The 125,374-nt window shown below is 30.4% G+C and overlaps 14 protein-coding genes across 19 annotated transcripts; 5 read left to right on the forward strand and 9 right to left on the reverse strand.

Moving 5' to 3' along the window:
- Positions 1–6,041: 6,041 nt before the first annotated feature.
- On the reverse strand, positions 6,042–8,770 carry LOC8287920 (cold shock protein 2). 3 transcript variants are annotated; one of them, XM_048373029.1, is made up of 6 exons: positions 8,643–8,770; positions 8,431–8,491; positions 8,149–8,276; positions 7,708–7,767; positions 6,831–6,897; positions 6,042–6,727 (listed from the first exon to the last, which is right to left on the reverse strand). In XM_048373029.1, exons 2-6 carry the CDS (start codon positions 8,480–8,482, stop codon positions 6,264–6,266), a joined length of 771 nt encoding a protein of 256 aa, XP_048228986.1. In that variant the 5' UTR covers positions 8,483–8,491; positions 8,643–8,770; the 3' UTR covers positions 6,042–6,263. The 3 variants fall into 3 exon arrangements, with proteins under 3 accessions (XP_048228986.1, XP_048228985.1, XP_015583604.2); XM_048373028.1 differs by having other exon boundaries at positions 8,149–8,279; XM_015728118.3 differs by lacking the exon at positions 8,643–8,770 and having other exon boundaries at positions 8,431–8,565.
- Positions 8,480–15,253, reverse strand: LOC8287919 (pentatricopeptide repeat-containing protein At4g21300). Its single transcript, XM_048373027.1, has 5 exons — positions 14,812–15,253; positions 11,794–14,709; positions 11,375–11,485; positions 10,737–10,922; positions 8,480–10,649 (listed from the first exon to the last, which is right to left on the reverse strand). Exon 2 carries the CDS (start codon positions 14,633–14,635, stop codon positions 12,080–12,082), a length of 2,556 nt encoding a protein of 851 aa, XP_048228984.1. The 5' UTR covers positions 14,636–14,709; positions 14,812–15,253; the 3' UTR covers positions 8,480–10,649; positions 10,737–10,922; positions 11,375–11,485; positions 11,794–12,079.
- A 2,556-nt stretch (positions 15,254–17,809) lies between these two features.
- LOC8287914 (pentatricopeptide repeat-containing protein At1g30610, chloroplastic) lies at positions 17,810–26,873 on the reverse strand. Its single transcript, XM_002533738.4, is given in 10 exon segments — positions 17,810–17,896; positions 17,898–18,232; positions 18,907–19,338; positions 19,632–19,789; positions 19,865–19,955; positions 20,964–21,077; positions 21,723–21,914; positions 22,025–22,106; positions 24,606–24,797; positions 25,509–26,873. Coding segments are annotated over 10 exon segments (2,730 nt in total). The 5' UTR covers positions 26,591–26,873; the 3' UTR covers positions 17,810–17,844.
- Positions 26,874–28,631: 1,758 nt separating this feature from the next.
- LOC8287915 (protein CHUP1, chloroplastic) lies at positions 28,632–35,725 on the forward strand. Of its 2 annotated transcripts, XM_048373334.1 has the most exons (8): positions 28,632–30,507; positions 31,075–32,004; positions 32,302–32,433; positions 32,694–32,875; positions 32,971–33,082; positions 33,455–33,598; positions 33,783–33,892; positions 35,172–35,725. In XM_048373334.1, the coding sequence occupies exons 1-7, from the start codon at positions 29,713–29,715 to the stop codon at positions 33,861–33,863; spliced, it is 2,376 nt and encodes a 791-aa protein (XP_048229291.1). In that variant the 5' UTR covers positions 28,632–29,712; the 3' UTR covers positions 33,864–33,892; positions 35,172–35,725. The 2 variants fall into 2 exon arrangements, with proteins under 2 accessions (XP_048229291.1, XP_002533785.2); XM_002533739.4 differs by lacking the exon at positions 35,172–35,725 and having other exon boundaries at positions 28,637–30,507; positions 33,783–34,094.
- Positions 35,726–39,388: 3,663 nt separating this feature from the next.
- On the forward strand, positions 39,389–40,795 carry LOC8287917 (protein LIGHT-DEPENDENT SHORT HYPOCOTYLS 4). Its single transcript, XM_025159879.2, has 2 exons — positions 39,389–39,772; positions 39,860–40,795. Exon 2 carries the CDS (start codon positions 39,861–39,863, stop codon positions 40,599–40,601), a length of 741 nt encoding a protein of 246 aa, XP_025015647.2. The 5' UTR covers positions 39,389–39,772; position 39,860; the 3' UTR covers positions 40,602–40,795.
- A 5,967-nt stretch (positions 40,796–46,762) lies between these two features.
- LOC8287918 (pentatricopeptide repeat-containing protein At4g17616) lies at positions 46,763–51,727 on the reverse strand. 2 transcript variants are annotated; one of them, XM_025159877.2, is made up of 2 exons: positions 48,402–51,727; positions 46,763–47,023 (listed from the first exon to the last, which is right to left on the reverse strand). In XM_025159877.2, exon 1 carries the CDS (start codon positions 51,153–51,155, stop codon positions 49,086–49,088), a length of 2,070 nt encoding a protein of 689 aa, XP_025015645.2. In that variant the 5' UTR covers positions 51,156–51,727; the 3' UTR covers positions 46,763–47,023; positions 48,402–49,085. The 2 variants fall into 2 exon arrangements, with proteins under 2 accessions (XP_025015645.2, XP_048229371.1); XM_048373414.1 differs by having other exon boundaries at positions 46,763–47,232.
- Positions 51,728–66,722: 14,995 nt separating this feature from the next.
- Positions 66,723–70,978, forward strand: LOC8287905 (probable WRKY transcription factor 14). The gene is made up of 3 exons (XM_048372551.1): positions 66,723–67,969; positions 68,758–68,898; positions 69,518–70,978. Exons 1-3 carry the CDS (start codon positions 67,257–67,259, stop codon positions 70,128–70,130), a joined length of 1,467 nt encoding a protein of 488 aa, XP_048228508.1. The 5' UTR covers positions 66,723–67,256; the 3' UTR covers positions 70,131–70,978.
- Positions 70,979–78,895: 7,917 nt separating this feature from the next.
- LOC8287899 (C-factor) lies at positions 78,896–85,376 on the forward strand. The gene is made up of 6 exons (XM_002533721.4): positions 78,896–79,246; positions 82,673–82,825; positions 83,223–83,316; positions 83,474–83,556; positions 84,017–84,170; positions 84,932–85,376. Exons 1-6 carry the CDS (start codon positions 79,076–79,078, stop codon positions 85,165–85,167), a joined length of 891 nt encoding a protein of 296 aa, XP_002533767.1. The 5' UTR covers positions 78,896–79,075; the 3' UTR covers positions 85,168–85,376.
- An 80-nt stretch (positions 85,377–85,456) lies between these two features.
- LOC8287898 (non-specific lipid-transfer protein D, cotyledon-specific isoform-like) lies at positions 85,457–86,210 on the reverse strand. Its single transcript, XM_002533722.4, has 2 exons — positions 85,783–86,210; positions 85,457–85,666 (listed from the first exon to the last, which is right to left on the reverse strand). The coding sequence occupies exons 1-2, from the start codon at positions 86,121–86,123 to the stop codon at positions 85,657–85,659; spliced, it is 351 nt and encodes a 116-aa protein (XP_002533768.1). The 5' UTR covers positions 86,124–86,210; the 3' UTR covers positions 85,457–85,656.
- A 2,443-nt stretch (positions 86,211–88,653) lies between these two features.
- LOC8287900 (non-specific lipid-transfer protein C, cotyledon-specific isoform-like) lies at positions 88,654–89,554 on the reverse strand. The gene is made up of 2 exons (XM_002533723.4): positions 88,923–89,554; positions 88,654–88,818 (listed from the first exon to the last, which is right to left on the reverse strand). Exons 1-2 carry the CDS (start codon positions 89,438–89,440, stop codon positions 88,809–88,811), a joined length of 528 nt encoding a protein of 175 aa, XP_002533769.3. The 5' UTR covers positions 89,441–89,554; the 3' UTR covers positions 88,654–88,808.
- Positions 89,555–94,532: 4,978 nt separating this feature from the next.
- On the reverse strand, positions 94,533–98,505 carry LOC8287901 (pentatricopeptide repeat-containing protein At4g20770). The gene is made up of 3 exons (XM_048373025.1): positions 98,352–98,505; positions 95,212–97,727; positions 94,533–95,119 (listed from the first exon to the last, which is right to left on the reverse strand). Exon 2 carries the CDS (start codon positions 97,707–97,709, stop codon positions 95,385–95,387), a length of 2,325 nt encoding a protein of 774 aa, XP_048228982.1. The 5' UTR covers positions 97,710–97,727; positions 98,352–98,505; the 3' UTR covers positions 94,533–95,119; positions 95,212–95,384.
- Positions 98,506–98,530: 25 nt separating this feature from the next.
- On the forward strand, positions 98,531–106,897 carry LOC8287902 (alpha N-terminal protein methyltransferase 1). Its single transcript, XM_002533725.3, has 8 exons — positions 98,531–98,845; positions 98,953–99,097; positions 100,120–100,178; positions 100,798–100,917; positions 102,120–102,221; positions 102,579–102,633; positions 104,982–105,079; positions 106,371–106,897. Exons 1-8 carry the CDS (start codon positions 98,618–98,620, stop codon positions 106,494–106,496), a joined length of 933 nt encoding a protein of 310 aa, XP_002533771.2. The 5' UTR covers positions 98,531–98,617; the 3' UTR covers positions 106,497–106,897.
- A 6-nt stretch (positions 106,898–106,903) lies between these two features.
- Positions 106,904–109,239, reverse strand: LOC8287903 (LRR receptor kinase SERK2). Its single transcript, XM_002533726.3, has 2 exons — positions 107,937–109,239; positions 106,904–107,853 (listed from the first exon to the last, which is right to left on the reverse strand). The coding sequence occupies exons 1-2, from the start codon at positions 109,174–109,176 to the stop codon at positions 107,495–107,497; spliced, it is 1,599 nt and encodes a 532-aa protein (XP_002533772.1). The 5' UTR covers positions 109,177–109,239; the 3' UTR covers positions 106,904–107,494.
- Positions 109,240–109,765: 526 nt separating this feature from the next.
- On the reverse strand, positions 109,766–111,817 carry LOC8287904 (transcription factor bHLH52). Of its 2 annotated transcripts, XM_002533727.3 has the most exons (3): positions 111,708–111,817; positions 110,692–111,375; positions 109,766–110,590 (listed from the first exon to the last, which is right to left on the reverse strand). In XM_002533727.3, the coding sequence occupies exons 2-3, from the start codon at positions 111,361–111,363 to the stop codon at positions 110,396–110,398; spliced, it is 867 nt and encodes a 288-aa protein (XP_002533773.1). In that variant the 5' UTR covers positions 111,364–111,375; positions 111,708–111,817; the 3' UTR covers positions 109,766–110,395. The 2 variants fall into 2 exon arrangements, with proteins under 2 accessions (XP_002533773.1, XP_048229225.1); XM_048373268.1 differs by lacking the exon at positions 111,708–111,817 and having other exon boundaries at positions 110,692–111,700.
- Between the last annotated feature and the right edge of the window lie 13,557 nt (positions 111,818–125,374).

The following is a 125,374-nucleotide window of genomic DNA, read 5'->3' on the forward strand; positions in this document are numbered from 1 at the left end:
CTATCATTATCATAATATTTGTGTTTGATAACGTAAGTTTGAAGCTTAACAACTTTTAATTTCAATATTTGACCATTAAATTAATTTAAAAATTCATTGATCCGATGATATAGATTTAACGGTCAAACAATGACGCTTTGAGTTGTTAAACTTTAAATTGATATTATCAAATACGAGAAATATGATAATAATGACTAATTAGAGTAAAGATAGCTAAATTCTTGCTAATTGGAATTTTTATATATATTTATAATTTGTAACCATATATGTCTTTTTTTATAAAATTTACGTACTTAAAATTATCAAATGATGAAACCATATAGTAATTTAATGTACTTATCTCAATTAAAAAACTCCTTAATTTGGTGTTATTTGCTAATTCAACTTTTTTTTTGAAGGATGCTAATTCAAAGTTCAATGATAGCAATAGCAAATCTGCACACTGCCTCAGTGTCCTTTATAATTATTATTTAAACCCCTATATTTTTCTTAAGTATGCTTCTAGTCCTTTGTAATATAATTTCTTAAGTTTTCCCCATTTATTTTTGTCTGCACTTATTCAAATTGGCCCAAATACATATTCTTTTTGTCATAATGTAACACGATATCCACACTTCCATATGAATTTATACATTTGCAATTGATATTTATAATTTCTTGAATATAGACATGGAATTAATTTGATATTTAAAAATTATACAACTATTAGGCACAATCAATTAATAAAATAAAATATATTATATATATTTTTTATATTAATCCTTTTAAAAAAATATTAATGATCTTGTCAGTTGTAATAGTAAAAGAAAAACAAATTCTATTTTATGATTTACATTAAAAAAAAAAAATGGAATTGATAAACTGACTGAGAGAAACATGCAAAGACATTGTTTCCTCCCAAGTCTTTAAAAATCCCACTAGAAAATTATCATATCATTGTCAACCATATATACCATTTTTTTCTAATATTTTAATTCCTATAGCATGTTCTTATTTAAACAAAAATAAAAAATTATATGCATTTTTATATATCTAAGTCTCTTCATCTAATGAAACCAGGTTGTAAGTGAGGGGCAATGGCCACCCAAAAAATTTTGAAATTAAAATATCACTTATTAATTTTAATGCATTTATGAAAATATTAGCCAAATATTTCTCAATTTTTTTTATATATTTAATTTGACATTTTGTACTATTACCACAAAAATTATTTATTTTAATCCTAATATAATTTAAATTGCTCCAAATATTATATTCTAGTTTCGTCCCTGCAACTAAATCCAGTGAATTTATAGTTTAATTAAAATTTTTTAGATATATAACTGCATTAAAATTCTTGATAATAATTTATCACCCGTAAAAAATTTTACCTGACACATTTTAAATTATTTAAAAAAAAATTAAATATGGTGAACCACCTCAGCAGTTAGGTGGCCCCAAATTATTGAGGCAAAGATAATAAATGTCCTTCTAACAATGTAGCAATTGTACAAATGCCTAATCAACTTGGTCTACATGCTCTATACCATGTGTTAACATAGTATGTTACTTTGTATATGACATGAAAATTATTGTTCTTTCTTTCTCTAAATATAAAAATATTACAAGTTTAGTTGTCTCTATCATGACCTGAAGCTATATGGTATAGTATTGGTACAATAAGTGATTTGATTTTGTTGGGTCTATTTTATTTTATCTATTCTTAATAAAAAAAAATTTAAAATTTGTGGGTACCTAACTTGGTGTTGACTTATGATCTGTGGCAAATAGACAGTTTAGCTTATGAAGCTGACCAATCAGCATCCACATGTGGTTTGACTTTTTCAATTCTACTCAAAGACTAAAGAGGGGGAAGGTGAGTCTTTAAGGGACACTTAAATTGAATGAAAATCCTTTTGAAAGATTACAACTACTTTGCTGAATAATATTGAGAGCAAAAGAAAAAAAGAAAAGAAAAGACAAAATGTAGAGACTAATCTTATTAGGAGACTTCCACTTGTAGGGAAATGATGAAATTGAAAGAGAGAGTGATGATAATTAGACCTAAAATTGTTCCACTTGTTGTGTGTTTCTTGTGAAATTTTCAAAGTTGAAAGTTTCATCACTTCAATTGATGTACCCATTATTAACCCATAAAAATTATTAATTAATTTATTTTATAAAAATAGTTTATCCCTAAAAGGGTAATGAAAGTTGAAAAAAAAAAGGAAAAATGGTATTCAATGCTAGAAATTTCTTACCTAATCTATGTATATATTACCATTTTACATTATATTAACTAATAATTAATATATATTTGTTAATTTAAATAATTTAATATGAATTAATTATTTGATATTAAAATATAAAATATTTATATATATTCTCTTATTTATTGTGATATATATATATATATTTAAGTTTTGTTTGTCTGCATAAAATATTTTTCTTTTATTTTTTAATAGTTGGGACACTAAAAAAAATAAATAAAAGAAAATAACTTACTGATACAAAAGAAAATTATTTCAAAATATAAGAAAATAACTTTCTGTTTTGAGAACGGAAAGAAATTTTCAACATTTATTAAATATAAAGACATGAAAAAAAAATTAACGTCACAAATTTTTTAAATATATTATTTTTTTTATTTTTCTCTTCAGTACTATTTACAGGCTCAACAAACAAAGTCCAAAAGGGATATTAGATGTTATAGCATATACTATTACTTCAGAAAAAATAAATCTAAATTCCAGTTAAATATTAATTTTTGTTTTCAAGTGATTTTTAATATTACAATCAAATATAAAAAATATTATATTTTTTTAAAAAATATTTTTTAAATGAAAATTATTTTCCGCAAACAAACGGGGCATTAGTGTAAGTAAACCATGCAAAGCAATGGTTTCCATTATTCTTGCCGGCCAGGCCGCCAACTTCTATAAAGGAATTTCATGAACTAAAAGCAGATCCAAAACTATAGAGTACTACCCACATGATAATACATAGTATGAAAGAAAAAAAAAAAATTGTTATGATATAAAATTGATTTTGATGATAATAACAAAGTCACGATCGATCCATTTCCACAAGTAATCTAATTTGTATTTGGAATAAAAAATAAATAAATTGGCAAAAAAATAGAATAAATTAGATATTCCATTAGTGTTTGGTACAGATTTTGACTAATTTTTTAATTAATTCTACCAGCAGCCACCCCTTTCCATGGTGGCCGCCGGCTCCACCCTTGCATTTTCAATTTTATATGACACCTCATTCATCCTCCTCCCTTCACCCTTTGTTTGGATTGAAAGAAAAATAACAAAGGAAAGAAAACAAAACAGGAAAGTAAGAGAGACAAGAAAATAATTATTATTTCCGCTATATATATATGTATATCATTTTAAAAAGGGATTTTTTTATTTAAATATAGAGTTGTCCAATTTTATTTTTTAAACAGAATAATAATAAAAAATGTGGGGTACAGAAGCTTTTTTTTTTTTTTTTTTTTTTATGTATTACACAGAGAGAAATGCTACATTGGGACCGTACGTATCTTACGAACTTGTAACCATAATCATATGTATGTGTACAAATAAATAGAATAAAAGTGTCCCATAATCTCATAAATGTCTTCCAAGACAGGTGACCGTTGTGCTGAGCCAAATGCCGCCCATATATATATATATATATATATAGTCATATATATTTAAAATAATAATATTTTTAAATATGGAGAGATTATAATTTAATAGAGATTTGAGTATTAAATTTTTTTTAAAATTTAATATTTAATTTTATAGATAAAATAATAGAAATCATAAATAAAATATGTTAATATCTTGTCGTAGTAGTATCCAAATAGAATTGATAAGACAAAATAATACGTAAAATAAAATATAATAAAATATTTTAATATTATATATATAAATATTACTATATAGAAAAATATTTTTTAAGATGAAACTTAAAAAATTTATAATTTATTATGATAGAGACTTTATTTCTATTTATAACTGACTTAAATTATATAATTTTTTTTATATATTATTATATATATATTCTAATTTTTTACTTTTCCTCATCTCACCGACAAAATAATTGGGTCAGGGGGTCATCACACACGAACACCTAGAGAAGCCAAGGCTTTTTTTGTCTTTTATTTTATGGGTTTATTATGTATAAATAGAGTGTGTACCTTGATTTCAAGGTTTTAGCTCATATCTTCAAATAAACAACCAATGATACACGTAAAAGAGATAAGATATTTGATGAGAAACTTCAAATTGGAGAATTTATGATTTGGATCTTAATTGATGAAAGAAATTAAATTGTGAATTGTGATTGTGGGTTAAAGTTGAGGTACTGACAGGTGAAAAGAAAATTAAAGTTATATGTATTTGTACATATATATATATATATATATATATATATATATATATATATATATGAAACTGATTCACAATTCGGTTTGGATTAATATAGAATAGTTTAGTTCCGGTGTGGTTTTGCTATAATTATGAATAAAAAAACTAATACATATCATAATAATAAAATATTTTTGAATTGTCTCAATTCAATTTTAAATTTTTTTAGCTATTTCAATTCTTATATTTTTTAATATGAATTTTTAGTAAATGGTCGAAATCCATACTCTGCCCTAATTGCTTTTTTACCCTCTGAGGGCATGGTATTAATTAGAAGATGATAGAAAAAGGGGCTCCCTCAAACATGACAGATTTCATGTGACTAACACAAAATGTACATCTGAGGAAGAAAAAAAAAAGTTAGGTCAAGTCTTTGTTTGGTCATTTGTCACCCATATGGGGCCTTCTTCCCCCACCAACTTATCGCAAATTAGCATATTAAACACTTGCTGGAAAGAACGAAGGAAAAAGAAACCCAGCAATTTAATTGCACAAAGTTTGCATGCATTTTTTTATCAAAAATAAATTAAAGGAGTTTGCTCACAGGAAATCTTTTTAGGCGGACAAGAAGAGATATGCCACAAATCAAAGAATAAAATTTTGCTTTTTATCAATTGGTGGTTTAAGTTAGTGCTAAATAAGCTTAAAACATTATAGTTTTAGAATGATATTGCATCCAAAACAATATTATGTGATAAGAAAGTTAGAGCACAACCCTTAATACTGGCAATGTGGTCAAGCTATCATGTCTAGTATAATGTTTATGTGTGTAATTTATGGGGAGAGAAATTAAAGAAAGGAAAGCTATAAATTTAGGGTCTGGTGTCCACATTGATTACAGAATTTTTTTTTCAATAGGTTGGGACCAAGAGGCCAACCATATATATATATAGTTAGAGGACCCTTGAGGCCACAAGCTAGAAATTAAGTTATATACATACATTATGTCAAATCTTTACAGTTGAACTTCTAGAGACTGCTCAATGAAATTAAAATTGGAAGGCTGCTTGTTGTTGTTGTAAGCTGAGAGAGTTGGAACATGGGTATTTATTAACTGAATGAAGGAGTACTAGCCTTGACATTCTAGAGATGGGTGATACCTGAATCATAACATTAATTGGCCCTTTCTTTAATTCTGTCTCAGTGAAAGTTTCTGCATTTTTTCACTACCATTCTGATTTAGTACCTAGGGAAGAAAAATTATTATCCGGCTATACACTAAACTGACAGATAATTGACATATTTATTAATTTTAAATAAATAAATATATATCAATCATCTAATAGCAAAATATAAAACACTCATAATATGTATTACTCTTTTATTAGTTATGGGTCCAGATAAAAATTACCCATTGGAAAAATATTAGTGACTGTCGAATTCATAAGGAAAATCTTTTTTTTTGTTTTTTTCTTCTTAAGAATATATATTTAAGTTTAAAGATGCAGGTGGAAGACCTAAGGATCTGACCATAATGATTTCAGATGCACAAATTATAAAGTAAAAATAAAAATTGCAGTGGTTCTGAAATTAGAAATGCAGTTTATGTAATTAAGACTTTGAAAAAGTGATTAGAGGTAGACCTTTGTATAAACACTGGAATGCAGTTTTATATAAATCTATTGAAACCTTTTATGCTTACTTTGAAATGTTTGTGAGTTTTTTTATTGAAACTTAAATCCATGAGACTTGTTTGTGTATCACATTACACCTTGTGTCACTAAAGGTCGACTATTAAGAACATAAACTGACAAGCAAACCAAAACATAAAACTGTGGTGGATGTTTACCACATCTTATCTTCCTAAAAGATCACTTATCAATCAAACTTGAAGCAGAAATGGGAAAGAGTCTTAGAAGATCAACTATGAAAGAAATGACCTACTTTCCCACAGTAATAACACCAAGCAAAACCAGACCATCCTCCACATTTTACAAACCTAGTGCTTGCCTCCCACAGTGTATAGTTCAATTGGGTTCCATGCCATGCGCCACTTTTAGCAACAACACAACTATGCTTGGCCAAATGAGATGCACCCATGTTACTCTTCTTGGTGCTCACCACTCCACACCCAACTTTTCTACTATCTTGGAGTAATTTTCCTTTGGGGGCAGTGACATTAATTGCTTGCAGTTTGCCAGCATTACTGATTATGGTTTCATACTCCAGAGGCATGCCAGCCCCAAGGTGTATGTGGCCATTGGATTTCAGAGATGAGGAATGCACAAATACATCTACCCCACCTCCATTAGGCTTTATAAAGCCATAGCCTTTTTCATTACTATACCATATTAAGATTCCTCTTGCTCTTTTATTGTTTAAACCTGACAACAAATTGGATAAGAGAGATTGAATTGAAGGAATAAGTAATGCATACATATATAAGTTGCAAGAAATGGCAAATGATGTACTAATTTGTATACTCACTTCCCATGGGAGAAGAAAGTCCCTTAGTGAGAGCTTTGGCTCTTCTTGGTTCACTAGTCTTGTTCAACTGCAAGACATAATAAAAGAATTTAACCAAGATTTGAGATTATGGTGCATGCAACTATTGGATTGAATATTAATTACTTGATTTTAGTATGCTTATTTAATAATTACACTCTCAACTTCAAGCATCCACACTAACAAGTTATGTATTTCAAGTTCAGTAATGTTATATAGGCCACCTTGATTTGTACTAATTCTTGCTCACCAGATGTGACATATAATGGTTTTATAAAACTGTTCTTAATATTTTGAGATTGCAATTCTGATTAGCAAAGTAATTTTATAAAAATAGCATTATAATATCACATCATACGAATAAGAATTAGTACAAATCAAGGCAGAATGTGTAGCATTTCCCTTTTGAGAAACCAGAGAAGTGCTCAGCATATACAAGTAATAAATGGCACTATAAGTAATGACAGACATGCCATTTAATTTTTATATAAGAAAATAATTTATAATGTGCTCACAATGTGCATGTTCTTATAGTTTAAATTTCCTTTTTAATAATGGTTTTTTTTCACTCAGTCTTTAGTGTTAAAGATTATCAAGTTCAGAACTTGACAAAATTCATCTTTGAAATCAAATGGCAGAAGGCCTCATTTCATTTGTTTTCCTGAAGTTCTCGTTGCCTAATGAACAATAAATATATGAGAAATGATCTAATAATTGAACCTTTCTGAAAAAGATATTTCATTTTGAAACAATCCCATGATAGGATTGGAAAGAATAAAAAAAAGATACAGAATGATAAAGACTTGTCAAGCCTTGGGGAATTCTAAACTTACTGTGGAAATGACTGAAGAAATCTTACCTTGGTAAAAGAACTTGCAAGATCATTAATACAGGATGAGGATATAACTTTATTTTTACCCTGTGTTCAAAATAAAATGGCAAGGTTCATTCATATAAACATATTAACTTTGTCTGAATCACGAGTACGAGTATGTTTAAAATTGTTGTTGAGTATTAGAAAGACAAGCTTAAAATCTTTTTAATCTAATAGATTGGTTATTTAAGATCTTTTATAAACTGCTTTCATTAAACTTGCATCGCTTTACCTGTTCAGTTTTCAAAACTTGAATACCAATTTTTTTTTAAAAAAGTGCTTTTACCTACCAGAAAATTAAACAGGATTTAAATCAAACCATTTCTTTTCAAAAAAACTGTTGCTGATTGTTGGAAAAAAAAAGTCATAGGCTTATAATAAGTAGCCATGAAATTTAATAATTATCACTCAAATTAAACTTCTAACCTCATGTTTCTCAGACAATAGCAAGTCTTTGTCTTCAGCCTTCTCAGAAGGAGAATCCAAATCTCCTAGTTCATGCTCCATCACATTTTTCCCAAAAAATTCATACTGACTTGCATCAAATTTTATATCTTCTACAATAATAAGAAGATAATATCAAATTCAGAATTTCTATAAAATAAAATAAGTAAGCATGCACAAACAAATTGCAGAAAAAAAATTATAAAAAGTTAGCATGTAGAAATATTAATTAATTGTATAATTGAAAATATCAGCTTTAAGTACCTTGCTTGCTAGGAGTAGCTGAAGTAGCCATCCAAGTGCCGATTTTTTCCATTGTTTGGACCTGGATGAAGAATAATAAAACAGTTTTCAAGAAATTTCTTCTGAGAAAGATTGAGATAGTATGATGAGAAGAAAAAAAATGAAAATATCCTATGATTTTATACTATGGCTGTTGCTAAAGTTACTTAAAAAAGAGTTGAAGATATGCTTTCCTTTGGTAGGAGAAAATCTGATTTTCGATTTCACTCATTAATGATATTATATCTAATCTTACAGTTATTCATCTAATAGGAAAGGGGAGTATATAGGCATATGTCTAATGCTATCTATTTCTTTTTTTCTTTTTCCTTTTTTTTGTTTATGAGAGGGCCACCGAAAATGTATTGGTCCTTCGAATCACCTAATATTTTTTCTATTTTTATTTTCTTTTCATTTTTGGAGTGGATTTCGATAGAATTGGCAACTATGATGTACAAAAACAAATATGGCAACTATAACGCGCCGAATATAAATATGGCAGTGCAGAAATTACATGGATACATTTGATATAGACACTGTCAACGAATATCTTAATTTGTTAATAATCTAGATACGGAAAATATTATTTATTTATTTATTTGATAGATGACACAATATTAACGAATTATTTGTACGATTTGAACCAAATGCTACATGAAAAAAAAGACTTGATGACTCTAAATCATGGAGACTCAAATAGAGAATTTCACTTTGAAAAGAGTATTCTTTTTGAGCAAGTGGCTGAAATGTGCTTGAATTGATAGAAGAAAGATGAAGAAGTTTTGAAAAGAGAGGGCAAATGAGAGTGTAACTGGGATTTTGCCAAAATTAGAATGCCTCTCTAAAAACCGGATCCATTCACAATTATTAACAAGTCCAAGAAGAAGACAATCTATATGTGAATCAAAGTTTAGTATAGAGGAATTGGTATCAAGTAAAAAAAAAAAAAAGGCAATATGATGGTTTTTGTGTGTGCACACAAGTAGTGGAAAAGGAAACTTAGCCATTAGCTTCTGAAAATCTAAACCAGATGCCGCAATAAATAGGAGAGTAACACGTGTATATGAGTATTTTACATTTTGATATTAGATAATTGACACATACTTAATTATTTAAAACTAATGAATATGTATCAATTATCTATAGATTATGGTCCATTAGATCATCTGATATGGAAAGGCTATATGGCTAAAGACTGAATATGGTTAATCCAAAATTTAATTAGCGGTAAACACTTAAAGTTGAAGATTAAAAAAATGGAAAAGCTACATACATGGATAGAGACTATGTCTAATGCAATTTTTACTGAACATATGCTCAACATTTGCATGTTTTAACGATTGTCCGATCCTATCTATACTCCCTTGCTAGCATACAATTTTTTAGACCATAATTCATGATCAGTCATCTCACATAAATTATGAAATTCACACTAAATTTAAATAGTAAATTCATATTCATATTACTATTACTATTAGATAGTCCAATATAGATTACAATATGGGGGACAATTTTCTTTCCCTCGCTTGTTTCGTATTATGATGGTGCTTCATGAACGTTTCAAATTCAACTATACAATTACAATTTAAGCAAAGCTTTGATACTTAATGTTTCACTCTCCACAAATTTTAACAAATTATACACTTAGACTCGGTTCAGGTTGGAAATGGTAATCTTATGAAGCGCATGGTAAAGCAAAAGCAAAGCATGGCTAGACAAATATTAGTTAACCATAAACTAATTCTTGGAATAATGCACAAACCAGATTTGCTAACCACAAGTTTTATAAAATAATACTATTGATGTTGAACAAACTATATAGGATTCTCTCATATTGATGTGGAACATGACCTGTCATGTTTTATAATCTTCATTCACCATTAAATTCTAGTCAAATGTTTGAGATTTTACCAAAAAAATTAATTTAAATTTTATGTAGTGGGTAGTTATTTGTTGAATAATAAAATCTCAACCATTGAATTTGAATTAAATGGTTAAGATTGTACTAACATGAGCTATCATGTAATCTAAAATATGAGAGGATCTCAATCCGATAGGGAGCACAGGGGGCAAGGATTCTTCCATGTGGTAATATGCTATGAAGTAGCAAATCGAGCAAGATCATAATAAAGGGCAGAAAACCCCACAATTCCTCATCATTACATGCCTTCAACAGTCAATTACAGCCTCATCTGTCTTGCCTTTTATTTCCAAAGAATATTCATAAGAACTGTATGCAGAAGTGGTCTATTTTATAAAGAAGTTGACACAGTCAAAAGGGAGAGTACCTTGATAGTAAGCATTCGGAGAAACTTGTTACCCTTTACTATTTGACTGGTTCCCTCTCAAACTGAAATGGAGATTGAAGCAACCCAGAACAATAACATCCTGTTATTGAGTTCATGGAGGCTACCAACCAATTTTGGTACCACATCACAACTTCATCAGAACCAGTTTCCTGCTTGCTCAGGAGTCTGCTAACAAATTTCTTGATATTAGACAATAAACATAGTATCAGGTGCACCAGCATATAATTAGAAGAAACAACAAAAAGAAAAGGTATAACATAGCTAAGTTATAGTGGTACTTATTAACAAACAATATAGGAATTTCACATTTGCATGCGAGCTACTTACAGCATAAGACCTCAAAAAGAGAAAAGGTTTCTTTGAGATGACAAAGTCATAATATTGTCCCTCTACATAGTCAAGGAAATAATCCGATTGAATTATTGCTAAGCCTATTCTATGCTGGAACTCTGTACTTTTCTTTTCTGTACAAATCTTATTCAACAGGAAATTATGGTTAGGATCATTCCACTGCTCTGTCTTTGGTAAAATTATGGATCTTGTGCAGGCCAACATCAATGTGACAGGTACGAGTAGCAAGGCGGTCCAAGAACAGCAGAAAGTAAAGACAACTTTACCTCCATGAGTAATCCATATGTTGCAGGAGAAGGTTGTAGTCCCTGTTGCTTTAACTTCTGTGGAACTAAAAGCACCTTCCCACTTTTTCCTCCAAACACAGACATTTAGACCTATATACAAGAGCATTTTAACATCATAATATGTAAAAGGGTTATAAATCAAATCAAATTATGAGTGACAATGATCCAGTTTGTAGAGAAAACAGTACTAGTAGTATAAATGAATATGTAGAAAAGAATATAAATGTATCAATATACCCATAGGTGCAAATATACCACTTCGCAAGAAAAGTTCTAACTGAATATATTATAATTGTACAATAAAATATAAATGAACATTTATCAATATACATGTATAAAAGAACTCTTATCATGAAATAGGCATGAATCAAGTTCAGCTAAGTCATAAAAGAAAGTACCACTTTGCATTTTTGCAAGCTTCTGGAGATTATCCTCTACTCCCATCCTTGAAATTCATGGCCTTCCAGTAATATCGCTGCATTTTTTAAAACTTCTGAAGGAAGTTCCTTCCACATCTTATGGTAGAGGTCCCCTGTGTCATGTATCGTGGATATATAAATGTGCCAATTGAAAAGCCACGAAAAGATTCCTAACAGGTTGTAATCTTCCGACCAAACATGGGTCATATGCTCAACTATGTCTCTTCGCTCCTGACTGTCAAACATGATTAAAATTCTCCAATGATCACAACCCAAAAGTTTGTGGATGCATTGGAAGATATGGTTTAGGACAATAACCCTCTTTTCTCAGCTCTAAAAGAAGATTGTTAAGTACAGAATAGATTTGAGCAGACTCTGGGTGACTACCATCTGCAGCTACAAACATATGTGTGGTTTTGTTGACCTCAATCCAGCTGTACCCAGGTACTTTTTGAACTCCTCGTTTCTTCATTAAACTTCGAATTTTGCGTACACTTCCCCACTGTCCGGCATCAGCATGTACATTTGAGAGTAGAACATAGCAGCCAGAATTTTCTGGATCCAGGTCAAGTAGACATCTTGAAGCCACTTCAGCAAGCTCAACATTTCCATGGACCCGACAGGCTCCCAACAATGTCCCCCAAACACCATCATCAGGTGAGAATGGCATGTTCTTTATAGTTTCAAATGCTTCATTTAAACGTCCTGCACGGCCAAACAAATCTACAATGCATGCATAATGCTCCATCCGAGCAGGGATCCCATATTCCTCAGTCATGCATCTGAAGTATTGAATTCCTTTATCAACTTGACCAGCATGTCCACAAGCAGATAGTATAGTAAGAAAGGTAACATGATCTGGTTGAATTCCATCCTCTAACATTTTATGGAACAGCGCAAGAGAAACCTCAAGGTGGCCATGGCTCCCATAAGCAGCAATAATACTGTTCCACGAGACTTCATTCTTCTCTCGCATCATATCAAACACACAGCGAGCAACACTCAAGTTTCCACATTTCCCATACATGTCTATAAGTGCACTCTCAGCAAAAACTTCAGAATCAAATGCGCCTTTAATCATAAAACTATGAATTGCTTTCCCGTGATGGAGTGCTGGTAAGTTTGCACACGCAGAAAGAGCAGCTGATATACTCACACAATCATAACTCAATCCCTCCCTCCCCATTTGACGAAAAAGATCAATGGCCTCTTGTGGTTTGCCATTCTGGGAACAGTTTGTGATTATTGCATTCCAGCAAACAGCATCCTTTTCTGGCATTCTTCTAAAAATTTGATATGCTAGATCTAACCTTCCACATTTCGCATACATGTCCATAATTGCACTTCCCACATGACGCCTCTCATCAAGCCCATGCTTGAGAATGTTAGCATGCAATTCCTTCCCCAAATTTAAAGTAGCCAAACCAGCACATGCAGGTAAAACACTTGCCAAAGTTACAGCATTTGGACTCATTTTCTCTTCAAGTAACCACCTAAAAATCTCCAAAGCATCATTGTTCAGCCCATTTAGCACATAGCCTGAAATTATAGCTGTGCAGACTACAATATCAACGTTGGTGCTTTGTTTAAAGATCTTACATGCCATCCCTACATCCCTGCACTTAAAGTATATGTCAATGAGTGCGCTCTTCAAGAATACATCTAGAGCTATGCCATGTCTCAATATATAACCATGAATTTCCTTACCTTGCTTGAGACTTGCTGATTCAGTAACTGACGGAAGGAAACTAGCAAATGTGATGGAATCTGGACTAACACCAGCAGATATCATCTCAGAAAACAAAAGCGAAGCCTCATCCATAAACCCATTCTGTACAAACCCAGCAATCATCCCATTCCAAGTAACCACATTGGTATCAGGCATAGTATTAAAAAGTTTAAGAGCATCAGACAACTGCCCAAACTTAGAATACATAGCCACAAGTGCATTTGCCACAAGAGGATCAAAATGAAAACCGCAACTAATAACAAGCCCATGAAGCTGATTACCAAATTCAGACAATGCCTCAGAAGCGCAGATTGAAAGAACAGAAGCAAATGTTATTGAATTGGGTTTAGTTTGGCAATTTCTCATATCCTCAAACACCTTTACAGCACTATTTGGTTCCCCACATTTCACAAAACCATTAAGCATGACATTCCACAAAACACAATCTTTATTTGGCATTTTGTCAAACAAACGGCGAGCATCTTCTATACAACCATTCTCCGCATACAACTTTATCAATGAACTACCTACAAACTCATCTACATTAAAACCCATCAACCAAATTGTGTCATGAACCATCTTACCCAATCTCACATTATTCAAACCACCACAGGCCTTAATTACCGGAGGAAAAGTATACTTATCAGGAAAAACTCCACAGCTCAACATTTTAAAGTAAAACAACAAGGCAAAATCAAAACAACCCATTTTATTAAACCCTCTAATCATCCAATTCCAGGGCATAGCAAAGTATAATATTTCAAGCTGATAAAACAATTTCTTGGCATCCGTGAAACTATCACAAAGAATATACATACCCAAAATCTTAGCTCCAAGAAAGCCATTGTTGGCGATTCCATTGACAATGGAGTGGGCATGAATTTGTTTGGTGTGGTGGAGATTGGAAGAGGGATCAGAACCAGATCGTAAGAGGAATTCAATTTGGTTGGTTAAAGCCTCCTCAGTGTTTTGTGATAAAAGAAATGGATTGACTAAAAATTTTCTTGAACTCGTACGAAAAGAGTTGGGTTTCCAAGAAGCAATAAAACATGAGAAATGTTTAAGAAAGGGATGCGATTTACTAGAGTACATGTTGAAAAGATCAGGAAAAGCATACTGTGAGATTCAGGAGATGGGCATTGCTGGATTTTACTTGAAGCTGTTAACTAAAAGAAAAGAAGGAATAAAAGAAGAAGAAATTAGTTTACAGGAATTAAAGAAACACAACTCTCGCAAAACAGAGACTTTATAACCATCATTAGCATTACATGGATAGCAGAGGCTGCTTGCCGTCGAGTCCCACAAATATGGCAGCGACTGAGCGTGAGGCGAGATGGCTGTGTGCGCTAGAGTTCCTTCTTCTTTCTTTTTTCTTTTTTTTCGAATTCCATTTGGTCTCAGGGTATTTTAGGGGTAAAAGTCAATTTGGCCGCTGAACTTTTTTTCAAGTCAAATTCCCTCCTAAATCAGCTGTCTCAATTATATAAAATAAGAGAAAATACAAAACTTCACCATTGGATTTAAGAGAGGGAGTCTTCCGGATTTTTTCACGAACTTTAGTATTTTAAGAGTTAAATTATTAATAATTTGTATTCAAATTTATTAATATAATTGATTTAATAGTTATAGCTCATTTATTTAGTGTCAATTACTTGTGATTCTATTACCATTTCACTTCTTACCAACTTAACTTTCATAAAAAATTAGTCATTGTCAATTTTCATTAAAAATTTTTTTTTTTAAAAGAAAGAAACTAGTTTACAGTTCCATTGTTCTTTAGTTCTAGTCATTTTCAATAAGTTTTGGATGATCTGACAAGACTGAAAAATTCTATACATCTTATTTATCTGACAAAATTAATTTTACGTTAAATGAGTTTGGTTGAAATTCAATGAATAAAACTACCAACCGTATTAATAAATTTAGATATAAATTCCTAACAATTTAATTTTTAGAGTATTTAAGTGTCACCAAATTAATCACATAACCTCTTATGTTAAAAGATTAAACTAAATGGTCAAACCTATAAATATCGTTTAGATGGAAAAAATTTAGAATTTATAGATTTAATCAAAATTCATGAATTTTAAATAGGTGGTTTTTAATGATAAAAACAATCTATGATTTTTTAAAATTTAATCGTTTGAATTAAATATAAAAATAGTGGATTTTTATTTACAGTTAAGAAAAATTTTAAGATAAAATAAATTTATTAGAGAGAATAATAAAATAAAAAAATATTACAACAATCCATCAATCTTTTAAAATGATTGATTTTAGACTTTTTCACCTAAAAATGAGAGATTTTAGAGAATAAAAAATTTCTTTAAATTTATAAATTTAGATTATTATTTTTTTACTTATGAAATAATAAATTTAGACTTTAAATTTTATATAATTTTTCATCTACCAAACAACCTCTAAGAAAAAGTAATATATTTTTAGGCCAATTAGCATTATTTCGAATGCAAACGCATTGATTTGGAGTGAAATCTTACTAGTATAAAGCTCATGAAATGAAAATTCATTCTATATTTTAATTATTAAAACACAATCTAATTCGATTAGAAAATTTTAAAGAGATGAATTGTTCGTTAGAGATTTAAGAATTTTATTTTTTAAATTATTATTGTGAGATAAACTAAGAGACAATACTATTATATTTAAAAAGTCCAAACTAAAATAAGTCATTTGAGCATCTCCTTTATTAGAGAAAAAAAGATTGTTTATTGAAGTTTTTAACTGAAAAATTAGATCATCATAGATTATATTAGATTAAAAATATAAGAAATTGGTACAATTAGATAAAAAATAATAATTTTAAGATATATTTGGACTTAGAAAAAATAAAAAAATAAATTGACATAAATAAAAGAATTTATTTTATTTATTTAAAAAATTATTAAACAACATAAATTTATCTATATCATATTTTAGCTAACTGACGTGGCATAAATGCTTTTATAAAACTGATTAAATATATATATATATTGCATCAATTGAGTAAAATATGATACGACTAAGTGTAACATTAATATTTTTTTTTATTTTTTGAAAAATCAATTGCAATTCAAAAAAATTGCAAACAACAAATCATTTTACAAAATTATAGAGGCTCCATCCATTTTTTCCAACAGAGCTAAACCGTTGAAGAGGAGGGCTAAGATGGGTCGGCCTAACCTGACAAAAATGGGTTAGGCCTATTCTAATTTAAATAATTATAGAATATTTTCAAATTATTTCTCATGTATTTTGCTCTATTATTAAACAAGCAGTATGTATATTACGATTATAAACTTTAAAATATATATTATTTTTATTATTTAAGTGTAAAACATTCAATATTACGTGTTGCTCCTTTAAAATCTTAGGTGCAAAAGTGAATAGCAAATAAAAAATATATATAATAAAATCTTTCTACAGTCGTACACTTTTTAAAATTAATTAGATTTTATGATTTAAAAAATGGTATAATATATATAATAAAATCTCTCTACAGTCGTACACTTTTTAAAATTAATTAGATTTTATGATTTAAAAAATGGTATAATATATATATATATAAACAGTGCTTAAATTTGAGTGAAACAAGTGGACTTAAAAAGTATTTATACATGCTAGATGAAAAAACTCAAATTAGACTGTCATTTGATTGACAACAAAAGAGAAAAGGAAAAAAAGAAAATCATATTTTATATTTTAGTTTTATAGTTTTATAAGTTATTGAATTTTATTTTATTATACTTTCTTCTAGCCCTGTATAAATTTCAGGTTAAGCCGGAGTTAGTCATATTTGAAATTTTCAAGTTTAGATTTGAGTCTAATTTTATGGGTTTAAATTCTTTTACCAAGTTCGATCACTCATAAAATGTCTAAAACAATTTATCTTATAATTTAAGGCCAGACCGAACTTGTTGAGCGAGCTTTAAAAAAATAATATTTTCAAATTCGTCCAGAAAATAATCCGACTTTTACCTAAAGTAAACAATATGTATTCAAGTCCGAAAATTTTTGAGTAGGCTTAAACATGCGGAATCCAAACAAATAATCCGACATTTGCAGGTTCTAAACTGCATTTTGCTGTATATTACAAGGATGATGTTACCATTATGTTAATATTTTAGAAAAGCATTAATTTTTCACATTGCTAATTATAGTCCAGGGCTCCTAAACCCTTTACCAAACTTTTCTTGATGAATCGTTCGAGTTTGAAAAGTGCGTAAACTCTGAAAAAACCGGAACATTATATCTTCTGAACAATAGGGATAAGAAAAGAAGCATGAGAAATAATATTAAATTCATCAAGACTTCAAATTCGTCTGAGACTCAGCTGTACAAACAATTTCTGGCCCTTTCAGAAACTATCACCTGACTGTTAAGAAAATCATTACAAGATGCTAACAGATTTTGCAGTACAGGATCTGGTGGGTTAACAAGCATGCTCACCTCATGCTTTAGCTGAATGAGAGTATCCCGTCTGATCCGCTCTGCATTTTCTTTGAATAAATTCAACCAAGCTACCTTGTGAAATGCCGGTGATTCCCCCATTGGATTAGTGGTAATACAGGCAAGGGCAGACTTACAGTCGTCTTTCTCGAGCATAATGCGAAATCTTTCTTTGATAAGATTAGGGGGAGGAATTCGATCCGCCCGAGCCAAGTGCTTCCAAGTCATTTCCAAAGGTTCTACCTGCAAGCACAAGGTTGCTCACTGTAAGCTTCCATGACACATAAACATGCTTCGAGAGCTTTCCAACAGACCTTTACTCTCTAAACAGAGAACATTAGCCTCACCCCTAGAACTTCTTTCCACCAAATAATAATTATAATGATATTGAGAATCTAAAATTCAGAATGTGGGTTTCAGAGAACAGCTATACAACATCCCAGTAAGAACTATAAATAGTCGCTAACATCCCAGATTCTTCGAGGACTAAAGTTCTCTTATGGGAGAATAGCAGGTATTAGGGCAGGTTAACTCACATCTGGATAATCCACAAATACATTAAAAAAAAAAAAGTTAAAAAGAGGGAAACTTAACAAATGCAAAGAACGATTCAAGTACTGGACAAATGGTAATGAAGTTTAAAAACAGGCATGCAATAGTATCCTTTTGTTTCGTGCTCAAGTTGCAGATGGACTAGCACAATCTTTTAACTTGATGTTCGTAATTTTACCACCTCCATCAACTATTCATCAGAATCCTCACCTTCACTGTTGCCATTACTATTACTGTTCAGAGTCCTGCAAACTAGCTTGCAGCTTTATGCTCTAATTTACACAATGCTAAAACCTTGTAAAAATCTATTTCATCAGCCTTATCATACAAGAAGTAAAATAGAGTGACAAGGATTTTCTAAGTACCTTTCCAGCTCTTGAAGCATCCAATATCATCCGAAGATGACGTTTTCCATTGAAGTGGAATCCATGGTGCAACATTCTTCTATAGACATACTCAAAGTCATCCCAACTCTTCTCTGAAATGCATGCATCAAGCATGGTGTTGAATGTGTAGATATCTGGGATTACCCTAACCTTGTAGTCATGATTACCCCTGATATGATTGCTATCTTCTGCCATCTTGTGGAAAAGCTCCTTTGCGTCTTCAAACAGTCCATGCTCAAAATAAGCCTTCAGCATTACATTGAAGGTAACAAGATTTGGGGAGCAAAAGTGCTTCATCTGGTTGAAGATGTACACTGCATTATGAATGTTTCCAGAGTCCAAGCAAGCTTGAATTAAGCCAGTGTAAGTTACCACCAGAGGCTTATTAGCAACCCTGCATATTTTCTCAATCTGCGGAAGAAAATGTCCCACAGTAAATTGTGGAACAGTATGCATATTTCAGCATAAAAACCAGGAGTTAAATAATTCTTTAGAGTCATCAGTTATTCTGATCTATTCAATTGCTGTATCAACCTGGCCAGCAACTTATATAGGTTATCAAGTCTTCTAATGTTAAAGTTGAGGATTCCTCATGGCCCATGAAAAGATTGATTGCCAAACTGTTTGGTTAAGCAGGCTAAGACTGTATACAAGTTTAGGCAAACATAAGTAAAACAAATAAAAACTAGACACAATTACACTACCTGCAGCAATGCTTCTTGGCACCTTCCAGCACTACAAAGACATCGAGCAAGATCATAATAAAGGGCCGCAAACCCCACAATTCCTCGCCGTTCCATTTCTTCAACAGCCAATACAGCCTCATCTGTCTTACCTTCTCTCCAAAGAGTATTCACAAGAACTGTATGCAAAAATAATCTAGTTTAAAAAGAAGTTTACACAATAAAGAGGGAGATAGGATCAATCAGTCAAGTACCTTTATACACTAAAGCATTTGGAATAGAAGATTTCTGCACTTTCCTAAAAAACTCATGAACCAAGTTGTACTTGCCACATGCAAACATGACCTGCCCAAGTAGAAACAGCAAGAAAAATTGTTACCTTTTACTATTTGACCAGTTCCTTCTCAAACTGAAATAAATATCGAAGAGAAACTCAGAATATTCATATTCTGTTATAAGTGCATAACCTTGAGCAATTATGGTATAGCATCACAACCATTTTACTGCTAGTTCAGGAGTCCGGTAACAAATTTCTTGTTATTGTACTATAAACGTTTCAGGCACTCATAGGCACCAACATATGGTAAGAAGAAAGTACAATATAGCCAAGTTATAATGGTACTTATTAAGACCTAAAACTTCCTTATTCACGACTAGGCTTCCTTATTCAGGATTAGTAATCCTCATTACTGATGTGCCTAATGCACAAGAAGAAAATAAGAGGAGAAGGTCATTAAGTAAGAAATTTTCTATCTAACAACAGAAGTCCATATTTAGGACAACGACCCCTATACATGCATCACCTTACCATACTACAGAAAATTTCTATGTTTGCACCCAAGCTACATACAGAAATACCTCCAGATACAGGAAAATAAAAAAAGTGCTTCGGGATGAAAGAAGTTAGTCATAATAATTGTCCATTGGCATGGTCAAGATAGTAATCCATGAAAACACCAATAATCCTATTGATTGATTTTCAATGTACATTAAAATACGTATATATACAAAAAAGAGAGAATCCTAGGAAATGAATGAAAATCTAACCCTAACAGAATTATAATAATAAGGAAAGGATCAGAAAAGAATACAATCAAGTATTCACACTTAATTAGAAGACAAATCTCAGGATCCTGGGGATCTTGAAATCTCAAACAATCCATTGATATTACTTTTAAGCCAATACTAAGCTGAACCTCTGTACTTCACTTTGTACAAATCTTATGCCAATCGAATAAAGAAAATACTGTTGGGATCATTCCACTGCTCTAGTATTTGGTAAACTTGTGGACCTTCTGCCGGCCAACACCAGAAAGATGGTTCAAGAAGAGCAAAAAGTAAAGATAGAAATACCTCCATGATTAATCCATATGTTGTAGTAGAAGGTTGTAGTCCCTGTTGCTTCAACTGCTGTAGAACCCAAAAAGCACCTTCCCACTGTTTCCTCTGAACACATGCATTTAGGACCTATGTACACGGTAAATTTAAACATCATTATATCTAAAAAGGCACATGCTAAATCAAATTATGAAAGACAAACAACACAATTTCCAGAGAAAATGATACAAGTATTGCAATATTTGAAGGTCAAGACAAATGTACATCCTTGATCTTACCATATAATTGGTATGAAAAAGAAACAATCATCACCAGAGACTACAATAAAATAATGCAATAAGAAATTTGAGATATTCCTATGATCTTAAGACTGTGGAGAAGAAGCTCTTTTCAAAGTATATATACTGTACATTGCAGCTTTAGGGATAATGAAGCATCTTCTGAGGTCATCCAAAATCTAACATGGCATGCAGAATATGTAGTCTTTTTCTATAGGAAAGCTAAAACCTTATGTTCATACTACGATAAGAAATAGTGTAAATGCAGATTAAGAACTCCTCATTTTAACAATTCAGGAAGTTTATCATGTTATAGACGATCAATATCTGATGACTGGATTAGTAGCTTCTATGTTGATTGCAGGTATAATCACCATCAAAGACAAAATCTTGCTAATTTTAAAGCGCAGACCTGATTGGAAACAAATGCACATGCATAGACGTCCAGTTTACTCTCAAAATTTAGATTATCAGTTTACTGGCAAGCATTACTAACCGCATTGTAGACAACAATATCTGGTTCCAACCTCGGGTCCCACTTATGAACTGCTGCCATTTTAAATTTCTTCTTTGGGGGAGATCGCATGCTATCAATCACATCGAAAAGCTGCTCCATATGTCCTGCTTGTCCAAGAGTGACGGCAATACAATGATAAGCTACCAAGTCAGGATATGAAGACATTTGTTGCTGGAAAGAGAATAAAAAAATGACCTTGCACAGGTTAGGGAGCATTGCCTTATATGAAGTCTAATTGATGAAAAGGAACAAGCTATACGATAAAATAGCTGGTGCATTACCTGCATCACATGAAACACATTGAGTGCCTCCACAGGCCTCTGTGCCTTCCCAAGTACATTAAGTGCAGTTGTATAGATGTTTCTACATAATCATAACAAAATATGTTGTCATGACAGTAAAAAATTAAACTAAAATGTCATGTTCAAAGTCTCCTTTACAGTGACCATGACTTATATATAACTATTTCAGGAGAAGATAGAATCTCCTAGCAATAAATAGTATACTAAAACTAAAAAATAACTATCTGAACATTCTTAAAGAAGTTAAAAGGCATATTTCAAGAAAACTGCAAGTAACTGTAGACTCAAATCCACCACCATTACTAAGGAGAAGAATCCTAGAAGAGACATGCAAACACCTGCTCCACAATTCTTGTATGCATTGCTCAGAAAACCATTACCTAAGGATACTGGAAAGTAACAGTCCCCAAGGAAGCAGGCCCTAAAAGTCAGTCCTCATAAGAATTGCAGAAGAAGCATTGAAAAGTTATATTAATGCAAACATGCTAAAAGAAGTTATCCAATGACAATATAAAGCAACTTTTCTTCAAATTGCATTTCAACGCATCTTGTACTCTCATAACATTAGATGGTTATAACCTCAAAGAGATCATCTAAATTGAATGATAATTTGGGAAATAAAAGAACTTAAAAACAGTTATTTCAAATTTCAAGGAAAGAATAATTATCAACTTGAAAAGGATATGGGATGATGAGAAAAAAGCAGTAGACATTCTTTCCAAAGGAGGGGCTGTTGTTTGGTCTGTCAATATCTAAAGAATACATAATAATTACTTATTGCAGATAGGGAGACAGGACCTTATCAATACTAACTGTAACAACAGTGAACCCGTATTCTCATCTCTTTCTTCACTGCACCACTTCATGGTCTAATTGGATAGGCACTTTTGCATTTGTAAGGAAGTCGGGTATGTTGAAGACGTTGAGAGGGTTGTGTGCAAATAAGGTTTAGAATTTATTGCAAGAGGATAAAGGTTCAAAGGATTGACTAGTTGTGCCTGCGATTATTCGGAGTATTTGGTAGCAGAGAAATGTTAGGACAATAAGACTAGCCCTTCTAGTTGTTGGGAGGGAAGTTATTTTCTTTGCTTCACTATTAGTTTTCATTTCAAGGGTTTTAAAAGAACTCTTGCCGGTATTAATATGATTTAAGTGAAATGGCAAACCACTCCAACACCCTGAGATGATCGCAGCATACAGAAAACACAGTCTTGGTTTCTTTGTTCACAATCTAAGATTCTTGGTAACCCTTTGTATCACACAACTGGTGAAGACAGTTCTTCAAACTTTCTTTGGGACTTCTGGCCAAAATTAACAAGTAGATTAATCCATTTCTTAAGCAGAAAGCCAAAAGCATTAGCATAAACAAACTTGAATAGTTGGTGTTAATAAAACTGAGTTGATTTTTTCTGCATATCACTAGCTGCAAGCCGCAACAACTTCTACTGCAGGAATGAACTCCCAAGTACAACAAAGCACAAAACTTACGAGCTACTTCTAGAAGGACCATGAAGGTGCACTTCAACATAAATTATAAAATATTATATGTTGACTGATGATCTCTCTGCTGTTGCAACCTATTCCATTGTAGGCATATCAGTTCTGTCAGTAGTTACCAGCACTTTCAGACGACTTCTTTCACCATGCTGTTTCTCCCATCTGACAGTTTACTTACTTTTGCATGCATCAAATAATGCATCCACCATAAACTCCCATGACTCTTCCCACGAAATAAAAACTGTCCCTTCTCAGGCCTAATACTCCAGCCTCTGCTAGATGGACTTATTTAATTCTCCATTATGAATTTATTCTATTGATTCATCTATCTCCTTTCTTTAGTGTAATGTAAGAATTACTTTTAATTAATTAATCTCTGTCAGACTGCCACATAGCTCATCGCTCTCACCATACTTATCAAGCAAGTTCATCAAAGCAAGATTCAAGATATCATTCAACCAATTTCAGTCTGTTGCAAGCTGTCCAGGATCTTTACAAGCACAAGAATTTGCAATCATTCTTAAAACAACATATTCATGTTGCATTGGATATTATTTGCAGTTATGCACCTAGAGATACAAATAGCATCCTGACATAATAGGGCTCCAACCAGAACTCTAAGATCAAATATCATGTTGTAGACTTTGCCATCACTCTGCAGCAAGTATTTCTGCTAAAACATGCCTGACTACCTTACTTCCAATTACTTCAGTTTTCCCTTAAACCCACCAAGTCCATTTTAACGGCCCATGTTCACAAGCAATTCACAAGATTGTAATTCCTTTAGAACGTCTTCAAATCCATTTAGTGCTTGTTCCTAATTGAGGTTGAAATGGCCTCTTCCGAAAATCTTTTTTTTAGATGCTATTCTAAGTTTTTTATCAGCAAAGTCAAATCTCCCCCAAAAACTACTCTTAATTGCTTTCAATCAATATATTCAAGATAGAGAATTTTTCAATAGTAGAAAAAATATCCTTTCCAAATAGACCCTTAATATAGAAAAACAACCATCATAATGAAGCACGCCTACCTACATCAAAATGCGGAAGACAAGTAGTGATACCTGAGCCTATGAGATTTAAAGCGCTCACGCATTTGAAGCCACTCAATGACCTGCAGCACTCGCCTCCAATTTCCAAGTTTACCCAATATTTGGATAATTCTTAATACAGAATGGTCTGTGTATTTGATTCTTGCACTGCGCATCATCTTGGAGAACATCCACTCGGGCATATCGATATCTGCACCATTTAAACTATCAAAAGAAATTACTTTAACTTCAATCAAATCATGATAAGATCAAATCAAAATAAATCTACAATGGAAATGATATATAAATATTATGAAGAGCAAGCAGAAATAGATATGACAAAGGCAACCAAAATAACCAAACAAGATTTAAACTATACTAAGACCTCTAGTTACTTATATTAATGATGGATTTCCAAAATCTTCATTAAAAAATTAAAAAAAAAAACATAATGTACATAAATTAGAACTTTGAAAATTGAAAACTGAACAAAGTTTTACATATTTTCAGTCCTTTGTTTGTATATTATATTTATATGGTCAAAGAATATATGAACTCCCAAGAAATTAAAAAGAAACAGAAAATGAACTCCATTCATCTATGCTGTACAGAATTATTTTTCTTTTTTTACTTGATTAGGCATGAGACCATCCACCCAAGGTACTGAGCAAATAAAGTTTATAGGAAATCTGATAAACAATTAATAGAGCTTATCGAGTAGAAACTCTTATTTGATCAAAGAGTCAAGTTGCTTTGCTCTACTTATAGTGGCTCATTCATTACATCAAAAGTAGATTTAATGCAACATAAGGGTAAATCTCTATCCATCTATCAATATACATGTATAAATGGATATGTATCATGAAATAAGCATGTACCAAGTTCAGCTTATGAGTAGAAAGATAAAGTTGGGAGGAAAAAAACGCATAAATATACCACTTTGCTAGCTTCTGGAGTCTGTCCTCCACTTCCCTTTTTGAATTTTGCGGCCTACCAGTAAAATTGTTGTATTCCTCCAAACTTTTGAAAGCAGCTCTTTCCACTTCTGAATCATCCTCATGACCATAATCAAGGAAAGCCTGATTGGTTCTTCTGATTAACCCTTTTTTCTCCATAAATTCCTTATCAGTATTTTTATCAATTTGGACGTAATTCCTCACAAGTCTGCCACCCATTTTATTCCCACTAACACCGTCTTCCTCTCCTATATGGGTCTTCCCCTTCCTACGCAGCATTTCTGGGAAGTTTTGACCATAAGCAAATTCCTCTTTTTTGCCAGTAGTACTTTGACTCCTTCTAACACCATCAATTGCTAAAGTTCTTTCTTGCACATTTTGGGTTCTCTTAACCTTAACTTGATTTATATCCTCCAACTCAGTGATCATACTACTGGTTCCATTATTTAACCACTCCCTATCTCTTGTTGCTCCTCTTATCTTCCTCTTTACATTTGCGTATGCCCTACTTTCTTTACCAGTTACTTTTAAATTTGATTCTCTAATTCCCCTTTCTTTGTAAATTTTACTGCTAGTTTCGTCTTTTCGATCAATTTCTCCATCCTCATTTTCTCCCAACTCATCATTTTCCTTAAACTTCAACTTGCCCCTCCACTCAGTTTTCCCCACTGACGTTCTACTGCCTTCCTTCGAGTCATCCTTCACCTTGTTTCCACTTAATTTACGTGTATGCTTCTTAGTTATACCAGTTTTAACAGACTCCATGGCTTTCAAATACTCATCAAAAGAAGGTTTAAATTCGAGCTCTTTCTCAAGAATCCCACCACCAACTAACCGATTATCGGAGTCTCCACTAGACAAAGCCTTAATTCTTAAACCAAAGTCAAAAGCTCCCATCTTTTTTTCACTCTTTGAATTTAATGGAACACCAAAAGAGGGTCTCCAAGAACTCAAAAACCCAGATGAAGAATTTGGTTTCCTGCTACAACTACAAGTCAAATTCCCACTTCTTTCAAGACAAGAAAAACCCAATTGTCCATTTGTCATTATTATCATCTCCATATTATTTCACACTACAAAACTTGCCAAAAAACAAAGCTAAAAACACCCCGTAGCTTCACTAATAATGGCAAAACATATTTCTAATAAAACTTCCAAATTCTTGGTCGGATAAGCTTCAAAAAAGAAACTAAATTTAACTAAAAATAAATAATATCTAAGGAACTTACAGGGCCATTTCGCTTAGCAGCTAGCCAATTTCCCAGTCAGGAGTTATAAGATTTTTCACTTAAGAATATCACTCCAGTCTACAGCGTTTTCAAGCTGTGTTTTCAGTTTAAGAGATTAGGATATAGGGCCTGTCTTTCTCAATGCAAATGTTGGTATTAAAGTTGGATTTTGAGCCTTTATTATATTGGCCCAATCACAAAACAAAAAGGTAAGAAAAGAAAATCTTTAAATTTTTATCTCTCAGAAAACAAAAAGGAAAAGAAATTTTTATTTTATTTACATTTAATAAATCTCTAATGTATTGAATTAGGGTGAACATTAATCTTTTCTTTTCTTCCTTAAAACTTATTTAACTCACTAATAATAATTCTCTTCTCACAAATTAAGTACAAGAAGATTAATTTTATATATATATATAAATGCTATATATTTTAGTATTGCATGAAAAGATATTATTTAAAGAAATGAAAAAGCCCCTATTCTAGGATAATACATGGTGAATTTGTATTTAATTTGTCATTTCAAATGTAATTTTAGAAAAAATATAGATATTTTAGTTAAAAGATATATTTATATTTATATATCAAATCGATAAATGATTGATATATATATTTATTATTATGATTCAAGTCTTCATTAATTAGAAGCAAAAATATACATTGTTACTATTAACATTGTTACCATTGTTCAAGAAATGGATATCACTATTTCCATAACTGAGCAAGACAACAGTAAGAGCCAATGAAACTAATTTCTCCAATAAACCCAACATCACAGGCAACAATTTTCCTTAAGCAGTGGCTTTTCCAGTTGAAACTGTCTTCTTTCTTGAAGTTTATCTTAGCAAGAAGTACTCCTCTCAAAGTACTACAGTTGATACTTCTGGTAAGAGTAAAGAGAGCAGTAGCTGAGATTCTTCTTGTTGCTTATTATTTCATGGCTGGTAGACTTAACTTCAATAAGAATGGAGCTTTTCTGCAATAATGCGGGAGTCTTGTTTGTTAGTGCAACTTCAAGGCTTATTTTGAAATATTTTGGAAATCTTTCTCTCCCTAATTCTACATTCCACCATTTCATCCATCGCCCTGGCCTATACAAGCGTCTTGCAGATAACTTTTTCACTATCCAGGTTAACATTTTAGTCTTCTACTGTAAATTATAAAAGAAAATAAAATACATAAAATTTTAAGCTTATCTTGTTTGCATTTCATGAAGAATTAATTTGCAGGTTTCAAAATTTGCATTGTGGAGGTTTCTCAATTGGGTTTGTGATAAAACAATGGTATTCTTGATGGTAAAGCAGCTAGTGAAAATGTTTTGAGAATCTGGCCTCTGTTTGTAGAGGAGAAGGCCTAAAAGCCAAAGTTCTTCACAGTGATAGAACTTACTTAAAAGCAAGAAATCCACCTATAATCAAATACCGATAACAGAATATATAAAACTAAAGAGATTTCAACTCTATAACATCTTCTTTTACTATACCAGTCTTATTGTCAACACCTCCATTGATTCTCTCTAACAAATATATTCACAAGCTCTTTTGTTTTAGTCCTGAAATTATCGACGCCCTCAAAGAAGAAGCTAAAAGCCAGTGTTCTGTTCTAGCTTTGAAGCTATATGGAAAGCAAGAACTCAGGCAGTGTTTGATAATTCACAAGAGTATTCAACTGTTCTTTTTGCAGTAAATATAAGGTCAAAAAAAAGATTCACCAACTTTGCCAGATGGGGTTTGCTGGAAATGCAGTGATAACAACATTTGCAACAGCAGAAGTGGTTGATTTGGTGAAAAAGCCATTGCCCTTTCTTTTTTGTGTTGAGAAAATGAAGGAAGGTAGAGAAAGAATGACAGCTGAGTACGTGAGGTCAGTTAAGAGTATTATACATATTACTTATTGCATTTTCATTGGTTCAATGTAATTTACAAATCTAGAAAGAAAATTTCATGATCTTTTACATGCATTTATTAATTTCTTTTGTTTGATAATAAAAGAAAAAGGGCAATAGCCATTTAATCTGATTAGAAAGAATTGCTAAAGGAGGAGGACACAAACATTTAAGGAAAGAAAAAAAAAAGAAAAAGAATATGCACAAAACTTGAATAATGAAGGAAAGTTTTCAGAGAATAGAAACTCTCATAGCTTGACACTTCCTAACCATTTAATTAAATAAAAAAGATAATTACAAAAGATCATATAACTATAAGTAAGACTTAACATGTGAATTTTGGAAAGACAAAACACATCTTTTGGATCCATGAATATTTTTTAAGATTTGATGCTTTGGGTCCTTAAACAAAAAAAAAAAAAAAATTCTTTTTAATATCAAGCAAAAATCATTTAAAATTACAAGAACAAAATCATTTATTCTTTTCATGTTTATGTTGGGAGAAGCTAATATCTAAGGACCAATGATCCAAAGTTAAAAAGTTCAGGGACCTAAAATTGGGTTTTTCTTTTTTGGAGACAGACATTAATATGAGGAAAACCGCCACCTTCTGCTCTTAGGTAAATTACATAAAGACCCCTGATATTAAACCCATTCGCATCTAAACCCAGATATGGTGGGTCCGCTGGCACAGAATACGACCGTTGCATTTGCACGCCCTCCCTCCCTCTCCCTCGTATCCCTCAAAACAACCAAAGAGAAGTCATAAAAGAAAGCATTCAAATTTCAAAAATTCAAATCGTTAGCAATAAAGAAAAGCTGCCACTTTGCACATTCCGTTTCTAGCAAAGAAACAATATCAATACCATTCTCAGCTCCAATTCAAATTCAAATCCACTCTCACCCAATTCATTTTTGGCTCCACTCTGTCAAAACCCTTTCTTGAGCTTCATTTTGAGCTTCAAATTCTTCTGGGTTTTGATTCTTATTGCTTGAGACATTTGAAAGAAAGAAAGCAAGAAAGAAAGAAATTTGTGTCGAAGATTGAAACTTTCTTTCTTTACTGCAAAATGAGAGAAGAAAACCCATTTGAAACCAAATCAAAAGCATCAAAATTTGCTGATCAAAATCAAGCACCAAAGGCTCAGAACACAAAAGGCAATAGCAATAATGCTTCAAAGCTTAAATCTTCATGGGGTTCACACATAGTTAAAGGTTTTACAGCGGATAAAAAGACCAAATCTTCACATACAACTGCAGTAGTTACAAGCAAGAAACTTCCATTACCAAATACAGAATCTACAAACCAGAAGAACCCCTTGGTTTCGTCTCATTCTAGGGTCAAAAGATCACTAATTGGTGATTTATCTTGCTCAGTAACAGCTATCCAAGTCCACCCACATGCATACCAGAACCAAACTAATCATCGAAGACAATCTTCAGGGTCACGAGATTTGTTTCTTGAATTAGACCATTTACGAAGCTTGCTTCAAGAATCAAAAGAAAGGGAGTTTAAGTTACAAGCAGAGGTATCGGAGCTTAAAAGAAATGGAAGGTTATTGGAACTTGAGAGAGAACTTGCAGTGAAGAAAAATGAGGTTGATGAGCTTCTTCAAAGAATTGGGATTTTGGAGTCTGAGAAAACTGTTCTTTGTGAGCAAGTGGCCGAAATGTGCTTGAATTCAGAGAAGAAACATGAAGAGGTTTTGAAAAGAGAGGGCAATGAGACTTCAATGGGGAACATGGAAATGGAAGTTGTTGAGTTGAGGCGGTTGAATAAGGAGTTACAGATGGAAAAGAGGAATCTTTCTTGCAGGTTATCTTCTATGGAGACTCAATTAGCTTCTGTTGCCAAGGCTTCTGAGGTAATGCTAGTTATCATTTCTCTGTTGGGTATGCTCCTTTTGGTTTCTAAGAAAAAAAGCTAAAGCTTCAAGTTTTGAAATTCTCAAAAAAATTGGTGGTCTTCATTTAGAGTGTGTTTGAAAAGTCTGAAAATGTAAAATTCTATTTGAGTTGAATTATGTTTAATCAACTCTTGTGGTTGAAATCAATTCTTGCAACTTAAAACAAAGCAAGAATTATTTTACAGAATAAAATCATTCCTAAGATTGATATGATTTTGCAAGAATTCAATTCAGTTCAATTGAACTGTTGCACAAGATTTACTCCAAACAAGGCCTTAATGAATTATAACATTTTAATTGATGATTGATCTATTTTAAGTAACCTACTTCGATTTATTGCTTTAGAAATATTAAACTTTTTTTTTTTTGAATGACCTGGGTTTTCTATCTGTTCCCCTGGTCTATGCTACATCTATTATTGAGTATTATCTCTTAGCAGCCAAAATGATGATAGATAATCTATAATTGAGTATGACTAGCTGGGCTTACATGTTTACTTATTGTATTATCTCTTGATTTTGGCAGAGTGACATATTAGCAAAAATTAAAGCTGAGGCATCTTCACTACGACTAACAAATGAAGATTTGTGTAAACAAGTTGAGGGTTTGCAAATGAGCAGACTAAATGAGGTAGAGGAGCTTGCATATCTGAGATGGGTAAATTCGTGTTTGAGAGATGAATTAAGGAATTCGTGCTCAATAAGTTCTGATAAAGCCTCAGGTCTAAACTCAGCGGAGAGGAGTAATGATTCTGTTAACTCATTCTCTTCTAATGAGTACTTAGAATATAGTAGCGCAAAGAGATTAAATTTGATTAAGAAGTTGAAGAAATGGCCTATCACTAATGAGGATTTGCCAAACTTAGAATGCCCTGATAAAAACTGGGTTCATTCAGAGGAACTAAGAAGTCCAAGAAGAAGACATTCTATTAGTGGATCGAAGTTCAGTATAGAAGAGTTGGTATCTAGCAAGCGAAGGCAATCTGATGGTTTTATGTGTATAAAAGAAGTGGAAAAGGAAACTGAGCCTTTATCTTCTCAAAAATATGACTTTGAAATGGATCAAAGACCCCAAATGTTCGTTAACTGCATAGAGAACAATAAGATAGTGTCATCATTGGATGTGGAGAAAAGGGTTTTGCGCGTTCCAAATCCTCCTCCAAGACCCTCTTGTTCTATGCCAAGTGAAACTAAAGAGGAATGTTCAGTTCAAGTAGCACCGCCACCCCCACCACCTCCCCCTCCACCACCTCCTCCCCCAAAGTTCTCAATGAGAAGCAGTTCGGCTGGAGTAGTGCAACGAGCACCTCAAGTAGTTGAATTTTACCATTCACTAATGAAGAGGGACTCCAGAAAGGAGTCTTCAAATGGTGGTGTCTGTGAAGCCTCAGATGTTGCAAATGTTCGTAGCAGTATGATTGGTGAAATTGAAAACAGATCATCTCATTTACTTGCGGTAGGCGGTTATTCTTTTCTTGTTCATTGGTCAATTTGCAGCATAAGAAATCGCTGGTTAAATTTTTTTTTCCAGGGGCAAGGCTCAGTTTTGTTCCATTTATAATGAAAGATTTAAAAGTAAGGAAAAGAATGAAAAACTTGGATCATTGCAATATACTGGGATTGAAACTGATGGTTTAAGAATCTCAGTTTGCCTGTTGACTATATTCTAGAATGAAATACAAACATTCTAATTTCTGCTTAGTGCTATAATTTAATTGAAGTTCCTAATAGTACTAATGTCAATTGTTAGTAGATCAAAGCAGATGTCGAAACTCAAGGAGAATTCGTCAACTCTCTGATAAGAGAGGTCAACAATGCAGTTTTCCAGAATATTGAAGATGTTGTGGCATTTGTGAAGTGGCTAGATGATGAGCTTGGCTTTCTGGTAAGTGGGCCTCCATATGGTTGAGGTTCTTGAAGTTCTTAACTATGCTGGTTATACTTGTAAATAATGGTTAACGAATAAGAGAAAATTCGATTGAAATAGATTTATTTGGTCGAATCATGATCAATATGGAATAATATTTTGAACTTTCTTTGCTTATTGATGCTTGTAGAGACTGTTAAGAATAGAAAATAGCATTTTTAGTTAATGTTGAAATAGACAGACTTCTTATTATCCTTGTTACGTATGCATCTGCATAGGTGGACGAAAGGGCAGTCCTGAAGCACTTTGAATGGCCAGAAAAGAAAGCTGATACACTGCGAGAAGCAGCATTTGGGTATAGAGATTTGAAGAAGTTGGAGTCAGAAGTGTCTTATTACAAGGATGATCCTCGAATGCCTTGTGATGTTGCACTAAAGAAAATGGTCACTTTATCTGAGAAGTAAGTGGCTTAATTTTTATACTGAAGTTGCTTCCTCTGATCCTACAACATGTTTGCTTACTGCAAATGTTCATTTATCTAATACCTTCTTGCAGGATGGAACGTAGTGTTTATAATGTTCTTCGAACGAGAGAATTCCTGATGCGAAATTGCAATGAATTCCAAATTCCAACGGATTGGATGCTTGAAAATGGCATTATTAGCAAGGTAAGCATCATTTGGAAATTTTATTTTTATTTTTGTTTTCTTATTACTTTCAAGCTGTGTATAAGAAAGTTAGGGGGAAATGTCTGATGTTCCATCATAAGAGCGTAACTATAACTATCTTTAAAGTGAATGATGGGCATAGCCTAGTACTGATTGAATCAAAAGATGGCTTTTGGCCTAAGGTTAGGGTGCTAAAAGGGGAAAAATGAAGATTATTCTGTTAAAGCAAAATCTGCAATCGCCATTACTTTTTGTAACTGTTAAATGCTACTGTTTTCCCTTTCTTTTTTTATTTTGCCCTGTCAAGTTACCAGTCCTTTAAGTTATTCATGTATCACATGGCAATTAATTGACCACTCCATGTTGCAACAGATAAAGTTTGGCTCAGTTAAGTTGGCAAAGAAGTATATGAAGAGAGTAGCTACAGAGATTCAGTCAAAAGCAGCACTGGAGAAAGACCCTGCACTCGACTATATGCTACTTCAAGGAGTTAGGTTTGCTTTCAGAATTCATCAGGTTTGTTGGGCTGACAAGCAATTTTAATCTGTATATTTCATGTCATGTTTCATTATGCGCCAATAAGATATCTGCTTTCGTAGCACATGAAAGAGTTACTATCAGGATATAATTCAGAAAGTGAACAGGTTCAATGCTGAAACTTGGCAGAATAAATTGAACTTTTGGTATTTGCTTGATGCAGTTTGCTGGAGGATTTGATGCAGAAACAATGCATGCGTTTGAGGAACTCCGCAACCTGGCTCACCTCCTCAACAAGAAGTAAAGAAAGTATCTTTTGAGCTTACCATCTCAGTAAGCTTCATTCCTTGAATCTCTGTATAAATTGTATATCTGGTTGGGCAGTGTGCTTCTTTTGAGTGGCTTGGGCTATTTTTACAGTAAAAGATGAAGCAATTTTGTGGGAGGTTTTCCTCACTTAGACAATGAAATGTAACAAATTCAATGAGAATGCAACTAAAAGCTTATACATATTTGTGTATGAGCTTTCATCCCATTTTATTGATTAGACTCCAAAGCAGAAACTCTTCTCGAAAACTGGTTGAATCTCAGAATTATTAGAGCTTCCTCTCCTCTTGCTACAGAGGCTAATGGGGATGCAGGGTATTGTCCTGAGGAGATTGAAGCTTTGATTTAGAACATTGTCCTTTTGCTCTTTCTAGCATTTCTACTTAGTAGTTTTAGTTACATAAATAAAACTGGTGAGAGAGTTACAGATTGGGTAGCTTCAACAACTTTGACTGATAGATTCCTAGTTGCTGGAGTGTTACCCTTCTTGTAATATGTTTCTTTTTTCTTTTTCCTTTCTTTGCTTTGTGCTAATTTTAATGGAAATTCAGTTTTATTGATTAAAAAAAAAAAGGGAAAGAAAATTGACTTGTGATGCACACCAATATGAATATAGCAAATGTTTAATATATTACTTTTAGATTAGGTAAGAGTGCTTTTGAAATTTCTGTTGGGTGTTTAAAAAGCATATTTGAAATTTTTTAATTTAATATATCAATTTTTTATAAACTATTTGTCTCAAATGTTCATGGAAAAGCATCAATTCATCTGCTTCTTGCAATAATAATTTTTAAAGTTTAAAAAATAATATAAAACAAAAATTGAGATTGAAAAAACACTTCTCCAACCCAAACTGAGCTTAAGTAATTTTTGTGAACATTATTGCATCAGATTACAAAATCGTTCCAATTTGGTACTTTCATTTAGTATCGTTTTAAACAAATCCCAAAATTAGAGTACTATAAAGCAATTTACAGAAAAAGAAAGGGTCAAATTGTCCCTTAAATTTGTAAGAGAGGGTCAAATAGATAAAAGTTTAAAGTTTTTCAATATGTAGGGCCCATAACTTTTGTTTATAGCTCAATAAGATCCTCGCCGCGCCCATTTTCTTTTAAAACCTTCTAAGCTCTAATCATATTTAAACACCAATCAACACCCATCCCTCAATTTTCTTTTTTCTTTATTTCCTACTCTTGATCATTTCTAGTCGTCGCCCATTCTAGCACCATCGTCGTCATCAGATGTAGTTGGCCTTTTATATCTTTTGATTTGGATGTTTTCTCAGCCATCAGGAAGCAAAGAGCTTGGTTGTGACAGGTCACCACTGGCAATACTAATGAAGAAACGGTGATGATGATGATGGGGCTGGAAGTTCTGTTTTTAGAGTAATGGAGATAATTGTTTAAATCAACTTTAGATTTGAATTAGATGTATAAATAAGGCAAAATTGAATTTAAAATTTGAAATAAACTTTAGATTCAATTAATAGTTTGAATCTAACACTGAACTGGGTGGTGGAGGCAGTGGGTTTGGTGGTGTGGCTTGCGGTGTTGATGGTGGTGCGGAAGCCCGTTTTTTTTGATCTTGTATTGTTCTATTTGGTGGGTGCACTGTTTTTAGCGGCAGGGGCTATGGTGGTGTTAGCGGCAGGGACTGCAGTGGTGTTGGTGCTAAAAGCTACGGCGACAGGTTTTACAACGGCGGCATTAGGTGCAAGTGGGTTCTTTGCTGATTTGAAATACAATTTCAAAATCAAAACTAATATTACTTAGTTAATTAATCTTTTTTAGGATTAGGGAACAATTAGCTGGATTCTGTGCTAAATTAAATTTCTTAACATTAAATACAAGTTGGATGACTATTTATTGAAATTAAATTAGTTAATTAATCTTTTTATGACTATGCATGCACATTGTTGAAATTAAATTTGTTACTTGAAGTATTCTCAATTCACTTGCAATAAGAATCAATTCCTCATATTTATTTAATTTGTAATCCTAAGTTTCAGTTTTATTAGCCAACAATTTCTTTGATTTTAAAAAATGATTAACTTAGAGTTGATAACTTTTCAGTTTCTAATAATTATGTTAAAATGTTTGATTTTTTTTAATAGTAATTGGTAGCTATTAGAACATCTAATAACTCGAGTTTGTAAATATAATAATTTGAAGCTTTTCATCAACGACTCTTAGTTTTAAAATAAACAGACTAAATTAATATTTTAATTATTTATTTAATTTTATGAATTACTTTTTAATTTTAATTTATAATAATTTAAGTTGAGTTTTTTTAATAAATAAATAACAATTTAAAATATTTTTTATATTTCTTAAAAATTCTAATTGTATTGAAATAAAATATTTTCTATTATTCTTTGATAAAACTTAAAAAAAAATAATAAATATGACACTTTTAATAAAAAATAATAATTAAATTGATGTCTATATTAATCATTAAACATATAAGTACAATATCTATAAATGAATTTATCAAACACAATTATCAATCAGCTATTAGCTATCGGATACCAATTTTTAATAAAATTGTAAAGCTTTTTCTTAATAAGAAAAGGAAAAAAAAGAAAAAAAAAGAAAAGTAGAAAGCAAGCAACTGCTAATGGGTTAAGTTCTAATTTCACTGTTAGGCATAGCCATATACTGGTTAGGAATCAAATATAAACCGGCCCAGATCAATCATAGACCGGACTAGAATCAAAATCGGAATGAAAAAAACCCAATTCTAACCTAACCTATAGGAGGAACCGGTCCAATTCCGATTCTCCTCTTGAAAAAATCTGCTTTGAACTAAAACTCCTAATTTGATTCTAATTCAAGCTCGTTTTTGTTTAAAAATTTTCAACTCAATTTTTATTCTTATTAAAATATTAACTATTTTATCACGGGGTAGAACTGGAACCGCCGGTTCAGTTTCAATTTCGGGCTGGTCGCGGGACCAAAGCCATGCCTATTTCTTTTGGTATGCAGCGACCATCTGCTAGTCATGGCCTAGAAAAGATCACTTTTTTTCTACAGGAAAACAATATCAATGGAGGGGAAATTAACTGTAACATCAGCAAAAGAAAACATGGAGAGATTCTACTCCTTTAAGAATTAAAATCACTTTGCCTTTTCAAAATCAATTTCCAGAAAAAAGGAAGCATCTCCAGTTCAGTTCACCCACAAAATGACATTGACATCCTCTTAAGAAAAGCTACTGCCATGGATGGATCGACTCTATCCTATTTACCTCTCATGCTTTCAAGCTCAGTGGTGCTTGTTTTTATTCTTAATTATTTCCTATCTGCATATTTCACTTTCAAACTTTTTTCATAGAATTTTGATACTTTCTTTTTAAAATAACTTTTTTTGAGAATATTGAACTATATACGTGTGTAATTGAGTGATAAGCATTTGGAAATGGATCATCGGAATTAACTAATTATTAGCATAAATATATTTTAAATTATATTGAATTGCATATTTTAAATTTAAATTTGAGATTTTATTTAAATTATGTCGTATATATATTTAATTAAATATTTGTTAGTTTTTTTAAAGAGAAAAAAAATAATAAATTGTAAAATAAACATCAATAAAAATAAATATAATACTTTTATTATATGAAGAAAGGAGGGGAATAGAGAGAGAGAGGATTGGGGGGGGGGGCGGAGATATTGGGGAGGCACGTGGGAGAGGGGGCAGTGCTAAATCAGGCAAGAAAATGAAGAAGAGTTTGCGGGTTGATTGATTAAATCTCAGCCAGCAGACAAAAAAGAAAACAAAGGACCCTGAGATTTGACATTTTGACAAGATGTAACATTGCACCATAACCTAATAAAGGCAAAAGCAATCAAAGCAAGCAACACCACCACCAACCTAATTTTACTCTTTCACTGCCCAGTCATTCAATTTTGATTCCCTCTATCTTACTTTATTTTACCCCCTCCCCTCTTCTTTCATTTTCTTTTTTAACCTTTATCTCCAATTTAATCTAATATAAATAATAACAACAACGGTCGTGATTTTATAAAATACAAATAGTGAATTACTATAAAGTTACTATCTCGTATCGTATCGTGTCGTGTCGTTTTGGAACGACCCGATTAAATTTTTTTCATATAGTCTTAGAAAACAATTTTTGTTAGGATTTTCATAGTCTGACAAATACCCACGACGAGGCTTATTCTATTCTTATAATCGATATTAGTAGTCATTAGGGCACAGGAAATGGAATGAAACTGCTCTGTGTAGGGGTCTGTTTTAGCAAACTCTTAAGCTGGAACACGTATGTATACATTAAAGAGCACTGGTCATTCTGTTAGCAAGTGCAATTGTGTTTATAGACATGGAAGAAGGATTATCAATAATTGAGAAACTGAATCCATATCCATATCTGAATCCCCACCATTAATTTCCAAAAAACAGAAAAAGAATGACTTGGCTTGTGTTGTAATGAGATTTAACATCAATTTTTACTGTGTATTACAGGACAAACATCAGCAGGTCATGCTGCTGCATCATTCATCAGTCTGTCTGTGTATATGAAAAACCATTTCCTTTATAGCACAGAGATGTGTATGTATATATATATATATATATATATAATAATATATCAGCAGCTATGCCTATCTACACCATTAATTAACCATAAAGACAGAATATTTACAACACCTCAAATTTCAGTGAAACATCTTATCACCTTACCAAGAATCTTTTTGGGCCATCCACTTACCCTTTGTAATAAGAAACTATATATATATTAGGGTAGTCAAGTGTCCTTGCAGGCCCCCCACCACCTCTCCCTCTAACGGTGAGATTAATTGCTTAAATTTTTAACAGTAATATTATTATTAATATAATAATAATAATTATTGTTCCGAAAAAGTTTATTCCAAAAGACATTTTTAATTTCTAAATCTCAACTTATACATTGTTGGAGTTGATACTTTTTTTTATATATTAATGACATGTGTTTTAATCCTTTGACGCAAGAGATTTTGTGATTTTTCTACTAATACCTTAATACTTTAAAAATTAAAATGTTAACAATTTATATTCAAATTTACTGATATTTAAATAATTGCAGTTGATTCATTTAGTGTTAATAGGTTGCGATTCTATCACCATTTCACTCCTTATCAAAGAAAAAAAAATTCATAATTTGATTTTTTTTTTCGTGTTTTCATTAATTAAAAAATGACCAATTGTAATTATACAGTAACAAGTTATAAATATGATACATTTTTAAACATTTTAAAAAACTGTAATGATAAATTCAAATTTAAAACCTCTCCAACTTATTATAGTGAATATACATACGTAGAAACTTTTACAAAATAACAATAAAACATACACACCTTTAATTTTGATTTATATGTAGAAATGAAGAGAAAATAGGGTTTTGAAAAAAAAAATTATATATATATATATAAAATGAGGTGACGTTATTGAAATGATATTCAAATTGTCATCACTTAGGGGGGACGTGGATTTTCTTTGCATGGGTCCCTCCTTTGTCTCCTAACACTTAATTAACCTTCCTTTCATTAATCCCACACCACAATTCTCATTCTTTTTAACTTTTTTTTTTTTTGTTCCTCTTTTCTTTTCTCTCTTTATATGCTCAAATGTGTTTCTCTTCTCTTCCATTAAATCCATGTATTCTTGCTTCTGTCTTTGTCTCTCTCTCTCCCCCATTTTATGTGATTCTTGAGGTTTGTTTGCCTTCCCTCTCATTTTAAGTACCAAGAAATCTTTACCTTATATAAATTCTCACTCTCCTTACCTTTTCTTTACTTGTTTAATTTCACCAATCCAAACATCTCTTTCAAGAACGCATATATATGTCTATAACACCATTCTCCTAGCTTTCTTTCTCTTCCACAAGGTAAGGGGGGAAAAAAGAAACCCTAATCTTTTGTTTTTTCTTTTGATCATCTTTATATTCTCTGCTCAATCTTGATCCTATCACCAGCATGTCAGCTGCTATCGCCGCCGCCGCTGCCGCTGCTTCTATGGGCAGCGGTTCATCATCAAGAAATCATGAGAACCACCACCAGCAGTTGCAACAAATAACACTGTCGCCACCACTACCACCACCGTCATCATCATCATCACTGCCATTGAGTCGTTATGAGTCTCAAAAGAGAAGAGACTGGAATACTTTTGGTCAATACCTGAGAAACCACAGGCCACCACTGGCACTATCCCGGTGCAGCGGTGCTCATGTTCTTGAGTTCTTAAGGTATCTTGATCAGTTTGGAAAGACCAAAGTGCATAATCAGAATTGTCCATTCTTTGGCCACCCACATCCTCCAGCTCCTTGTCCTTGCCCACTTAAGCAAGCGTGGGGTAGCCTGGACGCGCTTATCGGTCGCCTTCGAGCTGCCTTCGAGGAGAACGGTGGGCTACCTGAGACAAACCCTTTTGGTGCACGCGCTGTAAGACTGTACCTTAGGGAAGTGAGAGATGCACAGGCTAAGGCCAGAGGGATAGCCTATGAGAAAAAGAAGAGAAAGAAGCCACCACAAGAACAGCAGCAACAGATATTGCAATCTTCAAATGGTTACAGTATTCAAATTCAGCAAGATGGTGGTGCAGGTGGTGGCCCAGGAGGAGGAGGTGGCGGTAATGGTGTAAGTGGTGGTTATACCAGAAGAAACATGCCAGGTAGTAGGGTTATGCTTAACATGGGAGATTTATCTGTATTGAACTGAAAGGGCTATTGATCATGGGTTAGGGTTTTTTATGTTCTGTAATGTTGGATCCTTCTCCTTTTCCTGTTCTCTTTTGGGTTTGTGTATATGGGCTATTTAGAAGAGAAATCATGCATGACTTTCTTTCTATCAAAATTTTCTCTCTGGTAGTCATGAATTAAATTAAATAACTAGCTAGCTAGAGTTTGTGTTCATTCCTAAAAGTAATTTGGATCCTCAAATTCAGTCATCTGTTTAATTACCTGATTTGTTTGGAAGTCCTGAAATCTCACTCAGAGTTACAAACATTTCCATGAAAATTTGGAGCACATAGCTTATAGTTAACAGGAAAGATCAAAGTTTTGCTTTGCTCAGGCAAATGATCAACTGGTGAGACTGGGAATCTGTCAATAAATCTTAAACCAAATTTTAGATGGTCTAGTTTGATCACTAAATCCTTTTCATATATATGAAAAAGAAAAAAGAATTTCCATGAATTTCTATTTGTCGCTAACTAAGCTCAGGGCTACTCTGAAATGTCCCTTTCTTAAAACCCACTTCTTGCACTTTCAAATTTTACTTGATTAGATGTTTTTAAGGGACAAGTTATTATTATTATTATTATTATTATTATTATTATTATTATTATTATTATATCTATTATTTTAAATTAATTTAAAATATTATTTTAAAATTTTAATACTGCTCCATATCAAAAATTTGAATAAAAGACGTTTTTAAGAATAAATTTGAATAAAATATTTGTGTCTATGCAAATACTGTGCATGCATATATTTTTAAAGATTAGTCTAATCATAATAGATTACAGAAACAGTGGAACCCAGATCCCTAAATTGTGGGGTGATGAATAATTTGTCTCATTAAATTCAAGTCAGATAAAAGTGGTTAGACACATTGATGTGGATAAGAGTTAATTGTTCATTGGTCATAAATTTAGGGAGCCAAATAGTATCTGCTAGCCCTTATTTCTTATAACTATAAGTTTGCTGAATATATTATGCTAAAACTAAGCTGGTGAATACCAGCAAACTTATTACATAAGATGAAACTATAACAAGGTAATAGAAAATTGTTTGTCTCCCAAATCAGTATAATGATGTTCTTATTATCATGATAATGGCTTAAAATGGGTACATATGTATTTGGAGTGCAGCAACTGATCTTAAAACATTTGCTAAGTATAGCATCCAACTTAATTGGTTAGCATGCATTCCCCAATTATTATCACTATTATTATTATTATTATTATTATTATTATTATTATTATTATTATTATATTAAGACAGCCTACCTACCTTATTATATAAGGTTTAGTTTCTTTTAGTTTAATCATTATATATGGTTGTGGCCCTAGCAATTGGTTGTAGTAATATAAGATTCAAAACCCTAAAATTTCTTCCTCTTTTAGAAAAGGGTTATTGGTATAAGACTTAAAATTTTATAGCATTTTGAATATTATATCTAATCTTTCAAATTTTGGTAAATTTTTTTCTACAAATGCAAACGTTTTAATAATTTTAATCAATTGATTGGATCGGTCAAAATTAATTAATTGATGTATTTTATATAACATAATATGAGATACTCACTAGTATTAGTATTTAAATGCATTAGCCACACATAATATCTCATTTGTTATTCAATAAACCATAACCAAGTTGGGTTAATTTTTTTAATCCAAGTTAAATAGTTGTATTGACAAATTAAATTATTAAACCTAAAGTCATCCTTTGCAAATAAATTAGTAATTGGTAAACTTGATTTTATTAATGTTTAGTGTATAGATTTACAATTAAAGATAATAGTTTTAATTGTCAAGAGGACAAATTAAGTGTTACATGAATTCATTGCATTTTAATCACTAATTGATATCAACGTGTTTCCTATCATATTATATAAAATACATCAGGCGATTTGAGTTTGCTTTATCAATTGTCTAAAATTATTAAATATTTATATTTTTAAATAATTTAATCAAAATTTTAAAAAAATATATAATAATTAAAACGTGATAAAATTTTCTTTAAAAAAATAAATATGAAATGATAGATTTTCTTTATCAATATATCTTGTAATTTCTCACTTTTAGATTTATTGATTTTCTTTTTTAATCAAGATGGTATTCTGTAGGTTTTTTTTTTAATGTTAGTTAGATCATAGTCCCTATTTAAATTAGGCCCACTATATTTTAAAGAATCTTCAATGGGGTCCTTAAAATTATTTCAATTAAATTAATATACTATTTCACTATCCGTCTCAAAAAGATATACAATCTATTTTTAATTTACACATTAATTAAAAAAATTAATCTTAGTTGATGTCATTAATTTTTATCACTATTTTTCTAATTTTTTTTTATTAAATTCTCTATAAAAGATACAATTTCAAAGTATAAAATGTAAAAGTTAACTATATATGATAATATCTATGTTATTTAATTAAATGGATTATAATTTGAGAAAGATACAAAAAATAGAAAAAAAAACCATCTTGAAGGAGGAATAATTTAATTTTAAATATCTTCATTATAAAATTTATTTTCTATAGTAATCAAACCAATTGTTTGTCATTATTAATCATTGAGTTAATATGTCTAAGAGGCCATAACTTTTATAATTTGGTAATAATGAGAATTGGTGTTGAATTGTTTAATTTCATAGAAGACGTCAATAATAGAAAGTAATTAAAAGTCATTTTTCAATTATTTTATAATAAATGTTTATTCATCTATATATTTTTAAATCTCGTGAATAATTTATATAAAAAAAATATTATCATAATCAATTTTCGTATCGTTCTATCTATAAGACTTATTAGACCAAAATTTAATAATAAATGTTTATTCGTTTATTTTGAAATATGTTTTGAGACTTTATTATAATATACTCTTACCAAATTATGATTTTTTAGGATATATATTCTATGGTTGTCAAAGTGTGACTCCACACAATACTTTTGTAAAAAAGAAAAAAAAAAACGTTTTCAAACAAAATTTGCATGTCATTTCAATTGCCATCATAAAATTTAATTTAATAATATTAGCATTTAATTTTGATAGTTTTAGCATATTTAAAAAAGTTATTTTACACAGACTTAGTCTGACGGTATATATATTTTAATTTAAGTGAGATCTCAAGTTCTAATTCTCTGTTCTCCATTTATAATACAAGTTATTTTCAATTCTAATAACTGATAAAATTGAAAAATTATATTTATTTAATTATTGGAGATTAGATAAAATTAAGATGGCGATTGATAAAATTAAACATTAAGTATTAAAAACTTAAAATATTTAAATTAAAATGTTAAATATAATAAAAATTTAGATTTTTAAGTACTGAATTTTTAAATTTTATTTGATAAATGTAACTATTGAGAATTATTAAAAATTTTGCTTGAACATAAAAAACACTATAATATTAATTTTTAAGATTTAGCTATTAAATATATATTTAAAATTATATTAAAAAATAAACAATCATTTAGTGAAAATATTTCATGAATCTATTAAAATAAGCATAAATTTTAATAATAAGCTTAAGAGTATAATAAGGCTTAAAAGTTAAATAAATAATTTTTGGTTTGTCATTGATAAGCTAAATATACTTTAAGTGTGTAAAAGTCATTCTACCATAGCAAATATTGAAAGATCAATAGAAATTGGCATAAATTTTAGCTTGGCCACCCACCTTTAGTGAAGTTCAATTTAGCCATTTTTTAGATTTATGAACATTTTAGTCTAAATTTTACATATTTGATTTAAATTAGTTCTATTTTAGACATAAAAAAAATAAAAATTACACACTCTTTTGAAAAGACAATAAATATAAAAGGTAACAAAGATTACAATTAAATTAAATGTATATGTATTCTTATTTACAAGTCTACTATTAAAAGAATATTTGTGAATTGAGGATTACAATATAAATACTATTTAAAATATGATCACAGTTAATAGAAATTTCTTTTCAAAAGAAGATTTAGAAGTTAAATTAAACCAATTCCTAATATGATGAAGTTAATTAAAATATATGATTATAAATTAATAATGTTAGAGAAAAGTTTACATTAATATTTTATAGTTTATAAATTTCACAATTTAAGATATATCGACTCGATTATTCAAGACTTTAGCTTAATAGAAAAGTTTTAGTAGAAGAGTTTTATAGAATTTAAATGGAAGTTTAAAGTTCGAATTTCCGCTTTTCTTTTCTTCATAATAAAAAAAGATATTCAGGTATTTGAGATTATTAGACAGTGGTAGATGATAGTCGATGGTGATAGTGAAATAGTCATTTTTTAATTTATTATGCAATTTACAAATATTATTTTATAGAATATTGAGAATAAATGAATTTAATTATTAATTATGTTTGGTTATGAAATTCCCTTACTCATAATTGTTGATTACTTCTCTTATAGGGAAGTGTCTCCACTTCCTAAGACAATTTAATTTGAATTTAAGAGGGAAGATAGCTCATTTTGATTCCTTAGTTGGAATTATTTTCATTTTTTTCATAACAAAGCTATAGTGGATGACAAATGTTTTCTGCCTTATTATTATTTGGACATATTTTTTTACCTTTTTAATTCATTTCAACCTATCATCATTACTATATTAGTGCTTTATATTATTTTCTTTTTCTTCTTATTTGACATCAAATTTATTTCAAATGGATTCCAGTTCTCATCATTACTTATTACTAGGAACCAGTTTAGTAATAAGAATGAAAATTAGAAATAATTATTTTTTATATGCTGATTGATTCAGTGCCAAATAAAAATCAAATGAATATATTTAATTTGTTACACAAAATGAATGTAAATATAAAAATAAAAAGTTCATTGGGTTTCTATTATTTTTTTTAACTATCCAAACACCAACTCATTTCTATCCTAATTTCTTCACCAACCAAACCACCATTGTCTATTTTTTCTTTATTCCCATATTTCTTCCACGACAATCCTCTTTTTAAGTTTATTTGAAGGATAACATTGTTATACTATTGCATTAGCTTGGTGTTCTTTTTCTTTTTCTTCTTATGTTTAGCTGTACTCCATAAAAAGATATAAATTTTATACGATCAATATTAATACTATATTTAGTTGAAATTCATAAAAAAATTATTTTATTTAAAAAAAATTACAGAAAAAATAAAATTAAAATCATAAAATTAAAAATAATATTTTAATATTATTAAATATTTTAACTTACTAATATGTAATTCATATGGAAATCTTGACCATTTTATTAAAATTTAGTTTAACTATAACCAATTCCATACAAATTTATTTATATAGAATACTAAATTAACTTTCACTCCATTTAAAGCATATAAAATTTTAAATTCATAAATAAGATATCTTTTCTTTAATCACATAGTCAAAATCTTCCATTTATTATTATATTACTAATATCTCTTTGTATGTATCCTATAAGTTTTTTTATGTTATTTTACAGATTTGTTACAAAACCTTGTCTAATTTTCATATATTGCCACCTCAAAGCTCTTATTATTTTTATAATTATATTGTTTATAAACTAAAGTCAAGTCGAATCAAATTGAGCTTAAATATATCAATATATCATCAAATCAAACTCAAACTTAAAAAAAAAAAAAAAAAGAATTGAGGTTGGAATGAATTCTACCCGAGCTTCGAATTTTCGGATCAAATTAGACTCAAACATAACAGTATTTCGGCTCGATAAAACCTGCATATACTAATAATATGGCATAATTGCACAGGTAAAAGCATCCACATATGCAAATTTGCTAAATGTTTGTCAATTTTACAGCTGTTGATTAATATAAATTTCTAAAGTCAGAATCAAGAAGAAGACATAAAGGTCCATAATTTTATTATTCTGGTGAGATATGAAGATTATGTCTGCCAAATATGTGAATGTGGATGGGTCCTCCTCCTGCTTAAACTATATCAGAAATATGGCTTCTGGTCCTCACTTTAAGAAGCACAACTTGGTGGGTTTAGAATACTAACATTTCATTGCAATAACTATATTTCAAAAAAACTTATGCCTTAACAATGAAGGACCACTTTATTTTATGGTATTATAGCAGACATGATTAGCATCTATACATTTCAATGCATTCATGACATATCTCAGCTTCCACTATCTTATGAAATCAGTTTTGCATTCCTTAGCAGAAATCAGAAATTTCTATAGACCAAATATCAAACACAATCTGGTACCCAATTTGGTAATAATAATAACAATAATAATAGTCATGTCATTGTTAGGAAATCACAAGAAAAAAGAAAAAGAAAATACCTCTTTACTTGTCCAGCAATTTGCATTTTGGTCGATAAGCTAGAAAGGGAAATGACATCTGTTACCACTATTAGAAGATATCCAGTGTGCACTTATGAATAGAAGTCAAGCCCACCAGCATGGATGTAACCTGCTTTCAATCCCCTTTTAGTCACAGTGCAGTAGTGATAGTAACTAGGGAATCAAGTTATATCATCTCAACTTCAACTCAGCACTAGAAAATATTGGCATATTCAGAGTCTTCTTATACCCTACACTTCACAGGCCTAACCAATTATGCCATATTCAAATCAACCACAAGTTCTACTGCACCTGCTGCCTAAGAGCTCCAGGGATCCACTGCGCAGGCAGGTGTATGCAACATATGTTTAACATTCATTCAAATATTAAAAAAAAATAACAGAAATTCACTAGTCAGGAAAACAACAAAAGACAAAAATCTAAATTTAGAATAAGCACAACTGGAAGCCAAGAAGTGCCATAAAATTATGCCCCATCTTTCATATTTCGATATTTGATCAATATGCATCTATTGGGCTCAATAAACAACAGCATAGCATCTATAACTCAGCTTCCCCCTAGTGATTTCAGTTTTCAAGCTTCGTTGGTTGTCTTTCAAACTTTACTTGCTCCTCCATTTTGTAAAGATCTTTCTGTTGTCTAACAATCTCAAGCGGTGTATCTATTTTTAGGTCTCTCAGTAGAGTTTAAAGCCTCCATAGTATCAGCATTTTAAAAGACCATCTCACCTAGTTGCTTCATCCCATTGTCATGTACCACTAGACAGCAGAGCACTACTATCAATCAAGATATCAACTCAGTGTAGCTGCTCCCACATAAGAGCCTCCCACTTTTAGACAATACAGATCTCTGATCCTGCATGCTCCTATTACTATTGCTGTCCAAAATGGGAATACTTGACGCGCAAAATATACAATCTCAAGGATATCAATATTACCTCTATTATTCCAAGAAAACAAAATATGTAAAAATTAGGAAGTGAAGCCAAAAAAAGGTTCACTGATGCATATTCTGATCAAGATCTTCCAACGATATTTCCACAGATTGTAAGATGAACTCTTGCACAAAAACACATTTCTCATGGGCATTTAAAGCAGCATGAATGAAATATTGAAAGTTGTTTCCTACATATCAGACAACAAAATCTTTCAATCTAATCAACCTAGAATATTGGATTATCTCTCATATATCACAATATTGTAGAACAACCAAAAATCATTCATATATATAGCAACATAAAATTTTTGAAGTAGAACAGAGCATGAGGTTTTGGATTATCAGATAATGTTAATAACTTGCATACACAATCGGATAAATTTTGGTTGGATTTATTATGCCTTGCAGAAGGTTGTGATAATACAGTGCATATCACTGAATAATTTATGTTGGTGTAATCGTTAAATTCTAGGCACTGAACAAGAGCAGCAGTGCTTGATGACTTCAATTCATTATCAGTTTCATAGACAGAGAGAGAGAGAGAGAGATACCACTGCAATTCAGAACAGAAAAATGTTCCTTTCTGTTAGTTGAATATCTTGGACACTTGGACCTAGTTTCCGTATTACCTTCCACACTTGTTTGTTGCGAAAGACATCAGCTACCTATCCTCACCTTCTAGCAAAGCACCATCTTCCAGTTCTGTTCTGCAACAATTGTGTTACAGTCAGATCAGGCAATTAGGTATCCATACTATTTCTTTGCAGCACAATAGAGAAAAAGGAGGCCATCATTTGTGCAGGTTCTCAGTGTGTGCCTTGAGGGTAGATGTTGGAACTCAGAGGTTTCCCTTATGTTGTGAGTTTTTCTTTTCAGTGTGTTAGCGAGCATCGTGCATGCACATTGATGCTTTGAATAAATATCCTATGGGTCTGCAAGAAGGCTCACCTTCACTGAGGGGGCAAAAATCCAAAGAATTGTTGTAACAAGATTAACGCAGAGATAGATTCAAACAAAAGGATTTACAATCTTTGTGGTTTCAAGTTATTCCTTTTGCTCTGGAGCAGGAAAAGATTTCAAGTCCCGCTTGAGCATAATTCCATGTTGCCATCCTTAATTTTCAGCTCCAATGGAATAAAAATGTTGCATGTCAGTATTCTTCAGATTTGGAAGGCTAAGCACTAAGTAACTTGCTTTTCAGATGAGCCACATAGTTGCAAACTGTCAATTCAACTTCAATCAATGCCAACCCATTTCCTAAATGTCTGAACAAACTCCAGCCTCTTTCTTTGAACCTCATTTCTTGTGTCTGATGCTTTCAAACACTTGTATAGATTCTTATGAAGCTTCAGGAACTCACTTTTATACATCCACTTATCAGTGTACATTTTACATTCTTTCATGTAACCAGCAACCTCCATTACTCTCTCAAAGTAACCACCTCGGAGAAAGTTCACCAGCAATAACTCGTATAGGTCCCTGCTCACCAAGAAATTTCTGTTTTTCATGTTTCTCTTGATATCCCCCCATATGATTGTGATATCTCGATAGCTTCCCAAAGAAGAATAACCATATACCAGATAGGCAAAAGTTTGCACTGTGGGTTGGATTCCCTTCATTTGCATTTTTTGATATATCTTCAAAGCATCCCCCATCATTTTGGCCTTGCAAAAGAAATAGATAGAAGAATTTAACTCATGGACTGTAGGAGTCACCTCCTTCTCTTCTCTTGTTTCTTGAATTATGAAGTCAGCCAGATCTGATTTGCTTAAAGATGATGATGAATTATCGGCTCTTTCTAAAAGACTGGTGAAAGCAACCATCTCAACGGACAAATTTTTAATTAGACCAGCCTTCCTCAATTGTCTTACTAGGGCATCTGCTTCTTTGAACATCTCTCTACTACGATAAGCTGTTAAGAGTACCATATATGTGGTCAAGCTGCAAGGTGATCCAGCTGTTTCCATGTCATCCAAGATGTCATGAGCAGTTTCCAGCCAACCTAAACAAGCACAAGCACCAATCACGTCAGAGCATAAACTTGATTCTCCTATTGTCTGAAAGTCCTTTTGCATGCTCAGTAAAACCTTTGTAAGCTCAGAAATTCTCCCTTGCCTCTTGTAGCCATGAATGAAATTCGCTAGAGCTCTATTACTGAGGAGAAGCTTCCCATTCTTAGAGCTTAAAAGTCCTTTTCCATGTTCCACTCTGATAACAGATTCCTTCTGTAGCACCTCAGGCAAAATTTGTATCTTCAATCCAGCCCTCAGATTCTGAGATCCAATTGAAACAAGGCAAGGCTTTTGGTCATTCTTAGGTTTTTTATTAGGATTCAACCCTCGAAATCTATTCATATCTAGCACAAGCTCGGAAGCAGCATCAAGGTCATCAAACTCAAAATGCAGGTTCAATAGAACTTCATAGAGTTGCTGGTAGTGACAAACAAAAGGAGCAGATACTTGATCAATATGATCCTTAAATTTTTTAATCTCATCCCTCAAACCATTCATTTCATATATCTCTGCAATGATGACAACTGAGTGTGCATCCGCTATGATACCTGTTCGCGACATCCATTCCACTAACTCTTGACCTTTCAGAGATGACTTAAACCTCACACAACCTTCCAGAACAAGGTTAAAGATCAAAGTGTCTAATTTTATCACCTTTGCATGATCATTTCTATTAGCACTTATACGCAGAAGACACTCACAAATCTGAATCAAGAAATTGGAGGCGAGGCATGTTCCAACCTCTGTCTTCACCATGTGAAAAACAATCAACCTCAACAGACTCACTGCAGGCGTATTTTCTCTCTCAAGAATCACTCTTAACACCATTGATGCAGGAATAGGCATCTGCGCTCTTGCGAAAGAGAGTGAAAGCTTCGTCAGGGTTTCAGTTGGAAGTAAGTCTGATTTCTCTTTAAAAATTTGAGAGACTAAATTACATGCTTTTTGTAGCCAGCGAGGATCAGAAGAGTAGGAAAGTTCAGCGAGCAACCTGCACACTACATAGCCTTTAGGAAAGCCATACAAGGTTTTGAAGTCATTAAAAGTTACCCATGCTTCATTCAATCTATGATCCTTCAAAGAAACCTCAAGCTTTCTCAAAAGAACACCGTGAGAGGAACCTTCCCAACACAACCTTTTAGGCTGAGTACGAGTAGAAAAAGGTTGAGAATTTCCAAAATGATGCCATTTACAGAATCCATCTAAGACTTGAAGCCTTCTAAGACTCCTCTCAACTAAAATTCTGCTGCCATGATATGAAACTAAGGCAGTCTTACGGATAGCAGAAGCCATTACAAACCAGTGTGAACAGCTGGTTCAACTCAAATGCTCGTTATAGCTACAACTTGTATCACTCCAAATTGTGTCCCCGTAAACAAAATACAAAAATAAAATAAAATCATCATGCTCAATAGAGGCTTTTAGCTTGGGCAATATTCAATCCACAATTGAGCTCACAAATAATACATACTGGGCGAGATGATTCAAACTAAAGCATCCATTAAAACAACGAAACAAATGAAAAGAGGAATGGAATACTGAGCAATGCCAAAATCATTCAGACAAATCAACAAACACATGGTGCGCGGCTTATATACATAGAAAATTCACGCGAGCACCCATGACAATAGCAATTCTATAATCTGCCGTGCCGCTGGCCATTATCAGGCAGCTGTTAGGGAAAGCTGATCATCGACCCAACTGGCATGTTCTAGGCCCAGGAATTAGAGGGCTTTTGTTCAAGTTTTGCGCTGTAACTAGCACATATATAGGATCCTCGCGCACATTGTTGAGCAATTTTATAAATCTTAATCATTGGGCTACTTGGAGACTGGACGTAGCAACCCATATGACCCATCAATCAAGTCCATATGGTAATAATAATCTGTATGCAAAGACTATTAAATATATTACTAATTCGTAATATATTCGAAATTCGATTTGATAAAAAATTATATTTAAAATATTTAGTGAGGCCTATTTAATAAATACATCAAGTTAAAATAGATGAAATTTGACTTATGAGACAGCTCATTTTTAAACTCATATGCTAACTCATAAAATTAATAATATAATCATTTGACATTTATTATAATTTTTATATTTTTATTTATTTTAGAGATAGACTTAAAATTATTTGATATAATAAAATTAAAAATTGTAGTAATTATATTACAAATTTTATTTTTAATAGTTGATGAATAGTTTAATTTATAATATATTTTTATTAAGCTCGTGTAACCTTGATTAAGCCAATAATTAGTATGATGAGTTTGGTTTAAGAATTAAATTAAATAATAAATGAGATAAATTCGAGCTAGCTAAAATTTGACTCGGTGCGATTTGATTATAGTCCTATCTAAGCATTTTTTTCTCCCTTTTATCATATATATATATATATATATATATATATATGTATATATATATATGTGGTGGTAAGGTGATTCAAAAATATTATGTCCGATACTTCATTGATATGCTTTCTTTATGTGCAGAAACATTAAACTTGAATCTTCATAGTAATAAACTTCTTCTAAATAGAAGGTTATTTCTTTTTATTTCAATTTATGTAAAATACATTAAATTAAGGGAGAGAAGAATAGTATGCAATATTGGTGATGCTCTCCCCTATCATGAATTATGGATATGATCATTTTAGTTTATTTTTTACTCAATCAAGTTTTGTATATCTACTTAGGACATTACAATTTCCCATACTTCTTTTTATTTATTCTGCTCTTTGCTTGTCCTCTCTAATTTGCATTGCACTAATCAAGATCTTGTTTGATACAAGTTGCTGGACATAACCCATAATTGAGGCCTAAGTTTTGCACGAAACAACCAACTTTTGTTTAATCTCATGCCATGATTAACATCATGCCCTTAATTAATCCACTTATCTTTGTAATCTCAAAGGCTGGCTTCAATTAATGATTAATAAGGAGATTATTACTGTTTCCCAAGTGACAAAGAAGATACAATACAAGGGTACAAAGAGGTGTGACACTGGTTTTTAACAACTTCAACTAGGGATTTGGATTTTCTAAATTATCCTATAATTAATTAAAGAAATAATTTTTTATTATTTTTAATCAAAATTTATCTACTTCATACGTATAAGTGATGAATAAACGAGTGACACATATGAATTAAATATTTTATATAATAAAATTAAATATTTAATGTACACATTAATCATTTAATATCAATAATACATATCACTCATTTATTTATATAATATGAATAAATTTTCTTTTTCTTTTTTCAAATAAATAGAGGGAAAGAAGAATGGTACTCTATAAATCATCTAACAAAAAGATTTTAGTTGAATTTTCATGTAGAGTTAAAAATTTCCTGATATATTTAGACATGTAACATATTATGATGCATTATTATATATTAATCATTACATAGCTATATTTGACCAATCATAATTGAAAACAAATCAGTATAGAAGAAACACATTACAAAATGAATTACATATTATAATTATTTTATAATAAATTTACACGATAAATATAATTCATTAAATTTTTTTTTTTATCGGATAAGTTCAATTTTGATATGATTATAAACTAATGAAAATGTTTAACCGTGGTGAACACTATCAGTGATGAGAGTTTCGAGCCTTATTTATTGTTCAAAGTATTAGTAACATATATTCATTTCTTTAAGCGGGTTCATTAATGCGATGAGATATCATTTTTATCAAAAATTAAATTATTTAATTCAAAAATTTAAAATTTTATTTTATTCTATTACATTCTTATATTTTTATTTATTTAACTCTTCCGAATCCATTAGATAAAATATAATTTTCAACCATTTTAATTTCTTAGTCGGATTTTGCCTTATATATTATTTTAAAGCTCGCAAATTTAATTTATGTTATTGGTCAAAATTTTATTAAAATTTTTAAAATGAAATAATAAGGTAGAGCCGAATTCAGATCTAAACTTCAAAGAAAAAAAGAAAAGAAGTCTGACCAGCTCTTAAATAGCTCACAGAAATACAAATTTAATTTTTATTATATAATATATATATTTTTAAATTCTACTTAAGAAGGGGAAAGAAAAAGAGAGGATTGGGATCTGTAAATGATCCCAGAAATAAAGGCAAAAAAAAGATTTATAAGTTGTTCCTATTGGAAGTAAAGTAAATAAAAAAAAGAAAAGAAAATCACATGGGTAAGCACCACGTGCTACACAATCCAATGGCTAGCTGCTTAATTATCCAAAGAATACCTTAATTTAATTACATTCATATGAATTTAAATTTAATGAGATGAGGTTTGGCAGTTCCCAATGTGATTATATTAATAATTATAATAATAATAATAATAATAATAATAATAATAATAATAAATTAATGCTCTCTATCAGTAATATCACCATCACCACCACCACCCCCTTCTCTTATGAAAGTGGTTTTGCACTACTTTGCAAAAGAAGCTTCTCTAGTTGATGACATTATGCAAAATAAAAATAAAAATAAAAATAAATGTTTATTTTGTATGGTCCAGCTCCTACACGTACCAAAAATAATTCTCCAATGGCTAAGCCTAGCCATTATAGGCACTGTGGTTGGTAGTCAGTGACAAGAGCCCCACCCCACCCTCCTCATTTGAACCACCCCCCAATCTTTTAAAGGTTACTACTCTTGTTACATGTACCCCTTAATGTAAATATATGTATGTATGTCTAGTCCTTTATACATTTAATTGGCTAAATACATATTTATATTCCTGGATTTATATTAATTAGCCAATTTAATACTTTAATTTTTGATTTAATTTAATAGACAATCGAATTTTCAGTTTAATCTAACATATATTTGAACTTTAGATAATATTTATATATTTTTATATAATACGTATAGATATATTGAATAAAGACACAAGTTAAAAAGTGTTAAGATATTATAAAAAAAATTTCAAGTGTTAGATAAATTAAATTAAAAACTAACTAAATGATAAAGTTCTGAAACATAAATAAACATTTCATGAATTTAATTTATTGACCATTTAAAAGTATCCATTAGTATCAGAGATGATATATATACACTCACTTTTATCTATTTAATACTACTTAGCAATAATAAAAAATTTAAAATTATTTTTTATAGATTTTATTTTTGTGATTTAATTTTTTAACAAGTTTACTTAATTAAGATACGTGTCTCTATTTATTTACCAAACTGATAAAAAATAATTATTTATTAATTTTAAATATTAAATCATCTAATTTCGTGTAATTATTTATTTTAGCTTTCTACCTCTAGTTTGTCTCTTTTCTTTCTTTGTTGTATTATTTTTTGTTCCTCTATCAAGATTGGATCAATCCCCAACCTTAGCAATATGCAAAAGTCAAAACAAAATACTCAACATTGAGCTTGTTGATATGATATGGACCCCTACTTTGACCCTGCTTAAATGGGGCATTACAATATCAATAACAATCCAAAAAATATATATATATATACACACACCGGTGAGGTCGCCGGTGGACAGCTGACGTTGAGAGGCGTCAGATGCTTATGCAAAATGGGCGTCGATAACAGTCTCCTGTCACAGGCAGGACAAGACCAAAGAGAGGATAATCAAACACGACTGCAATTAATTTTCCAGTTAGCAGCAGACACCTCCCATTTTGAGATTAATCTAAACAAAGGGATCTTTCTTTATTATTATTATTCTTATTTTTCTAAGAGCAGCAGCAATCGTCAGCTAAGAAAGAGGGTTCTTGGCATTTGTTAATAAAGTCGAGGTTTTTATATTAAAAAATAAAATAGTTCTTTTATCAAGTGTGCATTATGTTATAAAGGGTTATTAAAAAATTTAGGGTTTCCTTTGCTTCACATGGGTGGATGCTTGGTAGGAAGACAAAACCCCCTGTATAGTATTGCTCAGAGAATCCCAGTTCAATTTGTTTTCTTGTGTGTGTGTGTGTGATGGGGTTATCTTGGAGGAACGTGGGGCAAGTGTAAGTGTTTCTTGTATATATGGAGCCTTATCTATCAATGATTCATAACTAAATTACAAACAGAGAAGCCTGCTAGGTGCAAGAAAAAAAAAAGAAAAAAATTCTATTTTTTTATTGTATTTTTTTTGTAAAGTTCTTGGAGAGGACCACACCAAGAGAAAATCCCAGTTAGCAATTATTTTAACAGGCCCTATTAGCTTGGTACAAATAGAAAAAGACAGAGAAGAGGCAAAAGAAAAGGGAAAGGAAAACTAGGATAAGAGTAGCAGAGGACCACCCACCAAGAAATAGTACTACTCTTAGTTACTTGGGAACTTTTTATTGATGTGTAAATTGGGTTCTTGTTGTTACTACTTCAATTGGCTGAATTCAGATAGAAATAATTATTATATTCCTATAGGGTATTATATAGTCCTTAAGTCCCTTCTTGTAGTGCCAACTTCATGTGGGGATAATTCATTAGGATGAAGATTGAATTTATATAAGATATCCTTCATTTTCATCAATCATATGGCATTTGGGTAGCATTATATACATTCTATTAGACTTTCAATCTCATACATCTTTCTTCTTCCCTTTTCTTGATTTAAAAAAAAAATAAAGTAACATGTATGTTAATTTTATGAGTTTTGTGATTAAATTTATTTTTTAAAAGAGTCTATAATCATAATTTTATTATCAGATAGTACCATATTTATTAAAAAATAAAAAGAAATAGAATGATAGTTAGCGAGCTACTTTAATATAATTTTTTTGGTATTACATATTTTATTTTTTCTATTAATTTGGATTTGTATTTTAATCGGGTCCATCTTAGATGAAGTGTATTAAAAAAAAATTCATTGTGGTATGTGATTTGCTTTTTGTCACTTTGGTGTCGTGTGAATATGATCATTAACAAATAACAATCAAATTGTATAGTACCGTTAGCAGGTGCTGACATGGCAATTGAAAGAATATGGTTATTGCATGCCATATCAAAATCTCTTTGTATTATATAATTTAATTGTTATTTGCTAACGGTAATATTTATAAAGTATCAAAAATTATAAAAATAAATTATTTTTGTTAGATCATAAAAACAATTTAATGAAATTTAAAAAAAAACACACGAGAAAAGGAAGAGGACATAGCAAGGCAAGAATGGGTCTTTTAAAGGAGTCCAAAGGCGAAAAGAAAAAAAGAAAAGAATGTTGAGAGAGCAATTTGTTGAAAGAGAGGAAAAGAAAAATAAAAGGAAATAGTTGTTAGCCAAGACAAGATTCTCAAAATGTCTCATCAAACACTAGAGGTCGGTGATTCCCTTCTTCATCATTGGCCCAACCTTCAATCTTTCAAATACTAAACAAATAGGCCATCTCTCTCTCTCTCTCTCTCTCTCTCTCTCTCTCTCTCTCTCATCTAAACAATTATTTGTATTATACATATACACATTGATATCCATAGAAGAATTAAAAGATATATAAAGAGAGTAAAGAAATAGTTGTAATTAAAGAAACGTTTTCCCATCAACTTGTAGAAGAAACCTTTTTGATACATAAATTAGTCCAAAAGACCAACAAAAATGTCTCATCAACCACATCACTTTTTAGATAACGGTTGTGTCCATTTTATTAATTAAGCTCTATTCTATTCTTGAACAAGTCCCACCAAATCATACCTTTTACCCTTTTCTTTTAGACTAAATGTTTCTTTGACACCCTTTCATCTAGTTAATCCTTCTCACTTAATTAATATATTATACGTTAATAACTAATTAATCCTTTTTTTTTCTTTTCCATTTGTCCTTAATCATTCCAACACAACACGTACACCCTAGTTTATATCATGATAATCACCTTTTCCAAGTCTAATCATCATTAAAGTTCATGGATTAGATACTTCAAACCTCAAAGGACCTAGCTAGATGCTTAATTGTATGATAAGCTCTATTTGTTTAGAAGTTGGGAATCTTTAGATTTTGTTAAAATTAATGAATTGTAAGAATTTAAGATTTTATAAATTTTTTGGTTTTAGGGGTTTGTTTATACCCTTTTATTTAATATATATATATATTAAGTCAATGCTCTCTAGATATTTTATATATCAAAAGTCTTGTTTAGAATGAGGTCTTTTCTTTTAGTAACAAATGACGAGAGGAGATTTAAATTTAAAATATTACTCAAATTGAAATATATACATATTATCATACTAACCCTATAGATGCTTATTTAGAATAAGGTTTTTAAAATTTATAGATTTTGTCAAAATCAATGAATTGTATTAATTTATGGATTTATTCGTACTCGCATTATATATAAAAAATTATTGAACCTCAAAAGTATTATTAAATAAAAATTTGAAATAATCCTTCATCTATTAAAATGAGAATGTCATAAAAATTGATTCCATACCTCAGTTTTCAATATCCCTTGTTTAGAGACTTTTATGTAAATAAGAGGTTTTATAAAATTCAAAAATTTATATAAATTTATCAATCAAACAATAATATATATATATATTCTTATATGTGAATGGGTAGACTTAAAACCATCAAAACTCGTATCAAGCTTACATAATCAATAATTCAAATAAACACATATATATGCATAAGGCTTAAATATACCAACAATTCATTCATATAATCACAATATAATTAAATCAATTCATCAGCATGATTGCTTAATATTTTTCTATAGTTTTAACAGACTAAAATAAAATGTTTAAGTTCTGGAACCACTATTGCGGAAAGTCTAGATTTTCAAATAATTTGAAATACAAAAGAAAAAAATTAATTACAATAGGTCCAAAGAAAAAGGAAGTCGGACTGTCAAGAGAAAGACGACGAAAAATCTAATCACACCGAAAAATTAAAATTGATATTGTCAGTCTCGAGAGAAAGTTAAAAATCATATATCTATTAAAGCGGTATATATATATATATATATATATATATATATATATATATATATATAAAATATAGAACATCACACAATAATAAATACGTGTCATATCATAATTAAAAAATATCATTTTTAACACATACGAAATAAGTACTTCAAAGAAACCCTAACTCCACACATATATATATATATTATTTAAATAATATATAACATCACACAATAATAAATACGTGTTATATTATAATTTAAAAATATGCAATTTTTAGCACATACGAGATGAGTATTTCAGCAGAACTCTAACCCTGATTCTAGTAGCCTTTCGGCTCTCTTATTTCAATAAGACTAGCGCCCAGAGTGTAAAGCTCGACCAGGGTCTTTAAGTCTAGTTTGGTCACTTAAATACCAACACAGCGGCGTCTAGAGAGCAATGCTCGATCATGGACCTTTCTCTGGCAAATCAAAATCCTATAGGCCTAGAGAGCTATGCTCAAACAAGGGCACATCACCGAATAATTCTCTATTATCTAACTCTGATTTTCGCCTGTACGCACACGGTTCTGATGCAATCCATCAAGTGGCACGTTCTACTGTTGTCTCATTCCGAACCACAATATACGTTAGCATCAATAATATTTTATGTAACATGATACTCCAACAATCACAACTTAATTTATATAATATAAAATATTAAAATTAAGTCATAGAAGATGTAATGACATAATTTAACAATGCAATATTCATAATAATAATAATAATTGAACAACAACAACAACAACAACAACAATAATAATAATAATAATAATAATAATAATATCATGAATAATAATAATAATAAAGATAGTAACGAAGATAAATTTAATAACACTTATACTACTAACATAACCATACTAATTACTCATTAAAAGAATTGTATATAGATCCATATATGACACATGCAATAGAATATATGACTTTAACTCACAGTTTTGCCAAATTTCTGCTATCTGCTCTTACGCATCGAATGGAGTTGTCTAGACTGACGGATTATCTATTCACGAAAATAATTAGATTAATGAAATATTTCATAATTAATCCTAGGCATAGACTCCTAGATTTTGACTGTTTAAAAATTCCGACTGACCTCGACGTGGAAATTCTATTGAAAATTCGGTGGAACCTCTCATAAAATATGAAAGTTTACTCCCAGTAAAATAGGTCCAGAACTTGCCATAAACACTTTTAATATTCAATAATTATTGAACAGGAGTCAGCCGACCAAAACTATATTATTTTTCTTAACTCCGCAACACAATTCAGATCGCAAAAATAATTTATCTATCCGGCATAAACATTTATTTCAAGACCAACTCAGAAATAATTTACTGGTATATAAATTAACTATTCACAACCATGATTATCTCTAACCGGAGAAATAATTAAGCACATACATCTAATTATTATAGCAACAATTAAACACTAGCTTAAACTCTTAATAGTAATGGTAATTCTATATAAACAATTATTTAATATTAGTGTAAATTAAATCTAAGTTAAATATAAAAGAAGTATTTTAAACAAAGCTAGTATAAATATAAATAAAATTGACTTACTCTTTTAAAACCATAAATCTAAATTTATAATTTATCAAAATCAATATATTTTAATTATTGGATAATATTAAATCAAATTAATTGATTCTCAATTACTCACGAAAAATATCAATTTACCAAATTGCTCCCTAAAAATACTGAAATTGAAATTTAAAAAAAATTACGGTATTAATATATATATATATATATATATATATATATATATATATATATAACAAAGAAAATTGTTTAACTATAACTTGCCGTAGAAGTACTAAAACATGACATTTGACACTTAAAAATTATTATTTTCTCTTTTAATCTATAATTATAATAATAATAATTTTTAAATTTTAATTTTCACATGTACGTCTTTTGTTATTATTTTATTTTATTTTCAAAAATAGTATGGATTAGATATATTTACTTTTTATTTTTATTTTTTTCATTTACTAATTTGAGTTCATTAATGAATTTTATATTCTCTTTTTTCTATAGTTTAATTCCTTAATTTAGAATTTTTACTTTTATTCATTTTAATTTAAAATTTGCATTCATCTATAGCTTTTATTTTTCTTTTCTAGTTATTGTTTTACTATAGAAAAAAGTCTAAACATTATATTATTTATAATATTTTATGATATATACCTACAAACTGTTTAAAAAAAAAAAAGAGAGATTTTATTCTAATAATAATGTATTGAAGCCATTTAAATTTTTTTTAAACTGCATCAAATTTTTTTCTCTCTCTATGCTTTTTATATTTCAATGTTATTTTATATTTTTATTTTATATTACTGGAATGCAATTAATAATGAATAATTATATTTTTTAGGTTTTCACATTATTTATTTTCAACATTCATATCAAGAATTTTAGGAGTTAGGTAAATAAAACTGAACTAATCAAAACGAACCAAAACCACCTTAGGACCAGAAGACCAATTCAAGATCGGTTTCCCCTCGATTGGAACCAGAACTATATCGATTTCAATTCTAACTCGTAAATGATAATTTATTTTAATTAATTTTTTATTTTTAAATATTAGTTAGAACTAGCCGGTTCCATTGCCACAATATCTATTTTTATATATACAAGAATAGCTATTATATTTATATTTGATATACAAATTACTATTAATGGAAATATTTAATATATATGCTCTATTAATTATTTATTTTATATTAAAAATTAAAATTGACTAATACAATTATTATATAAGATATAATAAGTTTAACCATAATATGTGAATATAAATTAATTTATAAATATAAAATATAAAATTTACTAAAAGATATATAATTAAATTTTACACTTTACACAAATATTAAATTTATTTATAAATACTGTAAAATTCGTCATTCAAAAGGAGGCTTTAGATAAAGTAGGCTGCAACAAATAAAGAAAAAATAAATAAATTTTTATTTGAATATAGTAAATATTTTTATTTATATATTAAATTTATAAATAATTGATTCATATTTATATTTTATTATAAAATATTTATATATATATAATATCTGTATTAAAAAAAATTAGAAAAAAGAAAGAAAAAGACAAGATAAACTCGTATACACAATAACTCAAGCAAGCAAAGAGAAATCGAACACATGTTCACTTTTGTCTTTGAATAGATGTACTCTAAACCTTCGCTCTCTTTGTGTGCGTGCGTCGTCTACATCCATTTATTAAAATCTTATTTGACATTACATTGGGCAAAATACTTTTTCTGATTTTTAAAAATAAATGGACAAATTAATTTTATTAGAAAAATATATTTGACAAATAAATATAAAATCTCAAGCTTATTATTTTTTAATATTTAACCCCAATTTCAATCAAATCTCAAATAATAAATTTTTAATCTTAATTCGATAACACATACGCTCTTTATAAAAAATAAATTACAAATTTTGATTTTGATAATAATTTAATTAATTAAAATTATTATGAATGAATAAATTTATGATACATAATAGTTAATAATTTTACTTTTAATTTTAATAAGTGAAAATTATTAAAATATGCCGCCTCTCTATTCTTTTTATTTTTATTTTTATTTTTTGGACTATCAGTGGTCCCTTTTTCTTTTATTTATACTATTATATTTTAATCAATTAATACAGACTTTTCAAATCTATTTATTTTTCTTCTTTATTATTATTATTAAGATTTTTTAGTTTCTCTTTTTCTGGATTTTTTTATCTTTTTTATTATAGAGATTTTAATTCTCTTTATACAGCTGTTAATTTTTCTTATACATCAATTAAAAAGTGATTTAATTTATTTTTATTTCACTTATAGAAAATAATAACGAATTTAAATTCGAGTCTTCTCATATTAACATTATCATACATACTGTTGATAATTGAGCGGCTAAAGGAATCGACAGTCAAAAAAATTAAACTAATTAAGAAATAGTGTGATATTGCAATTAAATATGGCAATATGATATTTGCTCACGAGACAAAAGGGTTGCTAGAAGATAATGTAAAGTAATACTAGCTTTGTTTATTTTATTTCTTTGTTTATTTTCTCTTTTAAAAAAAAGCCACCTTAACTGGTTTTAGAATTTATTTGGCATTTGTGTTTATCCATTTTATTATTATTATTATTATTATTAATTATCAAAAAAATTTAACACTACATTTTAATATTAACTTCAACTTTAATTTTTAGATAAAATTATTTGCCATATTTACTAACGTGATGTAAATTTTAGCGATAACGGAAAAAAATCGAATCAACATTATAGTTTTTACTCATCTAATATTAAAATATCATCGTTAAAAGTACATAAATTTAATTTTTTTTTAAATTTTATTAATTTTATGTGCTTGAACGGTAACATTTTAATAAATGGAAGTGTTGATTCAATTTTTTTTTATGGGTAAAAAATTCATATTATATTAATAAATTTAATTAATAATTTCATCAGATACTAAAACTGAAATCTACGTCGAAATATAAAACTAAAATCTTAAAAATTTAGAAATTACATGCTTACATTTAATAACAAATACAAAATACAATGTCTATTTTGGCAATTAGGTCTTTTATTACTATTAGTATAGTTATTGCTACGTACTGATTGCATTAAAAATAAGTAAGCTTTTATATAGGAGTACTGTACAGGGGGACATGTCCTCTCTCTTCGACTGTTCCCAATTCCTTTGTTTATTTCCCATTCTGAAGAATGGTACCAAAGAAATTTATCAAAGCTTAAAAAAAGAATATTTCGACTTAATTAATGTAATTTCTTTTATTTAATTTTAAATTTAAAAAATAGTATTTTAATAATTCTTTTTTATTAAAAGAAAATTGATATTTTTTTTTTTCAAAAAACTGGATATGCCAAAAAAACATTTTTGAGATGTTTTTAATATATTATGAAACAATAAAAATAAGTAATTTTCTGAGATATGAGCAAACCATAATGAAGAATAAAGGGGATTAGGGAAAAATATATAAGCAATGAAAATTATTAAATTTTTGAGTGTATTTTCATCTTTGTTCTTTTTTTTTTTGTAATTTAATAAAAAATTAAATTTATCATGTAAAACACTATATACTTTTGTACTCTGAAAATTAGGGTGACATGACAAAAAGCTTTCAATCATAGGGCCCTGGTAGGTGTGGATGACATCCCCAATTGGGTTGGTGGGTGAATATGAATTCTGGGAAGGAACTGTAGACAGGCAAAAATATGTTGTAAATACAAATTGGGCAAGAACAAAAAAAAAAAAAAAAAAAAAGCAAAGCCAAAAAATAAAATAAAATAAAATATAATATAGCTATATATGATTCAAAATTAAGCCAAGATTAATACAATTAGATGTTGATGATTCCTAAAATCCCTAAATCAATTATTCACATCATCCTTCCCTCCTAATAAACTACTATTTCCCTCTTTAGATAATTAATTTACATAATTTGCATCTTTTTGTTATGGAAACTCACAATTTGAATGTTAATTAATGATTCTCCTAAGAATTTGAGGGGTATTTTTAATTCTAGGTCTAGTCTTGGTTTCGGTTTATATAAATAAGGGTTCGTTTTGTTTATTTTTCATTTTTCAATTGCAATTCACAAATTGTTTGAGAAAAATCCTCAAGAAAAAAGATAAAGAAAAAGAAACATAATGGCTTCTGGGTTCTGGACAGAAGTCTGTTCAAGCATTCAAGCCATCCATAGAAAGAGGTATTTTATTTAGTAATGAATTGTAGTTATTTTTTTTAATTACATTTTTTAAAGTTATTCTTTTTTTTTTTTTTCAATTAATTGAAGTCCTTTGTTTAATTATGAAGAAAATAATTATGTTATATTGTTTAATGTTGTTGCTTTTTTTTTTTTTTCTGTATTTGTTTTGTCACTTTGTCAAATGCTTTTTCCTTCTTTTCTCTTCTGTTTCAGCTTTGTTCAATTGGTTGGATGGCAGTAGAAAGAACAAATAGTATATTTCATGGAAATTTTCTTCTGATTGTTAATGGACCCTTTAATTTTATGTTTCCAAAAGCATGATGAAATCGATTAACATAACATAGGAGAAGCCCCATACACCTTATTTACTCTAGATTATACCAACTATTAAATAAAGAAATATGTACCAAAAAATTGAAATATAGTTAAAATTTTATAATATTTTATATATATCACTTATCCAATAATTAAACTGTAATATATGACGAAAGTGACAATAAAAAAAACCAATAACTGAAAAATCCAAGTCAAGAATACATCATCATATTCCTAGGGTTAGAATACCCCTTACTGAATTTTTTCACATATTTATTTCCCATATGTAATATTACTAAATTCAATTTGATTCTTATAGTAGAAACAATCTTTCACCAAACTGTTTTCCACTTATAATCTTATTATAAATGGAATAGTATATATAAACTGAATCTGAAAAAGAGTTAACAAAGCCTTTTTATTAAAATCCCATCAAAATATTATGATGTTGTCTATCTTGCTATCTATATGCAAAACATAGTATTGCATTTATATGTGTATATTTAAAACATGTTCTGAGTTTTCTTTTGACAAGCTACTTCTAGTATTATATAAAAGTAGGAATATGCAAAGACAACATAAAAGAAACCCAAAACAGAGTTCAAAAAATCAATGTGGATTACTATATTTATAAAATTGAGCTAACAAAAAAAAAAACTATCAATTTAGATCCAATAAATGAGATTTCATACTTTTAGATCCTTCCAGACTAGATAATGAGCATAAACTTATTCATTTCTTTAATCTCATCATATGTGCACTTCAGAATTTTGAATATTTGGTGACCATAAAAAAATAAAATTCAATATAATTAGCATTTGAATCTAGTGTTCTAATTTTTTTTGATAAAGTGAGATTATTATTATTATTATTTTTTAAATTCTTGCCTAGACTTATGTATCTCTCTATTTATATACTAAACTGAGAAATAATTGAATATGTGTCCGAATTCTGATTACAAACTTTAGTGGATAAAAAAATTATTGATATCTAATAAGTTAGAATTTTATCTAATTAAATTTTACTTCATATTAGTAATAATTCATGGATTAATAACCGATATATACAATAGGGTCTAAATTTCCCACTATGTGCCTTCTATGGTGAATTTTTTTCTTTTCTCATAAGCATTCTAAATGTTAATTTTTAGCCTTTATTTTAAAATGTGATACAATATGTTAGGCTCCAAGATTTGATATAAAAAATAATTCCATTCTTCCTAATTTTACGTATTGTCACATGAGTATCCCTTTTGTGCTTTCATTTTTAAAAATACACTTGAGTGGGTGAGGGAATGTGGGTAGAGAGAGACGGGAGAGCTACTATCCATAAATAAATAACAATCACCGTAAGGTATTCTTTAAAAACTAATATGATTAGTATTTTTATTTAATTATAAAAATGTATTATTTTCATAATAATTATAAGAGAATGACCGCATTTGCTACGGATTCTAAATGATTTTCTTTTTAATGAAAAGTTGAGAGATGGAAAGAAAAAGAAAAAACAAGAAAAGGGAAGAAAAGAAACGGGTGAAAGTGTTAGATGAGAGTTTCGAAACGTTTTCCGAAGAATGCGGCTACATGCCGCCTCTTTACTTTGGCATCACTTGTTTGTTTTTGAAAGATATGACCTTTTCTTTTTTATTTGGTTGGGTTTGGGTTAAAGTGTTTTTTTAAACTCACAAGAAGGCAAAAGAGAACAAACCTTTTAATGCTAAAATAAACATTAAAAACAGTTGCATAAATTTGACCCTCCATTTTTTTGTTCTTAATTTCATAAATAAATCTAACCCTTCTTTTTAAATAAAAAAATTACATTTAATTAATTAATTAATTAATTATTCTCCATTTTAACTTAGTTTAAAACTCTCTATCTCTCTCTATATTCTCTATGTTATTTGCTTGTTGCGTATGGAGATTAGCTGTTTTGTATGAAAAGTCAGCGACTCTTTCTTTCTTTCTCTCTCTGTTTCTTTCTTTCTTTGTTCAAAACTCAGAACCCATTTCTCTCTCTGTCTTTCTCTATTCCTTTTGTTTGTTACTGAAACGAAGAAGAAGAACAAGAACAAGAAACGCCCAGTAGTTGTAACCTTGCAGTGAGAAAATCCCTGTTTTTGTTTTGTTTTGTTTTATATGCTTCTTCTCTCTTTTCTTTATTCATCATTCTTTGCTTCCTATCTTAGCTAATAACTCAAAACCACAAAAGACCCATCTTCTCAAAACATCAATATCCCTTAAGGATAGCAAGAAATTAAAGAAAAAGAAAAACCTTATCTTTTTAAAAAAAAATTTGCATGCCTTTATTGGGTGCAAGAAAGTACACAGATAACACCAAATTCTCTCCTTCTTACTCTATCTCTCTCTCTCTCTCTCCCTTTTCTTACCTATATAGGTATACATGTATTTGGTGTCTAGATATGGATTGATTCTGGTGTATTAGTATAATATGTGCAGCTTCTTTGGCTTGGAAATGGACAACTACCAAGGTGATTTAACAGATATACTTAGAGCAAGCGGTACCAGCACTGGCGGCGCTTTAGGCCAATCGGATGGACCTGCTGCAGCTCTTTCAAACTGGGAATTCAATTGTGACCCGCTCGGTAATCTTTCTTCAGCTTCGGCTTTGGAAGATAACAGCAGCAGCAGCAGAGATAATGATAATAACAACAACAATAATAATAATGTTTTTGGTGATCCTTTTATTAACATGAGAGATCCACTTCTTCATGAGCTCAATAACGTTGTTGCCTCCGGCTGTTCAGCCTATTTTTGCAGCACAAATTCTACAGATCATTTGCTTAGTACTACTGCTGGTACTAGTATTGATGATGCTTGTAATTTTCCTGGTGCAAATAGTAGAAGCAGTCATCATCATCATAAAGTTTTTGAAGAGGAGATAAACAATAATAACAATAGCAATAATAGTCCTTGCAATATATTTTCAAGGATTCAGATCTCCCAGAATAATTCAGCTGCTAAGTTGCCTGTTTCTCCATGCGATTCTCCGGTGATAGCTGCTGCTGTTTCTCCCAGGGGTTTCAAGGCTTCTCCTATGGTTTCAATTGATATGATTAACACTAATACTTCAAAAAATTGCTTGATTGATAACACTGGACAGATGCAGATCTCTTCTCCGCGGAATCTGGGCATCAAGAGAAGGTGAGAGTATTGTTTAATTTAATCTTTCCTCACTTGTTTCTATGAATTTAATATATATATATATATTTATATTACTCAATTATGATCTTAATGCAACTCTACTTTATTTATCTATTGAGTGCTTTTATGTAGTTTATTTTCTATTTAAATGAACAAGATGATGATGGTGATATTAAAGAAGATCAATGGATTTTTTGAAACTTGAATTTTCTACAAAAGAATGGTCTGAGGAATTAGGGTTTGGCATTCAATATGTGTGATGATTCTCAAGATTGATTGTCTTGTTCTTAGGTGTGTGTATATATCATATCAGGTGAGATTGTTCACTGTTTACATTACATGCTAAATTTACATAAAATCTTGATGGGTTCTGATAAAAAACCTGAAAAGGTATCATCTATATAACTGTTGTCTTTATGTTACTCACATAGCTTAGCTTTCATGTACTTATCTCAAACTCCTAATTATTTATTTATTTATTTATTTTACTTCTTTCTCTTTCTCTCCCCCCAACACGCACCTGACCTAAATGAAATAACTGTTCTTTGATTAGCACTTGTCTTTAGAATATATCACATCCCTTTCATCCTGACAAATAAGCCAAATTAAGGTTTTCTTGTTCAAGAATGGACTAATCATCATTGTCATTGCTAGCTTAATCAGTGTATTCTCAAATTTGATGAAATTTTGATATTCATCATCGTTGTCATCTCAAATTCTTTTTCTTTGGTCTTGGATAATGTGGAAAAGGCAAGAAATAAACAAAATTTGGTATTTGTTCCATTCAGAAAGAGTCAAGCAAAGAAGGTGGTTTGCATACCAGCACCAGCAGCTGCAAACAGTAGGCCAAGTGGAGAAGTAGTTCCTTCTGATCTGTGGGCATGGAGAAAGTATGGTCAGAAGCCTATCAAGGGTTCTCCATATCCAAGGTAAGTGATGATAGAAAAATTTGTATTGTCATTCTAGTTTAATAACTATAAAAAGTTCCTAAGACAAAGAACAAAAGCTGAATTCCTCCATTCCATTTCCTTTCCTCTGACATATATTATTCCATTGAAAAAATAAAAAGAAACATTTCTTGCTTCTTTTCTTTTTAGATCTTTTACTATAGGAATTGCCATTATTTTCCTGTTTGAGCATGAAATACAACAATTTATATACATGTCTTCAAACAATGTCCTGTAGAGTGTGCTTCTGGACCAACTAAAATTTCCCTAGAAACTCAATTCAAACAAATTCTTTCATCAAATACTGATCGATTAGTAATATCTTTAGAAATCAGTGGAGGGTATTTCAATTTCATTTGTTAATTTTCTTTTTTGATAAAAACTCTAGGAGAGTTTCCCAACCATTGTGCAGAATTTGCATGAGTGAATAGATGCTGACATTTCCTGTATTTGTAATGGTTTATTTCCCTTTCTATTGTCATTTTGACTGTTGAACTCGGACTTGAATAAGTGAATAACTACCTAAAAATGGCGATAAATTCAGTGATCATTATAACTAACTAAATAACTAACTCATGTCTCTATATATAACATATTCCAGAGGGTACTATAGATGCAGTAGCTCAAAGGGTTGCTCAGCAAGAAAACAAGTGGAGCGTAGCCGAACTGATCCTAACATGCTAGTCATTACTTACACTTCTGAGCACAACCATCCATGGCCAACTCAAAGGAATGCTCTTGCTGGCTCAACAAGGTCACAGCCACCAAAGAACAATGCTGGTTCTTCGAAGAGCTCACCGACCTCTCATCCTCAAAAGACAACATTAAATACAAAAGAACAAAAGGAAAGCAGCAATGATACATTTTCTCCTAGTAACATGGTTGCAGCTGCCAGTGCATCAGTAAAAGAGGAGATTGAGGATATTCATGAGAAGCATATAATGGAGATGGAGGATGCCGATCAGTTCAGTAGTGATGGCTTTCCTCAGAGTAGTAGTTACAGGCCTACAATGCCAGATTCTAGTCAATCTGAAGATTTCTTTGCTGATTTGGGAGAGATAGAAGCAGACCCTCTTGATCTTTTGTTTAGTCAAGGGGGATTCAGCGGAGATCATGAGCAGAAAGGAAGCAAGGGTTTGGATCCATTTGGTCTTTTTGATTGGTCAGAAGACACCAACAACATCTCATTTGAAGAAGCCAAGAGGGATTTATAACAAGACCTCCTTTCAACTGAAAATAGACTGTTTGAAGAAAACAAGTATGTAGTTATATCGTGGTACAATCTATCTGCTAAAAAACCCTTGTCTTTTTGGCTGTGAATTTCATGTGGAGAGGATGAAGAGGAAGAGATGAGGAAGGTTTTTCTTCTTCCTTCTACTTTCATTTAAATTTTTTCTTTTTCTTGTTATTTACCAGAACAGTCAGGGAAGTTTAGGGAAAAAGTTAAAGAGTAAAAAAAAGACGAGAAGAGAGAGAGAGAGAGAGAGAGAGAGAGAGAGAGAGAGAGAGAGACAGTGCTGGTTGATTGGGAGCAGAAGCAATGGAGTCCCACATTCCTTTTGGAATATTGGTGGATGGGACAGAAAGCTGAGGAACAGAAGGTTTGAACAGTTAAAACAAGTACATCCATCAGACATGACTGGAAAGCTCAGCAAAGGATAGATTGATACAAGGATGAAAGAAAGATGGGACTTGCCCTTCTCTCTCTTTCATCTTTTCTTTTCAAGTGGGATTAATTATTCAATCCTTCACTCTCCTTTGATCATGTGGGCATTCTTTAAAGAAACAAACAAACAAACACCATATATTTTTTTTCTTCTTCCTTTTGTTCTTTTCTCCTCTTAATATTATTTTGTATCGCTGTGATGATGGGAAATAAAAATGGAGAGGTGAAAAAGAAGGAGAAGAAGATGATGACAAAGAGTAAAATAAATAAATGATTTAAAAAATGCTTGACTTTTCCTTATCAGTCTTTCTCTAGGAATGTGTAAAGAGAGATCTATTACAGGCTTTGGGTTCCTCAGCTTTCTGTTTTTCTTTTATTATCCACCTAAACTTTCTATATTGTGCTTGTTATTTTCAGTTTATTTTACTTCAAGTGTTAGTTATTAAAAAGAAAATTGGGTCTCTTTCTATTTTACTTCAGTTTTTGTTATCATCTACTGCCAGATTGTTATATATATATATATATATATATATATATATATATATAAACAGAAGAGAAAACCAGCAAAAAACGAGGTTGCCAATTCCATCATGTGCATCTGTGGGATAGTGGCTACTACTGCCTGCCTTCTGGCGATCATATGCATGTTTACTACTATTTTAACATTTGTACGTACCCCTTTTTTTTTTTCTTTTACTTACCCTTTTCTATTTACCCTTTCTGTAAGTAACTTCCTACCTCCATTACTTTTATATCTTAATCTTAAGCTAGCTCCTGATTCTTACAGGTTTAGGTTTAGGGTTCCTCAAGCACCGCCATCTTTACATATTTGCCTAAAGAAATAATTGACTTCCAAAATATTTATGGGTTCTTGGGGACTTGTATTCAGTTGATGTTCTTCATGATCGCTAGATTATATATGTCTTGTATAACCCATTTTATCATCAGGAACTTTTTGTGTTATATTTCATTCTAACATAACTTCTCTTGAGTTTCTTTTATATGAACTCTTGAATTTTTTTTGAAATAAAAGAAATAATGCAATATTGCATTTGTTTTCATATGCTATAATTAAAAATAGAAAATTCTTCCTTAGAACTGGTGTTAAATATATATTAATCATTCAATACTAAAGTCCAAATTGGTAAGAATTTTTTGTAAAAAGATTAGCTTTAACAATAATACTTATGATTTAATTAAAATATTTATGACTATTGACAATACGGTTCAAATGAGATTGAGAGTCCTCCATTTTTTTAGTACCACTTGCCTCAAATTCACTCAAGAACTTGGATTAAGAACTAAAATATCTAAAACAGACAAGTTAAATGTTGTTACTATTGTTGTTATATAAGGTGAATAAAAATACAAAAGAAAAAGGAACACCTTTACGGACATACAAATGAAATAATAGTAACATTGCTTTTAATTCAGATTCTACAACATAAATTTATTTTATATCTAATGGAACTCAGTTGTAAATAGATTTTTTTATTTATTTAGTATGATATGTAAAACATTTATCTAAAAATTAATTTAGAATTGAAGAGACAAGCGAGAGAAAGAAGGAAGAGATGAATAAAAGGAAAAAAGAGAGGAATTGAGAGAGAAAAGAAATTGAATTAGGATTAATTTTGTATGGTAAAAAAAATAATCTTATAAGGTTGATATTTATATAGAAATTCTATAAAATATAATGAAATTTATTTTCGCTATATCTAATTTTTTTTAAAAAATCAATGGAATAAAATATGAAATAATTTTCATTTATACACAAACACATAAATTATGAATGTAAAAATAAATCCATAAAAAATGATAGAATCTATTTATACTAATCACTACGTAATTAAATGTGACATAAAATTAAAAACTAAATTATTTTTTACAATTACATCTAATGTATATAAAATTATAAAATAAAAGAGAAGGTAAATGAAAAAATAAAATAGGAAATTAGAGATCATTTAAGAACAATAAGATATAAAAACTATAATACCAAAAACTAAAATAAAAATTCGGAAATGATATGATTTTCTAAAGTGTTATATTTCTATCACTTTAACAGAATTTGAGGTATTAAAAAAGCATTTAATGCTGAGAGTTTTTTTTAAAATATTTGTTTCTTTAATATTTAATAATTATAAAAAACACAAAAATTCAAAAAAAGCATAAAAAGAATAGAAACAAAACTAATTCTAATCATATTTAACTGCTAAAACTTTCTCAAAGAAGAGAGAAATATTTCATACATTCCTCTTATACAATTTGAAATTAATTAAAATCTAATTTAAAATATAAAAAATTTAAATTATTACACATAATATATAAACTCAAATACACAATATATATCATATTCTAATATTTCATTAAAAAAATTTAAGCTATTAAAAAAATTCTAGTAATATTTTTATTTTTCTAAATCGTCACGTTCATTTGTACGGTATTTTAAATACGGATATTTGTAAATTTAAATTCTAATTAATTTTATATCTTTTAATTATAAAAAAATCTTTAATATTATATTAAAAACTATTTCACCTATATTATAAACTTATTAAATAATGTGTTAAAAAAATAGCTTATATCAAAGAAATCTCATGAACTCTTAAAAGTTTTTTTTTTTTTTTTAAATACTGATTGAGTGCAGAAAGAAGTAGTAAATCTTGCTTCCAACACGTGCCTCCCCCAGGCTGGCTATGTATGTTACATTGGAAACTTTTTTATGCCTCTCTTAGTTATGGAAGCAACTTTTTTGTGCCCAATTTATTACCAAATAGTGGCACTAAGTTCTGTCAAATCCATCAGCTTTAATGGAAAATTGTTCATATCCTTTCAAATGAAGTCACTTCAATGGAGAAAACAACAGTCATAAAAGTGTCTAGTAATTGTTCAAAAGGAAAAGAAAAGTTTATAGTAAAATTCTATTATATATATATATATAATTTCTTTTTTGAAATTTTAATAATTTTTGTTTTCTTTATCATTGTTGATTTGATGGGGGTTATAGTCATAATGTAATTGAAGGGAATTTGATGCAATTGGGCCTTATGGGAGTGACTGTAGTAATGATTTTGAAAAGAAAGAAAATGGAGTTAATTGATGACATGCATAAAAAGTTTTCATGGCTCCATTTATATTGTTCTTTTTGAAAAACCTTTGGTGATAAATCCTTAGCATGCCTTTGATCTTTCTTATCATACACAAATCCTCACAAAAGATAGAGAAGAAAAAGAAGAAGGACACATGCATATGATAAATCATTTTGATGCTTCTTTAATCTCATGTGTTTTGGTCAAATTTATTAATCATAAATGTAATATTGTCTCACATCATTAGCAAAGAAAAGAAAATCCTCCTTTTTAGCTTATCAACATAATATTTCAGGTGCTGCTGTTGAATATTTTTTTTTAAAAATTATTATTGTGTAATGAAAAAATATTTAATATATTAATTCCTTTATTTTTATAAAAAGATATTGACATTTTTCTTAAATCTTTAAAATTCAAAAATAAAAGAATCTTTTGGTTGGAATTTATAATTTTTGTATTTATTGACTAAGAAAAATAAAAAATAAAACCCTATTGCCGCTCTTTAGATCAAAATAAAATTTTAGTTCAATAATTATACTTTTTAATCAATCAAAGCGGTTTTTTTTTCTAGTTGAATTCAAAATTGATCGAACTATATAATCATCGACTACTACTATTGGTAAACGACCTAAAGCAATTTGATTATAATTAAATTCGTGACGATCATAAGTGGAAAGTTCATATTCTTCAGTCATTGATAAACAATTTGTTGGATACTACTCAATACGGTTGCTTAATTACAGTGTTGATTTCAGAATCTGTATATTTTAATACTTATAATTAGTTCTTTTCTCTTATCTTAAATATTTATTCATTTTAATATTGTTTCGTATTGTTTTCATTTTAATACGATATCAATTCTTTCCTATTTATATTAATTTCATCTATAACTAATTTTGTAAGATTTTAAAAATTTATAGAATAGTAGAATAAATTATAAAAAAATCTATAAAAAGACAATTTAGTTTCATTTAACTATTTTTTCTATAATTATTTCTCAAGCCAAATAAATTTTAAAAAACATCAATTAACAAAAAATGAATTAATTTATCACTTACTACATTCTTGAATCTCAATTATTAAAATAAAAAAATATGAAGTTTACTAAAAGGAGAGGGAAAACGAACAATGAGAAAACGAGCCGCTCTCTTCTTTTCAATTAGCATTCGATTTCTTAAGAAGTATTTAAGAAATATGCATTATATAAATACAAATACTAGAGAATACACATTTAAAATACTCGAAAAAAATAATTAAATATCAATATTACGAAAAGATATATAATTAAATATTCAATTCTGAATAATCTTATTGAATAATTTTATTTAAGAAAAAAATGAGATACTAGTCAATATCAATTAAAAGTCTTGCAATAAAATGTTTAAAACCATACTACCATTTTATTATTTATAAAATGATGCAATGGAATTTGGTTATAGTGGGCAAAACAAATAGGATTTGGCACTATCCATAGGTAATTGTTCTTGTCAAGATTTTCTTGATCATTTTGCAGTACAACAACCGTCCAAAGTTGTTGATATATATATATATATAATTTCCATTTCTTCTAATATATATATATATATATATATATATATTTTCATTTAACCCTATATGCTGTCTATATATATTATTAGGTAGTGACTAGTGGGACCAGTTAGTATATGGCAGGTTGTATCCAATCCACCTCTATCATTAGTGTGTTTTGGCCATAATTTTGATTTCCATTCACACCATAACAAATGAAATTGATAGGCATTCTTAAGACTAATAATGCCCCCTTTATTTGAACCCTAAAGCAAAATAATATCATTATTGCCACTATATTTATCTTTCTATTTTAGCCTAATTTTTTTAGGTAAATAGATGCCAGATACTCCGACTTTTGATTATTTTCATGAATCTACCCTCACATTTAAAATTTATCAAATTGATCCACCATCTTTATATTTTTTTAACATTTGCAGACATATATACAAGATGTATACTTATAGTTTTCAATTATTAACTAACATTTTAGTCTGTTGATAAGATAATACTATTTTGGAGTTCAAACATCACTAATCTCAAAATAGAAATAAAAATAATTCTATCCCCAAGTATGTGCTTTGCTTATGTAGGACTTCACTCATTGCATGCATTCAATATAGTTGTGTTTATGGGTTGGTACCCCTTGTAAAATGAAAAAGAAAAAGAAAAAACAAGAACCACTTTCAATGGATTTTAGATTATCATCCATCAAGCGTTCTTAATTAAGGTTAATTTGACATAAAGTTTGATAAGAAGTGTACTTGGGTTCACTTCTTTTTCTTTAGCATGCTTTGTACTTTGATATAGAATGAAGCCAAATAGATAATTATGAAATTAGCTACATATGAATCATTAGGTTTTTCTTTTCCTTGGATTCAAAATCCAAATGGGTGTTATTATAGGTTTATGTGGCTTATAATTGTGTTGCTAATTTAAATGCAAGTTCAAATTTAAAATCAAATCTTGGCAGCCCCTAAGTTTTGAATGTATTAGAAAAATACATTTTCTTTTCGTGCTAAAGAAAGATTTCAGCTTTGACTCATAACAAGAGGCAAAATCAATTTTTTCAAAGAAAAAAGAGGCAAAAAGAAAAGGAAAAGTAAACAAAATGAAAATATGATGAAGAACTAGAAAATTATAAAAGAAAAAGTAAAAAAGAAGAGGCATCTTTTTCTTGAGTATTAGATTCATTGATATAGACCTAAGATTTTGTTACAGTACCCATTAAATGATCTATTGTCAAGTCTTATTGCAACGTAAATAAATATTATCACACCAATGTCAAATCACTTTTGATTCTTTTTAATAGAAATTAGTTAATTTTGTTATTGGATTTTCTTTTTTCAGCATACTAAAGAAGAAATCTTTTTTTTTCTTACTCGCAACAGTCTTCAGCCGTCAAGGGAGAGCTGCTCGAGAGGAGGAAGTTTCCTTCTCTGTTGCCGCCACTAAATCACCTCGTTGCCGTCGTTCTCTGGCCAATCCGACATCGGAATCTCACCCCCTACCGTCGAAAACCCTCAAGTCAACTCTTCCGTACCATTTTTTCTCGCTACAAGCTGGAAGTGACGCCTCACTAGAGCAACACCATGTTTGCCTCGATCTAGCGGTTTCCAGCAAAGGCAAGGCAATGATTTTTGGTGTTTTTGGTTTCAGCGCATCTCAAGCTTTCCATAGGCGCTTCCAGATTCGAATTCCGACACCATTGACGATACCAACTTTCAAACTCCGATATTTTTTAAACTAGCAGAATTTCAGATTTGCAGCTCGGCATAATTTTCTTGGACCCAAAAATTATTCAAAAATTATTAGAAGATATTTGATGCATTAATTGTTGATTATAAACATATAATTAATTTAATTTAATTAATTAGTAGTTTGATTATAGAAATACTGTGGATTAATTATAATGGTTATTATTATTTGATTTTGTAAATTGAGGTTGCAAGTACCTCAAATGTGAGAAAATTATTTGCTCATTAAATTGTAAAATAATATTTATTGCCGAACTGTTGTGTTGCGGAGTTGAGAAAATAATACAGTCAAGGGTGACTCTACTCTTATTAAATAATTGAAGAATATTAGAAGTGTTTTTTTAGTAGGTTCTGAACTCATTTTTCAAGGGGTAAATATCCGTTTTTTAGAGGAGGTTCTGCTAAATTTTCGGTAGAATTTTCCAATCGAAATTCTCAGACAATCAATTCTAGGAGTTTAGGTATAAGATTATTTACTAAATATTTTTTTTTTTTTTATTGATTGCATGATTGCCACTATATTTATCTTTCTATGTTAGCATAATCTTTTAACATTTGCAGACATATATACAAGATGTATACTTATAGTTTTCAATTATTAACTAACACTTTAGTTTGTTGATAAGATAATACTATTTTGGAGTTCAAACATCACTAATCTCAAAATAGAAATAAAAATAATTCTATCCCAAAGTATGTGCTTTGGTTATGTCGGGCTTCACTCATTGCATGCATCCAATATAGTTGTGTTTATGGGCTGTTACCTCCTGTAAAATGAAAAAGAAAAAGAAAAAACAAGAACCACTTTCAATGGATTTTAGATTATCATCCATCAACCATTCTTAATTAAGGTTAATTTGACATAAAGTTTGATAAGAAGTGTACTTGGGTTCACCTCTTTTTCTTTAGCATGCTTTGTACTTTGATATAGAATGAAGCCAAATAGATAATTATGAAATTAGCCACATATGAATCATTAGATTTTTTCTTTTCCTTGGATTCAAAATCCAAATGGGTGTTATTATAGGTAATTATGTGGCTTATAAGTGTGTTCCTAATTTAAAAGCAAGCTCGAATTTAAAATCAAATCTTGGCAGCCCCTAAGTTTTGAATGTATTAGAAAAATACATTTATTTTCGTGCTAAAGAAAGATTTCAGCTTTGACTCATATCAAGAGGCAAAAACAATTTCTTAGCATCCTTTCTCCCGTCCATCGCTCGCCTACCGTGAGCTGCCTTCGACGTTGCCAGCCTGTTGCCGCCACCAAATCACCTCGTTGTCGTCGTTCTCTAGCCAATCTGTCATCAAAATCTCACTCCCCACCGTCGAAAACCCCTAGGTCAACTCTTACCTGCCATTTTTCCTCGTTGAAAGCTGGAAATGACTCCTCATAGGAGCAGCATTATGTTTGCCTCGATCTAACGGTTTCCAGCAAAGGCAAAGTGGTGATTTTGGTTTAAGCATGTCTCAAACTTTGCATAGGTGCTTTCGGTAGGTGCTTTCGGATTTAAATTCTAACACTATTGACAGTACCGATTTTCAAACTCCGGTGTTTTTCGAACAAGCAGAATTTCGGAATTTAAAAATTATTAGAAGATATTTGATACATTAATTGTTTCTTATAAATAAATAAATAAATAATTAATTTAATTAATTAGTAGCTTGATTATAAGTTAAAAAGTTTCAAATTACAAAATTAGAAACCAAAAATTAAAAAACCAACTTCAAGTTTTCATAAAAAAAGAAAAAACTACAAGTAAATCTCGAGAGATTCAATTGGCAACAATTCGAGATTCTTATAATTTTTCTTCATCAACTGCCATTAAAAATTATTCGGCTTTCAAATTGGACCCTCAAAGCCCAAAACTAGTGGTAATCTAGGCGGTGAAAATGAGCCCAATCTTTCTCTTTCCCTCTCTCTCTCTCTCTCTCTCTCTCTCATTTTCAACAGCAAAATCTGTTTTTTCTAACTGTTTTCTCATCTCTTCATTAAAAGAAAAAGAGCTTTAAAAGATACATAAAGCCCTTTGTCCATGGAAACCACCCCATAATTCTCTCTGACTTTCTCTTCTCTTTTTCTTTTTTTCAACATTTTCCCATTTTTTTAAAGAAAAAAGATGAAGCTTTCACTTGTCAGATACGGTGCTTTCTTGTTCACTCCAATGGCTATGAGTTCATCAAGAAGGGCTTTTTCTTCTTCTTCTTATTCTTCTTATGGCTCCATTGCCAACTGGGAAGGTGGGGTCTCGATGGTTCAAGGAGCCTCTAGAGGAATTGGACTTCAATTCGTGAGTTTTTCTTTTCTCCTTTTATTTTTTGGTACTTTTTTTATTATATGTTTCTTTTATCTATTCTATTCTTAGTTTCTTGAATTCTGTCTAGCTTTTAGATTCTTCCATCTTTGTAGCTCATGCAGAAATGGGTTGGTGTTTTTGTCCTGGTTGATGTGTTTCCTCTTTTGTTATTTATTGGCTATCCTTCTTTGTTTTGACATGTAATTACGTAGAGATAATATTTGAAGGAGAATGGTGATTGAACTGATAATTCTTGGATAAGAATAATTGAAGTGTTGAATGAGATTGAAAGTTGTTTAAGCACTACAACATAATGAATGGACTAGAGTTGAAAAGTACGCTAATTTTAATCCTCTTCTATGTCAACTTTTTATATTTTTCATGGAAATCAATTCACGCTTGAGTGTATAGCCAACTAATATACCGCATGATTATTTTTGATTTATTTATTTTTTTCATGTAATAAAGCTCATTATCTTGTATTGAACTGCAGTTAAATTGAATTCGCTTTTTTCATAAATCTTAGTGAAAATATTATGTTGCTAAGGTTATAAAGAAAATCTACCAAATCTCTGTGCTAAATTTCTTACTTGATCTCACATTTAAGAATGGCAAGGATCTCTTTCTGATTTCACATTTAAGTATTCTTATTCTTCTTGCACATTCTCTTTTGTTCATCTTTTAGTTGTCATTTTTTATCATATCAACTATGTTGATGAAATTTGTGTCTTCTGCTCCTGCAAATAGTGTTTGATTCTTTAACAGTTTCACCTTATCAATTATTTTATCCTTGCTTCTAGTATTTGTCTCAGTGGCTGTGTTGTTACTTGATAAGCTGTTCTTTTCTTTTTTGGTACATTTTCCTTTTCTCCCTATCTGCTAAATCACATGATGGCCTACATTTTTGGTAGATGCATTTTATTTAATGCTTTGTACCTTTCAGGTTTTCACGAGTCCGTTATTGCATTTACAGAATTAACAATGGTACATTAACTGTATTTGTATTGCAAATTGAGATGACTTTTGTTATCCCCTTGACAAAAAAAGAAAAAAAGAGAAAGGACTTTGGTTAGATTGGTAAATTTTGTGGGATTCCGCCATTATTGAGGTTCATCTTTCACTTTTTGCGTTTAAAAGTCTTTAGTTCTTTTTTTTTCCTTTCTGGGTGAAAAATGTCAACATTTTCCCCAAGTACTCAGGTTGTGTATCAAGTTGCTGTAATCTGATAAGCTAAATATACTTATTGCAGTTCCTAAGCTTGGAGATTCATTCCACTTTGGCCTGAGGCTGAGTTGTGGTTTGCCTATCCTACTGTCGATGATGTCAAATATTACAAGTTATTCTAGGTTGAAATGGCACTATTTGGAATAAGTGAAGTTTAGAAAGCTCTTTCAATGTACAGGAGTCCTTTAGACCTTCAGAGTTCAACAATAATATTAGGATCTTGTCACATTACATCGTTAAAGCTGATCATTTTAGCCCACAGTCAAATTATTGGCTGAAGTACACATGAAAAAGTAGATAAACCCCAAATGCTGAACTTTATCCAGAAATGCTGAACATTCAGTGAAGTACGTAACTTTTGCGTCTAGACTTCGCAAATTTATAGCTATATCTAGTTATAATTCTTACTTGTATTTTGTTTAACTAGGCTGCAAATGTGCCAAACCACTGAGAACTACTCTTATTGTGACTGAATCGAAGTTCACTTAAGCTTGTTTCTTTAAGAATCAAAGCTTGATCCCCAATTTGAAACTTGTTTAGTATACTAGCTGAGTTTAGGCTCATGAATAATAATATTCGACTCATTTAGGTTTTGAGTTACTATGAATTATATGCATAACAGCACTAAAATGAGTCTTTATTTTGTGTGCACGGCCACATGTATATATAGTGATATGTTGCAGCAGTGCAAAGTCACATAAAAATTTATAAGTAAATGTCAAATAAACTCACAAAAGGAAAAAAATGATTTTACATTTTTTAATAACTAACTGTCATTGGGTCCGTGCATCTAGGACTTAGGCTTAAAAACTAATTGTCAATGTTTCAGCAGTGAAATAATGGACTTTCATTGCATGCATGTCTAGATAGAGATATTATGTTTCAAAAATGTGCTTTTTGGGTGCAGTTCTTGAGGCTGGTATAATAGATCCTAAGATCTTGAATGATAAATGTTTTCCTTTAATTGATTGGAGAGATGCCCAAGGAAGATGCAAGCCATAGTCTGGAATGATATATGTATATGCCTACGTGCATGCACACACATGTTTTTTTTCTTTTGTCATTGTTATGCATGTTAAGACAGAGTGCAACTTATTCTGGACAAAGTGGCTTTTTCTTGTATAATTTTGCATTTTGTTGACAAGCAAATACTCAAATGATCTAAGCTCAAGCTAGGCCTGATTTCACTGAACAAGCTGTGCTTGAGCTTGTGTTATTTTGAGTAATGAGCTCAGATCAAGCTTATCTAATTTTCTATGTTGCATGATAAAGGGAGTTGAGCTTACAGTGAGCTTTAGGTTATTGCACATCAAATGAGCTAAGGTCAATTGCTTGCATAGAAGCTCAAACTTCCAAGCTTACTAAAAGTATTGACAAGCCATGTCTGATCTCTTCAAAGCTTGATTCAGCTCATTTGTGGCCCTACATAAAACCTATCTCGGTAACCCTAGCTCTTGTGCTAATTTCTTCCAAGCTACATCATTTTTTGATGGTCAAACAAAGGAACAAAAAGTGGCATTTCTCACTCTTTCTGATCCATTCTTACTATAGTTATCTTAAGGGCATAGACCAATTCACATGCACTACTTCAATGTGTATATCATATGTAGTGGTCAAGGTAAGAGATTGAATATTTCCGAAATATTTCAGAGCCATACATTAAAATATAGATTCCTTGAAGTCATTCAAAATCTCAAATGTGAAATAGTTTTCATTTTCTTTTTTTGTAACTTTCCAAGCTATAATAGGCCCCATTATTGCATTGGAACTCCACTACAATAATTTGGATTGAAGGATTCCCATTGGAAATGAATTATAGAAACCAGTTCTTATATATTTATATTTCATTTCATTTTCTTGCAGTTTATATGACAGCTGCTGGATTAGTGCAAATTAATTGTAAATAATGCTAGTTGGCTTAGGTATAAGTTATCCAAAATGGGTACATTTTGTAGAACTCACCTATTTTCTAAAATTTCATACAATTTCCTACTAATTGAAGGATCAGAGCATCAGACCCCTGTCCGAACATCCTTGTCTGACATTGGATTTCAGGATAAGGTGACGAGTCAAAATGTGGCCATGGAAACCTATTATATCTTTGTCTGTTGGATGTGCTTAACTTGTTATATGATCTTAAGGTGTAGAATTGCTACTTATGTGAGTGAAATTTGAATGGTATACTGCCTGATACAGGTTAAACAACTTTTGGAAAAGGATGAGAAAGGCCATGTCATTGCTACTTGTCGAAATCCTGATGGAGCAACAGGACTTCTTGATTTGAAAAATAAATTTGATGAACGCCTCAACATTCAACAGCTGGACTTAACCATTGAAAGTTCCATAGAGGTTAATGCTTCTTTCTTGGTCTCTACCTCTTTCTTTTTCTCAGAACAGATGAAAATCGTCTTTACTTTTTCCTTTCTAAGTCATCAGAAGAGTTGAGTTGGAGGTTTCGCGTAATACCTAGATGAATTTACTTTAAAATCAGTTAGCTTTCTTGATAATCAAATCGAGGAACTTGGATCCTGCTACCACTTTAGGGTCGTGAATTTTAAATTTTGTTTGTTTCACTAATATCTTCATGGTGATGATAAGATGTGTTAATTATTCTAGTATTTTTCCTTTATTGTGTCCATTGGTTTATTTTAGTTTGTTAACCACCATTATTACCCATGTACTGGCAGCAATAGCCTTTCATAGTTTCAAGTCTTTTGTAGTCCCCTAACATTATGTCAAATTTCAGGCATCTGCAACTGCCATAAGAGAAAAATATGGTTCTTTGAACCTTCTCATTAATGCCTCAGGCATCCTCTCGATACCAAATTTGCTGCAACCAGGTAGGATAATCGTAACACTGCTTCCACAACAAATATTTGAGCCAAGTAGTGGATTTTGATATTTGCAATTTATATATGCAATAGTCAACAAACAGCTGTTCTTTCTATAAACTCCAGGGCAGAGGAATAAAGTTAATTTCTTTGGTTTCCAGTGCAGAAACAACCTTGAACAAAGTAGAGAAATCGTCGTTGATGCTTGCTTATGAGGTCAATGCTGTGGGTCCAATTCTAGTGATCAAGGTACATGGAGATAGCTTTTTGTTGTTAACTTAAATTCATACTCCATTATGGTTTGAGAGTAACCCAGATCCAGAATCATTTTGGGATAGCTGATTTTGTATTAAAAGTAGTAGGCATAAGCAGTGAAATACAAAAGATTTGTTATGCTTCAATTAAAAGTATGTTCCTTGCCACTAAACAAAATGTTGGAAGAAGCTATCTTTTTTTTTTTTTCCGTTTTTCCTCTTTTTGTGAATTGGCCCAGGGGATAAACATGCATAGGTCTTACACTGAAAAGAGCACCTGCACCTGCATCAGTTTTTGTGTGTTAAGTAGAAAGAGATATCTACAAATACAATATTGCATTAATGCAATGAGTAACTTATTGAACTTACTTCACAAGGTTATGCATGCAATGCAGTTTATTCTTTGCCTTCTTTACAGTTTAATGGCTCAAGTAATTATTATACGAAATTTACAGCATATGTGGCCTCTTTTGAAAGCTGGAGGAGGCTCAGGCACCCAAAGGGATGTTGCAGTTGTAGCCAATTTAAGTGCCAGGGTTGGATCCATTGGAGATAATCGCCTAGGTGGCTGGCACTCTTATCGGTCTTCAAAGGCTGCCTTAAATCAGTGTATGATTTGTCACTTGGCTTCCCATATCATTTAGTTATAAGATATACAGCTTCAGTCAACATTTAGTTTAATTCTTTTTTTCTTAATATTAGCCTTATGAGATCGGTTCTTCTGAACATAAGGATGTCTGTCTTTCAGTCTTATTAAAGATTGACATCTGTTAATTTTTCATCTTGGCAAGGAATGCTTTATGTCAACTTCAATCACCTTTTGGATGTAACTTGGCAAACTCTGTCATGATTCACAAGTTAGATGTGAGAATATTCTTGCTCGAGTGTTCCGTTTTGCTCTGTTTGAACTCTTCAATTCAGAGGCCAGAAAATTCCTATAAAAAGGATCCATTGGTGCCTGAAAAGCATCTCTCAGCACTCCTTGCATGCAACAAACCTGATAGTTGGCTCACTTATAGTACCCATGTCTTAAAATACCATTGATGGCAGATATGTAGCCTCATCGCAAATGGAAATTACGTGAAGATAATGAATATATGCTACACACACACACACACACACACACACACATATATATATATATATATATCCACTTTGGTTGGTAACTAGTCCTTTAAATTTCTAGTATATCTTGCATCCATACTGTTTCCACTTTAATGTGATTTCACCTGCATTTTCTTTGTTGTTTGTTAGCTTGGAGTGTGCTGAAATAGTTGGATGCTAAAAAGAATATAAATAGAAGATATTAAGAAATTTCATTGCTAGCCGTTCTGGCTTATGATGACACTTATATCTGCTAATGCTAGCAGTGACGAAAACTGTGTCTGTGGAGCTTGCACGTAAGAGGGATCCGGTTATATGCATTCTTTTGCACCCAGGCACAGTGGACACTGACCTCTCTAGGCCATTTCAGAGGAATGTTCCTGAAGGCAAGCTCTTCACCAAAGAGTTCTCAGTTCAGAAGCTTTTAAACATTATCAACAATGCAAGGAGCCAAGATAATGGAAAGTTCTTCGCTTGGGATGGTCAGGAAATTCCTTGGTAATTGATTATACTTCCTGCTTTTGCTACAAAACATTGTCACAAGTCAATCCATGTAGTTGATCATGGTTGATCCGAAATAATCATATGGCTGCTTGTCTGTTTCTCCACTTCTTCAAAATGCAATTGTATTTAATTCCTTGGAAACCTTATGCTTTTGTATGTATTCAGCTCTGAAATCATGTTGTCTTTTAATTCTTTTCATTTTAGTTCTATTTAATTTCTCAATGATTGTGCTCCTGAATTGGATTAAAGTTGCAAAGATTTATGGAAAAGACAATACCATTGATCCATTATCAGTAAGAAGGAAATGTATATAAAATAAAAAGGTCCACCATCATGAAAACAAGAGAAGTGAATTGGTGCAATAAAAGCCAACTTGAGATGCATGATTATTGAGGTCCAAAGTAGGGTCTAACAAGAACCACATACATTGCCCTATTTTATTTCGTCTCTTCCTAGAACACTACACCTGCCAAACCTCCTTCCCAATCTAGTGAATCCTGCAACATCAAATCAAAATGTAAACTCTGTCCCTACACTTGATCGTAGTTGAAAAAAGAAAAGAAAAACAAGTAATATGATATGTATATATATTTATATATTTATATATACTCACGTTTCACAATTGGTGGCGGTGGAGACAGGGAAGCCAACTTTGATATTGCAAGCAGCAGGAATCTTGCTCAAGAACTGATCTTTAATTCCCAGAGACTTGGAGCTAGCCTTCAAGCACCTGCAAATGGCCTTCTTGTCATCAACAGACTTCACAGTTTGAGCAAGCTGTTGCAGCCCAGTGCAGCATGCCGATGAGGGCTTCGAGTCCTTGCCAGTGGCGAACCCAACACAAGCAGCTGCCTTCATGTCAACTGTGCTGCATGGAACAGCTGCCTCGCTAACATTGGCCAGGCAGAGAAGGAAAGAGAGAAGGAAGAACACAGAGAAGAAGATGTTCTTCATGGTTAGTTTGGATAGTATACAGTAAGCCTCTTGGGGACTGCTACTTAAGCAAACAAGTGTTGGGTTTGGAAAATGGTAGTGTAGGTGATGAGCTTTTATAGGAAAAAAAAAAAGGGGAAGCTGGGGATTACAAATGGATTGAGATTTGAGTTTTCCAAGGAAATTTGATTGAGCTGCAGGGCCTATAAATATATGTATATGTACATATATTTCCTTGGAATTGATGAGTTTTCTGTACAGTGGTCGATCTTTTTCAAAGCAGTTATCTTGATATTGTTGTCTTAACTCATGTAAGTTATTAATTATCATGTTCTGGCAAAGATTTCGACTACACATTTACGTATATGGTTTTACATTGGAAGTGTCACAAGATTAGGAGGAGATTAATTGGTGCATCCAACCTTAGTTATCAGAACATTTGGATGATGCTTTCCAAATTGAAAGTGCTTGTTAATACGATGATTAATGCTAATTTGGGCTATTTTATATGGTTTGGAGGGATAAAAATATGATAAAAGATCTATTTCTTTTAAAAAGAAAAATCATTTGGAGGCCTAATAAACTATATAATAAAAATAGTCATTATTTTATATATTTAATTTCATCATATAAATGATAGACTCCTATCAATAGTGGTGGATGTAGACATCGAAATTAAAACCTTACAAGTAAAAATGTAATTTGAGATTTGACAAACTGTAGATCTAAATATATATAAATATATGAGTAAGTTCTTGAGTTTTCAAGTAAAGGGTAATTAAATTTTTATATTTTAAATAGCTTAATTGCACATTTAAACAAATTGACAAATAAAATAACTATATTATTGGAGCTAACACTTTCATTTTACTGTATAATAATATCGGATTAGTTAGTTTTAAGCATTAAAAGAAACTATTTTAACTTTTTCCAATTCACATTTTATTTATACGTGCCATAGTGGGAAAATTTCAAAATAATAATTTGTCATTCACTTTAACGAATAAAACTCAACACCATTATCATTAGTTAAAAATGTATAAAGCATTAAAATAAACGAAACTAACTCCAAAAATAACCAATGAGCCCTTAGTCTAGTAGTTAATGTTGATATTTAGAGAATTTATCTTTCCCACGTTGCTAAGTTAACAATCTTGAGGTGCCTTTCAAGCCTATATAATAAAAGCCTCACTTTATTATTCATTCATCCCAAAAATAAGAGAAAAATATTAGAGAGTTAAAGCAATTATTTTTCTCCTATTATAAAGAGAGAATTTTAATGTTTTTTCCTTTATAAATAGAGAGTTTGTAACTCCTATTAGTTTCTTATAGTAAAATTCTTCTATTCTTGCCCGTGGTTTTTACTCTAATTTGTTTAGGGGTTTTCCACGTAAATCTGTGTGTTCTATTGTATATTTTGTCTTTCTTTATCTTTATTTTCTCAAATTATTAGCTGTGATTTTGCTCTATCAGGTTCATATTTTTCTACAGTTAAGGGTCTAGTAGTTAAGGGCGAGGCACTTATGATCTATAGTGTGGTCTCCGTACAATACTCTTCCGTACTAACATATACTAACCATTTATCTCTGGCAAAATGAAAAAGCTCCAAAAATGTAATTATCTTCTTTTTTGAAAAAAAAATTTAAGGGTATAATTAAGCTATTTTCAATTTTAAAAGTTTAATTGTGTACTGTTTGCCCAAAGATTTGGAGAAAATATAGGCACAAACCATATCATAGACTGTTGGCACTTACATATATGTTTTGAGATGCAAGGCATGGCAACAGAAATTATAAGTTAACCATGGACATAAATGTATATATATATATATATATATATATGTAATTAACCTGTTCAAATTCTATCACTTAATTATAACAAGAAAGTGTAACATTATTAAATTTCTACTGCATATAATGTGGATGTACCATACATACTATACAAGAAGATCAATTTGGAGACAGCTAAAGATTCCATATAATTTCATGTTTAATTTTCCATTCACAATCATTTTGGCCACGTTGTAAATGCAATAAAATGGAGTGTAATTTGATTTGTACATTTTTACATTTATATTTCTTTTAATTTAATTAGAGTTTTTATTTTGTTTATAAGAAATAAAAAAAAAAGTCAAAGAAGATGTAAATTTTATTAAATACGTCAATATAAATAGTTTAAATTCTTATGATATATAAATTTATTCATTACTTTATTCATATTATATGTAAAAAACTATATATTTTTTCTTAATCTTTAGAAACTTTTTAATATTAAAACTGAAATTAAATGGAATTAAATTGGACGAACTATTAACCAAATAGCTTGGATTTCAGTTGCAAATTTGCATTAAAATATGTATATGATGATAGTTGTATCTCTCTTAGGCAGCAACACCTTAAGAAAGTACATTTGGTTAATGGTATTTTCTTTGAATAGGTAATTAATCGTTAGAGTTGCATGGAGAAATTAGAAAAGAATGGAATTGCAGTATGAAATTAGATGGTGGAACTGAACTGATCATACTATATTATTAATAAAAAAGAACCCAACATAACATAAAAATATTAAATTATTATTATTTTTATTATCATAAGTTCAAAGAGGGTCTTAAAACAAGATCTCAACTACATTATTCAAATCCTTCTTGATCAAGTACTGTTGTAAGATTTGTAATTCCTACACAGCCTTGATCACCTCCATAATGGCCTAATGAATCCTGCAAAATCAAATTGAAAGAAACAAACGAAAATTTATAGTAATATATAAGTATATTGAAAAGGGTGTTAAAGGGTCAGGATTCTCTTTTGATATGTTACTTACGTTTCGCAGTTGGTGTTGGTGGAGACAGGGAAGCCAACTTTGATGTTGCAAGCAGCAGGAATCTTGCTCAGGAACTGATCTTTAATTCCCAAGGACTTGGAGCTAGCCTTCAAGCACCTGCAAATGGCCTTCTTGTCGTCAACCGTCTTAACAGTTTGAGCAAGCTGTTGTAGCCCTGTGCAGCATGCCTGTGAGGGCTTCGAGTCCTTGCCAGTGGCGAACCCAACACAAGCAGCTGCCTTCATGTCCACCGTGCTGCATGGAACTGCTGCCTCGTTGGTGTTGGCGAGGCAGAAGAGGAAGGAGAGGAGTAAGAGCACAGAGAAGACAACGTTCTTCATGGTTTTTGAAGTAAGAAAATTATAAAGGGACGCTAAATCTTTTTCTTTTTTCTTCTTGTACTTGATGTATGAGGCAATGCCTGTTCTTGCTGATGGGTTATGGTTGTGGGGGAGATAGGGTTTATATAGAGAAGGATTGTGGTTATTTGAGTTAATTTTGCTATACTGATGCTGCATGGATAAGTTGCATTGGGACTGAAACCAAAAGTTGCAGGCCCTCGCCAGGATGATCCTGCTATCTAGGGAACTGAAATTTCAAGAAATCTTCTTGGGTTCTGGAAATGGCTACAAAGAGGCAAAAAAACTCTTTTCTTTTTCCCTGGCCATTCTGTCGTTCATTTGAACCTCATAATGTAAGTTCATCGCCAATGAACACACTAACAAGTTCGTAGAAAATTGCAGTTCAATATTTAAAATATATTAATGTAAAAGGTCGTAAATTAATTATAAATAATCAAGAATACTCTTTGCTTTGCTTAGCCATTCAACATACATGTAAAAGTATCTTCTACTCTTTTTTTCTTGTGCTCCTTGCTTTGAAGTATGATAATACATAAATATACTTCAACTTTGCTCTTATAATTATTATATTCATCAACTATCCGTTATATTTTGAAAAACAAACATTATATTATCCTAAAATGCTAGCGATAATGGACAATATATATTTTAAATTTTTTATTTCATTCATCCTAATTTTTCTCTGTTGATATGATCGATTTATAATGGTACCTCAGTTTGAAGCTCCACTAAATTTTGAATGTTCTAACTAGTGATATATTTTTCCATATATTAACCTTTTACTTTTATTATCATGTTTCCTTCATATTATTATCCTATTAACTCCTGTAATTATTATTTATTTTTAATTTTAAATTTAGTATATGCTTATCTTTTATGTATAAGTGTGGTGAGATTTGGATGAAATGGCTAAAGGTTTAGAGAAAAACCAAACAATTACTAAGTGCAAAATTAAATGATTGCAGCGTTACTCTGAAATTTCTTTTAATGAAATGGACCGTTTTATTTTAGGGGAGATTAAACCATTACGCAGAGTTCTAAGTTTTTTTTTTTTTACCTCCGTTTCTTTTCTTTTACATTTTTACCTTTTTCTTTTACTTTTTTACGTTTATTTTTTTCTCACTTCATTTATTATGTTGAGCCAATTTTATTTTTTTTGTTTTTCTTTCCAATTCAATATTATGAATAGAAATTTATCATTTTCTATTATCTCATATACAATAGAATGAATATTTGTTCCTTGTCATGCACTCTATTAGGCCTACATGTAACACCTAATTAAATGTACGTAATTAGTTTAATTATTTTGATTGATTAGTAATTGGGTTTTAATTAATTAATTAATTAGGCTGCTAAATTTTTCTTATTTTATTATTTAATTTAATTTTTCTATTCATCTTTTAATTTTTGAATTTTTGAATTCTTTTATAAATAAATAATTTTATTGATGGATATAGTTAGAGTTGTAATCGGATTAAGCTAAACCGAACTTTAACGAGCTCGAGCTCAGCTCTATTTAATTTGGCAAAAAGTCTAGCTCTTATATTCAAACTCGAACTCAGCTTGTTTTAAAATTATTGAGCTTACGAATAGGTAGAACTCAATCTATAAATAGCTTATTATTCTATTAAATGAACTAAGTTCGAACTCTGCTCGTTAAGTAGTTATATAATAAAAAAAAGTTAAGCTTGAGATTGAGTTCAAATTCATTAAGTTTTTTTTTTTAATATTAATTGTTATCTTTATTTAATATTATATATATATATATATATATAAAATATTTCTAATATATATTAGTATTATATTATATTATTATAATACTACCATTCGATGAATAATCCAAATAAATTAATACATAAATTATTATCATAATTTATTATTAACTATATTTAAAATAATTTTTTAATTACACAAAATTATATATTCTACTTTTATTAACGTTACTAAATTTTATATTAAGTGTTTAAAATTATTCTTTAAAAATAAAATGCAATACATTAAAATAAAATAGTTTAAAAAAAATATAACAATTCAACTCAAATATAATTAATGAATAATAAATTAGCATGTCTAAACATGTTTTGAAATATTTAACATTATGAAAATATTAAGTTACTAAAACACTCCTAAAAAAATAATATTTAAATAATATAAAAATTCATATTATTACAATAAACAATAAGAATCCAACCATATTCAATATTTATACCTCTACAAAAGCAACCTTAAACAATATACTTTCTTTCTACACTCATTGAAAAATTAACCAAACATAAATTATACACATCTTAATATCAACTAAATATCAATAAAAGAATAATTTAAAATAACTGATTCTACAACATAAAAAACACTTATTTAATTTTTGTTTTTCTTTAGTTTCTACAACGTGGTTTTCTTGGCTAATTTTTCTTTTTCTATAAAAGAAACATTGGTTAACTTGTCAATGCAACATATTGTTCCGTAATAATCTGAATATGTATGATTTTGTATTTTTATTTATTTTAAAGTAGATATGGTTTATGTTGGATTTGACGTTATATTGATTTTTCAAGAATTGTCTTTAATTTCTTTCGTTGAAGTTTTTTTTTTATCTCAATTTCCTTCTTCTCTAACATCTCATTTTAGTTCTTTTTGTCATTTGAAATTTTTTAATTTGCATGATTTTGCTCTCTACAAGACGTTCAAGTTTTATCAAACTTTATGTACAAAAATTTATTTTGATCTCTATCTCTCTCTCTCTCTCTCTCTCTCTCTCTCTCTCTCTATATATATATATATATATATATATATATATATATATATATAAGTCCTACAATCCTTTGGCTATATTATGGTTCCAATTATAATTCTTTTATGTTAATTTATGATTTATTTTTGTAATTGAATGATTTCGTTGATATTTGGTTGTTTTTTAGTTGATGTTTAGTTGATTTTTTCTTGTACTATTAACCTGTTGAAGACGATCCAAAATATTAGAAATTAATTTTTTATTAAAAAATAATAATTTTTCAATCCCTTTAATTGTTACTTACATGTTGAAGAGAGTCTAAAATATTAGAATTTCATTAAAAATTTATTTTTTCAGTGTTTAAATTGACCTTGTTATATGCTTGATTATGGTTGTTCTTTTATTTGTTTTGTTGATGTGGAAAACAATTAAAGATATAAAAGAAATATTGAAGTCACATACTCCAATTAAAAATTGACTTGCATAAATTCTCACGATATTAACATCAAAAAATAAAACAGTGACTATAGATAAATTATAAAATAATATAGTTAATTTTATAATTAATTAAAAGATATTTATTACTTTAAAATATATTAAAATTTATTTTTTAAGAATATGAAAATCTTAATAATTTATGATAAATATAATTTTTATTTAATCTAAATTATGAAGGTAAATGATAATAAAATAATTTATAAATTAAAATCTAATAAATAATAAAATAGTGGTAAAGGAAAAAGAAATGATTAGTTACTGCAAATGTTTCATGCCTTTCAAGAATTTAAAAATATGTGCCATCATTATTTCATAATTTAATATTTTAATTTAAAAAGATAACTATTTAAAATTGTTATTAATATTAATTAATTAGTTAACATTAAATATATATTTATGAAAAAAAATAAAAAAAAAATTTACATAATAACATAGATCCTAAACTAAAAACAAAGTAATTATTTATAAAATTCAAATATAAATATCCACTAATCATGTCTAATTTCTATGATTATATTGCTATTATATGTAAAGAACCATCACAAAGACACTGTCTTGATATTTAAAAAGAAGAAAAAACGTATTATTGTAAATATTTTTAGCCAAAAAAGAGATTTTTGTAAGATTGTTTTTCTTGAGATAAAAATGTTATGAGTGCTGTAAAAGAAAAAAAGTATTTTTGTAAAGAATCCTTTATTTTTACTCTTTCCTGACTCTCTTCTTTTTTTCTTTTATCGGTCTTAATAGATGTAACACGTCAATCAGGTCAGGTTCACTGAAAAAATTCAAAAAACTTATTAAAAAGTATATTTTGAAAATAATTGAAAAAATATGTATTATTTTTTTTAAATATTAAATTAATTGGTTAAAATTATTTAATTTCTGGGGACACACAAAAAAATAATAATAATCTAAAGATAAAGTTCAAAAAACTATTATATGGCTTAATGTTTTTTCACTTGAGGGACATATTTTTTGTATGAAAATAGTACTACGTGTTTTATTTTTTTAATATTTTTAGATACACAATTATGTTTCTATTTTTTTTATATAATTTTACATGTATTTAATATGAACTATTATTAAATTGTAATTATATAAGCAATATGACATTTTAAAATGCATTAAAGAATTTATAAATATATTAAAATTTTATTTAAAAAAATTATTTCTTAAATTTGATTAAAATAGAAAATATGTTTTAATAATTTTTTATGATTACAAAATATCTAATTGGATGCTAAATTAATTAAAAATACTTGTTTTATTAGATATTTATATTTCTATTAATATTTACAATCTAAAAAATGAGAAAAACATTGAATTTACATAAAAGAATATAAAAAAATAAAACACGTGTTACTCATTTGATACGAAAAATACATTTTGTTCCTTAAATGTAAAAACACCAAAACACCAAACAAGATAATTGTATTTTGAAGTTTACCCTAAATCTAATGTTGCAAAGTTTAGAAATTTAATAATCGGGCCTTTTTAAAAAATATATGTAAAAAAATAAAATATTTTTAAATTTTTTTGGAAAGGTTATAAAAACTATATAAATTATATATATATATAATTAAAAAAATTTAATAGTAAGAATATAACCGGTCGGTTAAGATAACCATTGGTCTTTAAACTAAAAACCAAAAATAACTAAATATTTTGAAAAAGAAACCTAAAACTGAACCAACCGGTGCGATTAACTGATTTTTCTGGTTTTGTTTTGATTTGTTTTCTGGTTGGTTCGGTTTGCTCGTTTTTTTTTTTGTTTTCTCACCACCACCACAAACTGCAGAAGGCTGAGAATCTGTTAGCTAAAACTTATTTCTATTAAGAAAACTGATTAGCTCCTGATATATACCATATCTCAAGAGGCTGTTTATATCCTTCATCCATACAAACAGAATAGAAGGTTGAGCACTCTTAGAATCCTTCTAAGCCATATATATATATATGCAAGGAAAGCTGTTTAGGTTATCATAACATTTAAAACAAACAAGGAAGAGAAAAGCAAAAGACAAGAAAGCACAAAATTTCTCAAATTGGTTTTGACCATACAAAAGCATTTGTATATTGTAAATGAAGCCAGCTTTCAGGATTTACACTGGCAAGAGAACATATAGTCTAATATTTTCCTGACAACTCGTAGCATGATAAAAATTGACATCTAATTACATTCTAAGGCCCTCGTTAAAATAACAGTACATGTAATAAATGTTCTAATGATGGATTTTTCTTGTGGCACTTGACATCAAAGACACTGGAAGATTTTTGAAGCAGATTCCTATGAAGGTGATTTGTCAAACTACAATAAAGTCTGCAAGTTCTCTCTACAATACTTGCAGCTGTACCTCAAACTCTCAGCCATTTCGCAGGAGTAAGAAATATAAAATAATATTTTAAGCCTTTAGTTAAATGGTTGTATAAAGAACACTTTTGAGGGGTAAAAGCTACCTGTGTAGCTTGCTTATCTTGCAGTGGAAAAGGAGGCAGCAACCGTTCGAAAGCAGCAGATATTTCTCCAGTAACTGTCTTGTTTTTATCCTTTATAATTACAGTTTCACCATGTAGTCTCAATAATCACCATGCTTGAGCATACTAGTCTGCCATGCAAATTAATACATCAGCATATCATCGAACTTATAAGCAGATTCACAATGCTCAATGACATATAATAGCAGGGAGAGATATGCACCTGCTATGGCAGGTATACGGATACAGAAAGAAGTCTCATTCCAGGGTTCTGTTGTCCATGATGAAAATTGCAATTAGTCTCTGTTAATGCTTTGTACTTGGTGGTGGAAGGAGCCAGCAAAGCTCATGTATTCATTGAATTTCTAATCAAAAGAATCATTAGTGTTTTTCATGTTATCCTCCACCACAAAATGATTCCACCCCTCTCTTATATTCAATCCAGCTATAACCTGGATCTTTAGCAACTTGTTTATCCCTCATCTCCTCTCTAATGGTTCTTACATCGTCCCATCTTCCTAAGGAAGTGTAGATATTTGCTAAAAGCACATATGGGGAAGAGTTTAAAGGATCTATGCGGATGAGTTCGTCTGCTGCCTTTTTTGCTAACCTCACATTAGCATGGAGTCTACAAGAACTAAGCAAAACCTCCCACACAATTGGATCATCTTTATATGGCATCTTATCTACCAGCAGCTCTGCTTCATGAAATCGGCCTGCTCGGCCCAAAGCATCAATTATACTAGTATAATGATCCAAAACAGGTTCCACTCCATGGTCTTGTTGCATTGACTCGAATATTTCAACCCCTGTATCAACTAATCCTGAATGGCTACAAGCAGTCAAAACAGCAACAAATGTTATCTTGTCAGGTTTTTCACCTGATTCAATCATGTCTCTATATAGACAAACAGCTTCATGTCCATGGCCATTTTGAGCATACCCATGGATCATCTCATTCCATGTAACAGTATTTTTACTAGACATTATATCAAAAAATTGCCTGGCCTCACCCACCTCACCACATTTACAATACATGTCAACAAGAGCACTACCGACATAGACATCATTTACAAATCCTTCTTTTGCTATTTGAGCATGAATCTGCTTCCCATGAATCAATGAAGATAATTTTGCACAACAGCTCAAAATAGTAGCATAAGAGAATTGGGTGGGAGACATGCCACTTTGCCGCATCTGCTGAAAGAATGCCAAAGCTTCATTGTCTAGAGAATTAAGGGAGAGACCTGCAATCATAGAATTCCAACAGACAGTATCCTGTTTGGAGATTTTCTTAAATATACAGTCTGCTATGTCCATCTTCCCACACTTCGAATACATACCAATAAGTCCACTAGCAACATATATGTCTTCATGAAAGGCAGCTTTTTGTGAAATGGCATGGACCTGTTTTCCAGCCTCCAAAAGCTCCATCCCTGCACATGAACTAAGTATAATAGCTAGAGTAGTACGGTCTGGCTTGACATTCTGGAACTGCATTTCTCTGAACAATTTAATTGCTTCATTGTGATTTTCAATCTGAAAATAGCCAGATAGCATGCCATTCCAAGAACTCACACCTGGACATGCCATGCAATCAAATATTTGACGCCCAATCTCAATATCACCAGACCTGACACATGCTGTAAGCATATTAATATAAGTCACCTCATCTGGTTCAAATCCACAAGACTGCATTCTTTGTAGATACTCTATAGCTTTCCCACTTTTGCATTTCTGACCATAACCAGCTATCATTACATTCCAAGACACGACACTCATTTCAGGCAAATTCGCAAAAACCTCCTCAGCACTATCCATGTCACCATCTTTGGCATACATATCGAGTAGTGAATTACAAAGATGAAGATCACTTTCAAAACCAAGTTTAATTGCAAGTCCATGTGCTAGTTTCCCAAGTGCATTACGCAAAGAACCATCACTCTGATCAGATTCTCCACATCCTCCCTTGGTGCAAACTCCCAAAACACTGGACAATGAAACACTATCAATACAGATCCCTTGCCGGCACATCAACCTAAACATTTCTAATGCCTCAACAACTCTATCTGTCTGGGTAAACCCGCTCATCATTGCTGTATAGGTGACTTCATTAGGCTCCTGCGTTTCTTCAAAAAGCCGAACTGCATCTCTAACAAGGCCACACTTACTATATACGCTCAACAAAGCATTACTCACATACACATTATTGTCAAGTCCAATTTTAACAATAAGAGTATGGCATTTCCTTCCAGACTCCATATTTAATAATGTGCCACATGCGCTCAAAATACTAGCCAATGTGAAATGGGTAGGCATTAAACCTTCCCAAATCATTTCATTATAAACATCCAATGCCTGTTGCTCTAACCTACCACGCACTAATGCACTAATCAAATTATTCCATGACACAATATTCCTCTCCGGCATCTCAGAAAACAATCTGTGTGCATTTTGTAGATTTCCTGCTTTGCAATACTCAGTTAAGATTGCATTCCAAGAATAAATATTCTTATGGGGCATTTGATGGAACAAGTTGTGAGCATAACCCATGTTCTTGCACTTGAAGTAAAACTCAATGAGGCGGTTCAAGAGAAAGGTATCTGTAGAAAGGCCAATGCGGAAAATACGGGCATGGAGGAGCTTCCCAGATAGATGAGCCTTCTTATCTATGCAAGATTGCAATAAATTTGCTAAGTAATGAGTTGCTTTTCTTTCCATTTTCTTTGGCAGCAGTACCTGCAAAAAGTAGGAGAGGGCAGCATAATGGTTAAAGTTCCAACAAAATATAATGATGATGGAAGTAATCCCTCATTATTATAAATAAATATATAAGTAAGGCTTATTTTAACAGTAGCAACATTTTCTAAACTTTATAAACAGTAGTCATGATTTTGATAATTGAATCAAACTTAGAATCTCCAAACTTGATGTTGCTATATCATTTTGTTTTCCACGTCCACAAAAGAGAAAGCGGTAAAATATTCTAAGAAAGAGAAACTGATCAATTGCTGCAACTGCTTCAATCATGCAAGTTCTTGTTCTCGAACAGAAAAAACAGAGAATTGAATAATCTTGAAAGATAAAACATGGAAACTATTGATTCTCAAGGCTCATGAACATGTAGTGTAGAAATTTTCTTATCTCCCATTAACTTTAAATATATGAACAAGTTAAGTTTACTTCTAAAAAATTCCATACCTCTTCAATGATATCTTAAAATTATCATTCTTTGAGATTATTAAATTCTAGTTCTGCATTCTTTTGAAAAAGTGTTCATTTCCTTTTTTTAAATTTGCATGTTAATGAATATAATATCTGATTAGCAAAGAAGAAACTATTAAGGCAATGCTTAAACAAAACCTGAAAAGTGCTTTAGGTGTCAGCTTCCAGTACGAGAATCAGAGGTGCCTTCAGTGAAGCCACCAGTGGATTAAATCTTTGGCTGCATTTTTTAGAGTCTAGGTTTCTGATGGATTGTTAATGGAGGTGTGTGTTAAGAGCGGTTTTCGCTGCATTTATGACCTTATATAGGTGGGCTGGAGACGGTGTCGTTTCAATGAGCTACCAGAGGAACTGGACAAGCTTTCCTTTTTTCTTTTTTTCTATTGGACCCTCGATAGAAGAATATGTATCCAAGTCCTGCAGCTGCTCACATCGTACGGCCATTGTTTCCCTCCAAAGTCGGACTCAGTTTCAACAGCAAACAACATAAAGTAAAGGGGTCCCAAATGGAAGTAACCGGCACTGATTCCGATGGGCGTGAATTCAAGAACGCAGAGGAGATGTGGAGAGAACAAACTGGCGATGGCACCAAGAAAACCCAATGGTACCGGGATGGTGTTTCTTACTGGCAAGTAAGTAAAAGTTACCAACTTCCTCACAATTTTTACTTATTCATTTATTTTATTTGGCCAAATTTAACACTTTTTAATTCGTTTATTTGTTGTTTTGGGGAGAGAAGGGTGTGGAGGCATCGGTGGATGGAGTGTTAGGTGGCTATGGACAAGTGAATGATGCTGATATTAAAGGCAGTGAAGCTTTTCTTCAAACCCTTTTCTCTGAACTCTTTGTTGATGGTGGACTTGGCCGTCATCTTGTTGCTCTTGGTATCTCTCTTTCTATGCACATTATTTCTAACACAACCCAAACATGTGAAGTTTATATTTTTTGGTGCAAGCAGTTCATTTTTAACTGTAATACTGGAAACTAAAAGTTTCTTTTTTTTTTTTTGCTTGAACATTACATGGGGTTTGCTTTGCTCGTTGAAAACTAGAACAAGTTATTATGTTGAAAAACTGTGAAAGTTGGATTTTTCTCTAGAATATATTCTATTTAGAACTTGTTGCCCTTTACATCAACTACCATTTCTACATGCTAATAAATAACTGCATCACTTTGATGTGTTTGCTAGTATAATTAGTATTGCTGGATATGTGTTTTATAAACCATGATGTGACAAAGCCAGACTTGGTTTAGTTTACTGGAGTCGATTCTTTTGGCATGCGAGATCGAGGCTGAGATGTGTTTTATAAATTTTGGAGTACTGACAACCCATGTGCGCAAAAACCTTTAGATTAGGAAAGCCTTAATTCTATTCTGATTTGTTTATCTACTTACTAAGATAAACATTTCACTGCCTTGAAGACTAGAACTGCAAATATGGAGCTTGAACGGATTACAGATTGAACAGTTGCTCTATCCTTTGTTCCAATTATCTAGGTGAATCAACTTAATCTGTATAATAGTTGTTGCCTCAAAAAGAAAAAAACTTGAAAGCTACATCTGACCCTTAAGAGTGCTAATGTGGCCCAGATCTTTCCATTCTTAAAATTTTGATTGTAATTATCGGATACTATAATATCATCTTTTGTGTTGTATATCTGATGATCAGCTCAATAAAAGTTCGTTTACTGAGGCCTAATTTGTAATTAAGCCAAACATGAGGTAGCCATAGTTCAGCCATTTTCTGTGTTAGTTAAATGAACTGAGATGGAGCCTAGTTTTTGGATATGTTTAATACATGAGCAAAGCTTGACATGCTAAACTTTGGCTCAGCTCAACCAATTTGCTGCCCCATGTATTGATGTTTGCATTTCTTGTTACTAACTTAAAGTCAAAACTGATGCAGATTGTGGTTCTGGCATTGGGAGAGTCACCAAGAATCTTCTCATACGATATTTCAATGAGGTAATGCCATGAGTCCGTAATATATTCTTGGATAATGCTAAAGAAAAGTAATTTCGTCTTTACGCACTACAGATTTCAGTGATCTATAAGTTCCATTAGAGAGACTCTAAACTTTTGACTATCTGCTTTTGAGCCCTCCTGTGTGCTTCAGTTGACCCCTCAATAATTGAATTTGATGCTATTAAGTTGTAACTTAGTTGTAGCAAATATTCCATATCTTTTTTGCTTTTAAATCCTTTATTACCAAAATCATGATGCCTGCATAAATAAACAGATTTTATTATCAGACAGTATGTGAATATCTTATGTTAATGACTTAAATTTACAAATCTTATGTCCTGAGATCAGATACTAATCCTACAAAGAATGAGCTCTATTATTGTGGTTTGCTTCTTGCCGAAACATATGTGATATTACATTTGTTGTTAATTTGTCATCAATTTAGTATAGGTGATATTGATAGCCTAATTGAAAATTTCAGGTGCTTAGTTGAACATAAACTCTTAAAGAGATTAATTGTTCCATTATATTTTTAGTAATGTTGCAATTAGTCATGTTGCAATTGTGTGCTTTAGTTCATTTATCTTCTTTTCTTTTCCTCTTTCTCACTCTTTTCCAGGTTGATCTTCTTGAGCCAGTGTCACATTTCCTAGATGCTGCCCGTGATAGTCTGATTAATGAAAATCATATGGCTTCAGATACACACAAGGCCACTAATTTCTTTTGCACCCCACTTCAGGTAATGTACTTTGACAGTCATGTATATGTATAAAACAAACTTCTGCAATGCATTTATGAATTTGAGAATCTATAGTTATTAACTCAATCATTAATTTGGCAAAATACAGTTCATCTTAATAATGCAAATTTTTTGTCATTGTTAGATAATGTATTTGTCCCACATAGCTAAGTTACCGAGTTGTTAGGTGTATATATGTGGATTGAACACCCTCTTCCTTTGAACTAGCTTTTGGGAATGAGTTCTGGCTAAGCCCATTTATCCGTCATCCTTTGGGATATTAGGACAATAGGTTTCTAGAGAACATTGAGGATAACTGGAATCGAAATAAAGTCAAAAATCTATATTTTGGTGATTTAGAGTTCTATATCTTCTTGTTTCATATGTGAAATCACCCATCAGAAGTAAACGGCTTGATTATCGGAAGCAAAAATAGAACAAGCATGAAACCAGAAAAGGGGAAAGAGGAGACTAAGAATAGAGTCCATGATTGCAAGTTCAATCAGCTGCTTTGTGCTAAGAGTTTGTCCTTGTTTTAAAGTAATAACGTGATCAAGTAGTAACTGAAATAGAGCAAAACCCTGATTTTTGTAATTATTTTTTGGTAAATCTTGCACAGATTTTGTTTGTTTTAATCTATTTATTAAATTCGTGCACAAGTGGTCTACTTTTTTGACTTTGAGAGAGCATTCTTTTGTGTTTAATTTTTTAAGGTGATTGAAATACAACAAATTATTGTTTACCAAAATAGTGCACTTCTAGCTCTACTACTATACTTTTTGTGTGAGAGAGAGAGTAGAATTAGAAATGAGGGTCTAAATTCCAGTTTCATCGACCAACTTGGACTCTAATTTTGTAAACGCACTTGTGGTAAGGAATGACCTTCATGCGTGATCATTTCTTTATGTGTGTGTTCGTATTTGTGCCTGTGCTTGTGTGCGCCCATGTTTCTTTTTTTCTTTTTTTGCATATTGTTAGCTTTTGAATGCAAGTGGAATCAATTTGATCGAGTTTTGGGGGCATTGACCCAATTGTTTAAACTCTAATATCTGATCTTAGCTCTAGGGCTTCTGCCTGTTAAATTTGGCTTTTTTGGCCAACTAAAGAGATTATGTGGCTCAGATTTCTTCATTTTGTATTCATGTTGCTATTCTTTAGGCGTGTTTGGCCATAAAATGAAGTTTCCTTGCCTTTTCCTTCAGGAATTCACGCCAGATGCAGGACATTATGATGTTATCTGGGTTCAGTGGTGTATTGGGCATCTCACTGATGATGATTTCGTGTCGTTTTTTATGAGAGCAAAGGTAGATCAACGTTCCCCTGTAGGTTAAACATAAATATATTTTGGTAGTAGAAGGTATTCTATGTGAATCGGTTCCTAAAACTTCCAAAAACTTTTAAATGTTCATGCTTACCGGTTTGCATTGAGAGAAAAAAAGAAAATAGGTGAATCTGCTTGTTATTCTTGCATTCTTAGATTCTAGAAAGTTCCTCCTGGTTGTTTCCTGAAAATTCCCAAAAACTTTTAAACGTTCATGCTTACCGGTTTACATTGAGAGGAAAAAAGAAAATAGGTGAATGTGCTCGTTGTTCTTGCATTCTTAGATTCTATAAAGTTCCTCCTAGTTGTTTCCATAACATGTTTTCAATGACAATTGCAGATTGGCCTCAAACCTGGTGGATTTTTTGTCCTGAAGGAGAATGTTGCACGTAATGGTACTATGCTTTTCTCACAACCATATGTTTGCTTAAGTTTTTATTCATGAACTGTATAATTTGCTATTTTTATGTCAAGCCTGAATCTTTCTCAGTATAGAAACTTTTGCCTGCCAAACTCAAAGTAAATCTCTCTGTGAGGCAAACAAATAGAAAAAACTATCCATATGAAGACCATCAAGCATATTGGTTGACAAGATAGTATTCATATATTTCAAATGGTGATGATGTTTTGTTTTCTCATAATTGTTAATAGATGGTTAATAGGGAAAAGAAATAATAGAATGAGAATTTGCTTATGTAGGACATGGCAAGGCAAGAAAAATTTAATTTCATCACAAATACTTATCATTTAATCGCAGCATGGCTAATAAATTTAAATGTGTATCAACATAAGCATTTAATTTTGAGTGTGTCACAATACAGGACTACTGCTAAAATTTTGTCTAGATTTTAGTCAAACTTATGGTTGTCCACTAAGTAAGAAGTTTTACAGCTTAGTTCAGTTAAACTATATTAGAGAAATTTACTTTGTCAACATTTAGAGATCCATTTAAAATTCTATCAAAATCTAGTAATCGTGCGCTTATTGAAACAAAATTAAAGCTGAGTGATTTTAATTGATATTGGTTTACATTTTAAATTTATTCCCATGCTAAATCAATAGTCCAATGATTATGAGTTGATTAAGGTATAGGAAGAAAAGGGAAGTAGATTGTTTAAGGTTTACCATAGGTAAATGTAGGGTTGGCAAGAAAATCTAGAATAACACGTAATACTTGGTAAGAGAGATTAGAAAAATTGTAGAGAGAGATTACAAACATATAGAAACTGAGGGAAAAAATCTAACTAGAAATTTGTCTGGTCTTCTTTCGGAATTATTTTACATTATTCCTGGGAAAGGGGTTATGGAAGCCAACAGAGATTTTTTAAGGTCTGGCATCCTTCTTTCCTTCCCCGAATTATTTGAAGAAGCATGATAATTAGTGGTTATGGAATTAGAGGCTTTGTCGTAATCTTATAAATTCCTTCAGAAGCTCCAGTGCTCCATCACCCCACGCCAATTTCTTGGAATAGTAGCCTATAATTTACTATACCTCTCTTCTGGAAAAGAGAAGGCTACGTACTTTATTTTACCTTCCTTTTCCATTTCCTTCCCATTCTTCAGACAAACCTAGCTTACCTTACCTTAACTCCTCCCAGATGCAGTGTGAAAATGATGAACCTGGGATTATTGAAGAAATCTATATTCAAGCCACAGGACAAATAAGAATATAAAGTTTAGTTCACTCATGCTATGCCTCGTAGCGAAGAAGTAAGCACAATTTATATAGTGGACAATAGCAAATGACCAGGAATGGAAAGAAACCGAATCAAACTAATTTTAAGTCTGTCATACCTCAGACTAGTAAAAACTAGTATTATTTGCCAATTTAGGCAAGGAATTCAAAATTACTCAAGAAACAGCCTTCTAAGCTTAATCAGTAACAAAGTTGTTGAACTTCACTTGCCCTGGCTTTTTTAATTGGCCAAAGTCCAGATAGATTCAACCTGGAATTTAAGGCTTTTATTTTTTCTTAAGCATTAAATAGATCAATAACTGAAAAGTCATATGTTGTTCTCAGTATCCTTGATAATGTGGGAAATTTCTGAATCATTCATATTGAGCCTAGTTAATTAAAACACAGAACTTTTGCCATCATTATCAGATAAGACTCAAAATTTAGCATTTCAGTTACTTAAACTAGAATTTATATTGGGTCTATTTTAGTTTAAATGGATTGGAGTCCTCAAACCATCCAGATTCTTGAATAGGCAACTTGAATGAAATCTTTGTTAGTCGTAAAGTAATAAGCTAGGTCACTTGCAATGCAACACTACATGAGTAGTTCCCATCAATATGTAATTACTATGCACATAATGTACTAGGTGGTTTCAATTGTAGATAATAACTACCAGCAACTTCTGTTCACATATATTTTTAGGACAAGAAAATGAATTAGTAATTAGTCTATAAGAAAAAGGACTTGTCATGACATGGTTCATATTGCTTAGGGTCCGCATGAGAAATTGACCATGGTTTTCATTGCTTTGGAAGATGATTGAATATTGAAAAACTTTTCCTTTGAGATGGGCCAACTTTGGGCTACAGCTATATGTCCTATAGTTAATTCTAACACTTCCCAAGTGTGGGAAACAAGTGATTCGTTGGTACTTTTGTCATTCACTGAGATCGGTCTGCAATCTGCCATGTAGGAACTTGATGTTGGCTGAACAAATGCACATGTGATTGTTGCAGGGTGAAACAATTAATCCTGAACTAAAAGATTAAAACTGCATGTTTGCAGGATTTGTGTTGGACAATGAAGATCGAAGCATTACCAGGTCCGATTTGTATTTCAAGGAGCTATTTAGCCGGTGTGGATTGCATCTCTATAAATCAAAGGTAGTTCCTTGCACTCTTTCCTCAAAAATATGACAAAGTGCTTTTGCTCATAAATGATGTGTGTGTTTGTAAATAGATAGATGGATAGATAGATGGACAGATAGATAGATAGACAGACAGATAGACAGATAGACAGACAGATATACAGATAGACAGATAGATAAATAGGTAGAGAGAGAGAGAGAGAGATTAGCAAATGCTCTCTGTAATTGTTAATGAACTAAGGTTTACTTTGAAATTTTATGGTTTGATCTATATGAAATTCTGAATCTTTTAATGGTCAAATCGACAATACATATATCTAATGTCCTCTGAAATAAACAGATGCAATGCTGTTTGGTAAAGTAGTCTTCTAATCCTTGTTTCTAGAATGTTTAACTTAAGAAGAAAAAACAAAGGAAGAAGTAGTCTGACATGGTTGAACAAAATCTCTATGGTATATTGTCAATGGATTCTATGGAAGCAGAACAGTTTGATGAGTGTGCTGCTAATATGGCACTTGGAAATGTAAGCTTCAGGATATATATTATCTTGCAAAGTGGATTATACATTACGCCCCACTTTTCTTTTTAATTTTAATTTTAATTTTTATGGACATTCGATTATTGAAGAAAATTAATGGGAAGCCTGTGCAAATTTCTTTTACACTTTGCATCATTTAGGGCCTGATTTGAACTGTAGCAACTATTAGATTAGCTTGTTGCCTGAATATATATGTATGTGCATGTATGCGTGTTTATTCCTTCCTACCAGTGTTTTTCCCCCTTAAAAAAGATGATAGTTAAGACAATTATGGGGAAGGTATATTAATAACCGGTGCATCATTGTGATAGTTTGAATTTAGCTACTTTCAGAAAACTCCTTGAATTTATAGTTGGAATTCGATTTGGTGAAAGCACACTCACAGCAAACACATTTGCCCCAGAAAAGGCACCAATATACTATCATTAAGCAATATCCTCTGCAAAAATGATTATTTTTGTCAGGTTTTCACATAGGCTACAGAAGCAGCTCAAGGCAATGACAAAATATGCGCATATCTGTGTCACCTAATATTATCTTTTTCTTTCTTACCATCCTCATCCGCATTATGTATTTTATTGCTGTCATTCTGGAAACTATTAAAATTCTTTTAGAGAGACAAATTCATTGCTATGTCATAAATAAATGACAACTAACGTTTCTCTCTGAATCTTTTCAAGTAATAGTGGTTGCACTGCAGGGTTTGCACTGAAATTACATTTCTGAATTATCATTTCTGCTTATTTCTCATATTAGCTTTCATGAACAGGAACAGAGAGGAATGCCCAAGGAACTCTTTGCTGTAAAGATGTATGCTCTACTGACTGATATGCCAAGAAATATCAGTAAGACAAGATCCAAAACACAAGTCAATAGGCCTGGCATAATCATATGAAGAACTGTCTCTGATCTCTCAATCTTCTATGATTAAATGCTTTGCTTTTCCCGATTGAAAAGAAGATGTACATCACAATGCAGCCATGCTAGTATAGATGGAACGTGTAGTTCACTTCATTCTTAATGATCTTGTGTAGTTCACTTCATTCTTAATGACCTTGTTTTTCTCTATCTCTCATCCCAAAAGTTTCAACGGAGAACAGAAGAAAGCAAAATGAACTGCCTACTCTTATCCTCAAAAGATACATTGTATTTCTTCTAATCACTAACTTATAAGAAAACATGTATCTACAGACGGGAAGAGTGAGCATTGAGAAAATAGCATGTTTCTTCTTGTGAAAATGAATATTCATCAAAGATTCTTGCAGCATGTGCATATAAATCGTTAGTTTATTTGGACGGAGCACAGTTATGCCCTCTGTCTCCATCTCCTTGAGGTATTCTGTGAATATGCAATTCCAAAACCAGGCAAGACAGGTAAACTCTAATTAAAGACTTGAATTTTTGAATCAAGGTGGAGCGTTTACTGCACATCAACCCCAAGCCTACCCCTGTCTTGCCTGATCAAACAGGCTTTTCTGATAATTTAAATTTGTAAATGCCTGGAAGTACAAGGAAATAAAAGCACATAATAAAATACAATAGGAATAGGATAGAGTACTGTTGGTTTTACTGTTTTGAACTCCGACCTTAAAGCTCTACATTGTCTGATAGAAGCAGACCGCTAGTCCTGACATATGTTTCTAAGAGCTTCTAACATAATGTTTTCCCCTCTTGTGCTGAAAGTTTCATTTCGGAACAGAAGAAAGTAAAATGATGATTCTGAGAAGATACGTTGTAATTCTTATAATTGCTAATTTATAAGAAAACAAGCATCATTATATGGGCAGATATGGTTTGAGAGAGTAACATGTTCCTTTTTAGTTGGAATAGATATTCATCAATGGAGTTCTGCAGCAGATCCAATGTCACAACTGCATATAAATTGTCAGATATTCATTTGGGCGGAGCTCGGCTGTGCCCTTTGGCTCCATCTCCATGAGCTGTTCCATGACCCTGTGATGCCAAAACCAGGCAAGACTGGTATACTCTAGCTAGCATACTGAATATCTGATTCAAGCTGGGGTATTTACTAGTTGATTGATCCGTGCACATCAACCCCAAGCCTATTCCATGTTTTGCCTGATCAATCATATTTTCTGATAGTTTCATTCTCGCATCTATCACCTTACGCAAATTTTCAGGATAACTCATTCTGATATACCCTATAAAGCCTGCTTCCCCCGTCTCAAAATCCTCCTGCGGCCTCTTGTTTGTTATCATCTCCAGTAAAAATATTCCGTACTTGTAAATATCTGAAAAATACAAGCAAATTGAGCACATCAATAATGAAACCCCTACAGAGAACATAGAAAACTACAGAAAGAATTAGACATACTTTTAGTGTTACTATTCTTTGCTCCAACCTTAAACCTTGAAATGAGTGGATCAAGATTCTCAGAAAGCAGCACACTGCTAGTCCTGAGATCAAACCCCACGTCAGGCCATTGTTCTTGAAGATAACACATTCCTTCCACCACTCCCATCAGTATTTTCAACCTTTGCTTCCATGTAGGAGCTGACCCTGACAGCCACATCTCAACATTATTTCCCTCTGTCCATTCTGCAATTATTGCTCTCAGTTCTCTGTCACCACACCACCCAACCACTTGAACCAAGTTCTTGTGGCTAAGTTGAACAAGAACCTTGCATTCCTCGATGAATTTCCGGCGATCTTCCCTTGAAATGTTGTCCAGGTATATTTCTATCCTGACCTTAGTTCCATCTCTCAGACTTCCTTTATACATCTCCACTCCTTCACCCTTCACCACCAAATTCTTCCTTGAAAACCGGTTGGTTGCTGCCCTTATCATTGCTGGTGTGAATCTATGCTTTCTTTGTAGTATTTTTGGTAAATAATCAGGCCTTAGAAAACATAGCCATCCAAAACAAACTACCATTAGAATCACAGAGATTGGAAATCCAACTAATAGAAATATAGCCTTCATTTTATAGTTCTTGTGACTTGGGTTGAGACCGGAATGAACAAAGCTCGAAGCATTAAACCGCTTGAAGAACTGAGAATCTGACATTCTACTCTCAGAAAAATAGTTATAGGACAGATTGAGAAATGTAAGATTAGCAAGAGGACCAAAACTCTCAACAGGAACATCACCAATAAGGGAGTTAACACTCAAATCAAGAGCCTGAATTTGAGTACAAAGCAAGACATCCATTGGGAAACCACCCTTCAAAGAATTATTAGACAGGTCAATGGATAAGATGCTTAAAGGGCAGTATTTCCAAAAGAAGTTGTAAGACAGGTATAAAGGCACAATCTTTGGACGGTTTCTTAGGTCAATTTTAGGGAAAGATTCAACACAATTTGGGTTCTTGGATTCATTGCAAAGATGAGAAGCAACAATGGTGGACTTGAAGATATCATTGAGGTCTATAGGGGAGGAGTTGCAGTATCTATGAGAAGGGTTATGGAGGCAGTTTTTCTTCAGTGTGGAGTTGAAGTCTGGAGGGGGTTTCAAGTTAGCAAGATCTTCAACAACTGTTGCAGGAAGTGCTGAAGAAACTAAGACTGAAACTAAGATGAAAAGGAGTAAAGAACTTGCAGAAGTGGAAGCCATGGTACTTAAGTTTCTTATTGCTTTCCTTCTTTTGCGAGTGAAGATGTTCAAATTCAGGGTACATAGCGGTTGGCATTTTGCAAATTATATGTGGCAGTTATATTTAAGTTTTTGGTTTATGTGTGTTTGTGTATGCAGAAAGAGGGATAAGTGCTTGTTTACACGTTCTATGATTTGTCTTAATTAGCGGTTACTTGATATTAAGGAACAAATGTTATGCTCACAAGACTTGACTTTTGTTATTTGGGGACCTTGACAACAAAACAGTTCTATTATCATAAGGTATTTGAAAAATGTAAGGCCTAATTGTTAAAGAAAATTTAAATTTATATGATATTTAGTAATTTTAATTAATTTTTTATAATTTTGACAAAACTGAACTAAAAAGTAAAAATATTGACAAATTTAATTTCAGTAAAAATTGGTTGACGTGCCGTATGAAATAGTATAATATAAATAAATCACATTACTATTAAACTTACTAAATTTTGATCAAAATTGAAAATCGACTAAAATTATAATCCGATCATTTTTACCAAAATTAAAATAGTTATCCAGAATTGTCAGAAAAAAGCACATAGATCTGGATTTTTTTTTTTTTTTACCATTAAGCCAAATGCAATGATCCAGCCTAAAAACCCAAAACTAAAGGGAGAAAAAAAGAAAAGAAGGGGGGTCCTAATGAATTTAACCCTACCATTTTCTGAATAAGCAGGATGTGAGACCCAAAAATGAATTCAAAACATCTTGATTTGTGATAGTTCTTTGATTTTTGACATTATCAAAGTGAGACTGTTTTTAGAACCTGAGTAACAATAGTGAAAAGAAAACAAAAAAAAAAACTCAAAGCACATTATCTTACACTTTCCAATTCTATACAAGCATAGAAAAAATATTACCAACTCATTGGACTAAATTAAGCAATTATTGATTAATATGTAAAAACATATATTATCATATAATATAATTCACATAAGAAGAGAAGCAAAATCCATTTCTTGATATAAGAATTTTACAAGAAATTGATTAGATTAGCACCTATGACTAAGGAACATTGATTAGCACCTATCTAACATTAGAGAAAAAAAAAACAACGAATGATAATTAGCACCTAATACATGGGTAATTAGAGGGAATAAGAAAACAACAACAAAGCCTAATCATAGAAACAAATTGGTGCGAACAAAAATGCACCCTTTCTTATGATCATGCTAGCTAGCTAGCTGTTGATTCCCAGCAATCGATCAATCTCATCAATGATAAATGGCGTTGATTGAATTTCATGATCATTCGCCATAGTTTCAAGAAACTCCCTTGGAACTAAGCACTTCTCCTGTGAGTACAACTTCTCTTGAATTGCTGAAGATACAAGAAGAACTTGGAGTTCATTTCTATGCAAATCTTCCTTCCTTTCCTGCATTTTCATGATAAAGAACCAACAATATTATATGACTGATCAAAATTTGCTCTCCAAAACTGAAACATTAAATGCAATTTAACGTGTTGTCAATTTACCTGAGTGGATTCCATGAGTTCAAGAATCCCAACTTGAGCCTGCAAGAACTTGACATAGTTAGAAGCAGATTGAAGCATTTCAGCAGTGTTCATCTTGTTCCCTCCAGGAATCAGCTTTCCAAGTTCTTGTGTCCTCTCAGTTATCTTCCTTCTCCTCTCTCGCGCAGCAATGCTCTGCGCAGACAAGCTTCCTCCATTTGGTTTCTTCACGCAACTACTCTCGCTCCTTCCTACACTAAAACTTGATAGTGGAGTCTCAAACTTGGGTAATGAAGCTGGAATTTCAGGCGTGAAATCTGGGACAGGAACAGAACTCGCCACATATCCATCAGAGAAAGCTGGTACAAAATTTGATTGGCAGTCATCAGAATAGATTTTTTCGCGTTTTGGGTACTGGTAGGACTCAACTTCTTGGAGAGGAAAGATTTCAGGTGAGAGGGAGATTAAATCGTCAGAAGGAGAAGAGAAGTATGGAAGAAGACTAGTGTAGGTATCTGAGTAGAACATTTCATCAAATCCAAATAAAGGGTCGACGAAACAATCTGAAAAGGTACTGAAGTTGTCATCATGCCAACCAAGTAGCTCGGCTGCCATATCCGTTTCAGTTTGTGGATACAAGGGTAAGTAGCCTTGCTGCTGGTACTCAAAGCTTGGACAAAAGCTCAACGCCATGGCTTAAAAAATCTGAACAGGAACCAAAAAAAAAAGAAAAAAGAATAACTACCCAATTAGAATCTGCAAATATTAAGCTGGATTTAGCACATAAAATGATAACAGAAAATTGTTTCAGGAGAAGAGGTATAGCAATTGTAGTTAGTGTTCAAAACCATTTGAGCACGTGAAAATTTACAAGCATTGAAGGAAGCTAGGAGAAGGCTGGCATAAGGCCAAAAAGACAACAACTTGAATTGAACCCATAAAAGAGGAAGTGAAGTAAGAAGGAAAGACACACAAAACAGTAAGAGAATAAAAAATAAGACAATATCAAATCAAGAGAGAGAGAGAGAGAGAGATACCTGGTAGTAGAGAGAAGGAAGATAATAATATATTTGGTAATGGATACTGTCTTTTGTTTGTTGAATACAAGTAGACTTTGTAAGGTCAGTAACAAACAACCTTATCAAACTATACAAACTAACACACCCTTAACAACACAGAAAGACTGCTAATATAACAGAGAGAGAGAGAGAGAGAGTGGAGGAAGTGGGGAAGTTAGGGTTTCTGCGGAGAAAAAATAGGATGAATGATGGGTTGGCAAAGTAACAAACTTTCCTAATAAATTGGAGCACTAAAACTTCCTTAAAAATCTATCAATGCAATGCTCATATCATATGTTATTATTATTATTATTATTTATTGTTTTTTGCAGGGTTTCCTTTTTATTCTGAGAAACGGTTGCTGATCATAACTTTACTGCATGGCGGCTGCCATTCTTTTCTTCTTCTTTTCTTTTTTCCTTTTGTTGAATTAGTTATTACTCATTTTATATCAACTCTCTAACGCTCTCTCTGTAATTACTCCATTTTTTAAGTATCATCATCAATTTAATTCATTCCTCTCGAAAATATAAACATTATCAAAAATATGTTGCTATTTAAAAGTTTTATCTCATTAATTGTGAAATTCAATAGTATATCGCATGTTGATATTTACTCAAGCTTAGATCGCACTTACAACATATTAAAATATGAATTAAGAAAATTTAAGATTAATTGAAGCTTAGTCTCAAGACTAAAAAAAGGCTACAGCTGCCAGTATTTAGCTGTGTTTCTTCCATAGGACATTGTTACTTATTTGTTAAAGATGTGAGTTTACTTTACAAATTTTCAGTTACATATATAGACCCAATTAATGGCAATCAATACATTCTTTAGTAAAGATTACATTTTTTATGGTGTTTGCCTTATTTCGAAAATATTACTTCTTTTTTTTTCAATAGAAAGACTATTAAAATAAAATTTTATGTTTTTAATTTATATATTAATTATAAATCTATACCAAAGATTTCTATAATATATATCTAAAAGTAATTTCGTAATGACTGTGACTGATATTAGCGCAGATCACTGATGGTAGTCAAAAGATCATTAAAGATAATTACCGATAAATAATATAAATTAATTATCTTTTATTTTTTAAAATTTTTATTAGTCTATAAAAAATAATTTATTTTTATCAAAAAAATAAAAAAAAAGAATTTAATTTCAAAATAGAAGTCATTTTTTAAAAAGTAATGTAATTTTCTTTTGATTCGAAAAATATTTTTATAAACCATTTTCGCTAATAAAAATAATAAACATCCTATATTTTTTGTTTCATCTCTTACCCACATGATGTTCCATCTAATATTTTTATAATAATTTTTTAATTTTAAAATATTAAAAAGATAGTTTTATAAAAATATTAGATGTCATATCAAGTGAGTAAAAGGGGAGACAAAAAATAAATAAATCCAACTATAAAAAATGTAAGAAATATTACTTATTTTCAATAAAAAGTCTATTAAAATAAAATTTTACATTTTTTATTTTCATATTAGATGTAAAACTATACTAAAAAAGCAAAGTTAAATTTATAATGATTAGGACTGCAGGTCACTGATGGTAATCACAGACCATTGAAGTTAATTATCGATAAATAATATATTAATTAGATTTTATATTTTTTAAGTTTTTATTAGTCTATAACAGTATGTTAAATAATTTCTTAGTTTTAAAATATGAGTAAGTTTTTAAAAAGAAATTATCTAATTTTTCTTTTGATTAGTAAAATACTTTTATAAACCATTTTCGTTAAGGAAAATAATAAACATCCTATCTTTTATTATTCCTTCTTGTCCATTTAATGAGACATCTAATATTCTTACAAAATTATTTTTTGATTTTAAAATATTAATAATATTATATCAAGTGCGTAAAAGGTGAGAAAAAAAAAAGTAAATTATATAGCATTACTTTTCTGCTAAATGCATCCAACCATGGAAAATATAAAAAATATCTTTTAAAACTTAAACGGAGCTTAAAATGTCAAATTGTAAAGACAAAAATTCTATAAATAATGCATCAAATTTTAGAAATTTAAATTGCTAATTTTGAAACACCAAGAGTCTAAAGCATGAATAAAATACTAATAAGAGTTTGTTTAGTTGCAGCAGTTGGTGGCTAATTACTGATAAATTAAATAATTTAATAAAATTTTATTAAACTGTTTAATAAAATTTTATTAATTGTTTGATATTAGTATTAAATGATTAGTAAAAGTATAACTTTTAATGACACAAGCTAAGAAAAAATAACTTGCAATAATTTAAAATATTATATTTAATTTTATTCAACTCAATTATATTTATTATTAAAAAAATTTATGAAATCAATTTAAAAGTAGGGATTAACATTTTAAATACCACTGATAAAAGGATTTATAATTTCAAATACTATAATTATAAAAATGATAATTATTTAAATTTAATTATAATTTCAAAACAATATTTATCAAGAATTATAGAAAAATTTAATTATATGATGTTAATTTAAAATAAATTATTATTAATAATTTTAATAAAAATGATATTGTCTAAATAAATCAAATATAAAATCAATTGAAATATAGTCGATAGAATCAACAGCTAATCAAAATTAAACTAACAGCTAATTTGTAAATCTTACCAAACATATATAATGTAGTTATTAGGTACTAACTACATTAAATTTCTAAATCAAACAACATCAAATTTTGTTTTACTTATTTATAATTGCCACTCCTCTAATTTTTTGATACTTATTTTCAATTGATGCTAACTTTTTTAATTAATTTTTGATATTATAAATTCTACTTGTGTTTCATAAATTGTGAATTGAAATAAATTTTAATGATAGGGCAGCCGAAGTGCCACGTTGGCTTGCCATTGAGCTGCCATATTATTTTTAAGTTAAACTTACATAATCAGCAGCGGGCTTCATCGATCGATAAAATCTTAAGAATTTGTTTGTTTCACCAATTGTCTAATCCTAAACCTCTTCTCCACAATTTCTCTCTCTTTCTTTGCATATGGAATCTTATTAGACAATTTTATAATAATTACTAAAAATTTTGGTAATTATAAGAGTTTTAAAATATTACCAAATAGTAATTAGTAATTGGTCTAAATAGAAATTCAAAAATAAATATATAGTAATTTTAATAATTATGTTAAAAATCTATATTTTAGACATATAAAAATATACTAATTAATTATACTAAATAATTTAATTAAATTTAGCGAATATAATATAATAAGGTATATTTATTTAAAAATATTAATTGTAGCTATTAAATTTGAATGTTTTTACATTATAAATTAAAAATATAAAATGTTAAGAAAAACTTCCTAAAGGAGAAATTAATAGATATAGGTATTTACATATATTATAATTACAAAAATAAAGGCACTCAATATAATGAAAAAAAAGTAATGATTAGTAATTGTCAAGGGAAATAGTAATTATAGTACAGTAGAATACATTTGTCCTTTGCTCTTAATTTAATAGCAAAAATAATGAAAAATAAAGCCTAGTTAGTATAATATAGCAAACATTAAGGAGCAAATTGTAGTTATTCATAGTGTTCAACGGTAACTTAGAATTTTTAAAATCTATAAAAAGAGGATCCCAACGTTAACATCTCCCTACAATAACCGAGAGCTTTTTCTTTCTTTTTCATCTTCTTCTTCTTCTTAGTTTTTTCTTCTGAATAGAGTTGATTTCGATTTTTCTTCATCTTCGTCATCATCATCATCGCCATCGTCATCATCATCATCATCGTATCATCATTATCATCGTCGTCGTCGTCATCATCATCTTCTTCTTCTTCTTCTTCTTCTTCTTCTTTTGAATTCTAGTTCGGATTCTAATTTTTCTCCTCCTTCGTCTTCTTCTTCTCCTTCTAATTTTATAGTTCTTTTTTTCTATTTTTCAAACAGTTCAAAAATTCATAATCCTTTTTATTTAGGCAATTGGGCATGTTGTATCAGAAGAATTATAGGGACATGTTGTCTGATTTATCTTTTTTTTTTTTTTTGTTTAACGGATTTTTGAATACAAGTTTGGACCAAAAGCAAAGAACTTTGGTTCAGGTTTGGAGATTGAGTTTCTTTGATTGATTTAATTTATTAGATATTTGTTGGTACTAATGATTAGATTGCAAGGATTTTTACATGACTTGATAAGGGTTAAAGATTATAAATTTTATCAAAATAATGGTAGATAAACTTTGTTTCTTGCTCCAAGTTTCAAATACTCAAACATGTTTTTGTATCTGAGATCGAAGATGCATTCATATGTGAATGGGATTTGCCTATATTTTTCTCTTTCCTTTGTTTTCTTTTTTTTTTCTATACATACTTGTGACTGCGTGCAAGATTTCTTGAATATGATGTCTGTTTGATGTGTTTATTATGCTTCATATGCGACGTTGTTAGCGATTTGTGCAAAGCCTTGTTTCGGATGTATTTAATTACAAAGTGGGTCTCCCCTGTTTATAGTGAACTAATCCACATGTATGTTTTATTAGTTTTAGCAATACATTATGGGGTTTTATTGATCTCAAGTGGAAAAAATGAATAATACTGTAATTTAGAGCTCCCAGCTTGCTTTTTTAGTTGTTCTGTAATAATATACAGGGAAAACGTATATTTTTGCCCTTTAACATATGTAGGGAAAGAGCACATTTGCTAAAGAACTGTCTATTTACAGCTTTATTGAGTTCTTATAAGTACTATTTTAGTTGTGGAATCGAGTGTTAGAATTGAGCTATTGAGATTGAGTTGTTTTTTTTTCGGGTCACTTTCTACATTAGGAGTGAGAATGGGCATTAGTACTGTTAATGGATGGAAAAGTTAGTGCCTTTGTTTTGCAAATTATGGTGACTTTATAATTATGCTTCTTTATAATATCACTGTCTATAGCTTGTCCTTGAATTGAATGCCATATTATGGTGAGTTCCATTTTCCACTTTCTAATTATTATTTAAGTTCATATTCACTGAATCTTGCAAGTTTTCGTTTGAAGTAATAGAACTTGACATTTCTTACTTGGAACTCCCATGTATTTGGACTCTTGATTCATTGTTTTAAGTTCAAATCTGATGTATTTTGTTTCTGCAGCATCATCTGTTGTAGTTGATGCTTTCGCATTAGTTCTTTATGCTATCTATACTTTTCTATATTTCTCCTGAATTATAAATTTCAAAAACTTCAGTGGCTTGCATCCAGAAATAGTTCATATATATATATATATATGAACTTTTTTATCATTTTTTATTTAGAGATACCATAGTTGGGTTGGATGTATGTGATTTTTTATTCTTTTTACATCCACTGAATATTATAAAATGCTATTGACATATTATTGTTTGGTAAGGATTTATGGTTTTTGTAGAAATTTAAATTTTTAAGAATTTAAAATTTTGCGATTCATAATTCTCAAGAATCATAACTCCTAAGAATTTAAAGTTTATTATTTGTTGATATATGGATTTTAAATAAATTTTTTCATATTTAGAATTTTAAAAATTACACAATTTTATTATAAAATTAAAATAACTTATTTATATATTTTTTTAACCTTAATATTATAAAATCTGCTAATATGATTTTATCTTTTAATTATTGAAATTTTATTACTTTAAAAAATAATAAATATTCATGTTATAAATCACAATCGAAGTAAGAGTTAAAAAATCTAGTAAAAAATGATTTCTCTTTTAATTTGAATGTTCTTATTATTAGAAAAAATTAATAACCTAAGAATTTCAATTTGAATATATGAATAACTTTAAATCTTGTTGTTTTTTGAATTTATAGTAATAATAAAGGCTAAAACGTTTTTAGGTATTAATTATCTTTTATACATATCTAAACTTATCTTTCTCAAATTTAAAATTCTTATAAATTTAATTCATATATTTAATTATTTAAAAAATAATAAATTTTTATGAATGTCTCACAACTTTCAATTTTATTATTATTCTTTTATTAGAAGAAATAATCCTAGTGAAAAGTTGAATGGATTGACAAAATTAATTAATCAAAATTATCTTTTTTAGGCAAACCTTTGTGTGAGGCTTGCAGGTCTTACTTCCTAGATTATATAGCACTAGTGTCGAGTAACTTTAGGATAAAAGGTGTAAGTACGATATGAGTCTATTTAGGTGAAGCTCCTAGAGATTATAGTACGTTTAAGGTAAGAATCTAAAATCTCGAATCTAGAGAATAGTAAAGTTAACTAACTATATCTCAAGTTCTAGGGTATTGGTCTAGTAGGAAATATAGGGAGTAGAGAATCTAGCAAGCAAAAAGTCTTGGCAGAATGTGTAAGAGATGTCCTATGCATATAGCGGGTCAAAATAGAAATGACAACGAGTAGGGTATCCGTCCATCCAAGCATATCGAACCGAACCCAATTAAGAATTACAATTATTATTGGAATACAAAAATATGAGTATACTATCTGGACTCGATTAACACTTATTCAATATATGTTATTAAATAACTTTATGGATATTTAAATGGGTAGCAGCTACCCTACCCGTGAAATATCCAATTATTAATCCATTTAAATAACCCGGTTCAGGTATTAGATATCCAAAGGTTTAAATTCAAACTCAATCCTAACCCCACACAAGTATTAAAATTTAATTTTGAATCCGTCCAAAATCCGTTTAAAATTATCCTGTATATATCCATTATATTAGGATTGGGTCGGATCAGATATTCAGAAAATACCCACCCGACTGCCAAGTATCAAATATGGGTACCATTTTAGATTTAGAAAAATGTTAGGTCGTTCCATTTTAGGAAGCGCTTATGTCTAGTTATAAGAAGTCAAAGCTAGTCATAGTTGCCAACGATAATAACGTCTAGTTTTAAGAGGCTCATTTCGAACGAGCAATTCCAACACTTCCCTATTCAACCCATTTTGTACATAAACAGCTACAATGGTGTTGTTCCTTGAGACTAAATTCTTTTCATTTATTTAACCAAATACATGTCAACTAGAGCAGCAGTGTTTTAAATGAGGAAGCAATGTTTTCCTGATAGCATATGATCATACATATGTAAGAAAGCTCCTTCCTGTGAATAATAAGATGAAAGCAAATTTTTCTTTTAATAATATTTGGAATAAAGTTATCTCAATTTTGTCCCAATTCTCCTTTTTTTTCCGAAAAATGGAAAAGGGATCGCTTTTGTGGATCCCTGTTTAGTCTCTCTTTGTTTCGGAAGTTATTTCTATTTCTACATTTGTTTTCTCCCTCACTTTCCTCCATTTATTCTATTTCTACATTTGTTTTCTCCCCCACTTTCCTCCATTTCTTATGTTTTGTTCTCTTTCTTTCAGTTTCTTAATAAAAATGGATGATGGTATCCAACCCCATTTTATCATTACATTCTGAGACGGTATTATGTTGAGATTATTTTGGTGTGTTGTAGCTCGAGACAGTTTAAAAAAAAATCTTTAAATCTTCCAATTTACTCTAGTCTGATAATAATTTCAAATCAAGTTCTTTCTTTAAGAAAAACCATAATAAATATATTTTTTTAGTTGCTGGCAAATGAGTCGATGACATGCTAACTAAGCTTTTTCTAAAAAAAATACACGTCAAAGTCAAAACTATCATAGTTGTCAACCCCCTCAGCCACCTGAAAATATTTAAAGAAAAAAAAATAAATTTAGATATTTAACCATAGTTGTCAACCCCTCAACCGCCTGAAAGTATCTTTGAAAGAAAAAAAAAATAGATGTTTTATGAAAAGGTAAAAACAACTAGGTTTGTTAAAAAGTAAAAAGTTCACAAATTGTGAATTAAGATGATGGCTCCTTTAAACAATGGGGCCACCATCCACTATACCATTTTTTTATAAATTTTGTTTACTAATATTTCTTATTTCATAAAATTTCTAAAAACTTATAATTAATCCTCAAAATTTTAATATTTCGTGTGTCTTTTAAAACTCTAGATTTGAATGTAAAGTTTTTTCTATAAAATCGCACTTGAACTTTTAAGCATTTGTCAACTCATTAGTAATTGTTACATATTTTAAAATATGTTAGAGGAAATTTTAGTTTTATTAACTATAATTTTTTCGTTTTATCCAATACTCTATCTTTTATAAGTCGATCCGTCTATATGCATTTTAAAAACTCTTAATTACCAATAGAGGAGCAGCAGCGCTTGAAACCCTATGATCACCATCAAAGACGGGATTCGAGGCCTTAAGGTCTCTGCCGAAGGGATGGTTCTAAAACTACAAGGTAGCCGTAGAGAGTAATAGTTGTCTCAGAAAAATAGCCAGCTCCCTTTATTTCCGTATTACAAAGAAGAAAAAATTGATTTAGAATTCCTACAAATTATAAAATTTGTATTTGATTCAGTTCTAGCGAATTCAAAAAGTAAAATAATTAAGAATAATTTCTCTTGGACAATTTTTTTCTCCGGTCGAGAATTACTATCAAAATTTTTCTATATATATTTGAAGAAACCCGAGCGAATTTCCTTAAGCTAACAAAACTCAATCACATTCACTTGCATTCAAAAGCCAATAAATACACACGCGCACAAGCACAAGCACAAGCACAAATAGAAAAACACACACACACGAATAAATGATCAAGCATGAAGGTCATCCCTTACTATAAGTACGTTTACTAAATAGTAAAAGTTGGTTGATGAAACTCAAATTTAGACCCTCATTTCTAATTCTACTCTTTCTCTCTCTCAAAAATGAGTTGCCTTTCAATCACCTTAGAAAATTAAATACAAAGTACTCTCACAAAGTCAAAAAAAAAAAAGTAAGCCACTTGTGCAATAATCAAGTGCAAGATTTACGAAAAATATTATAAAAACCAGGATTTTGCTCTATTTCAGTTACTTCTTAATTATCTTATTACTTTAAAACAAAGGACACGTAGGTCAGAAATCTTAGCACATAGTAGCTCATTGAACTTGCTATCTTACTCTTCTTTCCCCTTTTTCTGGTTTCATGCTTCTTACTTCCGATAATCAAACTATTTACTTTTCTGATAGGTGATTTCGCATATGAACCAAGAATAGATAGAATACTATATCACCAAAATATAGATATTTTCACTTCATTTTGATTTCAGTTATCCTTAATGTTTTAACCTATTGTCCTAATTTCTTAAACGGGTAACTAATAAATTGGCTTGCCTATGACTCATTCTCAAAAAGCTTTCTTCTTTTTCTAAGGCCATTCCCACAGTCCGGTAGCTTGGCGACGTGGGACAAATACAATTTCTAATACTCTCCCTCCATGCTTAATGTTTCATCTATTAGTAATTCATTTTTTCTCTAGCTCATTTGCCTTTTAGCAGTTTGTTATGTCGATTGTGTGGTACATAAATTGAGGTAGACTTTTTCTAGCTATGGTAGGATAGTATTGAGAACAATAGATTATCCTGAAATTAATACAATCATTCTTCCTTCCTCACTATACTCTCTCTCATCTCTCATTCTTAGTCAACCAGTACCTAAATATTTCTTAAACTTTTCAAATTTTTAACAAATCTAACTAATTTTTTAATTTTTTTAATTTCTATTTCAAAAATACTCTCTGGTGGCAGAGAGTTGACCACCATGATGTTTGACATATTTTTAGAACTCAGTATTATGTTGAGTCATACAACAATATCAAAGGCACTCATGTAACATTGAACTTCCCCATTTGTAATATACATCTTTCCATCTCTTAAACACATTTTACTTCTCCTTTTTCATCCATTACTCCCACAAGCCATCACCATCCCATTCTACTATTATTGATTCTTCTTTTTCGAGTTTTCACACTTTCATTCTTTTTCTCTACAAACAAAAAAAGACAACTTCACATCCTCCTTTTTCCTCCATTATTGTCGCTTCTTCTTCTTCTTCAAGTTTTCTCACTTTTTCTATTTCTAAAGTCGTAATTTTTTTCTCTACAAACGAAAAAAATAGCTTTACTCCCTCTATACCCCCATATCCATTCCCTTTGCAGCTTTTTCCACTGTTTTCATTTGCATAAACCCTAATTTTACCTACCTTTTCCTCCATTCCCACCACCGCCACCCCCCCTGCTATGTCATTCCTACTTTGACCTGCCTTATACATAGGACATCTCTTACACCTTCTGCCAAGACTCTATGATTGGATTTCTAGAACCTAAACGCTTTAGCTTTGTCTACATTATCTACTCCCTCCTAAGACCTTATTCAAGATTTTAAATTCTTATTGTACGAATCTATACTGTCTGGTAGTTTCACCATTTACCTAGACCCTACACCTTTATTAGCTACTCGACATTTGTGTTATATATAAAGCTAGGAAGTAAAATTAATTTAGTTATTAATTTCAAAATCAGCTACTTTTCATTGTTGGGTTCAAAAGCATCATATCCTACTTCTGAATCCAAAATTTGTTATTTCAATTATGTCAATCTAGCCATTCAATCTTTCATTACGATTGTTTCTTTAATAGGAGAATAATATTAGAATTAAAAGTTACGAGAGAGGTTGTTTTAACATTTACTTTAATTGATTTATAACATGAATATTTAATATTTTTTTAAGAAATAAGATCTAAATAATTAAAAATTAGAATCATGTTAGCATCTTGCATAATATTAAAATAAATTAAGGTTAAGAAAATATATAAATCAGCTATTCTAATTTAAAATGAAGTTCCTGTGTAATTTTTAAAATTTCAAATATGAAAAGAAATATTTAAAACCCATATATATATATAACAAGAATAATAAATTTTAAATTCTTAGGAGTTATAAACCTTTTGAGATTATTAATTAGCAAAATTTTAAATTTTTAAAAATTTAATTTCCACAAAAATAATAAATCCTTATATTGTAATATCAAAAAACACATACATCCAACAACTATTGGTAGTAGTCTAGACATCAAGTAAATTTCATTAGGCCTCTAAATAAAAAATGATAGAAAAGTAGTATTTCCGCGTACCAATTGATTCGTGAAACCAATAATAATTTGCCCGCCATAAGGCAGGGTTATTTTAACAATAATGAAATTATACTATATTATAGTAAAAACATTAATTTTAAAATAATATTAAAATATTATTATCACTTTTGGATGTAATCACATTTGATAATCGTCAATAAGATTTTTTTAATTTAAAATAAAAGTAAAAAAAGTGTGAGACAAAATGAAATAAATAAATTTATGACCATTAATAATAAAAAATAATTATTTAATTAAGAAGATAATTAAGTTCTATGAGAATAAAAAATCAGAAAGAAAATTATAATAAAGAGTTGAAAATGAAAAGGAATATAAAAAGTTGTTCTTTCAAATAGTACTAAATAGGATATTAAGTGTCAACTGATCCTAATAAAAATAAAAATATTGTACAAAGAATATAACAAAAAACTTTAAAAGGAAAAAGGAATATAAAAAATTTGTGCCTTCAAATGGCACTAAATAGGCTTTTAAGTTCAACTACTAATGTGATGATTAAAAAGAAAAAAAAAAAATTTTTAATTAATAAGATAATTATTTCATTATGAAAATAAAAAATTTAAAAAAATTAGTCAAAAGTTAAAATTATGAGAAGAATTTGGATAAAGGATTATAAGATAATTATAATTTATAATTAAGTTATTTTATGTTGTAATACAATACTTAAAAAAAAAATCTAATGTGGAAGTTATGGAAAAGAATTCAAAAAGGTAGAAGAATGTGAAGTAATTAAATATCATAATTAAAGTGTTAAGGTTATAATATTAAAAATTATAAAAAATAGCTTAGGAGTCATATAATAATATGCTATGTAGAAAAGAAAAAACAATCAAGCACATGTACTGTATGTGAAATAGTAGAAAGAAGTTTAAAGTTGTTAAATTACACATTACCTAAAATTAGCTGGGCATTGACATTGACAATTACAAGCTGGAATTTTTTCTGATCTTATTTCAGCAACCAATGAGGGCATGACCCACCCATGAGTTTATATTTGTATAAGTTCAACAAAGCCCGCTTTTATTATTTCTTCTAAAATATAATATGAAATAAAAATAAATATATTTTTTGTAAAGTTCATGGAAAAAACATTCTAACAAATAACATTTTTATAAAAAAATTTCAAAAATCTCAATATATTGGACTAAGAAGAAAGAAAAAAAAAGAGTGGAATGAAAAGAAAAAGAAAACTTAATAATATCAACAACTAAATCCATATCAACAAAATACGAATAGAGGAACAAAGAAATAAACAAAACTGAAAAACATAGTGAAAGAGTCAAGATTTTAATAAGAAAAAAAAAAAAGAGAGTAATGTTAGTAGTTCATGGAGAAGGAAAATCAACAATTATTATCAAATTCTTAAAACAACAATTTAGTGGTATAGAAATGGGGACTCTAACAATTCAGAGAATAGTGTCAAAAATCATATAACATGTCAAATAAGAAAGAGAAAACACAGTTAAGATATTGTTTTCATATATAGATGGATGTGTTCTTTCACTTGTATATATACAAGGTTAATAAACAAATGAAACAAAAAAAAAAAAAGAGCATAGAACAATTGTATGTATCAGAACTTTGAAAGAAAAGGAGAAGAAAAGTGAATATCCAATACAAACCCGTCTTTACAAAATCTCTCTTTGAATTATCAAACATTGCGTCAAAGAATAAAAAAATAAAAATTTTATTTTTTGCTTGTTGCTTCTTCTTCTTCTTCTTCTTCTTCTTTAATGAGTAAGATAAAGAGAACAAAAAAGAAATGGATGATGGAGGAGCTCAGCCGCAAGTTTCATTAAAGACACTTCAAACTCTTATGATTTTATCTATTTGGTATTAATTTTTTTTAAAAAAAATAATTATATGGTGATGCATGTATTAATCTAAGTCTAATTTATGATTTAAAAAAAAAAGAAATTGAAAGGACTCTTTTAAGATTATTGTTTTATTTTACATTTAAAACATATGTTAATCTAAGTCTAATATCTGATTTTAGAAAGAAAAAAAAAACTGAAAATGCTATTTTATATTAAAAGCTAGTTACAAGTAAAAATATTAAAAAAGAAAAAATAAAACAAAAATACCAAAATATAAAAAAAATATTTCTGATTTAAAAAAAATTAACTAAAAGGACTCTTTTAATATGGTTGTTTTATTTTGCATTAAAAGCTAATGCATGCGTTGATCTATTCCTAATATCTGACTAAAAAAAAATGAAAGGGCTTTTTTACTTTGAAAGATTGATACGTTACTTTTATATTAAACGCTATACACAAATAGAAAGCATTAAAAAGGAAAAAATATATCAAAAATACCAAATGTGAAGAAATAATTTTTAATTTTTTTTAAAAAAACTGAAGTGACTTTTTTAATATAGTTGTTTTACTTTACTTTACATTAAAAGTTAATGCATGTCTAATATCTGATTTAGAAAAAGAAAAACTGAAAGGCTCGTTTACTTTGAAAAATTATTTACTTTACATTAAACGCTAGATGCAAACAAAAATTGTAAAAAAAGAAAAATATAATAAAAATACTAAAATGCAAAGAAATAATTTCTAATTTAGAAAAAGAAACTTAAAGAACTCTTTTAAGACGATTGTTTTACTTTGCACTAGAAGCTAATGCTTATATTGATCTAAGCCTAATATTTGATTTAATAAAAA

Source organism: Ricinus communis, chromosome 4 (genome assembly GCF_019578655.1).
Source record: "Ricinus communis isolate WT05 ecotype wild-type chromosome 4, ASM1957865v1, whole genome shotgun sequence".
Classification (NCBI taxonomy): Eukaryota; Viridiplantae; Streptophyta; class Magnoliopsida; order Malpighiales; family Euphorbiaceae; genus Ricinus; species Ricinus communis.

Excerpts from the sequence above, each read along its gene's own strand:
- LOC8287920 (XM_048373028.1), bottom strand. The coding sequence starts at position 8,482 with ATGGAAAAAATCGGCACTTGGATGGCTACTTCAGCTACTCCTAGCAAG. Across the intron at positions 8,280-8,430 it reads AGCTACTCCTAGCAAGCAAG|AAGATATAAAATTTGATGCA; the intron begins GTACTTAAAGCT and ends TTATTATTGTAG. Across the intron at positions 7,768-8,148 it reads TATTGTCTGAGAAACATGAG|GGTAAAAATAAAGTTATATC; the intron begins GTTAGAAGTTTA and ends TTTTGAACACAG.
- LOC8287919 (XM_048373027.1), bottom strand. The coding sequence starts at position 14,635 with ATGTACTCTAGTAAATCGCATCCCTTTCTTAAACATTTCTCATGTTTT.
- LOC8287915 (XM_048373334.1), top strand. The coding sequence starts at position 29,713 with ATGAGAGAAGAAAACCCATTTGAAACCAAATCAAAAGCATCAAAATTT. Across the intron at positions 30,508-31,074 it reads CTGTTGCCAAGGCTTCTGAG|AGTGACATATTAGCAAAAAT; the intron begins GTAATGCTAGTT and ends TGATTTTGGCAG. Across the intron at positions 32,876-32,970 it reads ATGGTCACTTTATCTGAGAA|GATGGAACGTAGTGTTTATA; the intron begins GTAAGTGGCTTA and ends ACCTTCTTGCAG.
- LOC8287917 (XM_025159879.2), top strand. The coding sequence starts at position 39,861 with ATGTCAGCTGCTATCGCCGCCGCCGCTGCCGCTGCTTCTATGGGCAGC.
- LOC8287918 (XM_025159877.2), bottom strand. The coding sequence starts at position 51,155 with ATGGCTTCTGCTATCCGTAAGACTGCCTTAGTTTCATATCATGGCAGC.
- LOC8287905 (XM_048372551.1), top strand. The coding sequence starts at position 67,257 with ATGTGCAGCTTCTTTGGCTTGGAAATGGACAACTACCAAGGTGATTTA. Across the intron at positions 67,970-68,757 it reads AATCTGGGCATCAAGAGAAG|AAAGAGTCAAGCAAAGAAGG; the intron begins GTGAGAGTATTG and ends TGTTCCATTCAG. Across the intron at positions 68,899-69,517 it reads AAGGGTTCTCCATATCCAAG|AGGGTACTATAGATGCAGTA; the intron begins GTAAGTGATGAT and ends AACATATTCCAG.
- LOC8287899 (XM_002533721.4), top strand. The coding sequence starts at position 79,076 with ATGAAGCTTTCACTTGTCAGATACGGTGCTTTCTTGTTCACTCCAATG. Across the intron at positions 79,247-82,672 it reads GAGGAATTGGACTTCAATTC|GTTAAACAACTTTTGGAAAA; the intron begins GTGAGTTTTTCT and ends TGCCTGATACAG. Across the intron at positions 83,557-84,016 it reads GTCCAATTCTAGTGATCAAG|CATATGTGGCCTCTTTTGAA; the intron begins GTACATGGAGAT and ends CGAAATTTACAG.
- LOC8287898 (XM_002533722.4), bottom strand. The coding sequence starts at position 86,123 with ATGAAGAACATCTTCTTCTCTGTGTTCTTCCTTCTCTCTTTCCTTCTC.
- LOC8287900 (XM_002533723.4), bottom strand. The coding sequence starts at position 89,440 with ATGCAGCATCAGTATAGCAAAATTAACTCAAATAACCACAATCCTTCT.
- LOC8287901 (XM_048373025.1), bottom strand. The coding sequence starts at position 97,709 with ATGGAAAGAAAAGCAACTCATTACTTAGCAAATTTATTGCAATCTTGC.
- LOC8287902 (XM_002533725.3), top strand. The coding sequence starts at position 98,618 with ATGTATCCAAGTCCTGCAGCTGCTCACATCGTACGGCCATTGTTTCCC. Across the intron at positions 100,918-102,119 it reads TCTTTTGCACCCCACTTCAG|GAATTCACGCCAGATGCAGG; the intron begins GTAATGTACTTT and ends CTTTTCCTTCAG. Across the intron at positions 102,222-102,578 it reads CGTTTTTTATGAGAGCAAAG|ATTGGCCTCAAACCTGGTGG; the intron begins GTAGATCAACGT and ends TGACAATTGCAG.
- LOC8287903 (XM_002533726.3), bottom strand. The coding sequence starts at position 109,176 with ATGGCTTCCACTTCTGCAAGTTCTTTACTCCTTTTCATCTTAGTTTCA. Across the intron at positions 107,854-107,936 it reads AAAGAATAGTAACACTAAAA|ATATTTACAAGTACGGAATA; the intron begins GTATGTCTAATT and ends TGTATTTTTCAG.
- LOC8287904 (XM_002533727.3), bottom strand. The coding sequence starts at position 111,363 with ATGGCGTTGAGCTTTTGTCCAAGCTTTGAGTACCAGCAGCAAGGCTAC. Across the intron at positions 110,591-110,691 it reads AACTCATGGAATCCACTCAG|GAAAGGAAGGAAGATTTGCA; the intron begins GTAAATTGACAA and ends ATGAAAATGCAG.